At 42.4% G+C, this 144,179-nt stretch overlaps 1 protein-coding gene across 1 annotated transcript; it reads right to left on the reverse strand.

The window, feature by feature from the left end:
• Window positions 1-11,386: 11,386 nt before the first annotated feature.
• Window positions 11,387-117,409, reverse strand: CCT5 (chaperonin containing TCP1 subunit 5). The gene is made up of 11 exons (XM_073678359.1): window positions 117,197-117,409; window positions 110,815-110,875; window positions 102,865-103,029; window positions 96,701-96,899; window positions 92,921-93,113; window positions 79,573-79,722; window positions 62,185-62,304; window positions 58,077-58,262; window positions 37,718-37,855; window positions 32,731-32,911; window positions 11,387-11,628 (listed from the first exon to the last, which is right to left on the reverse strand). Exons 1-11 carry the CDS (start codon window positions 117,299-117,301, stop codon window positions 11,501-11,503), a joined length of 1,626 nt encoding a protein of 541 aa, XP_073534460.1. The 5' UTR covers window positions 117,302-117,409; the 3' UTR covers window positions 11,387-11,500.
• Window positions 117,410-144,179: the final 26,770 nt, after the last annotated feature.

The following is a 144,179-nucleotide window of genomic DNA, read 5'->3' on the forward strand; positions in this document are numbered from 1 at the left end:
CCTCCTCCTCTGCCTCTTCCACCTACACCACCGTGTCCACCTCCTCCACTTGGACCTCAGTCTCCTGGTTCAAGATTATTTTTGTTTTATCATGTTATTTGAAGTCATTTTCCTATCCACATTTGATTGCAGGGCAATGGTTCTGCTCTTACCCCCACATTTTGCTTCCTCTTGCAGCCCCCTAGCCCATTTTACAACACCAAAGTTTGGGTCCCCATTGACTTTTAGTGGGTTCAGGGTCAAATTCTGATGCTGAACCGAACTTTAGACTACAGTTCGGCCTAACTTGACAAACCCAAACATCCAAGGGTCCGCTTTTAAGGAATACCACAGTCTATAGATGACTGCCACGTGACCCCACTCTTGAATTTGACCAAAAAAATGCATACTATGGAATGGCATATAAGGAGATATCAGGTGATCAAACCAGACAACCAACCTTGTTGGGGCAGTGGTCGCCTGCGATCTCTTAAACAGAGAGACCTTTTGGATACATGAACTACAGTCCCTTACTCCAAAAGACCTCCATAGGGTCTATGACCTCAAGTCCTTTATTTCAGACCTGGGCAAAGTGCGGCCCGTGGGCTGCATGCCCTCTGGCTGAAAACAGTGGCCTCCCCCCGTACCATCTGCATTCTCAGGATGCGGACAGCGGTGAACGAATTGGTGGAGGGGCCGCCAGCCCTTTCTTCCACCAGAGAGTGAAACAGCTGACATGATGACATAATTTTATCGCGTCGGCTGTGCACTGCGGAGAGTCAGTGCACCGGAGACAGAAACAGTGTGCTGAGGTAACGGGAGCGAGGAGAGTATGTGGTGTTTTTTTTCATATGTATGGGGGGCTCACGCTGGACACTGGGAGGTTATGGGGGGGCTCACACTCTACATGGGTAGGCTATCAGGGAGCTCACGCTGGACACAAAGAGGCTATTGGGGAGCTCATACTGGACATGAGGCTATGGGGTGGCTCATGCTGGACCCATAGGCGGCAATGGGGGACTGACGCTCGTTACAGGGAGGCTGTGTGAGGCTCACGCTTTGTATGGGGAGGCTATGTGGGGGCTCATACAATATATAGATGGGGCTGTGTGCGCGCTCAAACATTATATAGGGGGATGTCAGCATACTTAATTATACTCAATAGTAAGTTATACAATATAAAATAATTATAATGAATATGTTATTAATATTGAGCAGAATTAATTTCAACGTATTAGTTCAGTCATGTGGCCCCTTCCAAAATGAATTGCCCACCCCTGCTTTGTTGGTCTTATGTGATTTTTTAAATTGTGTCATTTTGTATGATGTTGATTACATCTCATGTATAACTAAAAGTATACCTTGATTTCCGATCACATCCGGATGATTTATCTTTTAATTCCCTATGTGGAGTCATGTTGCATGATCCTGATAATCTATAATAGAAAGCTGGATGCATCCTTCTGTTCAAAGGCAGTATAGACTGTGCCTATGCAGTGTGGTTAGAGTCAGAAGGATGCATTCCAGCATTAATAGACTGGGACAAGGATGAGGCTGGAGGAATGCAGCGTCCAAGATCGTGGTATGCGTAGGCGCTGACAGCATACCGCGATCTCCGGCGAGGTTGGAGGAGCAGCATGGTGCCAGAGTCAGCACCTGCGGATAGCGCTATTTTATTGAACACAAATTAGCAGTGTCTTCAACAAAATAGTGCAGGATAGCACGGTATTCGCATGCTGCGCCATTTTATTTAAATGTTTAACGCAGACTATATGCTGCAGGGGAGGAGTGTTTTTTTATGTACGTATCAACACCAGCACAGGCAGGATGGGGAGCATAGAATAGCATGGGGAACTAGGATGGGGGGAGCATATAAATTATATTTATTCTCCCCGGCAGCATTCGATTTCAACCATAGGGTCGGGGGTGGCGCCGGTTTAGTCATTGCTCTGAGAATACACGCTATGAATACATTGCTGTAACCACGCCCCTGACCGGCAGCCGGCCTCAATGTAGAGCTAGTGTTGGTCGGGGGCGCGGTTACAGCTGCTGCTCTCTGTATTCTCAGAGCAATGACTGAACCGGCGGCAACCCCATGACTGAAACCGAATGTTGCACACAGCTAGGTTGACATTGTAGTACATTGCTTCAATAAAATGGTGCCAAATCAGAATGTGCGCATACCGCGAATTCGCAGTGTCTTGAAAAAACACAAAAACGGAAATGTACAAATAAAAATGCTCACCACCTGGGCGTAGAACGGGTTCAATAGCTAGTACCTCTATAACCTAGTTCACACTACAATGTTTTCCAAATGTATGTGTCGAGTCCCTTTGCACTCCAGCTCATTTCTCCCCTATGCTCATTACAGCATAGTTGCCACTTAGACAGATATGCGAATATCCTTTCTGGTATACTTTTTTTATATACTTTCTAGTATACTTTTTTTGCTGGTTGATAATGACAGCATACACATAGATATCCAATATATCCATATTTATTGTGATAGTCTTTAGAGCATTGTATTTGCACCATGTTTTACCTTTCTTCTCTGCTCTCTCCCAGAACATAATGTAATATTGCCTGAACAGGCTGACTCTTATCCACAAACCTCTCTCCACCTTCCTGATTAACTCTTCATACGCTGGCGTCTCTCCCCTCCATTCACAGTGCATGCGCCGGATTGTGCCCGATTCACATCCCATATACACGCCCCTACACCAGCCCTATGAATTCTTGTGTCTATTTGTCAGTGTCTTTCTGAATCAGTATTTGTGTCCTTGTGTCTGTTTGTATCTTTGTTTCCTTGTGCCTTGGAGGCAGACTGAAGGACATACAGACAGTCTCTCTGTGTACCCGTCCCTCTGTGTCACTGAATTGCTGTGTGTCTGTCTTCATCTCTGTGTCTTTGTCTGTAAGGCTATGTGCCCACAATGCAGAAATGCTCTGGATTTTTTCCTGAGCGTTTCTGTATCTCCCTGGCAGAAAAAAAACGCATGTGGATTGTACATGTGGATTGTACATGCGGTTTTCCTGCCAGGCACAAGCGGAAGTGAAGTGTTCTTCACATGCATTTCTGCATGCGGGTTGACAAGCGCTTTTCCAGGCGATTTTAGCATCACTTGGAAAGTGCTTGACAACTTGGTCACACTATATAAATCCATGCAACGTCAGCGGTCGCGTGACCAGTCACATGACTAAATGACGTCACCGCAGGTCCTTTAGACTACCACGAGCTGCCCGCAAGCAGAGACAAGGACACCGGGGGCCATCAGAAGGTAAGTATAATATTTATTTTTTTTTTTTTCACAGGTACTATGGTACCCGAGTCCGGAGGAGAGTCACCTCTTGTCCAAACACGGGTACCATCCACACACTGAAACGCATGGAATCCGCATCTACATATACAGTGATGCGGAATCCCTGCGTTCCAATGCAAGTCAATGGTGGTGAAAGAGATTAGTTACTTACCGGTAACGGGATTTCTCGGAGACCATGACAGCACCACGAGAGAGGGAATCCGCCCACCAAGGACAGGAAACCTACAGGCTTAAAAGGGTGCGACCCTCCCTCTCGCCTCAGTTTGGATTACAGAGCATTGAGAGGACCGCCCTGTTAGTAGACATAGCAACATAATCATGAAACAAACAGTATATACATTTTCTTACAACACCAATGTGTGAGAATAAAGAATGAAAACAGATAAGAAGTGCTCCCAAAAAGGGGTGAAGGGAGGGAATATAAGGGTGCTGTCATGGTCTCCGAGAAATCCCGTTACCGGTAAGTAACTAATCTCTATCGGTCGACCATGACAGCACCACGAGAGAATTGCAGAGATGAAGATTCTAGGGAGGGACCACCGCTTGGAGCACCCTTCTCCCAAATGTGAGGTCAGACGAAGCACCCAGATCTAGTCTATAGTGCTTATAGAAGGTAGATGGAGAAGACCAGGTAGCTGCCTTACATATGTCCTCCATCGAGACGCCAGACCTCTCTGCCCATGAGGTTGCCACCGCCTGGGTAGAGTGAGCTTTCAGGCCACGCGGTGCTTCCTCTCCGCTGGATACATAGGCTAGCGTAATGGCCTCCCTAATCCATCTAGCTATGGTGGATCTAGAGACCTTAAGCCCCTTCCTAACCCCCTGATAGGAGATAAACAAGGAACTCTCTCTCATAAAGGGCTGAGTGACAGCAAGGTACCTAACCACACACCTTCTCACATCTAAAGCATGGAAATCTGCTTCTCTCTGATTACTAGGGTTCGGGCAAAAAGTGGGTAATATTACTTCCTTAAGTCTATGAAACCGGGACGCTACCTTAGGCAAGTATGCTGGATCTGCTCTAAGAATTATTCTGTCGTCCAGGACCTGGGTGAAGGGAAGGCCAGAGGACAGAGCCTGAATATCACCAATCCTCCTAGCAGATGTTAGGGCTACAAGAAGCGCTGTTTTGAGGGTAATTTAGATCTCAGGGATACAGAATCTATCGGCTCAAAGGGTGACCCAGCTAAAGCTTTCAGAACCAGGTTTAGGTCCCATGGAACAACATTAGTTTTGGTAACCGGCCTGGACCTACCTACTGCTTTTATAAAGCGGGAAATCCAATAGTTTTCTGCGAGGACACAGTTATAGAGAGCACCTAGTGCCGACACTTAGACCTTCAAGGTGCTCGTAGCTAACCCCAGCTCGAAGCCCCTTTGTAGGAACTCTAAAATCTTCCCAATTGGCGCTCCCTTATCCACTGAAGATTTAGAAAAGGATAAAAACTTGCTCCAAATTTTTGCATAAATTTTGGTAGTGACAGGCTTTCTACTAAGTAATAAAGTAGATACTAGACTCTGGGAAAACCCTTTTAGTTCTAGCAGGGACCTCTCAAATTCCACGCCGTCAAGCGGAGGCCCGGAGCTCGCGGATGGAGCACTGGACCCTGGCTGAGGAGATCCGGAACTTTGGGCAGGACCCAAGGGTCCGAGATGGACATGTTCCTCAGGCATGAGAACCAGGGTCTTTTGGGCCAAAAGGGGGCGATCAAGAGGACCCTTGCTTTGACCTCTCTGATCTTTCTTAGCACCATAGGCAGAAGGTTTAACGGTGGGAAGGCATAGGCCAGACTGAAGTTCCAAGGGATTTGGAGAGCGTCTACCGTCAGGGGCCTTTCTCTCGGATCTAGGGAGCAAAAAACCTTTGTCTTCCGGTTTTGCTTTGTGGCGAAGAGATCCACCACCGGAAGACCCCATTTCCGGACTAATAGGGAAAAAATGTCCTGTTTTAGTTCCCATTCGCCTTGCTTTAAAAAATGACGGCTTAAGAAGTCAGCCTTTGAATTTTCTTTCCCTTTGATGTGGAGGGCTGTCAAAGAGAGGAGATGGCGTTCCGAAATCTGAAAGAGATGATCCGCCACTCATTAGCGATCCAGCACGAGTACCCCCCTGATTGTTAATATAAGCTACTGCTATATTATTATCGGACAGGATCCTAATGTTCTTATTGTGAAGGAATGGTAAGAAATGATTAACAGCCCTATCAACTGCCAGTAGTTCCCTAGTATTAGAGGAAAGAGCTCTCTCAGCGTCCGACCAGAACCCCTGGGCAATCATATCCCCCAAGTGAGCTCCCCATCCATGTAGACTTGCGTCAGTTGTAATTATTTCAGATATTCTGACCACCCAGGGAACTCCTTGAGATAAGTTTTCTAAATTCACCCACCACTGTAGAGTCAATAGACCGAGGAGATAAGAACATCCGTCTCTCCAAGTGCCCACGTAACGAGACCTCATTCTGTAGGACGTCCCACTGTAAAACTCTGGAGTGGTATTGTGCCCATATTACCCCCGGCAGACAAGATATTAGGGTACCAAGTAAGGACATTGCAGCCCTAAGGGACATGACCGGGTTCGCAAGAGCTCCTTCCACCAGCCTTTTGACCTTCTTTTTTTTGGCTTCTGGAAGGAAACACATCTGGAGGTCTGAGTCTAGCATGATACCTAGGAACTGCTGTACTCTCGAAGGGACTACCCTGGATTTCTCCAGATTTAGAATCCAGCCCAGGCCTTCCAGAATAGAGGAGACCAATTTAAGATGGGAGACACATTGAGAGGCTGAGTCCCCAATGATCAAAAAATCATCTAAGTAAGGGATAATTAACACATTATGTTCCCGTACATGAGCCATCACCTCCGCTATCACCTTCGTAAATACTCTAGGGGCTATAGCGAGACCGAATGGCAAGGCCGCAAATTGGAAATGTTTGATTTCATCCCCTATGACCAAGGCCACTCTAAGGTATTTTTGGAAGCTTCTGTGTATAGGTATATGGTAATATGCGTCATTTAGATCCAAAACTACCATGTGACAGCTTGAGAACAATATAGTTTTATAGTAGACTTAATGGACTCCATTTTAAAGGTGGGAATTAACAAAAATTTATTCAGGGCCTTAAGGTTAATAATACACCTAAAGGATCCGTCAGGTTTAGCGACCAAAAATAATGGTGAGTAGAACCCCAGTCCCTTTTCTGCTATCGGGACCTCCACTAAGACGGCCTTATGGACCAGATTCAGGACCTCCACTTGTAGGGCCATCTGCTCCCGTGTTGAGGACCGGTTTGGGGTCAGGACGAACCTCCCACGAGGGACTCGCTGAAAGTCGAGTCTCAGGCCGGAACCTACCAGACCAAGGATCCAATTATTAGAAGAAATATTTGTCCAGGCAGATAAGAAGACCAATAACCTCCCCCCTACCTGGGCCGCGAGTCATTGGCTCAGTTTTCGGGGGCCTTGGCTAGCAGAAGAGGATCTGAACAGGAGCCCTTTACCTTTCGGTCTACGGTCTTCCCATTTATCCTGACCCTTCTGGCGCTTATTACGTAGAAATCTTCTTTTCTGAAAAGGACGTTTGTACGTGGGGGCAGATAGGTTAGGAAAGCCCCTTTTTGTGTCACTTGCTCTATCCAGTAGCTCATCCAGAACCGACCCAAAAAGATGTCCCCCTTCACAAGGGATAGCGCTGAGTCTTGTCCTCGCGCATGAATGTCCCCCGGCCAACATTTTAGCCACAAGCCTCTCCGGGCCGAGTTAGACATGGCGGCCGACCTTGCTGCTAATCTGACAGAATCTGCCGATGCGTCCGCTAGAAAGGCTGCCGTCCCCTGAAGAAGAGACATGTCCGCTAAGATTTCCTTCCTGGGGGTATTGTTTTTACGATGGGCTTCAAGCTGGTCCAGCCAGATCATTAGGGACCTGGCGGTACAAGTAGCTGCCACCGCGGGTTTTAGGGCTCCCGCTGAAGTCTCCCAGGTCCCTCTAAGGAAAGAATGAAAGAATCAACCTTTCTATCCAGGGGGTCTTTAAGAGCTCCCATATCATCAAACGGAAGGGAGGAACTCTTAGAGGCTTTGGAAATGGCCACATCCATCTTGGGGGCTTTTTCCCAGGAGGAAGAGTCCGATTCCTCAAAGGGGTACTTCCTTTTGAGGAATGGAGGTAGAGCGCCCTTCCTTTCCGTTTTTTTCCATTCACTAAGGATTAAGCCCTGAATCTTTTTGTTTAACGCAAAACTCCTTCTCTTCCTTTGACACAGCCCCCCGAACATAACATCCTGGACTGACTTCTCCTGCCTGGTCTCTGTGATGCCCATAGTGGACCGAACCATTTTAATCAACCCGTCCACTTCACCAAGGGGGGAAGCAATTTTGTCCCACACCACTATCAGAGGAGGAAGCCGAGGAAAAGGCTGCACTATCCGAATCCGACTCATAGGGAGAGGATAGGGGGTCATCCAAGACTAAGGGGATCTCACAGTCCGAGTTCACTTTCTCCTTAACTCTCTTGGAGAGGACCTTGTGAATCTCTGTTTTAACTAAGGTTTTTAAACCAGAAGTTAGAGCAGGACCCTCTTTTGCCAGTGTCTGGTTTATGCATAACTGACATAGCTTTTTAAGGTATCCGTCAGGAAGAAGAGACTTGCATAGCGCACACTGTATATGCTTTGCCTTGGCGGTACATTTCTTCCCGTTAAAATTTAGAAGGGGAGAAGGGATACCATATTACTAAGTGAACTTACTCGAAGATCACTTACCCAGGCGGCTCAAGAAGTAAAAACAGCTGGTACCGGATTGGAGGAAGGACCCTTCTCAGCCGGGAGACCTTCCCTAGAGGCTGCAGATTCGTCCGTTCTACCGGAGGTATGGTGACCAGACCTAGACCCCGAGCACCGTTTTCCTGAGGACCGGCTACCAGAACCACGTGCGCGATGCGTTTTTTGGAGCTCCCCAGACAGCCGCTGAGATGGTGAAGATGGCGGCTGCTCCACCTGCTGCTGCAACTGGACACCTTCAGACTCCATAATGAAAGAATGAAGCTTTGGGAAGCACTGAGCCATGTTACCGGATAGGTTAAATAGGTATTGACTCCTCCCCTCTAGCAACGCATCAGCACACTTTTTCCATTTTTTTTTTTTTGGAATTTCGCGCTCTTTTGACACCGGCACATGATCGCCGAGTCGCGGTGACGGCATCGGGCCGCGACTTACCGAAACCCGGAAGTACGCACCACACAAGCTTCGCGCGAGGACGCATGCTGTCAGCGCTCCCTCAGGTAAGCCGCGCTATAGCGATGCGCCACACTGCGTTCACCCAGGGCAGGGCGAGGGGACACAATCACCTTGGCCCTCGCCCCCCCTCCCCATACTTACAGAGGGTGATGGTGGGCTGTCACCCCCACTCGGGATGCAGACGCCACCGCACTTTTGGGGCTCAGCCAGGGCCTGGCCTACACTCCCACGGGAGGCGCACGTGGCTTGAGGCAGAAAAGGGGATGCCACCCCAGACCGGGGCGCAGCCCCACTGCAAAAGGAACCCCCAGTGCTCAGGATGCTGTGCCTCTCCCATATAGGGGCGCACAAGCATAGGCCAACGCTGGAACTGCCGTCCCCAGACAGGGGCGCAGGATCGACAGCAGTCGCCATCCACGTTTTTTCGCCTGCGACCGGCTTCCTCCATCAAGGACAGGAAACCAAACTGAGGCGAGAGGGAGGGCCGCCCCCTTTTAAGCCTGTAGGTTTCCTGTCCTTGGTGGGCGGATTCCTTCTCTCGTGGTGCTGTCATGGTCGACCGATAAAACACAGTGCTTCCGCAAAATAATTGGTAGTGCTGCGGATTTTTCCGCAATGATAATCCGCAGCGGAAATTTCCGCAGCATGTGCAAAGCACATGCGGATTATCATTGGGGAACATGGAAGACCTACCAAGTGTTTTTTAAGCATTTCTGCGGCAGAATCGCCGCTGCGGAAACGCTTAAAAACGCATAGTGGGCAGACAGCCTAATAGTGTTCTTGAGTGTCTTAGCACTTGTGTGACTATCTTTGTGTGTGTCAGTGCATTTGTCTCTGCTGGTGTCTGTTTGTGTCTCATTGTCCTTATGTCTGTCTCTTTCTCAGTGTCCTTGTGTCGCTGTATATTTTTATCGGTGTTTCTGTCTGTGCATCTTTCTCTATAATTTTATGTTGTCTGTCTCGGTGTAGTTATGTATTTGTGCCTTAGTGTCTTTGGACCTGTATCTCTCAGTCTCTATCTTTCCATCTGTGTCATTGTATGTCTGTGTCTCTATCTTTGTCTCTATAGCGGTTTCCTGGTATCCCGGGGTCAATGCTGCGCTGTGTCCTTGTAACTGTTTCTACATCTTTGTGTCTCTCTTTGTCTCTTATTCTGTGTATGTATTTGTGTCTTTGAATCTGTGTCCATGTGTCTCAGTATCTGTGTCCTTGCCTGTGTGTTGGTATTTGTCTCTGTGGCTGTTATCCATGTGTTTGTGTCCTCATGTTTCTATCAGTGTCTCAGTTTCTGTGTCAGTCTTTTACAGTCTCGCTATACCCTCGGGTCACTGTGCACTTGTGTCTCTTGATCTTTGTCTCTATACGTCTGTGTACTCGTCTCCATCAGGTTGCATCCCTCTCACCTTTGTCTGTATCCTTGCTTCCCTGAATCCTTGCGTTTCTATCTCCTCGTCCTGGTGTCTGTCTGTCTTTGTGGATATGTCTTGTAGAGGTCTGAGTTTGTGTACATGTGATCTTGTCTCTGAGTTTGTGTCCTTCAGTCTTTGTCTCTCTGAATCTGTGCTCTTTCTGCCTTGGTCTTTCTTTGTCTATGTGACTGTGTACTTATGTCTGCTTTTTCTGTGTCTTTATTCTTGACAGTCTTTGTTCTTCTATGTCCTTGTGTCTCTTCATGCCTGTGATCTTTGTTCTTCTGTCTCTTTGTAAAAGTGTCCGTGTCCTTGTGTCTGAATGACAAGTTTTCTTGTGTGTCAGTCTGTGTATCCCTCTGCATCACTGTCTGTATTCTGTCTGAGTCATTGTATCTGTTTTTCGACCTATATTCTTGTCACTGTGTTCTTCTGTCTATCTCCGAGTCCTCAAGTCTGTGCCTTCTTGCCTCTATGTACTTCTGTCTGTGTCCTTCTTTGTCTCGGTACTTGTGTCTGTATCTGTGTATTGCGTATGATTTTTTATCCTTTTCATCTCTGTAGCCTTGTCAGTTTCTTTGTGTCCTAGTGTGTTTTTTGTGACTCTCTGCCTGTGTCCTTTTGTGTTTCTGTGACCACGTCCTTGTGTCTTTTAATCTCTGTGTATCAGTGTCTCTGTATGTGTCTGAATCTTTGTGCCCCTGAGTTTGTCCATTTTTCGATTTGTCTTTGTATCTGTGTCTATGTATCCTTTTGTATTGTTCTGTCTCTTTCTTTGTATCCGTTTCCTTGTTTATTTGCCTCATTCTTTGTTCCCGTTTTCTTGTTTGTGTATTCTTGTCATTTTTGCAGTTTCTTTGTGATCTTTGACTTTGTGTCCCTGTGTCTGTCCTTGTCTCAATCTGTGTGCCTCAGTTTCTGCCCCAAAGACAGAAAGTCCAAAAAAAGTTTCCCCATTTGCATTTTTTTTTTTCAATTAGAGGCCGATTTACATGCCTTGTCTTCTGTTCCACCATGAACTACCATTTTAAGTTTCAAGATCTAACACTAATGAGCGTGTTTTTATACTGGACCATTATCAGGAACGAAAATTTGTGGAAATTTTTTCTAGCCAACCGACAGTCGGCCTGTCTAAACAAGCTTCCAATCACCTGATGAAAGAACAAAAATGCTTGTTCATCAGGTGAAACTTTTAACCTTGCTTAGAAATCATCTTTCTTAGCAGCCCATCATATGTAAACAGAGTATGTGCTGCAGAGAACAATTACCAAAGTAGACATAACCATATTAAAAATCATTCTGCGCACACAAAGTGCAGTCAACCTGTTTAAACATGCTGCTAAACTACTGTATCTACTTACATGTAACAAATAAGCTGTCATTAAATTGTCTTAGGTTGGCAGTGTAAGACTAGTATCACCAAGACGGGATATTAAAACAAAAGCAGAATAGCAAGGATGGCAATTTATTTTGTAGATCAAAGCCAATATACGTTAACTTAAGGGAAAAAAATGTTAAATTAAACAATAGGAGACTTTATTGGCTAGTTTTTTTGAGTCAATCTTATTCCTCTGTTTCACCAGGTCTACGTATGTCATCAATCTTCAAAATCATCTTCACAACCTGTGTTGCTAATGAAAGCTGCTGTTTTTTACCAATTAGCGTTTCAATTACATGCTGCCGTTTCATGTCTGAAAAAACAAACAAAAACAACACATTAAAATGTAATGGTTCCAGGGTTTTAATACTCCTCAAAAACAATCCAAAGTTTTATATGGTATGCCCAAGATGGGAACACATTCTTTTTCTTTAAGAGACACATTTTAAAAGAGAGCATCACCCCGTAGTAAAAACAAATATTACACACATTGGTTTCACAGCACGAATCCTGAGTCCAGATCCGGGGGAGTCAGTGTAGCTATTCATAAGAACCTTCAGTTTTCGCTTGTGGGGGAAGATAGGGATGATCAGGGCAGTTTTGTTTTCCTGAAGGTCTATATCTCAAATCAATTATATACTTTGGCTAATCTCTACCTTCCTAACAAAGGCCAGATCAGGGCATGCAGACTACAACCCCTGGCAAAAATTATTGAATCACCAGGCTCAGAGGATGTTCATTCAGTTGTTTAATGTTGTTGAAAAAAAGCAGATCACAGACATGGCACAAAACTAAAGTCATTTCAAATGGCAACTTTATGGCTTTAAGAAACACTAAAAGAAATCAAGATTAAAAATGTGGTACTCAGTAAGGGTCATTTTATTCAGACCAAGTGGAGGGAAAAAATTATGGAATCACTCAATTCTGAGGAAAAAAATATGGAATCACCCTGTAAATTTTCATTTCCAAAACTAAATCAAATTAGATCTGCTCGTTAGTCTGCATCTAAAAAGGACCATGCTCCCATCTTTTTCTCATTCCAGCACCCCAATTTGAACCACAGACCTTGGCAGTGGCGCCTAAATCCAAACCTTCTTCAGGACCCTGACACAAACACAATTAAAACCACCATCCAATAATTTTTAGTAAGCCATGAGGGAGACCCTACCCCGTTGCCCACACAGTGGGGAAGGCCTAAAATGCGTAATTAGGGGATTTTAGTACGGGAAGGTTCCAGACTTAAAAGGGAGAATACTGCCTACATAAAAGAGCTGCTTGCGCAGATACACACCTTCAAACAGGAACATAAATGTGATCTAGCTAGTGCAACCCTTATCAAGCTAAAAAAGGCAAGAGAGGACTTGGAAAAAAATTTAAAAAATCAAGGTTTTACCAAATACAGGGAAAGATTGCAAGGCTTCTTTTAGGAGTTTGCTGATAAGTGCAGGGGCCCGTTGGCTAGAAGTATCCACCCAAGAAACCCCAATACCTTTATACCCTCTATACCGGAGGGGTAGAGGTAAATGAATCAGGTCAGATTGCTCAGTCATTCAGGGACTATTATGAAGCGCTCTATAACATCACAGGCCACTATGCAGACATGTCCCACACACGTGAACAGACGAAAATAGATCAATATATCAGAGACTGCCCTTCCCCCATTATCGGCTGACCTCAAGGAGACCCTGGATTTACCTTTCAGTGAGGAGGAGCTTACGCGAGCGATCAAAATGTCCCCAACTAATAAAAGTCCTGGCCCAGACGGTTACACAGCCAAATTTTACAAATTACTAGTCCCCCAATTAACGCCCTTTTTGACAAAAGTGTTTAACAAGGTTTCCTCAGCGCACCCATTTCCTGATCAGACTCTGGAGGCCAATATTTCACTAATTTCTAAAGCCGGGAAGGACCCTAAATTAGGCCCCAGCTACAGGCCAATCTCACTAATCAACCTTGATGTAAAATTATACTCCAAAATGATATGAACAAGATTGGCCACATATCTACCAGACCTAATTCATAATGATCAGGTAGGGTTTGTCCCACGGAGGGAGACGGGGACAAATCTATTAAAACACTTCTACTTATGTCCCACAGTAAAACGACAAAGTCATCCACATGCATAGAGTAGAGTAGTTTTTGCTGTGGTCCAACACACCTAAACTCCGAATGATGCACGTCTCTAGGACGTTAGAAAGACAGCAATCACTGGCGGAACTGAGGGAGGACTTTCCAGGAATCCAAATATCATGGTTTGCGTATTTAGAGCTACGTTCCTTCGTGTCGTCCCACCAGCTGGCTTCAATACATGAAACAGATCTGTCTCCATTGGAATCATTGATGATGCAAGAGACGAGAACTACACACTCAGTCTCACAGGTATACTCAATTTTTATGTCGGAGAGCTGAGAATAAACCATGGTTTGCCTTGGATTGGGAACGGGAGATTGGTCTAGAGTTTCCCCCCCCGAGCAATGGAAAAGAGCTTTTTTCTGTGCACACAGGCTTCCCCTGGCTTGTAGGGCTCAGGAAACGAACTTTAAACTTTTAACTAGGTGGTACAGATTTCCAGCACACCTTCATACGATATACTCACTGGTATCTGACCTCTGCTGGAGATAAGAGGCATCTTAGGGTGCCATGCTCCACATCTGATGGGATTGTCCAATTAAAAGACTTTGGAATAAGGTCTTTGAAATATAGTCAAAGGTTTCTGGTGACATTCAAAGTAACCTACAACTGAGCCTACTGTCAATGATTGAAGGCTTCTTTAGGAACATCAAGATAGGACTCCTAAAACATTGCATAACAGCCACTCATACTATCATTCCTAGGAAGTGGCGTTCTAAGACAGCCCTCAATATCGGGGATTGGATAGTTGAAATGGATTTCTTATGTAGGGTGGAGAAGCTATCCACCATTACAACACAGCGTGAGGATACATTTGACAAAACATGGCAGGAATGGATTATGCTTCACGATTCGCCGGAGTTCCTAAAACTCTCGGAAACAAATTAGCGGAGTAAGATAGAACAGAGAGGAGGTTAACACAAGCAGGAGAGACTCAACTCCTCATACTTCACCCCTCAGTTAACCCCTCTCCCTTTTTTTTTTTTTTTTTTTTTTTTTTATTCTTCTGCCCTCTTAACTAGATTCCCCCTCCCCCCCCCCATCTCCTCCTATCCCCCTTTTCCTTATTTTCTATTATCTACTCAACACTCTTCTTTTTTCTTTTCATTTTGTTTCTCGGATGTTTATGATCAGGAATACTCAAGAGAGAATTATTGTAACATCCTGGACAATCAATGGTTTTTGAGTGAATTTGACTCATATAAGGCGGTTAGTTATGTTTTACTTGATTGTCTTACTGTTCTATTTGACGGTGTTGCTATTTTTGCTTTTCCTTGTTCCTGCGTGAATACTTCTTACTTTTTGTATGTATGTTATATATGAAAACGTCTAATAAACACTGTTTAAGAAAAATGAAATGGTTCTAAATAAGTGTACAGAATTTTAGGTTTTACCCATCATTAGAACTATAAGCACTTTCAGTTGCAATGCAATTTATTGACAAACTGTAATCTTAGATTAATTTGAAGAATCCTAGATGGAAACTTTAGCAATACCTGCTTAACCACTTAAAAACAGCAGATATGCATAAAAACAGCAGCAGTTAAGGGGCCTTATTCCCTCCTCACAATTTTAAAATGGCGATCGGGAATAAGTCTATAGATCTGCCTGGTGGCCAAAATTCCCACAGGTTACAGCAGTACACGACAGCTGAAATCCTGCGGTATTGGCCACGGACGTTTTTGTGACTGATCAAGGCAGAATAACCACTTAAATACCGCTGTCAAACGTGACAGCTGAATTTAGTTGATGAACAGGGGGTTAAAAGGCAATCTTTGTAACCATCGGACCTCCGTGATGAGAACCCCTTAATGTCCATCGATATATATAAAAACAGGGGCCTTATTCCCTCGTTGCCATTTTAAAATAGCGATCAGGAATAAATAAATAACGCTGCCCCATGGCCTAAATTCCCACGGGTGACATTTGTACATGACCGCTGACAACATGCGGTATTGGCCCCAGACAGTTTTGGAGCTGATCAAGGCCAATTAACCCTTTAAATACCACTGTCAATCGTGATAGTGGTATCCAAGTGGGTAAAAGAGGGTCAAAAGACCCTATGGTCAGCTATAAGCAGGATCTAATAGGCATACTCAGTGAATCACTGACTGGTCTCATGCACTGCAGTACACGAGTACTGCAGTGTATGAGACCAGTGATCAAAGTAAAAATTATACATGACCCATAGTGAGACTGTGAAAAAAAAAAACACGAAAAGCCGTTTCGCCACTCATAGCGCAGTCATTGTGTTAAAACAAAAAACCGCACACAGCTGATATCGCCGCGTCCGGAACGACCAGATCTATAAAACGGTCACGTTATTTATTCCGTATGGTGAATGCAGTAAACATGCCAAAATTGTAGCTTTTTCATCATATTGACACTCTAAAAAGTGAAAAAAAGCAGTATGTAAAAAAAAAAAAAAAATAATAAAAAAAAAGGTATAAAGGAAAATGCCAAACCATCCCGAAAAAGCAAGCACCAATATGGCTCATTTGACCAAAAAAAAAAAAGAAAGAAAAAAAAAAAAGTTAAAGTTCTCAATATGGCAATATTAGGTAAAATAATGTTTTTAGAGTATAAAAACAGAAAAGCATAGAAAAAAACAAAACAACTATACTATAAATCTGATATTGCTGCAATTGTACTGACCTGACAAACAAATCTGTCTCCTCACTTGTCGCATGGGTAAAGGCGCAAAAAAATAAACTAAATTGCGTTTTTTTGTTCAGAGTTGGTCTGAAAAATTCTGAATGAAAAGTGATAAAAAAAATATATATATTAAGTACCCCAAAATAGTACCAAAAAAATCGGCAATTCGTCCCACAAAAAATAAACCCTTTTACAGCTCTGTTTGCCAAAAAATAAAAAACAGCTACAGCTCTAACAGAACATGGCAATGAAAAAACTACTTTTTCTAAAATAAAAAAAACTAAAAACATTTTTACTGTGTGATAGCAGCAAATCATAAAAACCCCATATAAATCGGATATTGCTGTAATTGCAATGCCATGAAGAAAATTCTCCTGATCACTTATGCCGCATGGTGAACCGCACAAAAATAAAATTAAGAATTAGCCCGGTACTGCTGTCTTTTTGTTCATTCTCCCCACTAAATATTGGAATAAGGCTAGGCTCACATTTATGCTGCGCGCTCAGCTTACGTTGAGGTTTCCGTGTAAATTGCCCAAAACCAGGATTCAGACAAAACCCCCAGATGGAACAACTCACTTGTGAGGCTGATTGAGTCAATTTGGACTCCATCTGGTCTGTGTTCCTGTGGTGTCCCATCATTTTAGGCATTTTTTTTAGCGCACAAGTGTGTGAGACCAAAGACCTGTGCACGCCTAAAAAGATGGGATACCACCGGAACGACGCCAAACTTCAATGTGTCTCCATCTGCCTCATTATGGTGGGTGGTTACAATGAATCTGATTTTTCTGGGATTTACACAGAAACCCAGATGTAAGTGCTCAACGTAAAACACAAGAAAGTGATCCCAGCCTTATTAAGGAAGCAACTGAAAATTATGCACCCCAAAAAGTTACCAATAAAAACCCTAATTTATCCCGCAAAAACACAGCCTTCACTCAGGCTCGTCATCTGTCACTGGAATATAGGGGTTCCCATGTTACTGGCAGAACAAAGACTGTGGAAAAGCGCTATGGCTCCTACCCCCTCAAAATCCAGGGAAATCTGTGCTCCAAAATCTAAATGCCCTCCTCCTTCAGAGACCCACTACGCCTAAACCACAGTAAGCAGCCATATTTTTAGCATTATTGTAACGCACTTAATTTATGGGATGCATATCTACTGAAGCACAAGCTGAGCACAATGTACGGTTGGCACTACACTGTATAATGTATGGGCACTAAACTGGTATATTTCTAATTCTCCAGAAAGAGCCAGGTGTGGATGTTACAAAATAGTCACAGCAACAGTACATGAATTGATTGAGAGGTACAATTTCTACAATGGTGTCACTTTTGGGGTTTTTGCTGTTCTGGCACATAAGGGGCTCCGCAAATTTCACCAGTAAACTATTCCAGCAGAATCTGTGCTCCAAACGTCAAATAGTGCTCCTTCCTTCTCAGCCCTAATGTGCGGCATAAAAGTTTCTAACAGCATATGGGGCATCACCACGTTCAGTAGAAATAGCACAATAAATTATGGGGTCCAGTTTCACCCTTGTGTAACTGACAAATTTGCAACTAATAAAAAAAAAAAAAACATTTTTACAATTAAATCATTATATTCACAAGTCCTAATGTTATAAAATTCTGCGAGGCACCTACAGGTTAAAAATATTCACTACACTCCTTCCTGAATGCCTTAGGCAGTTATGTTTTTAATATGGGGTCACCTAGGGGAGTTTCTGCTGTTCGGGCACCTCAGAGGCTCTGCTAATGGAGCCCACAATCTATTCAAGCGAAATCTGCATTCTAAAAGCCAAGTAACACTCCTTTCCATCCGATCCCTGCCGAGTCCTCAAACAGTAGTGTACAACCACATATGGGAGAAATTGCATAATAAATTGTGGGGTCCAATTTCCCAAATTACCCCTTCTGTAAATTATAAATTTGGTGTTAAAACAGTATTTTAGTGGAAAATTTTAATTTTTTTTCCCCCCACATCTAAATGTTCAAGTTTTCGTGAATCCATCTGTAGCTTAAAAATACTCAGTACTCCCCTAAATGAATTCCTTGAGGGGTCTAGTTTCCAAAATGGGTCACTTGTGGAGGGTTTCTGTTTTCGTATATAAGGTGCTCTCCAAATGCAACATGGCATTCACAAGCTATTCCAGACAAATAAAGAGCTTTTCTTTCCGAGCCTTGTCATGTGCCCAAAGGGTCATTCTATTTCAAATCATCCCAATCTGATTTTTTTTTTTTTTTTTTACAATAACAGGATATTTATTTTCTTTGGTGTTTTTGAAGTGCTACTTTAGTGAATTAAAAATAACCTTTGAATTTGTATCTTCATTAGAAAAATATTAAGATTTGAGAATCTTCAGTGGTTGATACCATCTTTTCAGTTAGCCATTAAAAGGTAACAAATTGCAAGCTTTCTACTCAGGTCTCCATCAGGCATAGTATAACACAATCTGAAGAATCCTATTTATACACAACAGAGCACATGCAATACACAAGACAAGTAACATGAAGCAGAACTATCAGGTTATTCTATCACCTGAGTTGTCTCAAAAGCTTGCAATTTGTTACCATCTTTTCAGTTAGCCATTAAAAGGTATAAAACACTGAGGTCTCAACTGTATATAGCATATTAAAATATTTAGATTTATGTGCAAAATTACAGCAGTTAAAATCTACTGGCTAACACAGTACAACGATATATATTTTTCCTGTATTTTCACTAGTTAATTTTTTTTATAGATTTTGTAACGTTTTGAAAAAAAAAAAGTGAATTTTGGGCTTGTATGACCTTACATTTTTATCATATCTTGGGCTAGAATTAAGATCAAGAGATGGGAGAGGCACCATTTTGCTTAAAATTGTATAGGCTTTAATTTAATAAGTCACACGACTAGATTTATTAATATTTTGTTTTGGAGTAGTCGAATTCTAAATTTTGATGGGTGATTTTGGAAAAACGTATACATTTTAAAAAAAGATGCATATGTGTTACTTGTGTTCTTAGTTACATATGTACAGGGATTCAAATTGGAATCTCCGCAGGATCATATTTCGAAGCATGATTTTCTAAAAACAGTCTCATCCTAATCATACATGTTTAATGCCAAATTAAGAGAATTAATATTTTTAACACCTTTCTCAATATACATAATTTTTTTTTATGTCACTAGACATGTCCTTTTTCAAGTTTTTAAAACGAGAAATACGTTAAATCATCAAGCTACAATGTGAAACAATTAATCGCAAGTCTTTAAACTGAGCTTTTTTCATCAATTTGTCCCTTCTACTGGGTGATATGTAATCTTGTCCACAATCTCTTACTAACAATGGCGGTTTTTGTGTCAGAGTATGTATGGCCTGTTAGGGGGTTTGGGGAGACCAGAGTTATATCTGATTTTTGTTTACGTTTAAAATGTTTGGTTTTCTTGGATAGAAACAAGATGGTGATGGACCAAAAGTGCGCAAAAAAGTCACTTTTACTTCTTCATTAGCATAATCTTTGGAGAGTCCATTAGCCACCAGTGCCGATCATATTCACTGGTCACAACCAGTTATGTCATCCATTGCCAAACTTGTGCCACCTTCAATCACTTCATGGACTTCACTGTAGTTTCTGAATCCTTGTTTTTAATTTTGTTTCACTACACAGAATGAATGTATAGTATTGCGGAGTGCCTGAGATGGGTTCTGCTCCCTGTGGCCGATGTTTTAACACTCTTTCTCTTTGAGGTCCTGGTTTGTACAGTACATGAAATGAATGTTAGGAATATTTTTCTCACTCCAGTTAAAAAGTTGCATGGGTGTTAAGATTTGGTCTGAATATGTCCTCTGGAGGCTAGCTTGAGCTGGAGGGCGTTTCACAGTGCCTCCTAAACCATCACATACACTTTTGCCATGAGATGTTGCAAAAAAAGTGTCTTTCAGCTTCCACTCCAAAAATCTCTTTCTTGTGATGGCATACATGTATAAAGTTTTTTTTTTTTTTTTTTTAATTTTAAACTGTGCAGAAGAGCCATTCGACAAGCAGTAGACCTCGCTCAAACCTGGTAGGATGTCATTTTTTAATCACTGAAATCTATTTTTTTTCTTGGATTCAATGAATAGCTATTGAATCATGAAGCACTCATATCATAGCTACACTTTTGTATTTTATGTCTGACTAAGCAGAGCCACTTTATTACTATTCAGCTAACCTATCAAAAGACCGGACAATGCGGTCATCACAGTGGACACTGCACAAGGGAGACACTGCACAAGGGAGACAGCAGAGCAGGGACCAGCCCCTGAAACGAGCGTCATTGATGACACTTTGCTTGAGGGCAGCAAACAAAGCAAGGGAAGTGTCAGGATGTCCCAGCCCCCTCTCCTTTAGGCTATGTGCCCAAGATGCAGAAATGATCCGGATTTTTCCTGAGCGTTTCTGCATCTCCCTGGCAGAAAAAAACGCATGCGGATTGTACATGCGTTTTTCCTGCCAGGGACAAGCGGATGTAAAGCGTTCTTCACACGCATTTCCGCATGCGGGTTGACAAGCGCTTTCCAAGAGATTTTAGAATCACTTGGAAAGTGCTTGTCAACTTGGTCACACTATATAAATCCATGCAAACGGCATGGATTTATATAGTGTGACCGAAAGAATGGTAAAAAAAATCTATACTTACCTTCCGATGGCCCTCACAGTCTTGCTTCACTCCGTCCTTGCTGCCGGCAGATCGCGGTACACTGAAGGACCTGCCGACGTCAGCGTCGCGTGACCGGTCATATGACTGACGTCAGCGTCGCGTGACCCGTCCCATAACTGACGTCAGCGCAGGTCCTCCAGTCCATTGCGAGCTGCCGGCGAGCACAGATAAGGAGACCGGGGGCCATCAGAAGGTAAGTATAATATTTATTTTATGTTTTTTTTTTTTTTTTTTTACAGTTTCTATGGTACCCGGGTCCAGAGGAGAGTCTCCTCTCCACCAGACCTGGTTACCATCCGCACATTGAACGCATGTATTCCACATGTGCTTATCTAGTGAAGCGGAATACACGCGTTCTAATGCAAGTCAATGGCGGCGAAAACGCAGCACTTCCGCAAAATAATTGGTAGTGCTGCGTTTTTTTCATTGGGGAACATGGCAGGCCTTCTACCATGCGTTTAAGCGTTGGTGCAGCGTTTTTTTAAAGGTTTATTAATTGCAATTTACTTTTGGGTTTCGGACTAATCTTTAAAAAGAGGTTGTCAACTACTTTTTCATTGATGAGCTATTCTTAGGATAGGTCATCAATGTCTGATCAGCCAGGCACCAGCCGGTACCCCAGTTGATCAGATATCGGTGCCGGCGGCAGCAAGTGCTTGTTTGCTGAGCTGGCAATCTAATTGTAGTGGCTGCCGCGGGGTACTACACATAAGCCTCCTATTGATTTTAATAGGAGGGGGATGTATAGTACCCTGCGGTGGCCACTACAAGTAGATGGCAAGCTCAGCAAGTAAGCACTTCCGGCCGGTGGAACCGATAACAGCTGATCAACAGGGGTAGCGGGTGTCGGATCCCGGCCAATCAGACATTGATGACCTATCCTATGGATAGGTCATCGATGTTAAAGTAGTTGACAACCTCTTTAACCCCTTCACCCCAAAGCCTGTTTTCACCTTCCTGACCAGGCCAATTTTTTGAATTCTGACCACTAATAACTTTGAAACGCTTCAACGGATCCCCCTGATTCAGAGATTATTTTTTCATGACATTGTACTTCATGATAGTGGTAACATTTATTTGATATGACTTACATTTCTATTTGTGAAAATAAATAAAATAAAAAAAAAATGGAAAATTTCAAAATTTTAATCTTCATGCCCTTAAATCAGAGAGATATGTCACACAAAATTGTTAATAAATAACATTTCCCACATGTCTACTTTACATCAGCACAATTTTGGAACCAAAATTTTTTTTGTTCGGAAGTTAAGGTTTAAAAGTTAACCAGCGATTTCTCAATTTTCCAACAAAATTTACAACCATTTTTTTTTTTTTTTTTTTTACCAACTTCATCACATTTGAAGTGACTTTGAGGGGTCTAAATGATAGAAAATACCCAAAAGTGACACCATTCTAAAAACTGCACCCCTCAAGATGCTCAAAACCACATTCAAGAACTTTAATAACCCTTCAGGTGCTTCACAGAAATTTTTGGAATGTGGAAGGAAAAAAACAAACATTTTTTTTTTTTTTTAACTTTCACAAGAGTAACAGGAGAAAATGGACCCCAAAATTTGTTGTGCAGTTACTCTTGAGCACACCAATACTCAATATGTGGGGGAAAACGACTGTTTGGGTGGACGGCAGGGTTCGGAAGGGAATGAGCGCCATTTGCCTTTGAATGCAAAATTTGCTGGCATAATTAATGGACGCCATGTCGTGTTTGGAGAACCCCTGATGTGCCTAAACAGTGGAAACCCCCCACAAGTGACACCATTTTGGAATCTAGACCCCTCAGGGAACTTATCTAGATGAGTGTTGAGCACTTTGAACCCCCAGATGCTTCACAAGTTTATAACGTTGAGCCGTAAAAATAAAATTTTCACATTTTTCCCACGAAAATGTTTTTCAGCTCCCAATTTTGTGTTTTCGTTAAGAGTCACAGGGGAAATTGCCCCATATAATTTCTTGTGCAATTTCTCCCGAGTACGCCGATACCCCATACGTGGGGAAAAAACACTGTTTGGGCGTACTGCAGGGCTTGAAAGGGAAGGAGTACCATTTGACTTTTTGAATGTAAAACTTGCTGGAATAATTAGCGAACGCCATGTCACATTTGGAGAGCCCCTGATGTGCCTAAACAGTGGAAACCCCCCACATTTTGGAAACTAGACTACTCAAGGAACTTATCTAGATGTGTGGTGAGCACTTTAAACCCCCAAGTGCTTCACAGAAGTTTACAACATTGAGCCGTGAAACTTAAAAAAAAATATATATATTCCTGCAAGAATGTTTTTTCGCACAAATTTTTGCATTTTCACAAGGGTAACGAGAAATTGCACAACAAATTTTGGGGTCCATTTTCTCCTCAGTATGCAGATACCCAGTATGAGGGCAAAAACTATTTTTGAGGCATAGTGCAAAGCTCAGAAGGGAAGAGGCACCATATTGGAGTTCAGATTTTGTTGGACTGGTTTGAGGGTGCCATGTCACATTGGTAGAGCCCCTGAGGTGCCAGATCAGCTGAACCCCTCCATAAGCGACCTCATTTTACAAACTACGCCTCTCAATGAATTCATCTAGGGGTGCAGTGATTATATTGACACCACAGGTGTGTCACAGAATTTTATACCATTGGGCAGTGAAGAAAAAGTAATTACATTTTTACCACAAAAATTTTGTTATAGCCCCAGATTTTACATTTTCACACTAGGGAATGGTTAAAAATGGCACCAAAATGGGTAAAAATTGCACCCATAAATTAGGTAGGCTCTCATTGCTACAGGAATGCCAAACATGTGGACGTTAACTGCAGTTTAGACACACACTGGAGCTCAGAATAGAGGGGGACATTTGGATTTGGGAGCGCAGAATTCGCTGCATCTCTTTAGGAGGGCGAGGAGCCATTTAGTTTTTCAGAGCCTTTGTGCTACTAGTAATGTGGAAGCCCCTATATTATTGTTAACAGATGACGGACCTGAGTGGGGGCTTTTTTTTTTGTGAATGGAGTTTATTGGGAACGTTTTACATAACATTTTGGATCACGTTTTTCCTGCGCTCTACGCTGAGCACTTATATCGGGGTTTCCATCTAAATCTCCAAGTGATTGGATCCCTTGGGGATTTCATCTAAATCACATCACTATAATGAGGAAGCAGAATTAGTCTGGACTTAGTCTGGCCTCTGTTCAGTGTCGTCCTTTTCAGAAGTGCGCAGTACTGTGGCAGACTGCACTTTTATGCACGCCTAATAAAAAGACTGACACCGTGGGATCACAGGTCCTACGGCGTCCACAGTGCCTCCATCTGCCTTATTACAGGGAATCTTCCGCCGAGGGTTCCGTCTGAATCACATATTTCAGAGATTTACACGGGAATCCCGATGTAAGCGCTCAGCACAGAGCGCCGGATAAATGTGAGCCGAGCCTTACTGCAATCTTTGGGAAGCACAATGAACCAATCAACAGCATGTGAAGAATTAGTTTTATATTTTTTTTTTACGCCTTTCCCCGTGCGGTATAAGTGATTAAACTACTTTATTCTTCGGTTCAGTGCCATTACAGAGATACCAGATTTATATCGGGTTTTTAGTATTGGCTGCTGTCGCACACTAAAAGACGCTTTTTATTGTAAAAACAAGTTTTTGCATCGCCGTATTTTGAGAGCTATAATGTTTCTATATTTTGGCAGACAGTCATGTAAGGGCTTGTTTTTTGCGGGGCGAGTTGACGTATTTACTGGTACCATTTTCGGGCACTTGACATTTTTTGATCGCTTTCTATTCCGTTGTTATGGGAGGCAGAATGAACAAAATCCATCAATTCAGGAATTTTTTGGGAGGGGATTTTTTTATGCCGTTCCACGTGTGGTAAAATTGATAAGACAGATTTATTCTTCAGGTTGGTGCGATTACAGCAATACTACATTTATATTTTTTTTATGTTTTGGTGCTTTTACACAAATTATTTTATAGAAAAAAATTATTTCAGCATCGCTTTATTCTGAGAGCTGTAACTTTTTTATTTTTCTGCTGACGGAGATGTATGGCGGTTTGTTTTTGCAGGACAAGATTACGTTTTCAGTGGTACCATATTTATTTACAAGCGTCTTTTTGATCGCCTTTTATTCCACTTTTTGTTTGGCGGTATGATAAAGCATAGTTTTTTGCCTGTTTTTTTTTTTACGGTGTTCACTGAAGGGGTTAACTAGCAGGGCACTTTTATAGGTCGGGCCGTTACGGACGCGGAGATTCCAAATGTGTTCTTTTATTGTTAATTTTATTTTTTATTATTTTTTTTTTTTTACACAGATAAATATATTTATTTATTGGATTAATATATTTTTTTATTTTGTAATTTAAAAAAAATATATTTTTAGAATTTTTATTAAAATGTTTTACTTTTTTACATTGTCTCAGGGTGGGACATTATCAAACTGACAGATCGCTGAGCTGATGCTCTGCAGAGCATCAGATCAGCGTCTGTCAGGCCACCTTCCTGCAGGACCCCGCGGCCATTTGGGACCGAGGGTCACCATGGAGACCATCAACACAATGCGTTGTGTTGATGGGATCACAGACGGAGCCCATTCTCTCTGATGTCGCTGTTACTATTGATAGTGGCATCAGAGGTGTTAAACGCCCACGATCGGTGCTAGCACCTATAGTGGGCGGTGCTGTGGGGTGTCCGCTCTTACACAGAGCTGACACTCGCATGTGATCGCAGCGGCGCTCCACGTGAGCCCGCCCGTATGTCGGGAAGGGGTTAAGAACGGTCACAAAAACATTCTACAAAGTCTTCTGCACTTGTGGAAACTATCAAAAGTGCATCTGTCAGATAGCCACTGTTTATAAGTTATTCTACCATTCTTCAAAATGATTTAATATTTTTTTCTTGAAGAGCCCTTACTGAGACAATTTTTGCAGATATTTTGGTAACAGTTTGAACTCTTTTCTGGACATTATTTGAGACATAATTCTATCTTCATAATCATCAAAGTTGTACTCACCAATCTGAATATCTTTCAGCTTACCTCCTTCAATCTTAAGCTCAGTGTTCTGGTTTGCTGTACATACTCATACTGAGTGGGCACCACTACCACCAGCCAGGACAATTATTAGGTCACAGGTCAGAAAATTTGGAAAATCCTACTTTGGCAGAAGTTGAATTTTTATTTCTTATAAAAAAAAAAAAAATTCATAGGTCTCTTAAAATTGGCAATAACCAGCCTCTATTGGAGCAGAGTTTTCTTACCACTCACTTTCATAGACAGTCTTTCTTGCCAGGTATAATTAGGCTCACTTCATCACTATTCTAAAAAACTTTTCACTGTATTCACTATAGATTTATCTAATCATTTGCCTGGTTTAAGATCAGGACGAGTCCGGAAACTTTTTTGGGGGAAAACAGACCCTACACTTTCAGACCATAGGCTGAACAGATATGAATTCGAGATTTTCAAATTGACAGTGTTCATATAGTTATTTTTTGAAGTATGATCCCCTTGAGATCCCAACTTGAATTTTGGTACAAATGTGGCTAGGAGCAATGGAGGCACATGGGAATTTTTTTCAAATTTTGGTGTAATCTTTTTCTTTTTTTTTTTTAAACATTTGAAAAATGTTCAATATGATGACCTAACGTTATCAAATTCTGTGTAGAACCTGTGGGTTCAAAATGCTCCCTATACCTCTGGATAAAATTCTTGAGGGGTGTGGTTTCCAAAATGGGGTCTCAAGGATTTTATCCAGGGATATAGTGAACATTTTTAAACCACAGGTACTACACATAATTTGATAACATTAGGCCATCTAATTGAAGATTTTCATTTTTTCTTTCACAAAAAAGTTGCTTTAGCCATTCATTTCTCACTTTTGCAAGAGGTAACAGCAAAAAGTGGATCCCACAGTTTGTTAGCTACTTTCTTATAAGCGCAGCGATACCCCACATGTAGTCAAAAAGTTCTTTTTGGTCAAACGTCCGGGCTCGTAACACAAGGAGCACCATTTGAATTTTGGAACACAAATTTGGCTGAAATAAATTATGGGCACCATGTTGTATTTGCAAGGCTCCTAAGGTGCCTAAACTGCAGAAATATCCAACAAGTGGGGTGTAGTTTGCCAAATAGGGTCACTTGTGTGGTGTTTCTGCACCTTACAGGCCCTGAAAATGTGACACGGTGCCCACAATTTCAGCCCAATTTGTGTTTAAAAATTCAAATGGTGTTCCCTCTCTTTTGAGCTTTATTTGTCCAAACAGAGGTTTCTGACTAAATGTGGGGTATCCGCAATAGTGATGAGCGAGCAGTGAACTGCTTGAGTGCTCGGTACTCGAATCGAGCAGGACGGACGCTCGGACCTGCTCGACTCGAGTACAGAGCAAAGTCAATGAAGGACTCGAGCATTTTTCCGGGAGACATGCACTCGGACGGCTAGGCGGACGATGAGAGAGCGGGAGATATCTCTATTAATAAAGAAGGAGCTTATTTAATCCTGAATCAGCTGAGCTGCACTGCACTCTAGCCAGGAATTCCCCTGCTGGGAGAGCAGGGACTTCTGTCAGCCAGACTTTGAGAGTTGAAGAGCTTCGGGGGCGTGGTCTCTCCCCGTAAGACGCTCACTTGAACCATCTGAGCTGCGGCCGCACTGAAGCCAGGTATATCCATCCATCCGATAGAGATCGATATGGAGATAGATGTATATACTTGGCTTCAGTGCGGTGCTCGGGTCAGATGATTCAAATGAGCTTCTTACCGCAGAGAGACCACACCCCCGGAGTTCAACTCACAAAGTCAGGCTGACAGAGGAGTCCCTACTCTCCCAGCAGAGGAATTGCTGGCTTCAGTGGGGCGCACAGCTTAGCTGACTCAGAGGGACCCGAGCACTACGCAATACCCGGAACTGCTCGATATCCGATCGAGCACCCCAATGCTCAATCGATTATCGAGCAGTGCAGAGCATGCTCGCCCATCACTAATCAGCAAGCTCAGAAGAAACTGGGTAACAAATCTTGGGGTCCATTTTGTCAAGCTATCATTTGTAAAAGTGAAAAAAATTGAGCTAAAGCAACATTTTAGAAGTAACATTTAAAAATTATATTTTTTCATTCTACTTTGCACTAAATTTCTGTGTAGCACCTGAAGAATTCAAAAATTTCCTGACAGCAGTTTTGAAGTATTTTAGGGCTCCTCAAGGTTTATTTAAATCTGAATAGATCACGAAAGAAACAGATGTTGTAAATTTGTTGAGAAAATGTTGCTAAACTTTTAACCAATCTAACATCCTAAAAAAAAAATGATGCAGATGTAAAGTAGACATATGGGAAATGTTATTTATTATTTTGCACAGCATGACTAACTGGTTTAAGGATATAAAAATTGAAAACTGTGGTATTTTCATAAATAAGTTCAAGTCATCTCGAACAAACTTTACCTACTATCATGAAGTACAATATGTCACGAAAAAACATTCTCAGAACCAGTGGGATCTGCTGAAGCGTTCCAGAGTTATTTCCTCATAAATGGACACTGGTCAGATTTCTAAAATTTGGCCTCGTTATTAAGGGATTAAAAAACTTGTTAGAATGATTTTGTAATCCAAGTAATAACATTGCTGTAATACTGATTAAAATGAGACCTTTGGTGAAGAAATCCGCTTTGTTGCTCTTCTGTAATCACTATTTGAATCCAATAATTAGATTTTGGAGTAAAAATGGTGTAAATTTTGGACTGTAAACTGGCTCTTCTCTTCCCTGACTATAGTCCCCGGCCCCTCAGCCGGCCTCTGGCCTCGAATGATCGGTCACTTCTGAGAGTTCAAACACAGGAAGCAAGTCACTCACATACTGGAGGCAGGCAGAGGGGATGGGGAGTCACACCCCCAGAAGAGAAGACCCCGTGTACAGTTCAGCCAACATGCACGGAAATCTAATTAGCAGAAAACTTCAAATGCTGATTACAGAATTACAACAAAGTGGACTTAATCACCAAATGTATCAATTTAATCAGAATTGCTGCACAATTACAGCCATGTCTTTATCGTACATTATAAAATTGTGTTGACAGGTTATTTATAAATGTGGACAACTTGGTAAAAAATTGTACAAATGTGAAAATATTATATGGCAAGTGCACACTGCTTGTCGTTCCTGTCAGTCGCCATAGTCGGTCAGCATCTTTTTTTTATTGCACTGCTGGAGTGGTGCTTTAACCCCTTCACCCCCATGCCAGTTTTCCCCTTCCTGATCAGGCCAAATTGTACAATTCTGACCAGTGTCACTTTCTGAGGTAATAACTCTGGAACGCTTCAACGGATCCAAGTGATTCTGAGATAGTTTGTGTGACACATTGTACTTCAGGCTTGTGTTAAATTTGGTATTTTTTTTGCGTTTGATGAAAATTTCTTAATTTTTTAAAATTTCAATTCTCATACCAATCCAGTTACAAAATAAATTATAAATAACATTTCCCATATGTTTAATTTACACCAGCATCATTTTTTAAACAAATTTCTTTTGTTAGCGAGTTAGAAGGTTTAGGCCATGTGCCCACGTTGCGGACCTGAAGCATATTTTTTACGCTTCTCCCTGGCGGGAAAATCGCATGCGGATATTACATGCGGTTTTCCCGCCAGGTAGAAGCGTTTGTGAGGCGTCTTTGCATGCATTTCCGCATGCGGGTTATCAAGCACTTCTCCAAGCATCACTTGGAAAAGTGCTTGACAACTTGTTCAGAATGGTAAAAAATAAACTTTATACTCACCTTCTGATGCATTCTCTGCCCCGTCCGGAGGCTTGAGCGGCTCATGCTGTTGTGTGCAGGACCTGCGGTGACGTCATTGAGTCATGTGGTGGGTCACATGACTCAATGACGTGGCAGGTCCTTCAGACAACAGCGCGACGGAGGGAAAACATCAGAAGATAAGTATAAACTTTATTTTTTCTTTTTTTTACAGGTTCTTTGGTACCCAGGTCTGGATGAGAGTCTCCTCTCATCCAGACTTGGGTACCATAAGCACATTGATTCCGCTGCGCTTCCGCAAAATTAATGAACATGCTGCGGATTTTTGACCGCAGCATATACGCTGCGGAAAAATCCGCAGCATGGGCATTGACATTGCGGAATGCCATTGGGGACCATGGGGTGCGGATATACATGCATTTTTCAAGCGTTTACGCTGCGGAAATTCCGCAGCATATACGCTTGAAAAACGCTACGTGGGCACACCGCCTAAAAGGTGATCAGCATTTTCTTATTTTTCACAACAAAATTTATACACTTTTAGGTACCACAACACGTTTGAAATAACTTTGGAGGGGCCTAAATGGCAGAAAATACCCAAAAGTGAATACAGTTATAAAAATGGCACCCCTCAAAACATTCAATTAGTTAATTAACCCTTTAGGTGCTTCACAGGAATTAAAGCAATGTGAAATTAAATAAAAAAAAAGTTAATTCAGCTTCATATTTTTCATTTTCACAAGGGTAAAAGGAGAAATTTTGTTGTGCAATTTCTCCTGAGTACACCGATACCCCATATGTGGCGGAAAACTACTGTTTGGGCGCACAGAAGTGAAGGAGCGCCAATTGGCTATTGGAGCTCAAAATTGGCTGGAATAGATAGCAGAAGTCATGTTGCGTTTGGAGAGCCCCTAATGTGCTTAAATAGTGGGGAAAAAAACAAAATGAGAAATTCCTGATAAACTTTTAACCCTTCTAAGTTCCGAACAAAAAAAAAAAAAAAATTTCAAAAATGATGCTGATTTACAGGAGACCAGTGGTAAATGTTATTAATGTGTGATATACAGTCATGGCCAAAAGTGTTGGCACCCTTGAAATTGTTCCTGAAAATGAAGCATTTCTCCCAGAAAATTATTGCAGTTACACATTTTGTTACAAACGCTCAAGGGAAATGTATGTAACACCACCCCACAAGAGAAAAAAAACAAAAACAAAAAAAAACAAAAACAAATTAGACATAACTTCGACATAAATTTACCACTAACAAAGTAAAATGTGTCACGAAAAAAACGCAGAATCACTGGGACACGTTGAAGAGTTCCAGAGTTTTTACCTCAAAGTGACACTGGTCACATTTCAAAAATTTGGCCTGGTCAGGAAGGTGAAAACTAGTTCAGTCACTAAGGTGTTAGAGTAAGAGAAACTAATAGCTGAAAACTAATAAATGACGAAAAGATCAAAAAAATTCCCACAAAAATGTGGCCTGAGACCAAAATTTCTGACTTTCACAAAAGGTAGTGAGAAAATATATCCCACTATTTGTTGTGTTATTTCTCCTTAGCATGCCGATACCCCAAATGGGGTCAGAATCTACTGTTTGGACACATGCAAGTGCTCAGAAGGAAGGGAGCGCTATTTAGTAAGTTCATAGTAATGTAGGTTGAATAAAGACCTAGGTCCACCCAGTTCAATCTTCCTCCAGCAATTGCACATTTTGTCTAATTAAACATAACATTGTGGGTTACAGTTAATTGAGTAAATTATCCAGCCTTTTTTTAAAGCTGTTCTAGCATCTGCCATCACTACTTTTTGTGGTAGGGCATTCCACAATCCGACTGCTCTGACTGTAAAGAACCCATTCCTGTTTAGGTGCCGGAGTTGACTTTCTAACATCCGTAATGAGTGCCCTCTGGTCCGTAGTGTATTTTTTGGAAGGAATAAGTCATGTGCTAGTCCTTTGTACTGACCACACATTTATACATGTAAAAATTCTCCTCTGAGGAGTCTTTTTTATAAACTAAACAAGCTCAACTTTCTAAACCTCTAATCATATGAGACGTCTTCCATCCCGTGTAATAATCTAACTGCCCGCCTTTGAACGGTCTAACTTCTGAATATCCTTTTTAAAATTTGGAGCCCAAAACTAGATTCAATATTCCAGATGTGGCTTCACCAGTGATTTATAAAAGGGGTAACAGTGCATTAGGATTGCAGGATTTTATTTCTCTTTGTATACATCCTAAAATCTTGTTTCTTTTCCGGCTGCTGCTTGACATTGAGTACTGCTGCTCAGCTTACTTGTAACCAGAATACCCAAATCCTTCTCCTGTTCTGTAGTCCCAAGTATCCTTCCATTTAATGTATATGCAGCAATAGGATTACTCCATCCTAGGTGCATTACTCTGCATTTATCTACATTAAACTTCATCTGCCGAGTGTTTGCCCATTCAGTCATCTTATCCAGATCGTTCTACAATATCGCAACCTCAAGATCAGATTTTAATATCCTACATAGTTTGGTATCGTCAGCAAAAACTGACACTTTACTCTCAATCCATTTCCCAAGGTCACAAATAAAGAGGTTAAAAAGAATGGGTCCTAGCATAGATCCCTGCGGTACCCCACTGCTGATTATATCCCATTTAAAGAATGTAACATGTATGACTGTTTCCCATCATTTAGCAAATTTCTTACCAATCTGCATAGATGTCCAAGTTCTTACTTCTGTAGTTTCAGTATAAGGCGGTTATGTGGTACAGCATCAAATGGAAATTACATCCACCCCAAAAGCGATCCCATCCCTCGAGGAATTAATTTAGGGGTGTGAGGAGCATCTTAACCCCATCTTGAGTCCCCATCTCTCTTGACAAACCCCTTCTCTGACAACCTTTGAAAAGGTCATGATCACTTATTTTCTGGGATCTAATGATTGATGACCTATCGACTGGATCAGACTAAAATAGATATTGCTGCAGTCAGAAGTAGCAAAGTACAAGCAGAAGAAAACAACTTAGTGGATGCAGACAAGTACAGCGCTTTTTCTCCCATTAAAGTAGATGTACTGAAATAACTTGTCAGTTGTCACTAATCACTGCGCCCCACTGTGTGTGAAGACCTTTTCATAATATTTTTTTATTTAGGAATCAGCACAATAACCATTTCTCATTTTAATAAATTCTCTAAAATTTGGACTGTAGTACTTAAAGCTCACCATTTGTGCCCTTGTGAAGACAGTCAATGCCAAGTGCAGGGTTATTCTCCTTCAGTTGTTTCGCACGTACTTCAGTCATGGTTTGAATGGGGTTCATACCACTGTTCTCTGCAAGTGACATTGGGATAGCTTCCAAAGCATCAGCAAAAGCTTGCATTGCGTACTGCTCCAATGATGGACACTACATGCAAAATGGAAGTGAAAATATGAACTCAACTTTTATTTGAATAGCTGACTCAAATACAGTACAGACTAATTAATCAGCACATAATTGGTAGAAAGTCTTAGGTTAAGTGCACACTGAACATTTTTGAAACTTTTTCTTCATGCGGAAATGCATCACAAACTATATGTAATCCGTCTGCCAGCTACTGCAATGACAATCCTGAAGTGCTGTGCACATGATGCGAAATTTTCCGCTCAGGATTGTCATTGCGTTTAAATATGCAGCATGTCCATTCTATGTAGTGTTTCGGCAGCGTTTCCCTCCCATTGACTTTAGTTGATCCGCAACAAACCCGCAGGTATACATATATATGCAAATTTGGTTGGGACACCAGGGGACGCTGGACAGGCTAGAATATGTTTTTTTTATTTATTTTTTCCCCCTCACTGACCGTGCACATGCCAGCTCGGCTGAGGAGACTACTTCTCCCATCATCCAACCACATGTCCCGCTGATAACAGTGAAAGCGGCGCGGCTGAGGGGAGCAGTAGTCTCCTCAGCCGATCCGTCGTGTGCGCGGTCAGTGAGAGAAAAAAAATAATAAAAAAAAACACCTATTCTCGCCTGTCCAGCGTCCCCTGGTGTCCTGATCCCTCGGCGGCCGGTGGTACACTAATGGGAGCACGCTTGCTCCCAGCAGTGGTCACGCGAGTTCACAGCTGAAGATCATCTGAGAACGCCGGGACCTCACTTTACATCACCGATACTGCGTGGGAACATTTGTGAGAATGTTCCCACGTACCACTGATGCGGAGGTCACCGGGGCTTTTCAGCTCATCTTCAGCTGATGAACCCAAGTGACCTCAGTCCTGCAGCAGAGCCATGTACACTGACAGGAGTGATTCCACTCCTGTCAGTGTACAGTGCTGTCTTCTACAGCAGTCACATCAGTGATTGATGTGGCTGCTGTAGAAGTGACCTGGATCGCCGAGGGACAATCTGGATTACGTCATGACGGCGGACAAGTGAGGGACATGGTTGTATATATTTACATATATACATATACTAGATGGTGGCCCGATTCTAATGCATTGGGTATTCTAGAATATGTATGCGGCCGACCGGGCGCAATCGGAACAGCGGTGTTTAAATTTGGCGCCAAAAAACGCTGATTGGTCACGGCCGGCGGCCGCCACCAATCAGCGAATCTTATTAGTGAGGACCAGGGAGCGGCGCTGCATGTGCGGGTACTTCCGCTGCGAGCCGCCGGGAGATGAGCGGCTGCTCGCAGCTGAAGTATCCCGACCAGAGGCGCAGCTCCCTGCTTCACACTTGCCGTCGGGAGATCAGCGGCCCTGGGCGCTTATCTCCCGACGGTAGCCGCATAGAGAGCAGCGGCGGCGCCGGTCGGGGTCCTTCTGCTGCTAGCAGCCGGGAGATGACCGACTGGCGCCGGTCATCTCCCGGCTGCATCGCCGCTGACCTCCGTGCGGCAGATGAGCCGCTAACGGCCATCTTTTTTTTGAAATCCCGCGTCGCTGATTGGCCGCGGCCGGACCAATCAGCTACGCGGGATTTCCTGGACAGAAGGACAGACAGACGGGATAAGACAATTATATATATTAGATATATATATATATACATACACACACATTTTTATTTTTTTTTTTTTTTTACAGAAGATCGGGGATTGGCAGTATAATAAATAAATAATTAAAACTGACTCATTTTATTTCAATAAAATACTTAATTCTGGCCATGTCTTATTGAAAAAGCGTTGTAAACTTTAATAAGGGGTTAGTAATGGGGGCGTCTTATAGACACCTCTCCATTACTAACATGGGCTTCATGTCAGCCGCCAATACAAGGCTGACATGAACCTCAACTCAATTACCCCACTCGCCACAGCTACAGGGCAGTGGGAAGAGCAGAGGCTAAGTGCCAGATTTGGCGCATCTTATGGATGCGCCATTTCTGGGTCTGCTGGGGGGTGATATTATTAGCCACGGAGGGGGCTAGTATCCATGGCCCCTTCCCTGGCTATTAATATCAGCCCGCAGCTGTGTGTTTAGCCTTTGCTGGTTATACTTTATAGGGGACCCTACGTCAATTTTTTTCTGGGGTCCACCTGTAAAATAGCCAGTAAAGACTAAGCAAACATCTGTGGGCTGTTAATAACTAACAAAAGTAGCACACTGCAACACTAAGTATGCAAACATGAAATATATGAAGTTTGAATAGCATTACTGTTCTAGAAAATAGAAATAAATGAGAAATCTTAGTGCATAAATTGGCCAAATCTTGTGTACCTGGTAGCCACGATAAGGTGTTTTTCGTTATACCAGGACCCTGCCAATGTGAACTCCTGTCTAAGAGACAAAAGTCTGCTTGTGTGCAAGTGTTTTCAGTACGTGTGAAAACTGTCACCACACCTACTGGAGACAAGGACATGTGAAGGAGACCGAACCATTGTAATGCCTTCCTGTTCTACCAGAACAAGATTCAGTCTAGTCTGTTCCTTGGCTTTTTTCACTGTTAGGGTTTGTTCACATGACCATATTTTCGGTCCAAGTACTATCCGTAAAAAAAAAACAAAAAAACAACACACTCAGAGCAATGTTATTTAATGGGACAGTGCAAATGAGCGATTATTTTTCACTGACCAAATCTGCATGTGAAAAAAAAATTGCAGCATGTGCTAGCTTCCCCCGTATATTGGATGAGACTCACCCATTCAAGTCTATGGGTATGTTAAAAAATCTGATTCCATAAGGAGCCACAATATGGCATCTCATTTTTATGGCTACATAGCAATTCTGTAACATGGGAAACTGTAAATGGTCCTGCAAATGATTAATAGCTGCTACTGTAAAAAAAAAAAAAAAACAGAAACAAAACTGATTGCGTATGGATGACAAGTGAGAAAAGAATTGTCCCACTTAATGGATTTAACTCTGAACGATTTTTTATACACTCGTGTGAACCTGCCCTTACATGGAGCTCCACGTCAAAATAGAATACTAATAATTGCTGCTTGTTTATATCAGTGTGGTAGGTTCACATGATATTTTAGTTTTGAAGTAGAGTGAACAAAAAGGGAAACTTTTTCAATAATGTCTTTTGTCACATGCGTGAACTTTTGAAAGAAAAAAAAAAAAGGATCCAAGACAAAGCAGGAGGATCTTGCATTCCCACACACAAGCAGACTTTTGTCTCTTAGAGGAGTTCACACAGGCAGGTTCCTGGTAGGACGAGAAACGCCTTACATGTGGCTACCAGGTACACATTTATGCGCTAAGATTTCTCATTTATTTTAATTTTCTAGAGCGTTGCAGTGTGCTACTTTGTTAGTGCTATATGGAGGTAGCTGCTCCTAGTAAGCACCTGTACACACATTTTTTGGTTTGGAAGTGTCAGTTTTTTTTTTCCCTGTTCGGCTGTTAATGGCCAGGGAACATTTTTGGCTAATGGCCCCCTCCCCGGCTACTAATGGCCCCCTCCCCGGCTACTAATATCAGTCCCCAGCGGTCAGCTTGCTCTCTGCTGGTCACGAAAATGATGCGGGAGCCCACGTTTATTTTGTTGGCTTTTTTTTTTTTTTTTTTCAGGCTCTGTGCCCATATTTCAGACTTAGCAGCGCTTTGGACGCATATTTTTGTTGCATCCGTTGCATTCTATTGAACGCAGATAAATCCACATGTGTTTACTGAACCATGCGGATTTAAAGTATTCTATACATTCTAGTGGTCAAATTTCTGTTGCGGAGACTAGCTACTCCGCAAGAGAATTTGACATGCTGCAGTCCTGAAAGACTTGCCGCATGTCAGTGTACGCGGGTGATCCGCAGCCTCTGATGCACACATAGTGGACATCGGATTTCTACAGATATCATCCACTATGCTGTAACATCTGGCCGCTGCAGGTTCAACGCTGTATAAACACACAGCGTCAAACCAGCAGCATTTCCTGATCATGGCCACGTACCCAAATTCACCCGCAGCATGTCAATTTCTGTAACAGATTTTGACAGATTGAAGTGTCATTATATGCGGTGGATTCACATATACCGACAACAAAAGTGCAGCATTAGAACACAGCGTTTTGGACACAGCAAAAATACACCGTGTCCAAAGCACTGTTGGTTGCTGATCAGGGGGTGGGGGTGGGACAACGACGAAGTAGCTGCTAATTAAATAGCTGTGAGCTGTTATTAAAGCCAGGGAACATGTTTGCCTAGTAGCACCTTCCTAGGCTAAAAATAGCAGCTCTCAGCTGCCCCACAAATGACATGAATGGAAATGCTAGCGAGATTGGGTGTATGGGACCTTCCTAGCCCTTTTGTGTGGTCATGACAAGGTGTCAATCAGACCCTTTCAGTACCAAACCTAATTAAACTAAAAGTAAAGAGTTAAATAAACACACAGGCACAGAACAAACACTTTATTTGAAATACAACAGACATTATTTAATCATTTAAATTAACCAATATACTCACCCTAGTTCTGATGGTAATCCAAGGGTTAAAGCAATGTCTCACGTTTCTTTTTTTTTTCAAATAACTTTAATTAGCTCCATAAAACATTCATTTATGTACAAAAACACATTAACACATAAAACAGAGTCAAAAAGCACATTTTTTCAGCGTTTTTCCTGCCAAGAGATGCAGAAACGCTGCAGAAATTTCTGCATTCAAATCCTGAACGTGCACACATAGCCTTAAAAGGCCTGATCGATATGTTTGATCATCCATTTCAAATAGAAAATACTACAGCATGCAACAACCAACCTTTTTAATTTAACTTTTATTGTATATATGTTTACCTTGTCTGCAGCTTGGCTAACTGCTAATGCACAAGATATTTCTGCAGCTCCACCACCATAAACAATGCGACTGTCACGTACCAAGTTGCGAATGACACACAATGCATCATGAAGTGAACGCTTGGCTTCTTCAATAATCTGTAAATGTTAACCATATATTTTACAATATATTCGTTTTAAATAAGCAATAAAAGTCAAATACAGTTAAATAAAAGAAACTGGAGTATAAAGACATTTATCTTATTATAATAAACCAGCATTTCTCACATCTGGTAAGGCGCGCAAAAATTGTTGGGGAGGTGCTAATGGAGAGGAAAGTTTGACAGCTATCAAACTCTTTATAGATCTATTATAGCAGTGTATCAATTAAAATGTAACCTTTATTCATTTATTTTTTAAAAATACTAAAGTGCAAGTGCTCACAAAACACAAATAGATATGTTTAAAGGGAATCTCTCATCACTTTGGAGTTATCAGACCTCTACTATAGGCATACAGGGTATAGAAAAGTAAATCTATACATAACCATATGGCCCATAGTAGAGGTCTGATTGCAGAGAAATCTGTTATTATTAACTCAATTTTTCACAGGCTTGGCGTCCGGGGGAAGCCAAGCAATCACCGCCTATGTGCTTATTATTCCCCCAAATCCCCACCTATCTGCTTAATTATCATATCCCCCCCTCCCCTCCCCTGCATGTCACAGGGCCCTGTGACGTACACTGTGCTCCCTGACTTCCTTGGCATGCGCACCGCGTTGCAGGGTTCTAATGCGCAGGCGCCGGGAATTGACAGTGCCTTCCCGGCGCCTGTGAAATAGATTCCTGTGGCGCAGTACACAGACAGAAGGGCCGGGATGAAGCAAAGCGCGCTCTATATGAGCGCCGCTTTACGCGTACCCGGGAAGTCAGGGAGAACAGTGCACGTGACAGCAGCAAAACCTAAAAAAAAACCTATATAAATCTGGTATCGCTGTAATCGCACCGACCCAAAGAATAAATTTGACTTAACACTTATACCACATGGCGAACCGCTCAAAATTAAGAACTGTTTTTGTACTCCCAAAAATCAAAATAAGGCTTTGGTCACATTTATTATACGCTCTCCCATTGAGCGCTGAAGTTGGAGTTTCCAGATAAATTCTCCAAAACCACGATTCAGACAAAAACCCTGACTGGAACGACTCACTTATGAGGCAGATGGAGTCACTTTGGACTGGGTGTCCTGTCATTTAGGCATCTTTTTAGCGCACAAGTGTGGCAGACCACAGATCTGTGTACGCATAAAAAGATGGATATCACCAGAGCAGACCCCAAATGGAGCCCAAAGTGTCTCCAGCTGCCTCATTATGGTGGGTGGTTACATTAGGGGTTTCGTCTGAATCGTATTTTTGTGAGATTTGCATGAAAACCTCGATCTAAGCGCTCAGCGTAGCACACAAGAAGGCGATCCAGCCTTATTCTGTAAGCGATCTAAAAATATTATGCATCCCAAAATGTTATTAATATAACCCTAATTTAGCCTGCAAAAAAACAGCCCCCACTCAGCAGGGCTGTGGAGTTGGTAAGCCAAACCTCTGATTTCTCAATTTCCATGACACAGACTCTACGACTCTCATATACATGGCTCATGTTTAAGTGATAAATTTATTGTAGCATAGATTCATCTCAGCTATAAAGTCTAGACCCTCAAGTCAGCAATAGGACATTTCAGAACTTTTCCAAATTCTTATGAATAAATATTCCCCCCAAACTGAATTGAACTACTGTACCCAATTTAGTATATTTTAGGACTCGGTCCATTTTACACAGACTCCAACTCCACAGCCCTGCCACTCAGGTCCTTCATTTGTCACTAGAACTATAGGGGGTCCCATGATACTGCTAGAACAAAGACTCTGGAAAAGAGACATGGCTCTTGCCCCCTTAAATAAAATCCAGTGCATTCTGCGCTCTTAAATCCAAATGCCCCCCTACTTCTGAGCCCGACTGTTCCTAAAACACAGTAAGTGGCACAAAATATGTGCTCCAAAAGTCAAATCGCACTCCTTCCTTCTCAGCCTGACGTGTGGCCTAACAGTAATTTCTGACGACATAGGGCAGCACCGCGTTCAGGAGAAATTGCATAAAAAATTATGTGATCCGTTTTCTCCTATTATCTATTGTGCAAATAACAAATTTGGGGATAAAACTACATTTTCGTGAAAAAAAAAAGGAAAATTTACAATGAGAACCTAATGTTATCAAATTCTGTGTAGTACCCATGGCTTCAAAATGCTCACTATACCCCTGGATAAAATCTTAGAGGGGTGTAGTTTCCAAAATGGGGTAACGTGTGGGGGGGGTTCCACTGTTTAGGCACATCAGGGGCACTCCAAAAGCAGCATGACGCCCACAGACCATTCCATCAAAATCTGCGCTCCAAACGTCACTCCTTCCTTTCCAAACCCTGCTTTGCGCCCAAACAACAGTTTTCCCCTACATATGGGGTATCGGCATACTCTGGAGCAAGTGCACTACAAATTCTGGAGTCCATTTTCTCCTGTTACCCTTGTGAAAATAAAAAATTCGGGGCCAAAATTACATTTTTGAGGAAAATTATTTGATTGCATGTTTTGGATGATGAATGATATTTTTGGCATGTTTTTTTAATTTACTTTACGGTGTTCAACAGGTTTAATAAATAATAAAGATGCGGCGATACCAACCAAGTATACTGTTTTCCTTTCTGTAAAAACTAAATTTTTTTTTTTTTCTGGGAAACATTTTTTCAATTTTTTTTTCATAATTTCACTTTTTTTTTATTTTTTTTTTAACATGTGATTTAATTTTTTTTTTTTTTTTTTTACTTAGTCCCAGAATGGGACATCAACTATCCCTGGCCTCATCGCTGATCCAATACTCTGCAATGCCTTTACACTGAGGGCATTAGAGCTGGCAGTCAGACACCGGCAGGCCACTGCAGCTGGGTCCCTGATCATTTTTCTGTCTGGGGTCACCATGGAGACAGTCGGCGCATTTTGTTCATCGGAGCAGAGAACTCGCTCCCTCCCTTTAAGCAGATTGACACAGCTGTTGCTATGGACAGTGAAATGAGAGGGGCTAAATGCCCATGATTAGTGCTAATCACTGCAGGGTGTCAGCGGTGTTGTAAAGCTGACACCCGCTGATTTCCCTATTTCATGTACAGCGCATGTCTTGAAGGGGTTTAACATAATTGTTATTTTAAAACACCAAGAATATCACAAAAATAATAAATGAAAACTGAACTGCAGGATTAGACTAATTTCCAATACATCACATTATTATCCAGAATATTGAACATTTTTTACCGATATTAAGCAGTGTCAATCAGTACTATGCAACCTGATTTATCTGATTTGTGAATAAAAAGGTTTTGATTAATTTACAAATCTTTAAAGGGCTTGTCCCAAAAACAAAGTACATTTTAATTAGTAGTTCTTGAAAAAACTTCCACAACTGGATGTGTTAAATAAAATGTTCCTGTGCTGAGATAATCTTATAAATGTGTCCCTGTGTAATGGCTGTGTCTGACCATACAGGGACATCGTCTGATCATACCACATCTCTGGGGCAGGGGAGGAAGAGTATACAGATTTTACAGCAGGGAAGCAGATCCTTTCTGTGATGCAAAAACATTTTACGTTTTTTTTTTTTAAAGCAATGTTTTATTTATGGTTTATGATCCAGCGGTGTCCTTTTAAACCCCTTCCTGACATGTGCCATATATGCACGGCGCTGCCGGAGCTTTGTTCCGGCAAACCTCCATACATATACTTTTTCTCAATCGCACAGGCTCATGCGGAGGGCCGTAGCAATCATACATAAGAGAGCGGACACCCCCGCAGCAAGGCCCCTGATCAGTGCTAGCACCAATCAGGGGCGTTTAACCCCTCTAATGCCGCCGTCAATAATGACAGCGACAAAGAAGAATCCCAGAGGGAGTGAGCTCCCTCTCTGCTCTCATCAGCACAACATGATGGAGATCGCAGTGTGCTGATGGTCTCCATGGTGACCCCAGGTCCCAAGATGGCTGTGGGGTAACCCAAGGACACTGAACTGTCAGCTCATGCACATCATAGCAGAAGCTAACCAGCCTCCACCCTGCCTGTGAAACTCAGCTCTGATGCCCTGCAGTGCAGAAGATCAGGGGAGGGAATGTTGATGTCCCATACTGAGGCAAAGTAAAAAAAAAAAAAATAATCCAATAAAGACATTTGCGTAAAAAAAAAAAAAGTACAAAGTACACATTACAGCTCTCAGAATTAAGCGATGTAAAATAATTATTTTTTCTATTAAAAAAAAAAAAAACATAATATAAATGCGGTGTCGCTATAATTGTACTGACCCGAAGAATAAATATGCCTTATCAATTTTATTAAACGCAAAACGGCATAAAAAACAATATCTTAATTTGTTAGTTTTTGATCAATCTACCTCCCAAAAATCGGAATAGAAAGCAATAAAAAAATGTCATTTGCTCGAAAATGGTACCAATAAAAACGTCAACTCGTCCTGCACAAACATGCTTTCAGATAACCCTGCCGGCCGAAATATGGAAATTTTGTAGCTATCAAAATATGGCGATGCAAAAACTTTACAATAAAAAGAATCTTTCAGTGGGTGACAGATTTATATCAGGTTTTTTATGTTTGGCTGCTATCGCTGTAATCGCACGCCCTTAAGAATAAAGTTGTCTAATCACTTATACCGCACTAGGAAAGGCGTAAAAAAATGAATAAAATTAATTCTTCACCTGCTGTTGATTTGTTCATTCCATCTCCCAAAGATTGCAGTAATGCTCAGGTCACATTTATCCTGCTCTCTATGCCGAGCGCTTACACCGGGTTTTGTGTGTAAATCTCTTAAAATACGTGATTTAGACTAAACCCTGGTAGAAGATTCCGTATGAGGCAGATGAAGGCACTGGACTGTCTGGCCTGTGATCCGGCAGTGTCAGTCTTTTTAGGCATGCATGAAAGCACGGTCCATCACAATTTTGTGCACTTTTAAAAAGAAGTACACCACTGAATAGAGGCCAGAGAGCCCAGAGTAACTCTGCTGCCTCATTATATTGAATGGATCCCTCATGGGTTTCATCTGAATCACGTCACTCGAAGATTTAGCGTGAAGTCCCGATATAAGTGCTCAGTGTAGAGCACAGGATAAATGTGATCCAAAATGTTATGTAAAATGTTTCCAATAAAAGCTTCAACTCAATTCACAAAAAAAGCAGGTCCCCACTTAGGTCCGTCTTTGGTCAATGGAAATATTGAAGACTGGTAGTACAAAGGCTCTGGAAAAGAGCTTTGGCTCCTCACCCCCCAAAAGAAATGGAGCAAACTCCGCTCTCAAATTCAAATGCCCCCCTCCCTTCTAAGCCCCGCAGTGTACCTAAACCACATTTATTGTTTTGCATTTCTGTAGCTATGAGATTCCGCCTAATTTACGGGTGCATGTCTCCAGAAGCACAAGCTGGGCATAACGTGCTGGTGATTACAAAAGCAGTTTGCAATTTTCACTCAACATTCACAGCTGCTTGGCTTCTGGAAAACACCCATGAGTCATAGACCCCTCAAAGTCACTTCAAATGTGATGTGGTCCATAAAAAAAAATGATTTTTTAAATTTTATTGCAAAAATGAGAAATCGCTGGTCAACTTTTAACCCTTTTATCTTTTTAATAAAAGAAAATTATGTTTCAAAAATTGTGCTGATGTAAAGTAAACGTTGGAAATGTTATTTACTATTTTGTGTGACATAACTGATTTAAGGGGATAAAAATTAAAAGTTTGAAAGTTGACAAACATTTATTTTTGAAAAAAATAAAAAATAAGTCATATTGAGGAAATTATACCACTATCATGAAGTACAATATGTCACGAGAAAACAATCCCAGAATAGGTGGGATCAGTTGAAGCGTTCCAGATTTATTACGACTCGTTAAAGGGTCGATTGTGAGTTGTAGGACTGCTGCTTCCAATAGGTGGTGCTATAGAGTTCAAGTCCTCTTTTTCTCTGAAGAGGCAATTTGCATATCTCAAAGTGACACTGGTCAGATTTGAAATAACTGGCCTGGTCAGGAAAGTGAAAACAGGCTTGGGGGCGTGAAAGGGTTAACCGTGCAAAAGAACTGTAGACCACAGTTTTGTGCACCTCAGAAAAGTAGACTGCTGAACAGAGGCCAGATGAAGTCCAGAGTAACTCTGCTGCCTCAATATACTGAATGGGCCCATCGGGTTTTCATCTGAATCACATCATTTGGAGATATAGAAAGAAACCACAATATAAATGCTGAGCATAGAATAAATGTCAACCAAAATGTTATGTAAAATATTACTAATAACAGCTTTAACTCAAACAAAAAAAAATCCCCACTCAGGTCCATCATCTGCCAATGGAAATATAGGGGGCTTCCACATTAAGGATAACACATAGGCTCTGGAAAAGCGCTATGGCTCCTTGCCCCCCTCCCCCCAAAAGAAATCCAGCAAATTCTGCACTCCCAAATCCAAATGCCCCCCCCCCCCCCATTCTGAGACCCATAGTGTGCCTAAACCACATTTAGCGTCCACAGGTATTTCTGTAGCGATGATGCGAGCCCGACTTATTTACAGGTGCGTATCTCCAGAAGCATGAGCTGGGCATACTGTACTAGGCACTACAATGGAAGATTTGTAACATCTATTGCGGCTTGTTTTCGGGGTTTACATGGGAAGTTGGGAGCAAATAGGCATGTTTGTGGGATGAAGCACAAGAGCAGTTAAAGGTGGTGCCATTTGTTCATAGGCTCAAAAACTGGTGACATGTTCCCTTGAAGCTCCATTTCCAGTATGCGTCGCTCAACAGTAGCGGTTTATGCCAGTTGCCACCTCTAACTGACCTGTTTATTTTTTCAATCCCATATAAAGATAAGAAGATAACATTTACCACATGCTATTTATTTTACTCGCTTATATAGCGCCATTAATGCCACAGAATTTTCCAGATCACTGTCTCCATTCGGGCTCACAATCAAAATTCCCTATTGGTATGTGGGTTTCCTCCAGGTACTATGGTTTCCTACCACACTCCAGACACGAAACCGGAAACCGGAGTACCAGGAGGAAACCCAACATTGGGAAAACATACAAATTCCACCTATAAAATATTTAGCCACTGTAAGGTGGCTAACGGACACTGAGATGGCTGTCCTCTGATGTAACCCAGAGTACACGTAAGCACTAAGAGGACTGATTGGAGTACCTGGAACTGGGTAACGGGTAGTTTGAGAGATGGGCGGGTCTTGCTACCCATAGACCTCACGTCTGGGTGTGGTTAAGGTATAAAATGGAGGTCGTTGATTTGCACATGGTCTGTGTGTTCGGAGGTAGAAGGCCTCCTGTGTGTTGTGGTATCCAGACCAAGCCACTGGACTGAATGCTGTCCAGCTTGTGTGCTCGCAGGACTGGATAACCAGACTTTGCCTTAAGGACTCTTTACTTTGTTTTTGCCTGAACTAAAGGCTGTTTGTATTCCTTGGTTTGTGACGTAATAAACAGACATGGACATTTAAAAAGGAACATGCCTCCTGTTAACCTCCCGACGCACCCAAGTGAGTAGAAACCCCACTCAGCTTACAAGTGGGATGCGTTTTTTATATCCGACGTGGTACATAATAGTACGTACCACATTGTCACCCCCTGTTCAGAGCGGGCTCCAGGGCTGAGCCCACACTAAACCGGGCACATGTCAGCTGATGTATACAGCGGACATGTGCCCGCAACAGCCACGGGTGGAATCGCAATCCACCTGAGGCAGTTAACTAGTTAAATGCCGCTGTCAATCTTTGACAGCGGGCATTTAACTTGCGCAGACCGGATGCGAGTCACTTACCCCACCCAACGCTGACACTGTCACATGATCGCGGGTCACCGATGGGTTGGCATGACAACCGGGGCTCTGCAGCAGACCCTTGTGGTTGTCATGGCCAGTGGTTGGCGCTAATAGCAAGTGAGCAAATCTACTACATAGAGGTGATCTGCTCATAGCCTGTATGCAGCAGAGCCAATCCGGTAATTGCTTCTTCTAGTCTCCCATGGAAACTATTGAAGCAAGGAAAAAAAAAAAAAAAGTTTTTAAAAATATAAGTATAAATCACCCCCCTTTCGCCCCATTTAAAATAAAATAAACATTTTGCATCGGTGCTTTTAGAATCAATATAACAAAAAAAATTAATCCGATCAATAAAAAAGATTAAAAAACGCTAGAAATACGTTTTTTGGTCGCCGCAACATTGCAATAACGGGTGATCAAAACATTGTATGTACCCCAAAAAATGGTATCTATAAAAATATCAGCTCGGCGCGCAAAAAATAAGCCCTTAACCGGCCCCAGAACACGAAAAAATAAAAATAAAAAATGGCGCTAACTTTGGAATTTTTTTCACTACTTAACTGTGGAATTGCACTTTTTGCGATAAAAAAAAATGTAAACAATTTAAAAAAAATTAAGTATTAATGTTTTATTATTTTTTTAAAATATCATTTGTTTTTAATGAAGTAAAATATGAAAAATAAAAAAGCTTTGGTATTTCCACTTTGAAACACTAGGGGGAGCAGCTTCTGAAATTTGCCATAAAAACCTAGTGTACAACTAGCTCACATTACCACTGCAGTAAATGTGGGCGGGATCTGCTAACATGTGTGTGATATTGCTCCTCTCCTCCCCTTCTGGGTGTTTGTCACAGGATAAGAGAGGATGAAGTTTAGGATCAGTGTGGAGCCATTTTGTTGGTGACTGCAAAGGGATACTGACAAGTACAATGTTACCGAGGACAGCCGGCAGCGCTGATTCTGTTAAATGGTGCTGCTTGCTGTATCATAAAAGCTGGGGTTAGATACGGGGAGGGCATTCTACCGTTCGGAGGCCGACGGGGAGGGCATTCTACCGTTCGGAGGCCGACGGGGAGGGCATTCTACCGTTCGGAGGCCGACGGGGAGGGCATTCTACCGTACGGAGGCCGACGGGGAGGGCATTCTACCGTACGGAGGCCGACGGGGAGGGCATTCTACCGTACGGAGGCCGACGGGGAGGGCATTCTACCGTACGGAGGCCGACGGGGAGGGCATTCTACCGTACGGAGGCCGACGGGGAGGGCATTCTACCGTACGGAGGCCGACGGGGAGGGCATTCTACCGTACGGAGGCCGACGGGGAGGGCATTCTACTATATGGAGTATATTATATTTTTAGTAACAGCGCAGTCATCTGCTGAGGTTCTCCTACATTTACTATTAGGGGGCAACATTGTAGGTGTAATCAGGGTTACCTGGTTAGAGGCCCATTCAGAAGTTTAACCATCCCAAACGAAACCCCTAGCTAAGCTTCCGGTGACACCACTCCGTCCACTTCTATGGGAGCAGTGGTGTAATTTGTGACACGCTCCATCCACCATAATACTACTCCAATAGAAGTGGGGTCACACATTACACCACTGCTCCCTTAGAAATGTGTAACCTTGCTCTGTCTTCTAAGGGAGCAGGGGTGTAATAGAATAAATGTGTAGCAGATATAAAATTTCACAATACATACTACATATATAATAAACTTAAACCGTTTAGTGCCTTTTATGTGGCACTAAAGGATGTTTACCCTAATAAAGGAAAAACAAACAGATTTGAGCCACACAAACCAGGCAAGGTAAAGCAGACAGCTGTGGGCTGATATTATCAGGCTGCAAAGGTACCTGGGTTTTTGTACTTCCCATCCTAAAAATACCAGCCCACAGCAGCCTTAGAATTGGCGCATCACATTAGAGTGCGCTTTGCCTGTCTCAAACAGATTGCCCTGGTGCAGTGGCAATCAGGGTAATGATAGCTGGGGTTGATGACAGCTGTGAACACTATTAGGTTAAGTGCCCACGTAGCGTTTTTGCGGCTGCGAAAACGCTTGTAAAACAGTCTGCCATCCAAAGCAATGTGAATTCGGATGTGCTATGCACATGATGCGCTAATTAGAACGCCGAATTCGCATTACGTTGCAAAACGCAGCATGACCATTTCTACCACGATTACGCTGCAAATTCGCGGCCATTGAGGAACATTGAAACGCAGCAAACCCGAAGGGATATGTGGATTTGCTGCGTTTCAATTAAATTCAATGGCCGCGAATTAGCAGCGTAATTGCGGTGCGTGTGGTACCCGGGATGAAGAGGAGACTACAACTCCTCATCTCGGCTACACGCTGTGAAAAAAAGAAAAAGTTAAAAATAAACAAAACCTGTATATTCACCTCTCCTGCGGCCCCCAGTCTGCTCCCGGCGGCGTCCTCTCTCTTCGTCGTCCCGCGGTGTACTGTCAGTACCTGCGGTGACGTCATTTAGTCACCTGATGGTCACGCGACCGCTAACGTCGGCTGTCAGGTGATGGTCGCGTGACCATCAGCTGACTAAATGACGTCACCGCAGGTCCTGACAGTACACTGCGGGACGCTGAAGAGAGAAGACGGGGCCGGGAGCAGACCGGGGGCCGCCGGAGAGGTGAATATACAGGTTTTTTTTTTTTTGTTTTTTTTTTATACTATAGATGCTGCATTTAAAGCATCCAAGTTGTTCACACATTATAAATCCATGCCGGTTGCATGGATTTATATTGTGTGACCAACTTGTCAAGCATTTTTCCAAGTGATGCTCAAAATCGCTTGGAAAACTGCTTGAAAAAAACACATGTAAAAACGCTGAAAAGACGCTTCTCTCTGGCAGAAAAAAACACATGTAAATATGCATGCGTTTTTTTCTGCCAGAGAGAGGCAAAAACGCTCTGCATCAAATCTGCTACGTGGGCACATAGCCTTAAGGCCCCGTCACACTTAGCGACGCTGCAACAATCCCGACAACGATACGACCTGTCAGGGATCATTGCGTCGCTATGTGGTCGCTGGTGAGCTGTCAAACAGGCAGGCTCACCAACGATCAGGGGAGCAGCGACATCGTGGAAAGAATCTTTCCACGATGTCCTGGTTACCAGCCTGCTGAAGCAGGAGCAGGCTGGTAACCATGGTAAACATCGGGTTACTAGGGGCACACGCGCACCTAGTAACCCGTTGTTTAAAATGGTTACCACTCTGCTACAGTGAGCGGGAGGTTACCGCTCACTTTAGCAGGCTGGTAACCATGATAAACAACGGGTTACTAGGTGCGCGTGTGCCCCTAGTAACCCGATGTTTATCATGGTTACCAGCCTGATCGCTGCTCCCACTGGTCACACACAGCGATGTGTGCTGACCAGCGGGAGGGCAGCGACCAAAAAATGGTCCAGGACACTTTGCAGCGATCAGCGACCTCACAGCAGGGGCCTGATCGTTGCAAAGTGTCACACATAGCGACATAACTGGTGAGGTCGCTGTTGCGTCACCAAAACCGTGACACAGGAGCGATCTCGCTAGCGATCTCACTATGTGAGACGGGGGCTTTAAAGGTAAGCCTGCTGATGCTTAATTCACTGGCTGGCTCATATGGGTGTTTGCATAAGGCATTAAGAACTAGATTAAGATCCCAAGAAGGGACAGATTTGTTTACCCAAAGCTTTAGTCTCTGAACTGCCTTAAGGCCCCGTCACACTAAGCGATGCAGCAGCGATCCAGACAACGATACGACCTGTCAGGGATCGTTGCTGCATCGCTAATACATCGCTGGTGAGCTGTCAAACAGGCAGGCTCACCAGCGATCAGGGGAGCAGCGATATCGTGGAAAGATTCCACGATGTCCTGCTCCAGTTACCAGCCTGCTGCTGAAGCAGGAGCAGGCTCGTAACCATGGTAAACAGCGGGTTACTAAGTGCGCGCGTACCCCTAGTAACCCGATGTTTACCATGGATCCCACTCTGCTACGGTGCGCGGGAGGTTACCGTTCACCTTAGCAGAGTCGTATCCATGATAAACATCGGGTTACTAGGGGCATACGCGCACTTAGCAACCCGATGTTTATCATGGATACGACTCTGCTAAGGTGAACAGTAGCCTCCGCGCACCGTAGCAGAGTGGTATCCATGGTAAACAGAGGGTTACTAAGTGCGCGCGTGCCCCTAGTAACCCGATGTTTACCATGGATACCAGCCTGATCGTTGGTCCGCTGGTCACACACAGCGATGTGTGCTGGCCAGCGGGAGGCCAACGACCAAAAAATGGTCCAGGACACCTTGCAGAGATCAGCGACCTCACAGCAGGGGCCTGATCGCTGCAAAGTGTCACACATAGCGACAACGCTGGTGAGGTCGCTGTTGCGTCACCAAAACCGTGACACAGCAGCGATCTCGCTAGCGATATCGCTATGTGAGACGGGGGCTTTAGAAAACCTAGCTATCCAGGGATGAGAGGTTAAGTGGGTGTCAAAAAATGCACTTAAGGCTATGTTCACACATGTTGTGTTTTTTTCTGCTAACTTTTCTCTAGCAGGAAAACAGCTGCGTTAAAAACGCAGGTTTGATGCATTTTTTGACCACCCATTACTTCATAGGGTTAAAAAAAAGCTGCAAACACGTAGCAAAAACACAGGTGCGTTTTCTGCTGCAAAAAACGCTGAAAGAAGTGACATGCTCTATTTTCCAAAAACACAACAAAGCCTCAAAATACGCAGCAAAAAAAACAACAAAAAACAAAACATGTGTTAACAGAATTCTGGTTGCTCATAGACTTTGCTGGTACTGCAAAACGCAGCTGAAAATTTCTAAAAAATCTGCAGCAAAATACGCTGCAAAACCCAACGTGTGTGAACATAGCCTTAGGCTAAAATCTGGAATCTCAGCATACTCCGTCTTAATCCTTTGTTGAAACCCGCCTGCAAAAAAATCTAAGATTTTAGGAAGATTAGGATTCGAGGCATCTACTGATGAATCACCACATTCTAAAACAGAACGTCTTCCTATATGTAGCTGATGTAACCGGTTTCCGACAAGCCTGTAAAGTCATTATTACCTGACCTGATAGCCCCCGGCACCTCAAGATCTGCCTCTCATGATCCATGCCGAAAGATGCAATCTGTCCACATTCTGGTACAAGGAGAGTCCCTGGTGAAGGAGATCCTTAATTTAAGCAATATGGGTTCTTCCAGGGCCATCTTAGCCAATAGAGGAAACCAACTCCTCTTTGGCCAGATAGGAACTATCAGAATTATTTTCACCTGATCCTCCTTAGAACCCTTGGAATCAAGAGTAGTGTATGGGAGGCATATGAAAGGTCCTTGGACCATACTTGGGATAGTGCATCGATTTCCACCGGGTTGTCCCGAGGATTTAGGGAATAGAATTTTTTTGGCCTTTGTGGTCTCCCTGGTCGCAAAAAGGTCTATCTGTGGGACCCCAACTGCGACACAATCTGCGGAATACTTCCCCATTTGGTCACCGTGGGCAAAATCTCCCATCTGCTTAGGAAATCTGCTAACTGATTTTGAGCCCCTTCTAGATGGACTGCCGAGATTGAGAAGGCAGTCTTCTCTGTCCAGATGAATATTTTTGTAGCAAGTCCCTGGAGCATTGCATGTCTTGGCCCTCCTTGGTGGCGCAGAAAAGATACCGCTGTTGTATTGTCCGACAAAATCTTTATAGGTTTGTTCTGCACAAGAACACGATTGAGCCAAAGGACTTCCTATATGGCGCAAAATTCTCAATTGTTGACGAACTTCGTAGACCAAATCCCCTGAAAAAAATGTCCTTCTATGTGGCTACTCCAACCTGACGGACTTGCGTCGTTGGTGATGACTACAACTGGGGAGGAGATCCAAGCTTCTGCCTTCTGTCCCAGGCTGACACGACAGCTTTCTGAAGTTCTCTTGAATGAAACGGACTCCATTTTACACAAGGATTGCAGGCAGTCATTAAATCGAGAAATCTCATTACACTCTTGATTAAGAAATGATCCCATGAGAACTGACATACCCAGTCTCTCATCGCCCTCTGTTTTACAACAGGCAGAAACGAGGTTCTTATAAGGTAACTCCCAAAAAGACTTTTCTGGTCCTTGGTGTTAAATCAAACTTTCCCCAATTTATTAACCAACCTAATTTCTGTAGAGCAAGAATTGTAAATTTTATGTGATCTACTAGCTCATGACGAGACCATGCCACTAGTGGAAAATCGCTGAGGTAAGGGTCCACAATAACCCCCATTCCTTTTCCTTAAGTAGGCTACAATTTCTGCTACCAGCTTGGTGAAAACCTGCAAAGCTGAAACTAGACCAAAGGGGAGACAACAAAACTGGAAATTATTAATTTGATCCCTGGCGAATCTGAGATATATTTGTTAATGCTGATGAATGGAAACATGGTAGTATGCCTTTCTCAGATCTAATGTGCACATAATCGCGTCCCTGTCTAATCAGGGGAATGGTAGACCTGATTGACTCCATCTTGAAACATTTGTATCACACCCAATGATTTCATGGTCTTAAGTTTATAATTGTACGCGTCTCCCCGGAAGGCTGATAGAAAAGAGCCTTGAGTAGTGCCCCTGAAAGGTTTCTCTTCGGGGAACTGGAACTATGGCCCCTATTTTAAGTAGGTCCTGAACCTCCAAACACATGGGAAAGTAATCTGCCGTGGGATGAGAATCTGTTAGAGTACACTCCTGAAAAGTGTCTCCTATCTTGTACCCTGATTATCTAGTTCTTAGAACCCACTGATCCTGTGAGATCTCTTGCCAGCCTCCGATGAACGACTTCAGCAGCCTCCACCCACGTGCCTGGCATCATTGCCTTCCCGAGCCTGAGCCAAAAGGTGGACCTCTAGCCGTACCTCCTTTGGGTTAGCTCCATCTACCAGATTTTCCTTCTGCAGGAGGGACGGGCTCTATGAAAGGGCTGATAGTTATTAGACCTATCCTCTGGGAACCCTTTCTTTTTATCTTATGCGTTTTCTAGAACATTGTCTAAAACTAGAACATCGTCTAAAACTGGTCCTAACACTCTAGCTCCTGAGAATGGAATATAACAAAGCTTATATTTTGACTGACTGTCCCCCGACAATGTTTTTAACTAGATAACTCGCCTGGTTGCGTTTGATAGCACACCATTTCTGGAAGCAAATCTGACAGACTAAGTCGATGCATCCACCATGAATCCCGATGCAAATCTAAGTAAGGGAAGGAACCCTAGATTAGTATCTCTAGGAGTCTTAGATCTCAATTGTTCCTCAAGATAGTCGACCCACATGAACACAGACCTGGCGACCGAAGGTGTAGCTATATTAGTTTTAATAACGGACACCAAAGTCTCCCAGGTCCTCTTCAAAAGGCCATCCGCCTTCCTATCCATAGGAGTTTTCTTAGCTACTTTTGCCACAGGGATGTCGATCTTAGGAATTTCATCCCAGGGTTTAATGTTCGCTGGCTCGAACAGAAGACTTAGTCTTAAGTCCCGTGGAATTTCCAGCCTTTTCTCCGCATCCTCCCATTCCTCAAGGATAATGGCTTGGATGTGGCTGTTGACAGGGAAAACTGCTCCTCTGAGACCTCAGGCCCCCGAAAATCTCATCCTGTATGGAATGAGATTTCTGAGCCTCCTCCACCTGGTGTTCCTGACAGTTCTTAAAAGCTCATCCGTATCCTCTGATGAAAAATAGTATCTCTTCCCTTCCTCTGGCGGATTTGGAGAAGTCTCCTTTTCCTGATCATCTTCAGATCCAAAAGGACTGTAGCTCTTCCTGCAAACTAAGTTCCATTTCCCACCTTGGCCTTTTTGCTCAGAGCCCGGGCTGAGATGTCTGGGTTGAGACAAGACCGAAGATGGAGGCTCATACCTCCCCGCCCTAATCATGGACCTCATGTCTCTGAGAAAGGATGGCAGCTCTTCCCTGATAAATATGGAAGTACAGCGCTCACATAATTGCTTCCCTCATGCTTCAGGTAGCATGCTGTTACAAATGGCACATCTTATCAGTTTTCCTGTATTTTTCTTATTATCCTTTTTGACTGTCGTTGATGGGTTAGTGGGACCCCTGTCCTATAAAACAGAGGGACATCTTTTTATTTAGGGGGGAAAGCCTTAAAACCATAAGTACTGTAAAAACCTCACGAGGGAGTTACTAACTATCCCCACTCACAGGGACCACAGACAGCTCTGATGGGGACTTTCTTTTGTCAAAATCCTCCATCTTAGACAGTCTCCAGCTCAGCAGAGTAATCAGATACAGGTAATTCCTTTTATACTACCTGCCTGACGTTTTCTCTGCTTCATGAGTTCCACTCTGGAACGCACGCCGACTGAAATTTTTCAAAATGCGCGCATTCCTGGAAGTAGTCACCGGAAGTGCGGCACACACATGGATCAGGGTCGTCGGCATGCAGGTGGGCTCCGCTGGAGCATAGAGCGCGCCCCCCTCTCCCTACTGCTAAAAGGCATGATTCTTTGCTTTTCTCTCTGTTCCCATCCTCACAGGGACAGGAAAAACACTGAGGGGTGGAGGGAGGGAAGGGCTTTTAACCTCTCAAGTGTTTCCTGTCCCTAAAAGGATAAGAAGGACATCCTACATGGTGCTGTCAGGGGGACATCCTGGAAATACTTGTTTTTTGATCTACAATGACACTTTTGGATTGTATCAATTTATACAGTCTGTCTTTAATAAGGATCTTTATATTTTTAATCACAAATGAACAACTAGCTTCAGTGTTTTTGCAATACCATTTATTCCCTTTAGTTTTTATTGATATTTATTGCTCTCTACATAAGTAACGATGTTGAAATGTAAACATGACTTACATAATTTAAGCACGATTTACTCAATGTATTGAAAATATGTAGATATATACCATAACTTGAAGAAATCATATTACATACTTACATGGGATATGTCAGTCTTTGTTTTAAATGTTTTTCCAATTCTCCCTGATTTAGGAGTATGTTATTGTTTTGCTTGAAATGTGTCAGTCTGCAATGATTTTTATCCTCTTGCCGTGCAAAAAAGAGGATTCCTTTATTTTATTCCTTGGATGTGCTGTGCTCTCTCCCCATTTGCCCAATAGTTTAATTTACCTACAGTGCCTCTGGATAATAAGCTTGTGTGGAAGTAAACAAAAAGAACCAACTTATTGGACTGGACTGGCAGTTTTGTTGACATAGCTGCTTCTCACAAAATTAGAATATCAAAAAGTTAATTTCAGTTTTTCAATGCAAAAAGTGAAACTCATTATATAGTAATTACAAACAGTGATCTATTTCAAGTGTTTATTTTTGTTAATGTTGATTATTATTGCTTAAAGCCAATGAAAACACTAAAGTCATTATCTCAGTAAAATAGTATAACAGCTTGAAAAATATTTTTAAAATCTGAAATGTTGGCCTACTGAAATATATATTTTCAGTAAACGCACTCAATACTTGGTCGGGGCTCCTTTTGCATCAATGCGGCGTGGCATGGAGGTGGTCAGCCTGTGGCACTGCTGAGGTGTTATGGAAGCCCAGGTTGCCTTGATACAAAAGCCTACAGCTCGTCTGCATTGTTGGGTCTGGTGTCTCATCTTCCTCTTGACAATACCCGATAGATTCTCTATGGGGTTAAGGTCAGGTGAATTTGCTGGCCAATCAAGTACAGTGATACTGTTGTTTTTAAACCAGCTATTGGTACTTTTGGCAGTGTGGACAGGTGCCAAGTCCTGCTGGAGAATTAAATTTCCATCTCCAAAAAGCTTGTCGGCAGAGAGAAGCATGAAGTGCTCTAAAATTTCCTGGTAGACGGCTGCGCTGACTTTGGTGTTGATAAAACACAGTGGACCTACACCAGCAGATGACATGGCTCCCCAAACCATCACTGATTGTGGAAACTTCACACTAGACCTCAAGCAGCTTGGATTGTGTGCCTCTCCACTCTTCCTCCAGACTCTGGGACCTTGATTTCCAAATGAAATGCAAAATTTAATTCATCTAAAAACACCTTGGACGACTGAGCAACAGTCCAGGTCTTTTTCTCCTTGGCCCAGGTAAGATGCTTCTGGTGTTGTCTATTGGTCATGAGTGGCTTGACACAAGGAATGTGACACTTGTAGCCAATGTCCTGGATACATCTGTGTGTGTGGTGGCTCTTGAAGCAATGACTCCAGCAGCAGTCCACTCCTTGTGAATCTCCCCCAAATTTTTGAATGGCCTTTTCTTAATCCTTTCAAGGCTGTGGTTATCCCTTTGCGTGTGCATCTTTTTCTACTACACTTTTTCCTTCCACTTAACTTTCCATTAATATGCTTGGATACAGTACTCTGAACAGCCAGCTTCTTTAGCAATGACCTATTGTGGCTTGCCCTCCTTGTGGAGTGTGTCAATGACTGCCTTCTGAACATCTGTCAAGTCAGCAGTCTTCCTCATGATTGTGGAGCCTACTGAAACAGACTAAGGGACCTTTTTTAAACGTGTAGTAAACCTTTGCAGGTGTTATTCTAATTTACTGAGATAAGGACGTTTGCGTTTTCATTGGCTGTAAGCCATAATAGTCAACATTAACAGAAATAAACACTTGAAATAGATCACTGCTTCTAATGACTATATAATAATGAGTTTTACTTTTTGCATTGAAAAACTTTAATAAATTAACTTTTTTGGTAATATTCTAATTTTGTGAAACATTTCTGGAAACTTTGTTAATCTGGCAATTTATGCAACTAGGCATGTTGGAATAAGACAATGTCAAAAATAATGTTTGCACACACTGGCCTTTCTGTGTTTTAACATTGGTACTTAGGTAAACATATTTGACAATCGTATTCTATATAAATATGTTGAAATCTACGATTATCCAGTTTCAGCTCTAGAAAAGCTGCAAGTGGTGCCTAATAAAATAATTATACAATTTTCAAATTAATTGAGGAATGATTTGTTATTTATTGGTCAATAGATTAGTAAGATTTTTGAGACCAGGGTCACCTATGGGAGTAAATATGCACTTTATTTGTAGGCTTGTGAACATATTTATTTAACTAATTCAATATTACGCCATGTTCCACCGTTTTTATCTTTTATGGGGTATTTTTTTCACATTTTTTTAAAGAATTTTTTTTCATGACCACATAGGACCATCAAAATAAATTTAGAAATTGTACTCCTTTTTTGTAACAATTTTTATATAAATCTGATAAAAAAAATTTCATCAAAGAAAGGGCTAGAATTAACTATTTGTATTGGCAGTGGCAATACAAGTGGCAGTGGTAGATTTAATATTTACTGCTTTTTATTTTTCCATTTCAAACATTTTGCCACCCATAAGGTCACAAAAGACCTTTGGTGGGGTTAGTGTAGGTGTGAATTCCTACATTTAAAATTATTTTATTTAATCCGATTCCCCTGCTATATTAACCCAGTAACCGTGTAAATTCATCCTCATGCCTGCATAGCAGTATTTACTGCTTCTCTGAGGACCCAGCAGCTTCAGCTCCTACACCCACAGAGAACATGATCACTTTGTCCTGAGAAGGAAGCACTATCAGTTGTGTAGACTGCAAACCGGAAGGCAGAACCGATAAACTTTCTATGCCTTCTCTATGAGGACTTCTAACAAAATTGTGAAAGGACAAATCAACACAAAGATATAATCTATTACTTATAGAGATTAAAACATGTTTACATATTGCTAAGTGTGTCTGTAGGACAAGTGGAAAGCATTCGGATGGAAAGAAAAACAAACATTTGCAGAGAAAAAGGTGAAAATATACTTTGATGGAGGGACATTTTTTGAAATAAAAATAGCCTTTATTGCAAAATATCGGGCATGTGGCAGCACAGAAGGTGCTAACATAAGATATAAAAATATATGGCATAAAAGAAATGTGATGATAAAAGACAGCAGAAATCCACCATTAATAGCATACATGATATAGTATCACAGGCAAAGTACAACATGCTAGCAGCAAATAATTATGAAGTCATGCTTGATATTTTACAATAAAGGCCATATCTATTTCAAAAAAATGTTCCTCCATACAAGTAATTTATGACCTTTTCTCTGTATTTTTTTGTTGTTTTCTTTCTCTCTTCTCTATGAGGCGTTTGGCTGTGTATGAACGCTGACTACTTACTGTCAAAGCTGCTGCTATACTACGTAGTACATTTTTGAACATACAGTAAAATGCTTACTGCCTGGACATTTAAGGTAAATTGGCGAATTGTTAATATTTGAAATAAAAAACAAAAAGTATGATTTTATATAACCAGTCTACCTAGTTGCATTTCGTTTTCTAGATTTTACCCTTTTTACGATATAGCTTACTCTGGAAAGTCAAAACAAAAAGGTATAAGTTCTTATAGAAAAGAAAAAAAAAGGCTAGACTGTAGCCACTAGTTTAATGACTAAAGGCAATATGTTTTGCGGAAGTGGTGAATTTATGTTACTTACCATCTTATTCCCCCCTCTGATGAAAATGGTTACAGCCCTTGAGTTTTTGCATTGCTCTATCACTAGCATTCGGTCCTTTGTTGTCCCAAAAGAAATTTCCCGGACTATGCCAGCAAAGCCAAGTTTCTCAGGAGTAAGCTCACAGAATCGTGGTACAATACGTCCTCCAGTAGCAATAGCAATTAACTGCAAAAATAATAGCATTTTGGAGAAATGAATATAGAATTAAGTTGAGATGAGGAATTCCTATCAGCTTCATGATGTGTATTTAATGGGATTCTCTGAGAAGGAGATAAAACTCTGTCCCTGTTGCAATTGAAACTGCAGCCTGTCCTAGTAATGTGTTAGGACGGGCTGCAGACTGAAGACACCAGCTCCCAAGACCTGCTTCTTAACAACTGATAGGAGCTGCATCTCAGATACCCAAGTCACTGGCCAGAAGCAGGACTGTCATATGAAGAAAAAGCTCTTCCTTGCGGAGCACAGTGGAGATTATCTACAACTTCATCCTCCTCAATGTTGATTTATTTTCCAGTTGGGCCCAAGCAGTTCTCCATGCACTACTATAACGCTGTCCGACTGGAAGGAAGAGAAGGTGGAGGAGAATGCAGCCAGAGATCTCCACTGAGCACAACATGGGATAAAACATACCCCTTCACATATGTTAGTCCCGCTCCCAGCCACCGACAGAGTATGTGCTATCCAGCTCCTTGAAATTGACACACAGGTCTTGGGAGATGTGTGTCTTCAGTCTGCAGCCTGTACTAACATGACTGGTACAGGCAGCAGGTTCAATTCTAACAGGGATGCCATTTTATCTCATTCTTGGAGAATCCCTTTAAGTACGCTGTAGTTATATCTCTAAGGCTGCATTAACATGACTGTTTCACAAGCCATGAGGCTTAAGTGAACCACCAGCACAACAAACACTGCAAAACTTATTAAAAGGGACTCTACACAGAATGACTGTTCAAACCAAGTACAGGCACTCGGTACTTCATGGCAGGGCCGGTCATTTCTATACACTTTCCCAGCTGTTTGCTTTCCATCTATCGCAACCCTTCTCTGGCTCCATGAACCAAGAGATGTCAATCAAATAAAAGGGGTTGGAGGCTGATGGAAAACAAGCAGGTGGGATGGTGTACATAAAGTATTGACCCCATTATTTAGCACTGAGCAATGGGACTTACAAGTGCTTCTCACTAAATTAGAATGTCAAAAATTTAATTTCAGTTTTTCAATACATAAAGTGAAACTCAGTCATTCCAAACAGAGTGATCTATTTCAAGAGTTTATTTATCTTAATGTTGATTATGGCTTACAGCGAATGAAAACACAAAAGTCATTATCTCAGTAAAGTAGTATAACGGATTGAAAATGGTTTTAAAATCTGAAATGTTGGCCTACTGAAATGTATGTTCAGTAAATGCACTCAATACTTGGTCAGGGCTTCTTTTGCATCAATTACTGCATCAATGCGGCGTGGCATGGAGGTTATCAGCCTGGGTCACTGCTGAGGTGTTATGGAAGCCCAGGTTGCTTTGATAGCAGCTTTCAGCTCGTCTGCATTGTTGGGCCTTGTGTCTGTCATCTTCCTCTTGACAATACCCCATAGATTCTCTATGGGGTTAAGGTCAGGCGAGTTTGCTGGCCAATCAAGCACAGTGATACTGTTGTTTTTAAACCAGCTATTGGTACTTTTGGCAGTGTGGACAGGTGCCAAGTCCTGCTGGAGAATGAAACTTCCATCTCCAAAAAGCTTGTCGGCAGAGGGAAGCATGAAGTGCTCTAAAATTTCCTGGTAGACGGCTGCGCTGACTTTGGTCTTGATAAAACACAGTGGACCTACACCAGCAGATGACATGGCTCCCCAAACCATCACTGATTGTGGAAACTCCACACTAGACCTCAAACAGCTTGAATTGTGGCCTATCCACTTTTCCTCCGGACTCTGGGACCTTGATTTCCAAATGAAATGCAAAATTTACTTTCATCTGTAAACACCACCTTGGACCACTGAGCAACAGTCCAGGTCTTTTTCTCCTTGGCCCAGGTAAGACGCTTCTGGCGTTGTCTATTGGTCATGAGTGGCTTGACACAAGGAATGTGACACTTGTAGCCCATGTCCTGGATACGTCTGTGTGTGGTGGCTCTTAAAGCAATAACTCCAGCAGCAGTCCACTCCTTGTGAATCTCCCCCAAGTTTTTGAATGCCCTTTTCTTAATCCTTTCAAGGCTGCGGTTAACCCGGTTGCTTAGGCACCTTTTTCTACCACACTTTTTCCTTCCATTCAACCTTCCATTAATATGCTTTGATACAGCACAGCTGTGAACAGCCAGCTTCTTTAGCAATGACCTTTTGTGGCTTACTCTCCTTGTGGAGTGTGCCAATGACTGCCTTCTGGACATCTGTCAAGTCAGCAGTCTTCCCTGAGATTGTGGAGCCTACTGAAACAGACTAAAGAACCTTTTTAAATGCATAGGAAGCCTTTGCGGGCATTTGTTAATTATTCTAATTTACTGAGATAATGACTTTTCTGTTTTCCTTGGCTGTAAGCCATAATCAACATTAACAGAAAGAAACACTTGAAATAGATCACTGTTTGCAATGACTATATAATATACGAATTTCACTTTTTGTATTGAAGAACTGAAATAAATTAACTTTTTGATGATATCCTAATTTCGTGAGAAGCACTTGTCGCTTGAACAATCATTCTGTGCTGACAGAGTCCCTTTAAGGCTAAGTGAACACAATGGGGGAAATCAAACAAGACTGATATTATGTAGGCTACATGTAAACATACAGACTAAAGGAGCAAAGTATGCCAAATTTATTAGAAGGTGCACCTTTTGGCTGTGTGTGCCCCAGAAAATTAAATGTACACACTCATGAGCTAGTGCCAACTTTAGCTACAATGAACGTCAGTTATGCAACATATAATCTAGTTATTCTGCTGCCCAGTGATAAGCCACAGCCCTGTTCTCACTGTACATGATGGGAACAACGTACAGAAAACAGTAGGCTTCCATTCAATGGTCTAAAGGTTAGCAGAGACGATTTTTGGCCTCCATTTGGCTCGCATGTGTAAGAATACTGTTTATTTAAAGTGGTTGTTCATCATTTAAGTAGCGGTTGTCACAAGTATTCAATCACCCCCATGTGAAATATAAAAATGTTATGCTCACACCGGCGCCACTCCAGCGAGGTCAGCAGCAGGTCTGAGGACGCTCGTGTGTCACGTTAAAAATGCAGCTCATCAGCGGCTGCTGACAGGCTACAGGACTCACATGGTTTAACAATGTTACATGAGGAGTACCAGCAGCTCCGGCACGGAAGGGGAGTAAACTTTTTATTTTTCTATTTTAGAAGCGTGGCTACAGCATTTAAAAAAGGCTTTGCTTAAGTGAACAACTTCTTTAACACAACAGAAAGTGCAGAAGAATGAGCTTCTCTACATAAAATAAAGAAATATGTATAGCTCATGTCATAAGTTTTTTTTTTTTACCATGTGGCTCCATGCAGAGTAGATTTCACAACAACCATAAGGATTTTGGACTTCATAAGCATACATGCCTGGCAGATACCACCAATACTATGTTCTATTATACCTTTTCTCTGATTGTTCCTCACCTGGCTTTGGCTCCCACGCCTGAGAAAAAATACTGACCGAATACTGACCAAATACTGATAGTGGGGCCGTGGCCTTAGACAAAAGGTGGCTTGATTAACCTCCAATTTATGTTGCAAGGAATAGACAAGTATTTATTCCAATGGAACAGGCCATATTACTCCTTACTTCGTCAGAAAACTACTATTTTATAGAAGGAGAATGTAGAGTTTAACTGGCGTAAAAATGACATTTTATTGAAATATCAGTCACTTTGCAATGTAGTAACTTTGTTTTTTTTTAGAAAATTAAAAGCTGCAAAAAAAAACAAACAAAAAAACAAATTCCACTTGGGGCCTATTTTTGCGATAGGTGTCATTAATAGCCCAGTGTTTTCATGCATTTTCAACTGGCTATGCAAGGAAGCAGACAACCAGTATAAATGTTGTAAAAACTCATTTGTGAGAATACTCTTTAAAATTAAGCAGACTCCTCACCTCTATTTCAGGCCCTCCGACCCAACGAACAGCGGGTAGCTCATTTTGAAGCAAGAGATGATTTGCTTCATCATCAAAGCCCCATTGACATATGGCAATATTAGCACCAGTATCTTTAATCTGTAATTACAAAACAAATCTGTGGTTAGTTCTCCATCAGTTTTAACCATCTAGAACAAAAACCTGAAATATTGCTTTTTATTCAAAGGTGGTATTTATTGGCAATAAAATAAAAGAATCCTAAAAACTAAACCTGTTGCATGACACAAATTTAAGACGGTCCTAAAAATAAATGGTACATGGCACATCCACTTTCACATAAATAATGAAATCCTTTGAAAATGCTCACAATATTAAAACTAAGTTTTAATGAGGCAGTCTAGCAGAGGAGCAGCTTGGGCTTCAAGTCGCACAATGACTTTCATAGTAATGCACCCATTACAATATGCAGTAACTTCACTATATAAGTTTTATTTCTGCTTACTTCTATAGCGCAATCAAATACCCAAGTGTTTTAAAGCCATTTGAGAGTGCGTTTCCTAAGAGCAGTGCCATTGCTTGCTTACCAAGACCCTCGCAGACTCAAAGGGAAACCCTGGATCTTGTGCGAACACGATTTTTGCAGTGGAATGACATTATTATTGTGTACACAGCCAGCATTTGATTATTTTGTATAACCAATTTAACTACCAAGCCACACCTGATCCTGATTATTGGATGCAGCTGAATAGCTAGGCATGTACATGACCAATTCCAGGGTCACAATGCATTGTCAGTCCATGCGTGTCCTACAAACAACCAAACTATTCTAGTGTGCTGTTAGGAGTCTATTAACACTAACAAGAAAGTTAAAGTAAATGTTATTCAAATGCAACAAGTCACCTCAAAAAAATGCCATTTACCTACAAAAATAGTGTTAATCTGCAGATAATAGCATTTAAACCATGTGTAGATAGCTTGTTAAAGAAGCGGTTACAGGGAGAAAATAAACTTCTATCCTCCATGTAGCGAGTCTACTCCATTCATACTGGTGGTGCAGTTACAGTCACGACTCACTATACAATCAGTATAATGGTATATAATAACTCCCAATACATTGACAGCCAACTCAGCAGCATGTGTATGCAAAGCAGGTGTGCAGAACAGGCCGTTAATCTGCCAGGGACTGATCACAGCTACATGAGGAATAAAACTTCATTTTCTCCCTGTAGCTGCTGTTCTAGTAAGTCAGCTACACAGGGTTTAACCCATTAACTACCCATACACCTTTTCACGATAGGCATTATGTGGGCCTTAATCCTAACCACCGCTTTTTTAGGACTCCGAGGATTAAGTCTACAGTGCCCCTAATGGGTGAAAATGCCATGGGTGTTTAGTGTATATGACAGTTGATAGCCACTGACTCAAAGCCGCTCCGGAGATTGTGCAGATACGAAATGAAGCTGGGGACATACACCCAGATTTAGTGTTCTTGACCAGAGAGAGCTGGTTGTCAGTGTAAGTGCAAGATTTACTCGGCGATTGCTGTGACTTCAGGGTAGTCCAGGCAAACAGACTGCATTGGGTGTGACTATTATGAAGACGACTGAATGGAATGATTGAAAGAGCCACCCATACTGGGACGTTTTCCTTGAGATCACCATGCTAGCAATGCAAATTGCATCACTAAAAAGACATTGATGGCAGTTTAGTATCGACTAATACTAATAATCGTCCTGCTGGAGAATGAAACCTCCATTTCCAAAAAGCTTGTCAGCAGAGGGAAGCATGAAGTACTCTAAAATTTCCTGGTAGACGGATGCTGACTTTGGTCTTGATAAAACACAGTGGATCTACACCAGCAGATGACATGGCTCCCCAAACCATCACTGATTGTGGAAACTTCACACTAGACCTCAAGCAGCTTGGATTGTGGCCTCTCACTCTTCCTCCAGACTCTGGGACCTTGATTTCCAAATGAAGCTTTGAACTCTCGGACCTTGTGGAGTGTGTCAATCACTGCCTTCTGGACATCTGTCAAGTCAGCAGTCTTCCCCATGATGGTGAGCCTACTGAAACAGACTAAGGTACCCTTTTAAACGCTTAGGAAGCCTTTGCAGAGGTTTTTTGTTAATTATTTTAATTTACTGAGATAATGCCTTTGGGGTTTTCAGTGGCTGTAAGCCATAATCATCAACATTAACAAAATAAAAACACGTGAAATAGATCACTCTGTTTTTAATGACTCTATATAATATATGAGTTTCACTTTTTGGATTTAAGAACTGAAATAAATTAACCTTTTCATGATAATGTAATTTAGTGAGATGCACCTGTATATTTCAATTCTCCAGAAGAAAAAAAACCATGGCGTGGATGTTGCAGAGTGAAACCACCTGTCGGGTCAAAATAGTAATTTCAACCCTTTTGGGGTGTTACAATATATAGTTTATACTTTGCATAGACTATTTCAACAATTTATATATCTTTGATAATTTTGTGTGTTTGTATAAGTTTTTGAAGTGTTACTCACAAAAGGAGGAACAGAGTGTTGTCTCTGATAAAGAGATCTCTTGTGTTAAACTGTCTTTGTTAAAGAAGGTATAGAAAGATGGGTATAACCAGTTTGAAGGAATTCAGCAGAATCCACAATTTTCAACTTTGTTTTTCCCAACTTTCACATCTTTTTCCTTAGATAATGTACTAAGCCATCCCCTTTCTTCTGTGGGTGTAATAAAACACTTGTTGCTTGGGATCAGAGGGCAGATAAGGAAATAACACTCAGACAGTTTGTGTCAGTGTAGAATTCTTGCCTCTGATGCATGGTATTTATTTAATCTGGCCCAATAATGGCAGATTTGGAGACTGTATTTCAACCCAAATTAGCTCTTTTTGGAAGGGGTTACCATAACATTACATGGTGCCTCATACCCAGAATGGTTAACACCTTCATGACCGGAGCATTTTTTCATTTTTCAGTTTACTTTTTTGCTCCCCTTCTTCCCAGCGCCATAGCCTCTATAATTTTCTGTCAATATGGCCATGTGAGGGCTTATTTTTTGCAGGCCGATTTGTACTTTTAAACGCCATTACTGGTTTTACCATATCGTGTACTGGAAACTGGGGGAAAAAATTCCAAGTGCGGTGAAATATAAAATAAAATAAAAAAAAACGCAATTCCACAGTTTTTTGTTTTCTTTTTCTTTCCACGTTCACTGAATGCCAAAACTGACCTGCCTTTATTATTCTCCAGGTCATTACGAGTTCGTAGATACCAAACATGTATAGGTTCTTTTTAATTTAAGTGGTGAAAAAAAATGTCAAAGTTTGCTAAAAATAAATAAATGGCGCCATTTTCCTAGAACCACAGCGTCAACATTTTTCAGGATCTGGGGCCGGGTGAGGGCTTATTTTTTTGTGCACCGGGCTGACGTTTTTATTGATACAATTTTGGGGTAGTTCCGATGTTATGATCACCCGTTATTGCAATGTTGCAGCAACCAAAAAAAAAGTAATTCTGGCATTTGGAATTTTTCTCTCGTTACACCGATCGGATTATTTTTTTTATATTGATAGAATGGGCGACTCTGAATGCGGCGATTCCAAATGTGTGTATGTGGGGGTTTATTTTTTATTATTTTATTTTGAATGGGGCAAAATGGTGATTTAAAAACTTTTATATATATATTTTTTATTTTTTACACTTTTTGCATGCTTCAATAGTCTCCATAGGAGACTAGAAGCAGGAACTGTCCGATAGCCTCTGCTACATAGAGGTGATGAGCAAATCACCTCTATGTAGAAGAAATGCTCCTGTGCTATGAGCGCCGACCACTAGGTGGCGCTCATAGCAATCTTTTCATGACAACCACTGGGGTCTGCTGCAGACCCAGGGTTGTCATGCCCGCCCATCAGTGACCTGCGATCACGTGACTGGGTCACTGATGGGCGCGGCTAAGTCCACGCTTCCGGCGCGGCATTTAACTAGTTAACAGCTGCAGGTGGATCAAGATTCCACCCGCGGCTGTTGCAGGCACATGTCAGCGGTAATAATCAGCTGACATGTGCTCAGTTCAGTATGGGCTCAGCGCTGGAGTCCCCGCTGAACCGGTCTTTCTGACGTGGTGCGTACTATTACTGACCAAGTCGGAAAGGGGTTAACTGGACCTCTGTGACCAGACTACACAGACCTTTACATAAACCACTGAACAAAATACTGCGGTATGTAGCCCTTTGCGTTAAAAACATTTCAGGGTTTTCTAGTGGTCCTACAAAACCATTCTTATCAAACCTCTGTCGTTGTTTGGATTTTGTGTGTATGACTGAAATCAGAGTTGTAAGATGATTTGTGGTTTATTATGTGTTACAATGTCTCTTTAGATTTATAACTGACAATTGTAGAATGAAATTGGATAAAGAGACAAGCATAATATTTCAGGAGTCGAAGGATTGTTATATGTTGTCTTTGTTGTGACTTCTCTCAGGAATGATCTTGTTGTAAACTATGAGGATCTTTGGATGTTGGACCGAATGATTTTTGTGTGACTAATAAGGGCAGTGACTGTGCAGTGTAGATTGAGTGACTGATGCATTGTGAACTAGTTATGATGAATCATCGTCCTTGGAGTCTGTGTTGTGTGAACTCAAGAGCATTAATATCGTAATAGGAGTAGTAGTTCTTTTCCAGCCAGTATATGCAGACCAAGAAAAATAAAATAGCAAAAGAGGGAAGATCTAACAGATTTAATTGTCAAGCTGTGCTCCCTGCAGAATATTTAAGGGAACTACTTGTTTGAGTAGTTAAAACATTACATAGGTACTAGGCAACTCCTCCTCTTGTGCTAGATGTAAGCTGTTTAAATAAGAGGAAGTGGATAAAGGTTTTATAGAAAAATTATTTATTCTCCCATGACATGTTAAGTTGACTAGTGGATGTAATTGCATTAACTATTGGTAGTATCATTTTTGGATTATTTGTTTGGTTGTGTATAATAGGGCTGGTTACCTTATGTTCATATTTCATAGAAATTATTCTCTTGCGAGAACTATGGTTCTGGGAGTTGAAACCCTTCTCTTGCTAGCAACTTGGTGCTGGGAGAAGAGTAGAGCCTTCTGTGGTTAAGACTATGGGCCCATTCAGTTCTTTGGTTAACTGCGGACATTGAAGTTGTAGCAATGAGGACTGGCAAATGCAAGGAAGTAAGCAATCTCAGAGGTGCCACCCTTGTATCTGCATGTGATATAGTAGAAGGAGTAAGGAGGAATATGAGAAGTGCATTTGCAATTGAGAAGGACAGCTGAAAAATAGATAACAGACTTGAGCTGGCTAGGATGTGGTTAGAATTAGTCAAAGCACGTCTCACTGAGTGAACATGAATTAGAGGGGGAAAAAAAGACACCAGACTGTATGTAATCTATGATAATTTTTATACTAAGAGATCCCTGTAGTCTCTGCACTCTGACACATCTGCCTTGTACAGGAACAATGGGATGGAACGGCAGACATTATGGCCAACAGAATCCCCCTGGGGTTAAGTATTGTGTCCCGTGGGTCCCCATGCCCATGGATGACACCCCCATAAAGACCATGAGTCATGTACACCTACATCATAGGATAGAAAATCACCTGCTGGTAAATGATCTTATCAATTGACCCCTTCATGACCGGAGCATTTTCCGCTTTTGCTCCCCTTCTTCCCAGAGCCATAACTTTATTTTTCAGTCAATATGGTCATGTGGGGGCTTATTTTTTGCGGAACGAGTTGTACTTTTGGACAACATCACTGGTTTTACCATATCGTGTACTGGAAAATGGGAAAAAAAATCCAAGTGCGGTGAAATTTCAAAAAAAGTGCAATGCCAGTTTTTTTTTCTTTTTACCACGTCCACTGAATGCTGAAACTGACCTGCCATTATTATTCTCCAGGTCATTATGAGTTTGTAGACACCAAACATGTATAGGTTCTTTTATTTAAGCGGTGAAAAAAAATTCCAAAGTTAGCTTTAATTAAAAAAAAAAAAAAAAAAAAGTGTGACATTTTCCGAGACCCATAGCGTCTCCAATTTTCGGAATCTGTGGCCGGGTGAGGGCTTTTTTTGTGCGCAGAGCTGAAGTTTTTACTGATACCACTTTGGGGTATATCTGTTTTGATCGCCCGTTATTGCAATGTTTGGGCTACCAAAAAAAAAGGAATTCTGGAGTTCACAATATTTTTCTCGTTACGCCATTTCCCGTTCGGAGTAATTATTTTTTTATATTGATATATTGGGCGATTCTGAACGCGGTAATACCAAATATGTGTATGTTTTGTTTTTTTTTTGAATGGGGCGAAAGGGGGGTGATTTAAACTTTTATGTTTAATTTTTTAATTATTCCCCCCCCACACTTTTTGCTTGCTTCAATAGTCTCCATATGAGAGTAGAAGTAGCACATAACTGATCGCCTGTATGCAGCACAGCCTATGAGCAGATCGCTCACTTGCTTGCTCATAGCAATCTAGCAATCAACTATGCAAGTTGATTAAATGCTCAAACAATGAGTCATGAGCTCCTTCCACCTACATCCCTGACCTGTGAATGAAGGCTGCAAGGACAATTGTGATCTATACAAAAGGGGTCTTTGCCTCTATTCGGTGTCATTATACAGCATGTCAGCTTAGGGGACTTCGGCCTCAGCTGGAGGAATACAGATCGGCTCCATTGACCATTACTGAACCCTCAGACGTCTTGAAGAATCCAGGTTGGTACAAACAGGTCACTTGGCCCCAGACCTCACTGCTCTCGGCTAGTTTCCTAAGCGTGTCGTTACATTCGCTCTTCGGGGGGCCCGCCAAAAGCAGGGTGCCACTGGTGGGGGGAGGGTAGTCGGCCCTGGAAGCCCCGAAATCGCAACTACGCTATTCCCGGCGGGTCAGCGGAAGGGTGGGGATTCTATAATTTGCACTATCTTGGGTACTTGCTGGGACTGTTCTATGTTTATTGTCCGCTTTGTGCTTCAAGTATTGCCACACTGTTTTACCCACACCCTGTCTTGTCCGAATAGTGTTAAGGCCCTGTCACACTTAGCGACGCTGCAACGATCCCGACAACGATACGACCTGTCAGGGATCGTTGCTGCGTCGCTATGTGATCGCTGGTGAGCTGTCGAACAGGCAGGCTCACCAACGATCAGGGGAGCAGCGACATAGTGGAAAGAATCTTTCCACGATGTCCTGCTCCTGGTTACGAGCCTGCTGAAGCAGGAGCAGGCTGGTAACTATGGTAAACATCGGGTTACTAGGGGCACACGCGCTCCAAGTAACCCGTTGTTTATCATGGTTACCACTCTGCTGCAGTGAGCGGGAGGTTACCGCTCACCGTAGCAGGCTCGTAACCATGATAAACAGCGGGTTACTAGGTGTGCGTGTGCCCCTAGTAATCCGATGTTTACCATAGTTACCAGCCTGATCGCTGCTCCCGCTGGTCACACAGCGATGGGTGCTGACCAGCGGGAGAGCAACGACCAAAAAATGGTCCAGGACACTTTGCAGCGATCAGCGACCTCACAGCAGGGGCCTGATCGTTGCAAAGTGTCACACATAGCGACATCGCTGGTGAGGCCGCTGTTGCCTCACCAAAACCGTGACACAGCAGCGATCTCGCTAGCGATCTCGCTATGTGAGAAGGGGGCTTTACGCACACTGAAGACCCCAGGTTCTTCACAATAACAATGGTAGGTCTCATGTGGCTGAAATGTGTCAGCAGTTCCTGCATGATGAAGGCATTGATGCTTTAGACAGGCATGCCCGTTCCCCAGATCTGAACCCAATCGAGCATATCCGGGACATCATTTTTCGTTCCATATACCAATGCCACATTGCACCACAGAGTGTCCAGGAGTTAAACGATGCTTTAATTCAGTTCTGTGAGGAGATCCCTCAGGAGAACAACAGCTGCCTTACAGGAGCATGCTCAGGCGTTGTAGGGAGGTCATACCGGCACGTGGAGACCCCACACACACACACACACACACACACACACTTTCATTGTCTTGAGGCATTTCCACTGAAGTTACATCAGCGTGTAATTTGATTTACTGACTCCCCGCTGTCTTCCACCTCAGCACAAGATGGCACCCGTGACAGTGCAGAAAAGAAGCAGGATAATGCATCCACATGCAAAACTGCAAAGACCTCTCCCTCTACCCTCGAGTTTGAGCTGGGGCCCTTCTCTCCTGGTTTGGGAGTTCACCATAGATCAAGGGCATTGGCTCAAGCCTTCCTTCACACTTTCTTAAAGGAAACAACACTGCTAATTCCTTTTCAACAATATCAGCTAAGGATCCCCTGGGCTCCTGGAGGGCCCGATTCTTGTAACAACCCCGGCTTTAGGGAATTGGGAGAACTTTCAGGATCATGCACGGACAGCGGTCCTCGCGGGTCCAGGCGCTTCTCCCACATGGTCAACGGGCTCCTCGTGAGGCCCTCCGTCTCCACAACATACTTCAAAAGCCCCGCCGTGTCCCTCAGGTCAACCCAGAGACAAAGTGGGCTCAACTGTATCTGCTCAGGGGTCCGCAAACATGTCATCAGCCCTGATTCCATACACAGAAAAGAATGATGTGACTTTTTCCAAAGCACCAGCTCTTGCGTGGCCACATTTTTCAGTATCAACAGACCCCAGGGGCTTTTGCGACTGTAGTTCTGTTCTCCTCGTCTCTGGAAGATAATAGACCAGCTTCTCTAGCAGACTGCCGCACTCTCCTACAGTCAAATCCTACAAGAAATTATATACTGGCTCTGGCTAATCAAGTAGTCTCTGAATGTAAACAGGAATTTGCTCACTTTCGTACTGAACTTTATTCAGTCTCTACCAGAGTTGACAATTTATCTCAGTCACAGGCAGCTGATGCCAGCTCCATCGAAGACACGGTTCAACTGCATACGGCCCAACTTTTCTCACTCCAGCAAAACACGGATGACCTGGAGAACAGGAATAGGCGCAACAACTTTCGCATTCAGGGGCTCCAGAATCAATCTCTTCAACTGACATCCCTTCAGTCCTCACGAACAATTTTCAATAACCTTCTTGGACGTCCCCCAGGGAAAATAACAGAGCTGGACAGGGCTCAGAGCACTATGCCAAGTCGATCCAGACTTATCCCACCCCAGAGACATAATTTGCCATATTCATTTTTAGTCTCAAACCAAATTTTACAAGCGCCCAGGAAAAAAAACAATCCATCACATACAATACGCCTAACCGTGTCATGCAAGATCTCTCCTGACACACCCTTGCACAAAGGGAAAAACCTGTTCTGGACCTGCTTAAATCTAAAACGTATCCCTTTTCAGTGGGAGTTTCCCTTCTCATTGATTGAATGTACAGAAGGGGTCCCGCTCTCTCTCTGCTCTTTTGAGGACCTTCTAGCGTATCTGCAAGGTATGGTTCTCCCCGAGACTCCCCTACCTCCCTGGCCAGTTCTTTAAAAGCTGTGGACCCCAGAAGGAGATGGGGTTCTGTGGCTGCGCCATTGATGGTCCTGACTAAGAAAAGCCTACCCCTGAGAGACATTGGTCGTAGTAACCAAAGATGGGAACAACCCCAGCACCGCAGCCCGCGAACCAATAACTGGCTTACTTTCATTTGTCATAATAGGTTGCCTTATTACTATCCACCTACAGTTTAAGTGTCATTAGTATGTGTCCTTACTATAGAAGTTGTCCACATGCTTTGCTCAGAACAATCAGATATTGCTTTTCTCTTATATGTTTTCAAGCATTGTCTCATTTGTTATGCTGTTAGGTGTACTGGTGATCATACATGTTTTCCAGCATATTTAGAGGAGGTTCTTCTGTCATGGACTCGACTCTTATTCCTTCAATAGGGTGGGAGCCAAATCGTTGTCTTGTACAACCTCTATGCTCTTGTGCCACAAAGTTTCCTTCTTAGTTTATGCTGCAGTATCCATCTTACTGCTTCGTACTGTTGAAATTTGGTTATCTTGTTTGTCACCCCTCACCTTCTGTTTCCAATATGAATATAGAAACCTTCTTGTCTGGACATGCAGCAGTTGGCCATATATGTAAAACTCACAGTCAGAATTACTACTGCGGACTTAAAAATCGTATCCTTCACCATTTCCATAGCTGCAAAGCAAACCTCATTAGCTCAAAAACACATTTTAAGGTAAATCACTCTCCTACTATTAGAAATAAATACTAAACATCCTGGCACTTTACCAACAATCCCATCTCGCGCTGGAAAGGTGTTGTGATAGCGATTCTTAGTTACTTGAACCAACGAGTAATTGATTGTACTACCAATCTAAATGCTAGATTTATAATTCTTACCCCATCTATAGAGGGTCAAATTCTCACTATAATTAACATATACTCCCCAAATCAAGATCAGACCCCCTTCCTTTCTAATTAAATTGATTTTGGCACCCTGATTTTGTGTGATTATCTTACCACTTTGGACCTGTCTCTGGATAACTCCAGAGGTAAATCCCATCTTTCCTACACGAACATCAGACATATAAAAAACAACAAAAAAAAAAACAACATTCTCATTCCTACAACTCTACGACACATGGAGACTACAACACATGGATACTACAACATCCTTCTAACAAGGATTACAGCTTCTACCCTATTTCCACCAGCATAGGAAATATTTTATGGTCGGACCATGCCCCTATATTTTGCTCTATTGAAGTCCCTTTGCTTACTAAAGTAATACGGTCATGGCGTCTCAATGGGTCACTATTACTTGACTCTGTAGTGAAGACATCCACTCAACGATAGAGAAATTTTACATAAGACAGCACCAGATTAAAAAGGGAAAGAGCCCAAACCCTTAAAGATGCTCTCCAAGTGGTCACCAGACTTGAACAGGCTCATAAAAATGCTCTCTCTACTGCAACTCTTAGAGAGCTACTGAAAGCTAAACTTGAGGTCAACAGTATTTTAGAGACCTCTTATAATCACTTCCTGCAAATAGAACGTAGTAAATTCTATGAATATGGCAACAAGCCCAGGAGAATGCTAGCTCGAGCTCTGAGAGACAATATTGCACAAAATCACATACCCTTCATTAAAAACATGCGTGGCCTTCAAGTTCATACCGCCAATGAAATTGCAGGTTTTTCAAACTTACTATTCCAAATTATATAATCTCCCTGGAGGAGGCCCTGACTCTTCCTCTTTGGCTCTGTCCTCGTCCCCTTTCAAAAAATTACCGTTAGATGTGGTGAGGGATCTTGAGACTGCATTTACCTCATGAGCTCTCACTGATCATAAAAGATCTCTCAGGAAATATAAGTCCAGGCCTTGACGGTCTAACTTCTAAATTTTATAAAATCTTTTCAAGCCCACCTGGTCCCGCTAATGCTACAATCTTTTAACCATATCTCGCAGTCTTCATTTTTTCCCCTGCAAGGTACCTTTGCACATGTAAATGTCATTTCAAAATCTGGAAAAGATCCTAACCTATGTGCTAGTTATCGCCCAATTTCGTTGCTTAACAGTCGATATAAAAATGTATGTGAAACTAATTGTGAATAGACTAAATCCACTTCATCCAAAACTCATCCATCCAGACCAGGTCAGCTTTGTCCCAGGCAGGGAGGCAAGAGGTAACCTATTGAAAACTCTATAGACATCAACTTCGCCACATCCCATAAAGACCCTCTAATGATCTGGTCGTTAGATGCAGAGAAGATTTTCTATAGAGTTTTATGGTAGCCCATTAATCAAACTTTGGATCTCGTTGGTCTAGGCACTTACCTTAAATCCAAAAAAGGTGCCCTTTATCAGACCCCGTCCGCACAACTCAAAATTAAGGCTCACTGACAAATTTTCAATCAAAAATGCGATACGCAAAGGTTGCCCATTATCACCTATTTTCTGTGCTTGTGATACAGAATCTTCTGGGGGCTATCCGAGAAAATTCCGATATCCAAGGGTTATGATTAAAAATTGAAAAAACAAGTTCTCTGCTTTTGCAGACGACCTTCTAATATATCTCTCTAACCCATATATATATCCCTCCCCTCATTAATGTTAGAATGGAATACATTTGGAAAATGGTCAAATTTTAAAATTAATAGAGACAAATTCGAAGCACTAAACATCATTACCACCACAGACCCTCACAAGTTTGAAAGACCATTTCCCTTTCAAATGGACCGCTGAAAACTATTAAACTACCTTGGTATTCGTATCCCCTCTGAGCTCCTTAGTAAGTCTGGAAGATCGCAGCAAATGGCCTTATACAGACTGGATAGGGACCTGGCTTTAGGGAACAACAGCGAATTTTCTTGGTTTGGAAGGATCAGTATCATCAAAATGACAATCCTTACCAGATTAATATACCTGCTTCAGACTATCCCCATACACATGCCTTCTTTCTTTTGGCATAAACTTCAGCACAGCCTTAATTTCTGATCCTCAGGCTGTTCTAGAATCAAATTTAGTATTTAATATAGATCCAAAGACGCGGGGGGGACAGGAATGCTATAATTGCTATTCGGCAGTTCAGTAGTAGAATTGGTAGTATAAGTTTGAATTGCTTGTCTTTAGTTAGTCATATTGCTATGCTGCCACCTGCTGGCCAATATGTGTTAATTATTGTATCCGTAATTTAAATTATTTATAATGGCTGTGTTCTCACTGCAGTTCATGGGTCACTTCCTCTCAGCAGCCATCTTTTTTCCTTCCTCGTGCTGTGAGAAAGACACATTTACTGGCTTGTGAAAGCATCAGTTTCTGACCACCAAAACACACATCAACCTGTGATCAGCAGCTTCAGAGAAAGTTACTACATTATACCCACAAGTATAGCGCCGTATCCGGCTTCTAATAAACCAAGATTTGGATTGAAACAACGCTGTGGTTTACATTCAAGTGTACGGATGCTGAGCATAGATGTAATGGTCCTGTCCGCTTCACTTCAAAGATACGAAGGTAGGAACTCACAGCCCCTTATCACCCAGGATTACCTTCATTCGCCTTATGTGGAGACAGAACACTCTTAAAGCCATATTCTCAATTAACACTAAGGTCCCATTAATTGCTACTCAAGGCCCCCTAACCCCTATTACTAACAATCAGATTTCCTCTGGGTTCTTAACATGCATTTCTAAATAGCTCATTTAAAGACCCTCTCCGTTTATACCAAAATAGCCCAATAGGGATCTCTCCTTCCTCTTTCAGCCATCTTGCAGGCAGGACCGCCATGGTGTGCGAGCACTTCCGAGTATACTCAACTTAAAACATTTTTCAGCTTCCTCATGGGGAAACTGGATGTTGCCCGTCCCCTATCCCCATTTGAAAAACTATGCCTTTGCTCCTCAAAAACGGACCATGCTGTCTTGGTCCTATACAGACTCCTATCAGCGCCAGACTTAGATCATCTCCCCCACGTTTGCAGAGCCTGGGAGACTGAGTTATAACTGAAAATTTCAAAGTAGAATTGGATGAGATGTTTTCATCATTCCCACAAATCTCTCATCGCCCCTAAAGCCCAGGAGACAAACTATAAGACTGTCTGTAGATGGTACAGAGTCCGTATGGTTCTGCATGGGTGGTTACCAGGTGTTTCCAATCAGTGTTGGCGATGTGGATTGCATGAGGGCACAACGACCCACATTGGGTGGTCTTGCCCTGTACTCGTACCATTTTGGGAGGGAGTTCTCAGGGTAATCGAGGTGGTTACGGGAGTTAAAGTTCCTAAAAAGGCAGAGGCAGTTCTACTGTTCATGTTTCATATACCAGGAACTGGATTTAAAAGATTGCCCCTGAGACATCTGCTTTAAGCAGAAAAAACATTAAAGCAGCAAAAACATTAAGCACACAACATTGGAAATCTTCTAAAGATTCAATCTATGGAAGAATGGTTCTTGGAAATTGCTGCTACCCAGAGTATGGAATCGCTGGTTACGCACTCCCCTGAAGAAAGGACTACGCTCGCTAACAAATGGTTTCATTTAGATGCCTTCCTGGCTTCGCCACTCTAAGTCAATTCTTGAATAACCCAATTTTAATTTGTGCTGCCAGTGTTGTGCCATCTTAGAAAGCCTCTCCAGGGCTAGTGTTCGTTATCCGATTATCTAATCTTCTGCTTTTACCACCCCCCACCCCCACCCTCCTGTCTGTCTTACGTCTGGTTTATCTTTTCATTTATATGTACTTGCGGTAATTGCACTGGTTCTTGACTTGTTAAAAATCTCAATAAAAATTTGAGTTGGGAAAAAATAGTTATTTTATCGCCATATTTTGAGAGCAATAATTTTTCCTTATTTCTGCCATCATGTGAGGACTTGTTTTTTGCATGACTGGTTGTTGCTCTCACTGGTAACATTTTCGGGCACATGACATGTTTTGATCGCTTTCTATTCCGTTTTTTGGGAAGCAAAAATGAACAAAATCCAGCAATTCAGGAATTCATTTTATTTATTTATTAAGTTTCACGTGTGGTTAAATTGAAAAGGTAGCTTTATTCTTTGGGTCAGTACAATTACAGCGATACCACATTTTTAGAAGTTTTTTTTTCAAGTTTTGGTGCTTTTAACACAAAGTATTTTATAGAAAAAAAAAAAATTTGCATCTCTTTATTCAGAGAGCTGTAACTATTTTTCTGCTGATAATCTTGTTCCGCAATAAAAACAAGCTAAGTTTTCAGCTATATTATTTTTACTTACATTCGTCTTTATCGCGTTTTATTCCACTTTTTGTAATGATCTAACATGATCTAACTGACTTCCTAGAGCCTGGTGACCAGGATGTCGTCATAACGACATCAGGTCACCATGGCAACAATCGGGCTCCGCGATCCGCGGGGTCTCCAATCGAAGAGCAGAGGAGCTTTTGTTGCAAAATTGCAGCATTTAGGGCTTTAAAGTGCCAGCACCGCTCCTGGCACTGAGTGCCGGGTGTCAGCTGTCAAAATCAGCTGACACCCGATAACGATCACACGCACAGCCTGTGTGTGCGTAAAATCGCCTGAAAGTACTCAGTACGTCCAAGGTCGGTAAGGGATTGAGTGAAGTTATTAAAAAACAATAAAAAATATGTATATATAAAAAAAAAAAAGTACAGTAGTTTATTACCCATGTAATAGTTTCACACTGTACATTAATGTATAGTTAATAAAGTTAAATTTTTCTCATTTAATAACATTAACCAAAAAAAATTGGTGTGGTTTTGGGAGGCTGGAAGGGATTAATAGCATTTCAATTTATTCTAATGGGGAGATTTAATTTGATATATGAGCAAGTTGAGTTAAGAGCTCGGTCACAGAATGAATTGAACTCATAAGTCAAGGTATTACTCAGGCCTGTGGAGGCGGAGTCCATTTTGGTGGAGTCGGAATAAAATGGATCAACTCAGACTCCTAAAATATATCATAAACTGGGTACTGTAGTTTAAGTTTGTGGGGAATATTTTTTCATAAGAATTTTGGAAAGTTATGAAATGTCCTATAAATGTCTGTCCTATTCCTGATCTAAGGGTCTAGATGAATCTGTGCTACAGTAAATTTATCACTTAAACATGAGCCATGTATGAGGGAGTTGGAGTCGGTGTTATGGAAACTGAGGAGTCGGAGGTTTGGCTTACAGACTCCACAGCCCTGGTATTACTGCACGTGTTTTATATGGATGTGTGAAGAAGGCCCAAGTGAAATCCTGATTGACCAATTGCCTCCAAGAGTCACAATTTGCAGATTGAGTCTCCAGTGTGTAATTTTTCTCAGTATAAGTACAGTTGTTCTGTGAAGCCCTCAGAGGTTTTGTTAATAACAAAGAGCGTCATGAAAATCAAGTAACACTAAACAGGATATGGATAAAGTTGTGGAGAAAAGTAAAGCAGGGTTAGGGTATAAAAACATAGCCCAACCTACCAAGACATGGCTGCCCACCTAATGTGACATACCAAGGAAGGAGATCACCCATTAGAAAAACAGCCAAAAGGCCCATGGTCACTCTGGAGGAGGTGCAAAAATCCACAGCTCAGGTGGGAGAATATGTCCACAGGACAATTGTTAGTTGTATACAGCACAAATCTGGCCTTTATCAAAAAATGGCAAGAAGAAATATTGTTTTGAAAGCAAGCTATAAGAAGTCCTGTCTGCAAAAAGCCACGAATGGGACACAGCATGTGGAAAAAGGTGCTCTGGTTAGATGAAACCAAAAGTAGAATTTTTTGGGACCAAATGTAAAATGCTATGTGTGGTGGAAAACCAACACTGTACCTCACACAGAAAACACCATCCCCACTATCAAACACATCATTAGGCTGTGGGGATGCCTTTCTTCAGCAGGGACAGAAAAGTGGTCATAGTTGATGGGAAGCTGGATGGAGTGAAATACAGGGCAATCCTGGAGGAAAACCTGTTAATGCAAGGAGAAGACTTGAGACTGAGGAGTAGGTTCACCTTCCAGCAGGACGACGAGCCTAAACATACTGTCAGAGCCACAATGGAATGTGTTAGATCAAAGCAAATTTATATGTTTGAATGGCCCAGTCAAAGTACAGACCTAAAACCCATTGAGAATCTCTGGCAAGAATTGAAAATTGCTTTTCACAGATTGGATGGAGGCAATCTCAGTGAGCGAGAGGCAAGTTTGCGAAGAATGGGGAAAATTTTCAGGGCTGGTAGAGAGACATACCCTAAAATACTTGAAATAGTAATTGCAGTAAAAGGTGGTCCTAAGTAGTATTGACAGATTTTTATCTTTAAATTTATAAAATAGTATAATTTACTTTACACTTACATACTTGCTACTTTTGTGTTGGTATAAGAATAGTATATCACATAATATGATAAAATACATTTATAGAAGAACTACCAAAGTTTTTATCCTCTTAAAATAGCACTGTGTACTTATCTTTTCTATGTAGTGAATTCTTCTGTTTTCCATTCGGTCTAAACATAAAGTGATTAAAAATAGACAAGCGAATCCTTCTAAGCTCTATGTAGAAATAGGTAATCAATTTTTCCTATAGGAGTCATGAGTCACTGCAAAAGTCTCTGGCAGGGGAAGGAGCAGAGAAGCTGGGTCAGGAGCTGAAGAGGGGAATGATTTATGTGGGGAAAGACCTCCTGTTTCTACATAGAGCAGAGAAAAGAAGAATTAACTGGGTAGAATGGCAAAATGAGCAATTATAAGTGCACAGTCCTATATAATATGATGATTGCAAAATATTAAGACGATAAAAACTTTGATGGGAGTGCTTTAAGTTTGTGGGTGTAATGTGAAAAAAAAACTGGAAAAGTTCAGGGGGTATGAATACTTTTTCATGGCACTGTATATATTCACTTAACCATCAAGCTCTCTCCAGTATTACAGATCAGCCCCAATCAAGTGAGAACACAAGAAACTGGAAAAAATGCACAAAAACACATCTGAAAAGAGATTATACAAACCTGTTTAACCATTTCAAGGAATTTCTCTTTTTCATATTTCTGAAGAGACTTATAGTCTTCAATTGATGTTACATCAAGCTTATGCTTAGTCTTTGGTTTTGGTGGTTCAAATGGACAAGTCAGAATGGCAATTTTAGCATCATTAACTTCCTGAAATTAAAAAACACAGCAGTGTCATATTATACATCTTACAGAAAAGTTAGAGCCATTTAGTGTCATTTTTTTCTTTTAGACCATGGAAGGCCAATTTAAGGTATGTGCACACGATCAGGAGCAGCTGCGGGTTTGAAGCAGCGTTTTATGCAGCATCAAACCCGCAGCAGCCAAATGCTACAGCATAGTGGATGGGATTTGTAGCAATCCCATGTCCACTATGAGTCTCCGTGCACCTGCGAATCACCCGCGGAAACTGACTTTCCAGGCCGCATGTCAATTTCTCTGGCGGGTCCGCATGCAGGCTTTCCCCATAGACAACCTCTATGAGGAAAGTCCGCAGAGGGAAAAAAAAATGGCGCCGCTCATTTGCATAAATGAGCAGAAGGCGCCGGCGGTTATTACTCCGCCGTGTCAGGGAAGAAGGCGGCTCCAGACAGTGTGCACATACTCTTAGGGTAAAGAATAGCTGGCCTCTTGACAAAATTAGGCATTGCATCTGGTGTAAACAATGAACGTGACTTTTAAGACCAAGCAGGGTGTCTGCGTCCTGGGATCTAATCTACATGACATGAAGAGAGTAATCAGCAAGTGCACAAATATTCTGTCTAATGAAGAGGCATCCATGATTTTTAACCCCTTAATGACTGCCGATACACTCATTAACGGCAGCCGTGAATAGAAACCCCTCCCCTCCACACACATACGGCCAGAAAATCTTCAGGGTTTCAGCTGCCAGAACCCAAGATACAACCTTAACTATGATCGCATTAAATTTCCCTCCTAAAAGATTCGTTCTAAATTCCTATTCCCCGGAGCAAAAATGTTGCAGCCGATGAGTCCCTCATCAGTTTTAAGTGCCGTCTTTCATTCCAACAATTAATCCCCTCCAAACAAGCCAAATACAGTGTAACAGTGTACAAAATGTGAAAGAGCATATCAGGGTACACATCCACTTTTCTAATTCATTTAGTTAGGGACTACCAAATTAACCCGAGACTGTTGGCAAACCCAGGTAAAATAGTCTGGGACACCATTTTTAAATCTAGTGTACCACGTGTACACCGATAATTACTACAACAGTAATACATACTAACCTCAAGTCCTCCGACCAGACCCTCCCCCCCGAGCTACTTTGTCCCCCAGATGAGCCCCCCATTCACTGGGACTTGCATCCGTAGTGAGGGTCTGAGTAATCCTGTTCACCCATGGAACACTTCTGGATAACTTGTCTATCTTCAACCACCAACCTAGAGAGAGAACAGCCTTGCAAGATAGAGTCAACTGCCCTTTTAGGGAAACCTCTGCATCCAAAACTTCCCACTGTAATCCCCTGTTGTGGATTTGGGCCCATTGAACTGTCGGTATGCAGGAGGTCATGGAGCCTAGAAGAGACATCACCTTCCTCAGAGTCATTGAGAGGAGATCTATTGCTCAGGACATCTGGCTCATGATTTTTAGCTTTTTCTCCTCTGGAAGGAGACATTCCTGTTTCCCAGAGTCCAGCAAGACCTAAAAACTCCTGCACTCTTTTTGGCTCGGTTCTTGATTTTTTTAGGTTTAAAAGCCAACCTAGCCCTACTAAGGACCTCATAACCTCCTCCAGCCGCTTCCTGCACTGCTGTATGGAGTTGCCCACAATCAAAAAATCGTCCAGGTATGGGACAATCAAAATGTCCCGTTCCCTCAGGTGTGCCATCACTTCTGATATCAACTTGGTCAACACTCTGGGGGAGATTGCGAGCCCGAATGGTAGAGCTGTGCACTGGAAGTGTCTTATTCTCCCTTGCACCGAGACCGCTACCCTGAGGAATTTGCGAAAGTCTGTGTGAATGGGGACGTGATAGTAGGCGTCGTTCAAGTCCAGGACAGCCATAAAACAATCTGGAAAAAAGATATTTTTATAGCAATCTTTGTCTCCATTTTGAACGGTTGAGATTCCAGTGACTTGTCCAGTTTCTTTAAATTGACAATAGTCCTGAAAGTTCCATCTGGTTTCTTCACCAGGAACAACGGAGAGTAGAAACCTTTTCCTCTTTCTAGGAGGGGAACCTCCTGCAGGACAGCCTTGAGTACGAGACCCAACACCTCCTGTTCTAGAGCTAACTGCTCCTCTACTGAGGTCCGTAAAGGGTAATTAACACATTCCGTCTGGGGACTGTCAAGAAACGTAATTTTAGACCTGATCTGATCAGGTCCAAAATCCAGGTACTGCTGGAGCTTTTCTCCCAGGCCGAAAGAAAGAGGGACAACCTTCCTCCCACCTGGGGCAAAATCTCATTGGGAGGACTTCCTATTATCACTGGAGGGACCCCCAAACATAAATCCTCTGCTCTTTTTCCTTCTATCTTCCCACTTATCCAGCTCTTTAGGGGGCTTTCGACGGATAAATTTTCAACTCCGAAAAGATCTTTTATATGATGGCACAGAGAGGATGGGAAACCGCTTATTATCCCCTGCTTTATCCAGAATATCATCTAGTGTGCGGCCAAATAGAAACTCACCCTCACAGGGAATAGAACATAATTTGGTTTTTATTTGAAGGTCTCCCAACCAGCACTTAAGCCACAGTGCCTGCGGGGCAGCGTTGGAGAAAGCTGCGGACCTGGCTGCTAATCTGACAGTCAGCAGACGCATCAGCCAGAAAGGGAATGGACTCCAAAACCTTATCCCTAGACACTTTTCCACGAAGTTGGGATTCTAACTGACTAAGCCACACCATAAAGGGAGCTAAATATGCAGGTAACAGCAACAGCTGCTACCCCCACCACCACCACCCCTCCTAGGCTTCCCAGATCCCTTCAAGAAGGAGTCTCCTTCTTATCCAGGGAATCCTTCAGAGCTCCCATGTCTTCAATGGGAAGGGCAAATTTCTTAGAGGCCTTAGCAATGGCCACGTCTAATTTCGGGTCTCTCCCCCAAAAGGAACAGGCAAGGTAATCAAACGGGTACTTCGTCTTAGGGGTAGAAAGATTTCTTCTTTCTGGCCTATCCCATTCCTTTTTAATTAGGGACTGAACTTTGTCATTAAGTGGAAAAACTCTACGTTTTTTCTGATCCAACCCGCTAAACATAAGGTCTCCTACGTTTTTTTCTGGACGTGCTTCTATTAGCCCCATAGTGGATCTAACTGCTTTTATCAGACTATCAGTCTCATCTAAAGGGAAGCAACTCCATCTTTCTCTTCCTGAGAAGAGGAGGAACATGAGGAAGAGCAGAAAGATACTGACCCTTAATAATTATCTGAAATAGTGGATATGGAAACAGGGGAAGTGGCTCGAGGTTTATGTTTCCTTTTCCTACCCCTTTGTAAAGATTTGGAGGTATTCTGCACCTCAGATTTAACTATAGACCTGATCTCAGACGTGAATCTTGGAGTTTCCTCCGAGATAGTCTGCTCTATGCAAGAACTGCAGAGACGTTTAGTATATGAAGCAGGCAGTTCAAGGCAGAGGGCACAAATCTTGTGCTTAGTCTTGTTTACGCTCTTTCTTCCCTGAAATCAGAAAAAGGGGGTGCCCTAATTAAAAAGGGTGAACATTCACGAAGATCACACCTATCAGACGCGACCAAGGGGTACCGGGGTAGGTGGAGGAACCGGGTCCGCCAAAGGATCTCCTTTGGAGGCCAAAGCCGCGCTCGAGCCCCTGCTGCACTGAGTGGACCTGTCGGATCTTCCGCTCCCACTGACACAGCCGTGACGACGGGAAGGATCTTTGTCTGGCTGCTGAAGAGGAGCTTCCACGGACTCCTGCTCCATGTCACCCTCCATCTGGAGAGCTGCTCAGTTGATGTTCAGGATTTCACTGGTGCCACAGCTCCGCTTATAAAGGCGGGAGCTTCCTTCTTAACATCCTCCTTCCGGCCATGCCCCCTTGGCCGTGTCATCAGGAATGGCCTCCGGCGCTTCCCCGCGCGTGCGCCGAAGGGACACCTGGAAGTCCGGCACCACAGCGTGATGCCGCGACCTCGATCCACCGGTCACCCTGCAGGTCCTCGGGTGGCGCTTCAGGATACTGCGTCAGCCGAGGCAGGGAACCCCCGCTGCTTGGATCGGACCGGCCAGGCCTGGATCTTCATCAGGTGATCATCTTTTCTTCTTGCAGGTATCGCACACTGCAGGTCCCCCGTCAAGGACAGGAAACCAACTGATGCGGGGAGAAGTGATAAAGAATATTTGAGTATATGTTAATTTGATCGTGACCAAGCACCGGCATTTATTAATATATGTTTTATTTGTTAGTTAATGTCTATTTCTATTTTAATAAAAAGATTATACTAAAATAAAAAAGACCCAAAACTCTCGAAATAAATATCTGAATTAGTATATATTTAAAAGAAATAAATTTACCAACATTAACAGATTCACAAAAACAACTTCTAAATAATCCAATCACAATGGCTGAACTAGAAACGGCCATCAAAACAAGCCCTAAAGGGAAGAGCCCAGGCCCAAATGGATACTCAATAGAGTACTATAAAAGTGTCAGAATAACTTTCCCCACACATAATAAAGTATTTCAATAATATAAATAAAACAAAAGCACTCTGTGCCCATATCACACTTATCCTGAAACAGGGAAAAGACCCGACTATGTGGTAGCTATCGGCCTATTTCATTAATAAACAATGATATAAAACTTTATGCAAAAATATTGGCCAATAGAATCCAGTCCATTCTACCTGAATTGACTAATTCCGAACAAGTGGGTTTCGTGAGGAGCAGGGAGGCTAAATACATCATTAGAACCTTAAACATCATTCAAAAAAACTAAAGAATACACAAACTGCCTTTTTGTCAACCGATGATGAAAAGGCATTTGCTTGTATAGATTGGAAATTTATAGAAAAACAGTTGACGAAATTCGGCTTCCCAACTCTTCACTGAAAAAATACTGGCCCCTTTACTCCAAACCCTCGGCTACGCTGAAGATTAATAATGAATTTTCTTCCAGCTTTATGATAATTAATGGGACGAGACAGGGTTGCCCTCTCTCCTCTCGTTTGTTCTCGTACTGGAAACAATCTTACAAAAAAATATGAGAAAATTCCATAATTCAAGGTATGCAATGTGAAAAAACGAACACAAAATAGCGGCATTCGCAGATGACTTTCTCTTCTACCTTAGAGATCCATAGAAATCTATTGAAACAGTACTTAAAGAAACGCGTATATTTGTCTTGCGTTAAACTTTAAAATAAACTTCTCCAAATCCGAACTATTAAATATTAACATAAACCCAAAAAATTGGCTTCATTTATCCAAAATATCTCCATTCAGAAATAACTTCTCGCATATTTCACACCTAGGAAACAAGATCAGCAACTCCATTTCCTCTTTGAGCTAAATTTCGTACCATTACTCCAGAAATTAGAGCGAGATATTTCCTCATGGAAAGAAGCCACCATCTCCTGGTTCGGAAGAATTAATTTAGTAAAAATGATTACCTTACCCCAAATTCTATACTTCCTTTAAGTCTTACCTATAGACATCCCACAATCCTTTTTTCAAAAGACCAAAACATTAAATCACAAAATTAATGTTTTGTGATTAATGGCAAAATAAAGGCCATAGAATTAAATATTCTACACTAATAAAAAGAAAAAAAAACAAAACAAAGCGGAGGTCTGGGACTCTCAGACTTTGAAAAATATAGACTTGCTACACATCTGGCAAGAACTAGAGAATGGCGTATATCTCCATCTAGAAAACTGTGGGTAGATCTAGAAATCAGCTCTCTTAATGGAAACATCAGTCAATATCTTTGGATAACACCATACAATAAATTCAAATATTGCAAAATAGTAAATCCACTTACTAAACTAACTATAAGTCTCTGGAACAAGACCAATAAAAAAAAACACAACTTCATTCCCAATATATGTACTCACACACCATTATTGTATTTGATTCCAAATAAATATAAATCTGTAAAAAAGAAAATTAAAACTTCAAAAAAAAATTTCAACACGCAAATCGGCCAGTTAATAAAAAAAAAAAAAAAAAACACATGTAATTTCCACCATTAAGATAAAAGCTTTAACAATATCAAACTTACAGACTCAGAACTGGTAATTATCAAAGAAACAATTAGAATCCATATACCAGATATCTCGAGCAGGCTAGTAGATAACCCAACACAAAATCTTCTTATAAAAACAAGATGAAAGTAAAAAAAAAAATGGTCTCCAAAATATATAAAACTGTGTGACTTAGGGGAAATTCCCCAATTTATCAACAAATAGGAGAAAGAACCAAATATAACCCTTAGCCCAGAGGAAGTTACAAAAATACTAAAGGACATACATACCATTTCTCCTTTAATTAAACACCAAGAGCTTAACTACAAGATCATATCTACAAGATCATATCAAGATGGTATAAAAACACCAGATATTCTTAATAAAATAGACAACTCTCACTCATCCAACTGTTGGAGATATAACTCAGAACTTGGAATACCTTCTCATATTTGGTACAATTGTACTAAGATCACACCCTTCTGGGGAAAAATTCATTGAGTAAAAGTGCTCAATACATCGTTCCCCCAAACTCCCTCACTAATTCTACTCAACCTTCATTCTCAGCACCAACCTATCAAAGCCAAAAGTCTTATCTCAAGACACTATTTGGACCCTAACCCCCTCTTCCATCTCAGAATGGGTTAACGAAACAAACACCATATACTCATTTGAAAAAGCTCGCCTGACTTATCTTAAAATAAAAAATAAGCTCCTGGAACTATGGCATAATGGCACAGGTACCAATATAGGATCATACTATCAAACATAGAATTAAGCAACAAGTTATGTTTATATATACACACACACACCTATTTCAGACTATCCCTTGTAAACTACCTCGTTTTCTCTTTCAGACACTCAGATCTATTTCCTCCAAATGTATATGGGGTATATCTAAACCCAGGCTCTCATACTCTTTTGACCCAAACCAAGGGAAAGGGAGTCCCAGATAACGCAGCATACCACAAAGCATCAATACTTCGTTGCATCCACAACATCATCATAAATCCAAAGAACAGGGCTTGGTCCTCATTAGAAACAAAACTGAACTCTTGCGCACTGGCCAGGCTGTTATGGGGTGATCAAACCTTTAGGGCTAGGTTATCTTATATCCCCATTGTATACTCATTACTAACTATGTGGGACAGGCTAGCTTTTAAATACAAATTTCATCAAATGCGGGACCAATGTCCCCTCTAATACATTCTCCTCATATACATAATAATTTAGACATTTGAATCTGACAGATGAGCTGAATCCTCAAATGCAACATGCAGTTTCTGGGGATGGGTTGAGGTCTAAGGAAAGTTTACCCTCACCAGGGTCCAATGCGGGTATGGTTTGGATGGAGTATTGGCACATCTACGGTCTCTTTAGTTCGAATCCTAGTCATGAGAGCTGGCTGAGACCCCTGACAGAATTCAAATAATTATGCACTTTATCAGTGGTTCCTGAACACTATCTCTCTGTTGTACGGACTTTTGAAAAGGTGAGGGGGAGGGGGGGGGGGGGATTCGTCCTCTCCACATCCATTTCAACTTGCCTGGGAAATCCTACTCCCTCAGAATGTTATAAAATTTTTGATTTCACCCATAAACTATCATTGTTTTGTCACGTTCAGGAGGCAAATTATAAAATTATCTCCAGATAGTATAGGCCGCCGGACAAGATGCATCACATGTTCCTCTCTCTTTCAAATAAATGTTGGATATTTGAGCCCATTGACAATATAACCAATATTTGGTGGAAATTAGCTCAAATTTTTAAGATCTGGGCTTCAATAATTGATCTTTTCAATAAACTATTTAGCACTAACATGTAAAAATACTACTAAAGTTGCCCTGCTCTCTTTAATACCCATGTCTATATTTCGTATTAAAAAGGATACATTTTAGACTATTCTCAACAACCAGACAAATTATACCCAGACATTGGAAATTGCTTTCTGCTCCTTCTAAAGTACAATGGGTAGAAGCTTTGGATAAGATGATTTGCATGGAGGAGCTCGCAATCTTGGACAATTGGCTTAATAGAAGTTCCAACGAATATATCAGAGCATGGCTTACTTGGACCTCATTTAGAGACTCTGACGAGTTTAAAACCAGGATATCCGCCCCATTCTTATTGGGAAAGAACGGGTAAATTGGTTGGAATCGTGGTTTGCCTGGTTGCCAGTGTTTTAATGTGACATTATTCCCTCTCTCCTTGTTTCATCCACTTGTTTTCCAATCTCTCTGATGCCCTCCGATCCTTCCTTCCTCATGTTTGGTGTGTCTGGGTCTCTTATGATTTAATTTTGCTCATAGTTTATAAATATTAGGTTATTGTTTTAATACAGTCAGTTAACGAGGATTTTTATTGTTTGTTAATTGGCAGGTTGGGGATTCGATACTTAACTGATGCGATATATAATATGCCAATATTATTGATGCATTGTTCCCCTGTCTATGCCTGTATCATTTGACTGATATTTTATGTTTAATAAAATGTATTGAACCATAAAAACTATTTTATGGAAAAAAAAATATTTTTTTCATCGCTTTATTCTGAGAGCTATAACTTTTTTATTTTTCGGCTCATGGAGCTGTATGGCTGTTTGTTTTTTGCAGGACAAGATGAGGTTTTCAGCGGTATCATTTTTATTTACATTCGTCTGATCGCATTTTATTCCATTTTTTGTTTAGAGGTATAATAAAGTATCGTTTTTTGCTTTGTTTTTTTTTTACCATGTTCACTAAAAGGGGTTAACTAGTGGGACAGTTTTATAGGTCAGGTCGTTCCGGGTGTGGCAATAAAGTGTACTTTTATGTATTTTTTTTTCTTCATAATATTTATGGGTATAATATAAATTTTTTTGATAATTTTCTCATTTTTCTACTTAACTTCCTGATGTCTGGTGACCTGGATGTCGGACATCCGGGTCACCATGGCAACGATCAGGACCCTGCGCACACAGCACGTGGTCCCGATCCAGATTCAAGGTAAGAGGGGCTCTACTTGCTCCCGGAATGCAGCCATTGACTTCAATCGCATCATTTCGGGGGTTAATGTGCCAGGAGCAGTGCAGGACCGCTCCTGGCACGTAACACCGGGTGTCAGCTGTGAGAATCAGCTTATACTCAGCGGCAATTGCCCCGCACACCTTCTGTGTGGGCGTGACAACATTGTGCGTAATGGTACGTACCTGGTCCATGAGGCCCATGGCACAGGGACGTACTATTACTGACAATGTCAGTAGGGGGTTAAATGTTACCTGCTTAACCTTGCAGGAAGTATGGCTCAAAATAACTGAAATAGACAATTCCCAGGTGGTGGCTGGTGGAATTTCTCATGGGGACTTTGCATGGAATGTTACTTGGTCCGTAAACTTATATCCTGCTATAACTAAAAATCAATAATGCATATAAATAACACAGGGTACCTAGGAATTTATTCTTTTATTTTTAAATCAAGAGTAAAAGCTATGGTGTTCCCAGTCGATCAATAACAGTTTTTACTAAGTACCCCATGTTATTTATATGCACTATTGATTTTTATTTGCTTATATCAGGGAACATGTTAAAGGGGTGTTCCTATGAACGAAAGTTCATTTTAATCTATATTTCTTGTAATATTAAGTTACATAATTGGATGTGTTTAAATAAAATGTTCCTTGGTGAGATAATCTTATGAATTGTGTAATAGTTATGTCTGACCGTGCAGGAATATGGTCTGATCATACCACATCTCCTGGGCAGGGGAGACGCAAAAGAGTACACAGACATTACAACATGGGATCACAGCTGAATCTTTTTGTGAGGTAAAACATCTCACTGCCTGTTTTTATACAATGTTTTACTTCAAAAGAAAGAATCAGATGTGATCCCCTGCTGTCCTGTCTGTATACTCTTCCTCCCCTGCCCAGGAGCTGTGGTATGATCAGACCATGTTCCTGCACGGTCAGACACCCCCATTACACAGTACACAGCAGGGGCACATTTATAAGATTATCTCAGCACAGGAACATTTTATTTAAATACATCCAATTGTGGAACTTATTCCAAGATCTATTGATTTTGTTCGTAGCAAAAACCCTTAACACGCTCCTATACATTGCATGCATACCAACCTGTACTGCAGTTTATTACTTTCAGTCTTGCTTTAGGTTTTTGCACTCTGTGCATGGGAGAGCTTGGCCTCCCTTTCTTTGAGCTGAGCATTACATTTATATAGCTTTCCATTGCTGGGTGTTCATAGTTGGGCCCTGGTCCTGCTCGGCCCTGACTCACATTGAGGTCACTTTTGACACATGGTAAAATGTTAACACTAGAGGCTAGGAGTGTACTGACTGGTTACACACTTTGGTGCTTGTGGGATGACTTTTACCCCCTTTTTTTTCTCTTTTGAATTTTAACCTAGTGCTCTTGCATTTGGAACATACCTGGCTAACAAAGTAATCAAGATATAGATGATATTCCCTAAACCTGCACTAATGTTAGTGTACTATTTGGGGGAATTCAAGACCTAAACTCAGGTTATCTACTCTTCAAAGGCCTGAAGATATGGGAGGAGCAGCTCTGCCTGACTTCTATCTAAATTATTTAGCAGGTCAACTAAAAGCGATCCGTAGATGGATGCCTGACTTCCAGTTACCGAATTCTGAGAACCACTTGGCACATGATTTAGGAACAGGTTATTTACTGGGTTTTTTAGAATTGAACAAATCCACTACCATTAAGTTGTTACCCTTACATAAATTGGCGAGAAGAGTATGGAAACCGGCAAAGAAAACAATTGACTCCATGTTGTAGCTGAAATGACTATATGGGGTAATCCGTATTTTGCGACATTAGTGGAACATCCATCTGCCCCCTTTTGGATAGCTAGTAGGGTCTTTTTTTAAGAGACATTTATGAAAGGTCTATACTGATGTCATTTGAACAGGTGCAAAATAAACTCAAAATTTTAAGATCTCAATTCTTCAGGTACCTCCAACTTAGAACTGGGCTCAGATCTCGCTTACAAAATTTTGAAATAAACCAAACTATTTCCTCATTTCCTTTAATAGTAATACTTAAATCTCAAGGTCCACAAGGTCTTATATCCAGCTTGTAAACATACTTGCTATCAAACAGGCTTAGATCGCAACCCTTTACCAGAAAAAAAACAAGTGGAGACTTCTAATGCCAAATATGGAGGGAGAAGGCATGGGAGGAAGTTTTGGAGTCCCCGTCCTTGGTCTCCCCCTCCGCCAATAAGTTGATTCAGCTATATAATTATTCATCAGTCATACCTCACACCCCGCAGACTATATCAAATGGGGCGTTCCTCTAATTCAGAATTTTTACAATGTCATACCATAGATGCTGACTTTGTTCATTTAATTTGGGACTGCTCCATTATTAGGTCCTTCTGGCAGGAAGGAACCTCTTTATAATCTTCCTTAGGATCCATCCCAATTCCATGTGATCCTTTTGATTTGCTCTTTTTTTTGGGGGGGGGGGGGGGGCGGTAATGGAGGATGATGCCTGGGATCATTATATTAAGATTTTTTTGAGAGAAACCTTATTTCTGGCCAGGAAATTGTTGGCATTGAGATGGATGGGCAATACACAGCCAAAATTGCGATCTTGGATTGCATTGGTTAACTCAACCATCCCATTCGAAAAGATAGTATACCAAACTAGAGGTTGTCCGTTAAAATTCTCAAAAATATGGGACTATTGGAATTCGTGTCTTACGGTCTCTACTTAGGCAAAGGGTTTGAGCTGGGAGAGTAAATATGAAAGGGATGAAAGAACAAATAGAAAACCATAAAGTAATAAGTGACAAATGTTGCTTATAGGGACAGGCATGAAGGCCCATATATATTATGATGAGAGTCAATCTGAGCATGGAAAGGATAAAGACAGCACAAGTTTGATAAGTTGTGGTTGAGGGTTCAAAGTTTGGATTGTATCCTAACTAGGTAAATATCCCTTTTCTCTCCTTTTTATATAAATTCAGAAGATGCAACATCCACAGGGCAAAGAAATTATTCATATGCATGCGAAAACCCATCCGACTAGTTTATTTTAATGTGTTCTCATCAATGTTAGAGATTTAGATCTGTGTTGATGTGATGTCTCTGGATGTTTTCTATTACCAAATGCAATGTGTATTTAGTCATAAAATTGTTTAATAAAACAAATTACGTTTCTAAAAAAAAATAGTCACCGATCGCCATCTTCTCTGCAATCAGACGCTGCTTCCGTCCTTTTGAGATACATGAGGGCGATTCAAACGCTGCAGATAAGTGTACGCTGTGTGCAAGCAGGAAGTCTATTATACAATTCAAATCTATGGCACCTCGTTTTGACGCTCCACAGGCTTGCAATGGGTCACAGAGCAGTGTGATGTGTAGAGAGTGAATCGCTATTACATAACTGAGAAGAGGACCGAAGCAGCTCAAGCTACTGGAAAAGATGGCGATGGGTGAGTAGATTATTTAAACAGATACTACAACGACATTTACACAAGTTTAGGGAGTAAAAACAAGATTAATAAGAGCTTCTTTAACCAATGTGCCACTAAACAAGGAGTCTATCTTGAAATTAAACTATTCCACAATACATAAATATAGAATATAAAAGGCTTGGTTATAGAAAACAAAGGCAGTATGGAAGGACTGCGCGATACAACCAGAGTGTGATAGGGAATGGTTAACACATGCACAAAAATTGAGAATTTAAATACGCTATAGAAATAAATGAAAATTTAGATTTTTAATAATATATGTTACACAGGCACATAAAAGCAATTAAAAATGATATAAGAAAACTGTATAGCAGTACTACTACCCCAGTTATGATGCTAGCATACTAAAAAGGGATTCAAAAACATGTCATGCTAGGCCGCTGAAACAGAAAATGAGGCCCTACAATTTAGAAGAGTGGTTGACTGACGGCTTTCGCAAATCCCCCATACACACCTTTAAAATTCCAGGTGTCATGAAAAAAGGAGTGTGTAAAGGGAAGGAAATTGTCATGACCTCCCAAAAACCTTTATAAAAGTTGACCTAAATAGGCGTGTTTAGCGATTTTAATGTGTGTGGCATGCTTAAGATAGTGACAAGATGGTCATGAGCCCTGAATCACAAGCAGCATAAATCTCATGTCGGGTTCTCTTTGATATGCAAAATGTCTAAAACTTACCTTTGGCATTTGTGGGTGACTGAAATCTTTGTCTACGATAACACCTTTTATCAGTTGTGTGTCTTCAAGCTTTCCTCCAACTTTACCCTCAACTTTAATTAACTCGAAATCCACATCTTTGCGTTCCATATCAGCAACAGTGAGAATAGCAGTAACTGCAATTTCTGCCATTTGTTTATGGCAACGGTTAATTCTACATTTAAAAATAAAAAAGAGAAAAAACACAGGTTGAGCCAACTATGCTTTCAAGTAATTTTTCATAATAAAACGTGCCTTGGGTTTGTAAATGAAACAAAACACTATCGCTGGCCATTATGTGTATTATCCTGCTTTCGCACCAGTTTCCCCATTTGTATGCTCTAGCTATGAATGGCAATCCACAGAGCAGGGGGAGGAAACGAGCTGCAGTGATTTCTCTCAGACAGCACAGCATGGAGAAGGGGACGCCTGCTCTTCATTCAATTTCTAGCTTATAGAGATCAGCTGCAGCAACATGAGGACATACAGCAGAGCTCAGCTGTGCTGATCCAAATAAACCCCTGATGTGAGAAAAATCAAGATTTTTGGTATTCATCTCTGATAAATATATATTACAAAGTTACTTATTTTCACATGTACTATTGATTTATGAAATAAAACGAGGGTTAGTCAAAAGATCCTGCAAGGCTATAGTCTACAATGTTGCTTAACTACTTAAGGACCGAGCCACTTTTTGTAGGTTAAAGGCCTTAATTTTTAAATCTGACCACTGTCACTTTATGGAGGCGGAGTCCATTTTGGTGGAGTGGGAATCGGAGTCTGTGTAAAATGGACCGACTCTTCAACTCCTAAAATATATAATAAATTGGATACAGTAGTTCAATGCAGTTTGTGGAGAATACATTTTTCATAAGAATTCGAGAAAGTTCTGAAATGTCCTAGAAATGTCTGTACTATTCCTGATCTAAGGGTCTAGACTTTTAGCTGAGATGATGAATCTGTGGTAGAGTAAATTTATCACTTAAACATGAGCCATGTATGAGGGAGTCGAAGTCACGGAAATTGAGGAGTCTGAGGTTTGGCTTACAGACTCCACAGCCCTGGTAATAACTCTAGAATGCTTCAACGGATCCCACTGATTCTGAGACTGCTTTTTCGAGACATATTGTATGTAGTTCATGATGGTGATTTTTATATTATAATGCAACTGTTGGAAAAAACGTGGATAACATGTAACCTCAGAGTAAAAAAACTTTTAAATCAGAAAAATCTCTTTAAAAGGCGTACAAACATACATACGAATGTGAAACCACACCAAGGTTACTGGACTATTGGTCAAATTCTATAGAGCCTTAATAGGCAAAAAGAAGGGGGATCTCACACAGCTAGTATACCATAATCAAGTAATCGCCTCCTTTATATAGATAGAAAAGATTATATAGAATCATATAGCGAGTCTTTCAGTACCTCACAAGGATAAGTGCAACTTAGTGATCATAGATCACAGACTGAACATGAGTCAACAGTGTGATGCGGCAGCAAAAAAAAGGCAAATACAATTCTGGGATGTATTAACAGAAGCATACAGTCTAGATCACGTGAAGTCATTATCAGACTTTACTCCTCTTTGGTCAGACCTCATCTGGAATACTGCGTCCAGTTTTGGGCACCACATTTTAAAAAAGACATTGACAAACTGGAGCAAGTTCAGAGAAGAGCGACAAGAATGGTGACCGGTCTGCAAACCATGTCCTATGAGGAACGGTCACAGGATTTGGGAATGTTTAGCTTGCAAAAAAAGAAGACTGAGAGGAGACTTAATAGCTGTCTACAAATATCTCAAGGGCTGTCACATTGTAGAAGGATCATCTTTATTCTCATTCGCACAAGGAAAGACTAGAAGCAATGGGATGAAACTGAATGGGAGGAGACACAGATTAGATATTAGAAAAAACTAAGCTCAGGAGACAATGATATTACAGCATCTTCTGCACGATCATGATGAGATCGGTCAGTCAGCTGTTGGCACTTAACTGTCACTGCGCGTTTACACACAGCGACAGTTTAAAGCGTACCGATCACTAAATTATTTAAATTAAATACAGATGTAATAACATTTATCATTTGACTGAAACATTATAAACAAGGCATATACCAAGTGGGAGAAAAACTCCCTTTCTTGGCATGAGCCTCCACTCAACTGAGCCGACTTCAGCTGTTGCAGCCAGGCTGGGGATTTCCCCTTCTCTGCTGTGTTGACGTCACTCTCCCATGATGCAGTGCATCAAGGAAAGTGAAACCAGTCTGCTCATCTAAGCGCAGGCACTGTGACTGAGCTGGATGTGATCACTCCAGTGCAGCTCTAGGTATGTGCTGTGCTCCATAACTCACCAGGCAGTGAGCTGGAGACTGCTCGTGTTTCCTCCTTCACTTCCAAGTTCCTTTGCTCACACTGTCCAGCAATGAAGCCAGCTGGAGTGGTGATTGTTTGTGCCCCTCCCTCATTGTCACCACAAGCACCTTGAAAGGAGGTGCACATGTGTGATACACCTTGTAAGGTCTTCACATCCTGTTCTGTCCAGATGTGTCCGGATCCCACAATTCCAAGCAGTGGAAGTTCGTCGACCGCCATATTGGGACACCCAAGTGATAGGTGTCTCAATATGGAAACCGCTGGTGGTACCAGCCTCTTGCGCAGTACCACCAGCGGAACACCGTCACGCACAAGCCGCCACCAGGATCAGCCGAATGATTCTCTGACCATCGCCATCTTTGTACAGAAGGAGCGCATGCTCAGTTTTAATATGACCGCCGCTATCTGCCTGCACAAAGATGGCGGCGGTGATTTAATGCGCCTGCACGCACAGGGGTGGAGAGAGCGCAGACAAGGGGGAGAGCACATGGGGTACACAGGTCAAAGAAGAGATCACATGAGAGGAGAAGACCGTAGATTGGGGGGGGGGGGGGATGTGGGGGCACAGGGGGGGGAAACCGCTCAAACGGAACAGCACAAGAAGGAGAGAGACAGCAGACGAAGGGGATAGCACATGGGGTAGACAGGTCAAACAAGAGCACAGATGGGAGAAGTCAGCACACGGGGGAAAGAGTGGATAGGTGGGTAAGCACATAGGGGGGAGAGATTCTCAACGCTGCAAAGCCTGCCCCCATCGTGACATAACCGCCCTCCCGATGCATCCCCCTCTAGAGATGCATCCCGTATTTTTCGGGCTATAAGACGCACTTTTTCCCTCCAAAATTTTGGAGGAAAGTGGGGGGTGCGTCTTATAGTCCGAATACTATCTCCCTGTATATACTGTAGCTCTGCGTGGTAGGAGGTTTGGGGGAGTAGCAGCAGGGGAGCAGCAGGGCACAGAAGGCTGCTGACTGCTGCAGCCTGCGCTGTGCCAGATACTAAAGAAAATGAATATTCCCTGCTCCCCATGCCCATGGGAGTGGAGAAGAGGGAATATGCATTCTCTTTAGTAGCGGGTACAGAGGATCACTCAGCCTCAGCAGTATAAGCCGAGGGGGGCTTTTTCAGCCTAAAAAGTGAGCTGAAAAAGTCAGCTTATACTCGAGTATATGCGGCATTTATTCTTCCATTAATGAAAATAACTTAAGAAAACACTGATCATAAAAACTAACATGCTGACCAAACAGTGATCAAAGGTCATGTTATGTATTAATCTTTCGCAGCAGAATAGATGAGAAGAAAAGGCTGAGTTTTGCAAAGAAAAAAATAAGCTGTCTGTGAGGTCTCCCTCAAGTAGTTAAAGCTAGTCTACAACTACATACACTTACACTTTTGAACCCAGAGTGGTCATAGCAGTTTGGACAAGTGGTTCCACATTTTTAGGATCAACTGGAAAACTGTCACTGATTTTATCCAGGTTTTCAATAGCAATTCTGGCAGCTTGTTCATAACCATCTGCGATTCTGATAGGATGGATTCCACGATCTAATAATTGTTCAGCTTGTTCTAACAATGCTCCAGCAAGAACTGAAGATAAATGTAAAAACACGATTAATATTGCAGAAAGCCCCAGGCAATATACACACACACACAATGTATACCATATGGATGACAGTATTAAAACAACTCAAATCATTAAATTCAATAAATAATATTCAGTCCCCTTGCCACTGCAACACATGTAAAATCAAGTACTTAAAAAGGGTTTTCCCACAAGCTAAGTTAAAGCGCACCTGTCAGCAGGATTGTGCTCAATAAACTACATACACTGTCAGGTGGGCGACATTGCACTGATTAAAATGATACCCTGGTTGCTGAAATCCTTTTTGTGGTTCTAGTGTAATCTTTACATTCAGTTTGGAGATAATGATATTCTCGTGCTCCTCGGCGGCCTGTGGGGTGGGCTCTATTTGGTGCTCTGCTTACATATTCATCTGTGAAGGTCTGGGGTGCTGGGTTTCTTTGTATACACACCCACTAATTAACCGATCATTTACTAAGCACTGGTGAGGATGTAAACTATGATTGGGTGCATTATACAATCAAGCGACAAAACTTTTGTCTTGCCAAAATCTGACCATTCTGTGTTCATTAAATGATCAATATTTCAGCATTGATGCCAATTTATTTTCTTAACCGAAACCAAATTTGGGAGGGTTTCAGCTTTCAAAAGAGTAATTTATAAAACCAATGGATGAATTTAACGTCAGGTTATAAGCTTTTATTCACATAACATGGATAAGCGACATAACTTCTGTCAGGGAGTGTAGCTTACGGAGCACAATCCAGCCAACAAGTGCGCTTTAGTTTAAAGTTGATTTTAATTAATACATCTTGGAATAAGTCAACAGTAAGTTGTGCAAAAAGTACTGAAACATTGAACAAGTGTAATCAAAAGTTTAGAGAAGTACACATTTTTCACCTGAAAAGTTTACAGAGCATATAAGGTTCGTCCTGAAATTTCACCCGAAAACCAAACATTAACTTTGTGAGTAGTATATATTTACTTAAATTGGTGAAGTGTTCAATACTTACTTCATCCGCTGTATGAGGGAATTTTTCTACAGTGCCTTGAATAAGTATTCACAACTTGTGAACTTTTTCATGTTACACCCACAAACTGAAATGTATTTTATTGGGATTTTATGTAATAAACCAACACAAAATTGAAAGTGTAACAAGGAAATGACACACTGTTTTCTATTTAAAAAATATAAATCTTAAAATTGTGACCTGCATTTGTATTCAGCCCCCAAGTCAATACTACTGTAGGATCACCTTTCACAGCAATTACTGCTTCTTCAAGACTTTTGAGGTATACCTGTACTAGCTTTCCAGATCTAGAGGATGACATATTTGCCCATTCTTTGCAAACTAGCTGTAGCTACGTGGGATTGGATGGAGAACCCTGAACAGCAATTTTGAAGTCTTGTCACAGGTTCTCAAATGGGATTCAGGTCTGTACTTTGGGTCATTCAAACATGAATATGCTTTGATATAAACCATTCCTTTGTAGCTTTGGCAGTATGTTTAGGGTCGTTTTTTCTGCTAAAAGGTGAACCCCAGTCTCAAGTCTTTTGCAGCCAGTATTTAGCGCCAGCCATCCTCCCATCAACTCTTCAGAAGGGAGAGGGAAGCTGGTCTAAAATGTTCCCACAGCATAGTGCTGTTACCACCATGTTGGACGGTGGAGATGGTGTTTTCAGGGCGATGTGTACTGTTGGTTTTCTGCCATACATAGCATTTTGCATTAAACCTAAAAAGTTGCTCTCATCTGACCAGAATACCTTTTTCCACATGCTAATTGTGTCCCCTATGTGACTTTTTGCAAACTGCAAATGGGACTTCTTACAGCTTGCTTTTAAAAAAAAAAATTGCTTTCTTCTTGCCACTCTTCCATAAAGGTCAGATTTTATATGACTAATAGTTGTCCTGCGGACAGATTCTCCTGCGGACAGATTCTCCTGCCTGAGCTGGGGATCTCTGCACCTCCTCCAGAGTGACCGTGGGTCTCTTGGCTGCTTCTCTAATTAGTGCCCTCCTTGCTTTAGATGTCACTTTAGGTGGGACTTGCCATGATTTGGTAAGTTTTCAGTTGTGCCATACACCTTCCATTTTTAGATGATTGATTGACCAGTGCTCAGTGAGATGTTCCCAACTTGGGTTTTTTTTTTCTTCCTTTATTTATCGCATATACTTAGGCTGAAAAAGCCCCCCCATCAGCTTATACTCGAGTATATACATATATTCCAGCTGTGGAAGGTGGTGGGGGAGTTGTCGCAGAGGAGCGGTGCACAGCTGCAGCTGTCGGCTCCTGCAGTGGTTTAGCTTTCTTCTGTGCCCGCTATTAAAGATTATGAATATTCACTCCTTCCCACTCCTATGGGTGTGGAGAAGACTGAATAATCATTCTCTTCAGTATCAGGCACACAGGATAGCTGAGCCGCAGCAGGAACCTGCCAGCTGCGGTTACAGCGCGAGCTAATAAAAGAAAATAAATATTCGCTCCTCCCCATGTCCCTAGTTCCGGCGTGGAGAGGCGTGAATATCCCCGCAGCTCACCTCGGCATCTGAGGGCGCATGGCAGTGACATCATGCGCTGCTTAGATCAGCTGCTGGCAGAACAGGACGCAATGCTGGAACAGAGGGAAGGTGTGCCATGTATGCCAGGATTGGGGATAGAGATGGCAAAATTTACCAGTAGCTACTGTATTTCCCACCCTAAGCTTATACTCTAGTCAATACGTTTTCCCAGCTTTTTGTGGTAAAATTAGCTGCCTCAGCTTATACTCGAGTATATATGGTATTTATTTTTCTAACTTAAACACTGCTTTACTTTTCTCCACAACTTTATAACTAACATGTCTGGTGCATTGCTTAGTTTTCATGTTGCAGTTTGATGCATTATGTTTTCAAACAAACATGAGGTTTTCACAGGACAGCTATAGTTATACTGAGAATAAATTACACATACAGGTGCATCTCACTAAATTAAAATATATCAAAAAGTTAATTTCAGTTCTTCAATACAAAAAGTCAAATTCATATATCATATAGAGTCATTACAAACCGAGTGATCTATTTCAAGTGTTTATTTCTGTTAATGTTGATGATTATGGCTTACAGCCAATGAAAACAAAAGTCATTATCTCAGAAAATTAGAATACTTTATAACACCAGCTTGAAAAATGGTTTTAAAATCTGAAATGTATGTTCAGTAAATGCACTCAATACTTGGTCAGGGCTCCTTTTGCATCAATTACTGCATCAATACTGCGTGGCATGGAGGCGATCAGCCTGTGGCCCTGCTGAGGTGTTATGGAAGCCCAGGTTGCTTTGATAGCAGCTTTCAGCTCGTCTGCATTGTTGGGTCTGGTGTCTCTCATCTTCCTCTTGACAATACTCCATAGATTCTCTATGGGGTTAAGGTCAGGCGAGTTTGCTGGCCAATCAAGCACAGTGATACTGTTGTTTTTAAACCAGGTATTGATACTTTTGGCAGTGTGGACAGGTGCCAAGTCCTGCTGGAGAATGAAATTTCCATCTCCAAAAAGCTTGTCAGCAGCAGGAAGCATGAAGTGCTCTAAAATTTCCTGGTAGACGGATGCTGACTTTGGTCTTGATAAAACACAGTGGATCTACACCAGCAGATGACATGGCTCCCCAAACCATCACTGATTGTGGAAACCTCACACTAGACCTCAAGCAGCTTGGATTGTGGCCTCTTCACTCTTTCTCCAGACTCTGGGACCTTGTGGAGTCTGTCAATGACTGCCTTCTGGATATCTGTCAACTCAGCAGTCTTCCCCATGATTGTGGAGCCTACTGAAATAGACTAAGGGACGTTTTTAAATGCTTAGGAATCCTTTGCAGGTGTTTTTGGTACTTATTCTAATTTACTGAGATAATGACTTTTGTGTTTTCATTGGCTGTAAGCCATAATCATCAACATTAACAGAAATAAACATTTGAAATAGATCACTCTGTTAGTAATGACTATATAATATATGAGTTTCACTTTTTGGATTGAAGAACAGAAATAAATTAACTTTCTGATATTCTAATTTAGTGAGCTGCACCTGTAGGTGAACTCAATTTATTAATTATGTGACTTATGGAGGCAATTGGGTTACTCAATTTTAATTTAGGGGCATCATGCTACAGAGGGCGGAATAAAAATGCACATCAAGTTTTCAGATTAATATTTTTAAAATAATAAAACCATTAATCATTTACTTTGCATTTCACAAACACTTGCTACTTTGTGTTGGTATATCAAAAAAAAAAAAAAAAAATTGCGTTAGTCTAGCCCCTTAAGGACTGAGCTGCTTTGTAGGTTAATGACCGGGCCGCATTTTAAATCTTACCAGTGTCACTTTATAATAACTCTGGAACGCTTCAATGGATCCCATGGATTTTGAGACTGATTTTTCATGACATTTTACTTCATGATAGTGGTTAAAAAAATAAAAATAATAATTAAAAAAAAACAACAACAACAAAAAAAAAACACGATATGACTTGCGTTTTTTTAAAAAAAAATAAAAAAATAAAAAAAAACCCGGATATTTAGCAAAACTTTTGAAATTTTTAATTCTTATGCCCATAAACCACAGAGTTAAAGTCACACAAAATAGTTAATAAATCACATTTCCCACATGTCTACTTTACATCAGAACAATTTTGGAAACAATTTTTTTGTTAAGTTAGAGTTAAAACTTGATCAGCAATTTCTCATTTTTACAACAAAATGTAAAAAAATTTCTTATACGGACCACATTACATTTGAAGTGACTTTGGTTGGTCTATACGACTGAAAATACTCAAAAGTGACACCATTCTAAAGACTGCACCCTCAAAACCACATTCAATAAATGCAATTAAACCTTCAGGTGCTTCACAGAAATTAGTGGTATGTGGAAGGAAAAAAAATTAACATTAACCTTTTTTTTTTTTTTTTTTTCCCCCACAAGGGTAAAAGGAGAAAATGGACCTCAAAATTTGTTGCGCAGTTTCTCCGGAGCACGCTGATAACTCATATGCAGTACTTTCGAGGCACAGTGCAAAGGTCACAAAGGAAAAAAGCACCGTATTAGATTTCAGATTTTTCTGGAATGGTTTGAGAGTGCCATGTAACATTGGTAGAGCCCCTGAGGTGCCAAAAAAAAAAAAAAAACCCGAACCCCCCCTTAAGCGACCCCATTTTACATACTACACCTCAATGAGTTCATCTTGGGGTGCAGTGAGCATGTTGACACTACATGTGTCTCACAGAAATTTATACCATTGGGTGAATAAACACATTTTCTCCGCTAAAATGTTGTTTTAGGACCAAATATTTAATTTTTATAAGGGCTCATGGGAACAAATGGACCTCAAAGTTTGTTGTGCAATTTCGATAAAGTATCCTAATACTATACATGTAATCGGAAACTACTTTTGAGGCACAGAGCAAGCTCAGAGAGGAAGATCTGTGCAAGTATAACATTCGCACCTTTATGTATATTTTCTTACTTTTATTGACTGATTTTTCAAACTGCAAAAAACAAGCCCTTACATGACTGTCAGCCGAAATACAGAAAAACTGAATTGGTTCATTGATTGTGAGTGAGCCTGGATGCCCAGTTTCCTGCGTGCAAGAACGTGCGTGACTTTACAGCAAGTGATCGCAGAGGATTCGTTTTCTGAGGTAAAACATTGTTACTAGAAAATTTCTGTTTTTAAACAAAGTTCATTATGTAACAACAAAACCCATCTCAATCATTGAGATTTGTAAAAGCATTTTAAAGTTATTTCCACATACACAAGTCAGATTTTAAAAATTGGGTCTGGTTGGGACGGTCAAAACAGTGCAGAGGCAAGAGGTTATAAAAATAAAATAAAAAGGAACTAATCAATGTTTTTATGCCATTCCCCAACCATATTTTAGTTGGCATGTAATGTCATGTGTAATCACAGCTTAACAATACCTTAAATTAGGGAACAAGCTTACCAACAACACCTGTTGTCCCATCACCAATTTCCTCATCTTGAGATTTCGACAATTCAACCATCAATTTAGCAATCTGATGATCAACATCCATCATACCAAGGATAGTTGCCCCATCATTAGTTATAGTGACATGACCATCCTGATCCACCATCATCTTATCCAGTCCTAGAAAATAAGTAGAATAGATTACACAAATTATTTTATAAACTGCTTTCTGCAGTATGACAATCAAATAATTTCATTGTTAAATGGCTAGGTAGTTCATTTTTAAAAAGTCCAATTGTAAGCTGCACAGGCACGTGTGCCTGCATGGTGTTCTGCAACATCACAACTGCTACGAAGGACCATTTTTTAGATCTTTTGACTTGATAAAAGAAGAATTTTTAAAGGGAGTAGTGAAAACTCAAAACCTGAGTAGATCTGGACAACACTAAAAAGGTAACCATTTCAGTTGAATGGATAGTCACTTTAATATTGCATCCATGAGAAAAAATAAATACAGTGCAAGGCTATGTGCACACTGTTTTAGCATCATTTTTTCAGCGCAGAACTGCACCAAAAACGCTAGGTAATCTGTGTGCAAGCTAATGCAATGACAATCCTGATGTGCTGTGCACATGATCAGGAATTTTTGCGACAGGATTGCGTTTAAATCCGCAGCATTTCCATTCTTTTTAGAGTTTCTGAAGCATCCCGTCCCCCCCCATTGAGTTCAATTGAGCCGCAACAATATATTCATACTCGCAGGTATGAATATATTTGCGGATTTGCTGTGGATGTTTGCTGCGTATTTCTCTGACTCAATTCAAGTCAAAGAAGGCGCAAAAACACAGAAAAAAACAGTGATGTACACTTACAGGAGTGATTACGCTCCTGTCAGTGCATAGTGCTGTCTTCTACAGCAGTCTCAGTGATTGATGTGGCTGCTGCAGAAGTGATCCGGATCGCCGTGGGACACCGGGATTATGTCATGACAGAGGACAGGTGAGGGATATGTTTTTTTTGGTTTTTTTCCCAGGAGTATAGAGTGTTTTTTTTATTTTTAAATTACTAAAACAGTGTGTAATTTTCCTTCAATAAAAGACTTTGTTCAATAAAGACACAGCCAGAATAAACTGTCAAAAACCTTACTACAGGGTTAGTAATGGGGGCCTCTTATAAACGTCTCTCCATTACTAACCTGGGCTTAAGCCGCCATTACAAGGCTGACATGAACCCCAACCCTATTACCTTATTTGCCACCGCTACACAGCAGTGGGAAGAGCAGAGGCTAAGTGCCAGATTTGGCGCATCCTATGGCTGTGCCATTTCTAGGACTGCTGAGAGCTGATATTAGCTGTGGAGTGGGCTAGTATCCATGTCCCCTTTACTGCAAATTTAAAACCAGCGGGGTAAGTTTAACCCCTTTATCCCCGAGGGTGGTTTGCACGTTAATGACCAGGCCAATTTTTACAATTCTGACCACTGTCACTTTATGAGGTAATTACTCTGGAACGCTTCAACGGATCCCCCTGATTCTGAGACTGTTTTTTTGTGACACATTGTACTTCATGATTGTGGTAAAATTTCTTCGATATCACTTGCGTTTATTTGTGACAAAAAAAAAAAAAAAAATCAGAAATTTGGCGAAAATTTTGCCATTTTCAAAATTTACATTTTTTATGCCTTGAAATCAGAGAGATATGTCACACAAAATAGTTAATAAATAACATTTCCCACGTGTCTACTTTACATCAGCACAATTTTGGAACCAAATTTTTTTTTTTTTAGTAGGGAGCTTTAAGGGTTAAAAGTTGACTAACGATTTCTCATTTTTCCAACATTTTTTTTTTTTTAGGGACCACATCACATTTGAAGTCACTTTGAGGGGTAGGGTTTGGAGGGGAAGGAGCGCCATTTGACTTTTTGAATGTAAAATTTGCTTGAATAATTAGCGGACGCCATGTTGCGTTTGGGAAGTCCCTGATGTGCCTAAACAGTGGAAACCCCCCCCCCCCAGTGACTCCATTTTAGAACTAGACCCCTCAAGGATTTTATCAAGGGGTATAGAGAACATTTTGAACCCAGAGGTACGACGCAGAATTTGATAACATTAGGTCATCATATTGAATAAGTTGTCATTAGTCTTGAGTGCATGTGGTCGCTACTTGAGTTTGCATCAGGTACTCGGGTATGCACCCAGTATCGCGGGTACTCAAGTGACATGCCCGAGTCCCTGCCCCGCATGTTTCACGGTTATTAGACACCCAGAAAAAAACATGCCGGGATCGCTCATGCATGGCAGGCAATCCCCGCAAGGTTTTTTTGGCTGTATAAGGCTATGTGCCCACGTTGCAGTTATGAAGCAGAAAATTTCTGCTGCATAAATGCAAGTCCTCTCCCGGAAAAACGCATGCGGAATTCCGCACGCGTTTATCGCGCGTTTTTCACGCGTTTTCCACATGCGGAATTGCCTTGCGTTTTTTATGTATTGGACAAAGGCAATTCTGCATGCGGAAACGCAAAATTAAATGACATGCTGCGGATTTTTGAACGCGGCATAAACGCTGCGGAAAAATCCGCAGCATGTGCATAGAAGTTGCGGAAACCCATTGGGGATCATGGGGTGCGGGTTACCAAGCATTTTACAAGCATTTCCGCTGCGGAAATTCCGCATCAAAAACGCTTGTAAAACGCTACGTGGGCACACAGCCTTACAGCTGCAAAACATTTGGGGCGGAGACTCGAGCACCCGCAATACCTGGTGCATACCTGAGCACCTGATGTAAACTCAAGTAGCGAGCACTTGCGCTCAACATTAGTCGCCATATTGTCGTAATTTTTTTTTTTCTTTACTTCTGAAAAAATCCCAATCCAAACCCACAGCACAACCCTAACCCTATAGTTTATTTTTTACGCCATTCCTCGTGTGGTATAAGTGATTAGACGTTTTTATTCTTCGAGTCGGTGCAATTACAGCGATGCCAGATTCATACCGGGTTTTTATGATTGACAGCTGTCACACACTAAAAGACGCATTTTTTTTTTTGCAAAGACTAGTTTTTACATCGCCATATTTTGAGAGCCATAATTTTTCCATATTTTGGCCGAAAGTCACGCGACGACTTATTTGCAGGATGAGTTGACGATTTTATTGGTACCATTTTCGGGCACCTGACATTTTTTGATCGCTTTCTATTCTGATTTTTAGAAGGCAGAACAAACAAAAACCAACAATTCAGGAATTTGTTTTTTGGGGGTTTTTTTTATGCCGTTCTGCATGTGGTAAATTTGATGAGGCAGCTTTATTCTTCGGGTCAGTACGTTTACAGCAGTACTACATTTATATTTTTTGATATTTTGGCGCTTTTACACAAAAACTATTTTATAGAAAAAATAATTGTTTTTGCATCGCTTTATTCTGAGAGCTATAACTTTGTATGGCGGCTTGTTTTTGCGGGACAAGATGAGGTTTTCAGCGGTACCATTTTTATTTACATTCGTCTTTTTGATCGCGTTTTATTCCATTTTTTGCTTGGCGGTATGATGATAAAACATCGTTTAATGTTTCTTTTTTCTTTTTACCGTGTTCACTAAAGGGGTTAACTAGTGGAACAGTTTTATAGGTCAGGTCGTTCCGGACGCGGCGACACCAAATGTGTGCTTTTATTGGTTTATTTTTTTTTTTTCAAGATTTATTTATGGGTACTATATTTTTTTTATTATTATTTTCATTTTTTATAAAAATATTTTTACAATTTTTTTACATTTTTTTCTTCACTTTCTGACATTATTACTTTTTCACATTGTCCCACTATGGGACTTTCACTTTTTGCAGCCTGATCGGCTGTATATGCCATGCAGCCCGTCAGCGCTGCACAGGGAGGTTACTTTGGTCATGCACTGCGCATGACCAAAGCAACTTCCTGCCTCCTGGTGTCCCGGATGTTGTCATGATGACGTTGGGTCACCATGGCAACAGCCGGGACCGGACCCAGACGCCGCGAGATGCTGGCAGAGAAGGTAAGTATTGCGCTTATCTCCTCTTGCCACTGGAATGCTGCGATCGATTTTGATCGCCGCATTTCTGGGGTTAATGTACCGGGAGCGGTGCGGGACAGCTCCCTGCACATTGTTACAGCTGACACCCGGCGGCGATCTTGCCCGCACCGCTTGTGTGCGGGCGAAATCGCCAGGGCGTATTAATACGTATCAGGCCCAGGGCACAGATACGTATTAATGCGCCCTGGGCCAGAAAGGGGTTAATTGGTATGGCATGGTTTTACTTTAGCACATCAGTAATATAACCACTAATTTAATTAAACTATGCTTGGAGTGAGGAGAAAAAGATTAATGCTTTAACCCCTTGATGACTTGACGTATATTTACGCTCCCCCTGTGACTGTTAACCAGTTAAATCAATGACAGTGGGATTTAACACGTGGCAGCCTGACACAAATCCCTCCCATCAGCGCCCCATCACGTGATCAGGGAGGACTTGGGTGGGTGTAAGAGGTTGGTCATGACAGCCGAGGGTCTGCAGAAGACCCCCTTACCTGTCATTGTTAATCTCCTGTGAATAGGAGATAGTGATTTTTGCTAAAGCACTTCTATGCATAGTACAGACTATCCCACCATCGCTGCTTGAAGTCTCCTGAGGGAACTATTAACCTTTTAATGACCGGGGCATTTTTTATTTTTTGTCTTTGGGTTTTTTGCTCCCCTTCTTCCCAGACAGCTTATTTTTTGGTCAATATGGCCGCGTGAGGGCTTATTTTTTGCGCACTTTTGAAAGACATCACTGGTTTTACCATATAGTTTACTGCGGGGAAAATAAAAAAAAAAGTCCAAATTGATTTTTGACTTCTAAATTGATGGGTGGGGAGGGGGGAGTTATGGTTCTTGAGGCATGCATTTTCTAAAAATAGGGTCACTTTGGGAAGTGGGGGGAGGGTTTCTGCTTTTTTTTTTTAGGCACCTCAGGGGTTATAAATGCGACATGGTGTTCATAATCTGTTCCAGCAAAAACTGTGCTCCAAAAATCAAAGAGTGCTCCTTCCTCTCCGAGACCTTAAGTGTACCCGAACAATAGTTTCCAACCACATGTAGGATGTTGGCATACTTTGGAGAAAACAGACCCAGCATTTTATTGTGCAGTTTCTCTCATTGCCCTTGTGAAATTTGGCCCTAGAACATTTTCATAGAAAAAAATAAAACATTTTTAATTTTCATGACCTCACTATTATAAGAGTCCGTAAGCACCTGTAGGTTGAACATTGATATCACACCAGTCTCTAAATTCCTAAAGGATTGTCGTTTCCAAAATTGGGTCATCTGTAAGGGGTTTCTGCTGTTTTGGCATCCCTAGGCTCTTCAAACGCAACTTGGCGTCAGCAATCTAATCCATCCAAAAGTTACGCTGCAAAATACCAATAAGGCTTCTCCCCTTCCGGGCCCTGCCGTGTGCTTAAACAGTATTTTCCGACCATATGTGGGGTATTTCTGTACTTCAGAAAAACTCCAAAACAAATTGTGATGTCCATATCTCTTTTTAGCCTTGTGAAATTTTAAAATATGGGGCTACAGCGACATTTTAGATAAAAAAAACAAACAAACAAAAAAAAACTTCTTTCTTCCAGTCTGCACCAATTCATGTGAAGCAACTACAATTTCTGAATGTGGTTTTGGATACGGTGAGGGGTGCAGATTATCTCATATGTTATAACAGTATACAGATGACTAGCTGATAAACTTAGGCAAAGAACACCCTTCAGCGCCTGTCTGGTGAATGGAGCTAAAAGGGAATATTAAAGTATATGTAGTCTTCCCTATTTTTTGACATGGGGACAGAGCATAAATAGATAATACAATTCTGGGCAAAACCGTAACTGTAGAGAATTAAAATGACATTTGGTTTTTCGCACAATTACCAACTGATGCAAATGGGATAGTGAAATGATAAGTCAACCATGGTGAAATGAATAACCAGCTAAAATGATAAGTAGCACAGTAGATTTAAGTCAAGAAACAACAGATGAGCGCTTAGCATTGCAAAAGTCAACAAGTAGTTCTAACCTAAAACAGGGCATACAATAGTGACCTCAGATGACCATTTCCTCGATTGAGTCTAATGTGTGGGCTGGATTTTGGATTCTATTAAAGGGGTTTGCGTGGTCTAAAACGACAAGTCTGCAGTCACTGTATGTAACTGCAGAAGAGTGAATCCTCACAATTAAAGCACTGTGCGATATGAGGATTCTCTGGCATCAGCACTGGGAAAAGCTGTTACATATCTAAAAGTATGGGATATGCACACTCTGGCCAGAATCCGACTAGAAGGTTTCTGGCGCACTCAATGCCAGCGTACTGCGCGAGGCCGGAAACAGTCTAGTCGAACTGTGGCCGGGAGTGTGCATATCCCATACTTGCAGTCACATGACAGCTGCTTCCAGCACAAACACCAGAGAATCCCTACAACGCAAAGTGCTTGGAATGTGAGAATTCACAGGTCTGCAGTCACAGAATTACAGTGGACTTATCATTTTAGACCACAACACCCCTTTAACCACTTACTGACATTCGCAATTTTCTTTATTGCGTGGGGAGCACTGTATATATGCTCCTTAATAGCAGCACACAGTGTAGCCGCACTGTGGCTGCTGCCGGCTATCTCCTGTGCCTGCTGTTAAAGGGCATGAACATTCAACCTCTCTCCACGCCCATGGGCGTGGGGAGGGGGTGAATATTCATGCCCTTTAATGAGCGGGCACAGGAGACAGCCGGCAGCAGCGCGGCTCCGCTGTGTGCCGGCTATGAAGGAGAGTGAAGTCACTGCTCCCCGTGCACACAGTCCTGGCGTGGGGAGCAGTGACTTCCGGCAGCTGATCTCTCCTTGTGAGCTGCGCATGGCAGTGACGTCATGCGCGGCTCACATGGAGAGATCAGTGCAGGCAGACCGGACGCAGCACTGGAGGATAGAAGAAAGGGGAGTAGGAGTGTTTATTTTTTTTTTATGTGCTGCCTGATGGGGGATTAGGGGTGCCATGCATACCAGGACAGGGGATGAGGGGTGCCATGCATACCAGGACAGGGGATGAGGGGTGCCATGCATACCAGGACAGGGGATGAGGGGTGCCATGCATACCAGGACAGGGGATGAGGGGTGCCATGCATACCAGGACAGGGGATGAGGGGTGCCATGCATACCAGGATGGGGATTGGGACCACATATAAAAGGAAGGGGGGCGGCATATATACCAGGATGGGGGATATTGTCAGAATTGGGGGACATTACCCCTATACCAGTGTCAGCAGAAGACCCCTCCCCCTTAAAAGTGCATCATGACCACATTTTTTGCTTAAATTTTTATTTTTTTTATTTTCTTCCTCTAAAACCTAGGTGCGTCTTAGGGTCCGGTGCGTCTTGATAGTCCGAAAAATACGGTATATTTATTTTTATTTTATTTTTTTTATAGACTGGACTTTTAAGGCTGTTAACATACCAAATGTTTTTGTTTTTTAAAGGGAGGAAAGGAGGGATATTCAAAAAAAACAAACAAAAAAAAACACTTTATTCTTTATAAACTTGTTATCACTTATGTACTGCAATACCGCAGCTCTACAGTGTATGGTAAACATCAAGATCTCTAATCAAGTGCAGCTACACAATAGACTTCATAGAAGCACCATTATAGCAAACATAGGGGTCTTGTGCAGGTTCCCTCGCTGTCATAGCAGCCCATCAGAAGCCCATGATCACATCGCAAGTCTGCTATGTGCCATGCACCCTACAGTGACAAAGTTTCAACACAGTAGATCAACTTATTCAGATATCTGCCTTCATCAGCAACTGTCACCCTTGTATGGGCTCAAATTAGTGCAGAAAAAAAAAAGTTAAAACTAATTTCTGTTTTTTATTTTAAACAAATATGGCTAGCTTTATGGAAAGACAGAACAAAACCAATTTCTTACCATTAGGTCCCAATGAAGTTCTAAGGGTATTTGCAACAGCTTTAGCGGCCATAATGTGAGACTGAAACAAAAGAGATAATTGTTTAACAGATGAACAAGACCTGCCATTTTTTTATAATAAAATGATGGTGTATTTTATATTCCCTTTTAAAAAGGTAGATTACTTGAGGGTCGGCTGTGGTGGAGCGGGACACAGGCAGCTGGCAAGAGCAGTCTGGCCTCCTGAAGCAGCGACCCTGTCTCCTATGACCCCGATCCACTGCAGCCTGGTAAAGCTCACATTGAATTATAAATCACACCCCCATTTTCCTACCAAATTTGGAGGAAAAGGGAAGTCTTATAATGCAAAAAACACAGTAATAAATACATACATGATTTTTAAATAATTAAATTGCATTTTTTTGTGCATGAAATAAGTATTTGATCACCTAACAATCAGCAAGAAATCTCTCACAGACCTATTATTTTTCTTTAAGAAACCCTCCTACTCTCCACTAATAACCTGTATTAAATGCATCTGGTTGAACACGTTACCTACATAAAAGACACCAGTCCACACACGCCAACCTCTCCACCATAGCCAAAAAATAAAGAACTGTCTAAGGACACCAGGGACAAACATGTAGAAATGCATAAGGCTGGGATGGTCTACAGGACAATAGGCAACAACTGCTGGCACAATTATTAGAAAATGGAATAAACACAAGGTGACTGTCAATCTTCCTCGGTCTGGGGCTCCATGCAAGATCTCACCGCATGAGCCAAGGATGACACTAAGAAGTCAGAAATAAGTCAAGAACAATATATTGACCGACATAGCTTTAAATGTAGGTCTTTGAGTAAATGCCAGCTCTGCTGTAGGGTTTCCCATACAGCGCAAAACTACTTGTAAGGCTGTGTGCCCACGATGCGTTTTTTAAGCGTTTCCGCAGCGGCAGAAACGCTTAAAAAACGCATGGTAGAAGCCCTGCCATGTCCCCCAATGATAATCCGCATGTGCTCTGCACATGCTGGGAAAATTTCCGTTGTGGATTATCATTGCGGGAAAAAAACGCAGCACTACCAATTATTTTGCGGAAGTGCTGCGTTTTCGCCGCCATTGACTTGCATTAGAACGCACCAATTCCGCAAGACTGCATCTGTACTTGCGTAATTGGCGCGTTCTAATGTGCGGATGGTACCCGGGTGTGGAGGACAGGAGACTCTCCTCCACACCCAGGTACCATTAAAAGCTGTAAAAAAAGAATAAAACAAAAAATAAAGATTATATTCACCTTCCGACGACCACCGGACTCCTTCCCTGTGCTTGCCAGCAGATTGCGCAGGACTGAAGGACCTGCGCTGACGTCACAGTCATGTGACGGCAGGTCTTTCAGTACAGCGTACCGCGATCTGCCGGCAGCCAGCACAGGAGCGCAGCAGGTCTCCGGGGGCCATCAGAAGGCAAGTATAGGTTTATTTTTTTATTTTTAACCATTCTCTCGGGTCACACTATATAAATCCATGCAGCTTGTATGGATTTAAATAGTGTGACCTAGTTGTCAAGCACTTTCCAAGTGATGCTAAAATCGCCTGGAAAGCGCTTGACAACCCGCATGCGGAAATGCATGTGAAGAACGCTTCACTTCCGCATGTCCCTGGCAGGTAAAACGCATGTACAATCCGCATGCGTTTTTTCTGCCAGGGAGATGCAGAAACGCTCAGGAAAAAATCCAGAGCATTTCTGCATCGTGGGCACATAGCCTAATTGTAGGTTCAGGATTGAATTTTTGTAGGCTGGACTCCTTATAGAAACCTTCCCTCCAGGTGGGCCCCCCATCCTAACTGCTTTGCATCAATAGTGATTGTCACGCATGGAGAGGAAACCCACTCTACTTGAAGGTTTCTGGGAATGGTCCACCAGACCAGAGATCTCCTCACTGCTAGAGACAGGAACAAATCCTTGTCTAAGGTTAAATGTCATCTGTCCAATGTAGATCGGTCCAATCAAGGGAACTTCAGAGGGCTGTTCTGACTTCATCGAACACTGGGAATTCAAGATGTCATATCCAGAATTCCCATTGCTAACCTGCTTGAACAACAATGTTTTAGTTACAGACAAACATTTCTCAATGACCTCTGCTTCTCTATTGGAAGGAATCACACTCTTAGATGGGAATCCAGGAGGACACTAAAGGAATATTTTTCAGGTCCCTGGGTCCAGGTCTGACTTCCTCCAATTTATGACCCAACCCAACCTCTGTAGTGTTAACACTAGGACTACTGGACTCGTGACCACGCCTAGAACTACTGAAAGGAGTCATTTTGACTCCTTGCTTGTTTTCGTTTATTTTTAGAGTTTCATTTGTGGTTATTCATTAATAATTATATTTTTTGTAATGTATTATTATTGTGAGATCCAACAGTAATGCTTTTGATTGTTTTTTTTCTGCTTTTCTTATTTTTCTACAGAAAATAACAATAATTATAATAGACGTTTTTCAAACATTTTTTTTATTCAAGTGCACACATATAAACAACAACTGAAGAACAAAAAGCAGAGAAAATGTAGGTGGAGGAGCATAAAAATGAAAATATGGCGCAGAATTCACCTTCTAAACATTTGGTGTTTCGCATTTTAGGCATTGCCTTTGATTTATGGCAGTACATTGCCCACACAAAGACTTACCACAAGTCTTACAATTTCCGACAGATCTATTTTTCTTGCACTTTTCTTTGATCTGGCAAAATTTTGTTTGAACCATCACTTCTGAGCATGTAGAAACTTGGGACGTGGAACCCTTTTCCCTATCTGTGACATAAGGACCACTCAACTCTCTCACAAGCGTTTGCAAAAATGCCTTGCGTGACATTTTTTGGTGGGTAATCTCCTTGAATATTATCCAGGCATTTTCAAATGCATGAACAGGCCATCTCCTTGTGCATGTTCGTGTGGTATATTTTCGTGCCATCTGATCCACTACATCTACTCCATATTTTGTTTCATTGTAAAACTTTACCGTTTCTGGAGTTTTTTTAGCGGAATCAGACGCAACAACAACATCTGGATGGACGGAACTCAAAATGACAACATTTTTGTTGGGCTTTCCTTGATATACTGTAAGTGTAAAATTGTCTTCATTTCTAAACACTTTAGTGTTGTACAATTCCTCTTTCATGGATTTTATTTCTTTAGGCACTTCTCGCCTTATCTTGTTCAGTGTTCCCACGATGGTTGTTCCTTTGCTTTTTAGCTGTTTAGCTAATTTTACTGAAGTAAAATAATTAACGGTTGTAACATTGCGACCTTTTTTCAAAAACGGGTCCAATAACTTCATTACCACATGGTCAGCTAAACGGTCCTCAGCACGGCGTGTGTCATCTTTGCCTAGATAAGGGAAGCCATTTGCCAGATATTTGCTCCTCTTATCAACAGCTAGCCAATATTTGTGGCCATATTTATCTGGTTTGGAAGGAATGTACTGCGTGAATGGACACCTAGTTTTGCTTGGGAAAAGTTGCTCATCCACCGTTATGTATGGGCCAGGTTTGTAACACGCAATACAATTTTCAATAAACCTGTCCCACACAGTAGAAAATAGAGCAAACTTGTCCGTTTGCAGTCTCTCCGATCGAGTAGATTTCTCATCAGATCTGAGAAACCTCATAATTTCAACAATTTCATTGTCGCTTTGCAAAACAGTATTCCCCAGTCATTACACCAAATACTGCTAATCGAGTGACGGTTCGTGCCAGATATTCCACGAGCATAGAATATCGCAATGAATGCATCTAGCTCCTCATCAGATAGAGTTTGTTCAGCATTACACAGTAATACAAGCAGGTAAAACACAAGGAAAATGTGAAAAGTTGACAGGTAAATTGAACTACATCTATATGAACATCAGGGTAAATAAGACAGAGTGAAAAAATTATGCACAAAACTTTATAGCAACATTTAGTGACAAAAGGACCTCAAAATATAGTAGGGAGTCAAAATGACTCCCTTCAGTAGTTCTTGGTAAATTTTGAAAAAAACGCGCAAATTTTTCACCAAAATTATTTATTCTCACAAAATCTTTTTTCACATCATATTTGAGGAAAAGTCACCGAGTTTCAAGCCGGAATTCTGAAAAATGTAGTCACAGAAGAGAAATAAAAAACGAAAGGAGTCAAAATGACTCCATCAGTAGTTCTAGTGTTAAGACTGATACTTCTAGATGGCTCAGTAACTCCCTGTTGAGATGGCTACTATTAGGAAGTTGTCTAAGTAGGGGACTATGATGATCCCCTTCTTTCTTGGAAAGGCTATGATCTCTGCAATACCCAAATACCCGAGGGGCTGAGGCTAGACCACAGGGAAGACTTTGAAATTGGAAGTGGCAAATCCATTCTGGGATCTTTTCAGCAAATCTTAGAAATCTTTGCGGGCAAGGATGAATGGGCACATGGTAATAAGAGTTTGAAATTTTAAGTAAAAAATTACAGCGTTCTTGTCCATCAATGGAATAGTCTACTTTATTGACTTCATCTGGAATCTTTTGTATTTTACCCATCGTTTTAAAGGTTTTAAATTAATTATAGTACGGGACTCGCCTGAGAACTTTCTGATGGAGAAAAAAGGTTTGAATGGTGATCCCAGAATCTTTCTATCAGAGGGACTGAAGTTATTGCTCCTGATCTTTTTAGATCCTCTATGTCTGACCAGATGGGAGTAAACTGCCCCACAGCGTTGTTAGTGATGAAATGTGCATCACTAACAAAATGTTTTCATTAAAATCAGTGGTAGTATAATGATGTTATAACGTTTTATATGCTTTGTCCTACCAGCTTGTATTCAGTCATAGGGTTGTGATTCTCAGACTCAGCCATGGGCGGACGCTGCATTCAGTCAGTGCTGGCGCCGCTCATGACATTAGAATACAGCTCCAGGCAAGCGCTATGTTTGTGGGGCGCATGTGCATTTGCACACGTGGGGCTGTTGGTTGCGCACTGAGACTATGTGATTACCAGCTTCAGTGCGCACACGCTGTGACCTGTGGCTCCAGGCGCATGCGCAGTCAATGTATCTTGCGGTCACCACATGTGCAGTGACACTATTTCAACTCATCAAAATTGACTGTCTGCCCACTTTGATGCCCATAACCAGTTAGGGCCAGGCTGGAGTGAATTGAGGTAGATGCAAGCAACCCTGATGTGTTTGCAGTGTGAGATCAATGGCCCAAAGTCAATTAAACCTTTCAACAATGCCCTTCAGTGCCCACTTTGATGCTCATTTTTGTGCCAGTTATATGACTTTTGTAGCCGCTTTTAAACGTATTCATATGAGGACTACTTGCTGCATTGCATAACTGTAATTTTTTATTGTTTTATTGTTGTAATTAAAGAAGTTGTACAGTACTTTATATTACCCCCCCCAATGTATCCTCCCGGAGCCCCTAAGGATTTTTACAAATACCTTATGTTGCTGTTTCTACCTGTGAGCGGCGCTATGGGTGGCTGCTCACAGGCATCACGTGAACTCGCGGTGACGTCACGACAAGTGAGGCGTGACTCGGAGCTGGGGTCCCCGCGGTGGCTGCTAGGTTGTCGGCGGGGTTACTCCCCGCATCATACCCAGCATCCACCGCTAGCTTTCTCAATGAATGAGGAGAGGCAGAACGCGCGGTGGATGCCTGGTGTAACGCGGGGGGGGGGGTAACCCAGACGACAGCCTGTCATCCACAGTGCAACCAGGAAGAAAAATACCCCCGGCTGCTGCCAGCACTTGTCGTGACATCAGCGGATGTCAGAGCCGGCTGCAGCTGGGGGTCACATGATGTCTGTGAGCGGCTAGTGATAGCGCCATTCACAAGCATTATCTGCAATGGAAGGTATTTACAAAAAGTCTTACGGGCCCGGGGGGATACATTGTGAGGGGGGGGGGGTAAATCTAAAGTAGTGGACAACCAATTTAAACCTGTAAAATAAACAGAAAAAAAGACAAAAAAACAACTTCAGAAATGTTGCTTTGTCACTGTCTTAAACCAGGCAGACGAAGTATAAGCATGGCTGCCATACTTCTGTTACGGACAAGAACACGCAGAATGTCAGCCCAGTGGAGAAACTGACAATCAATAGGACTTCCGCATTAATGCCAGTTGTGGAGACAAAAGAGAAGAACATGCCAGCACCGCCAGCAAGCAGGGCAGCCCCCGCCAGGAGCGACCACTAAGGGGCGAGATGGCGCCACACGGGAAAGGCACCTCGGCAGCAGCGGCCTCCTGCTAGTCACCAGCCTCATGGCACACAATAGCATCCACATAAGAACCGCCACAGGTCACACACGGCGGGCGCCCTGCTCCCACGTGGCTGAGGCCCGAGAACCACATGCGTCCTGCCGCTACATCCACAAGCTCCTCACCTTCAGCGCATCTAAACCGGACACACGGGATTTGCGATCCTGATCTTTGATAATGATGAACGGCCGCCCATATTCATCAAAGGCGAGAGTACCTAGAGCAGACATGGTAGCGATACCGGGACACAGCCGCAGCCCACCAACTGCCCAGCAAATCTGTAACCGGCAGTACGCTACGCATGCGCAGTACACAAAGAGTACCCTTTACGGCAGATTCTGGAAACGTCTACTGCAGAACATACCACTATTCATTACGTAGGGGGGAAACCAGCATAGGTATTACCACCAAAGATTAATTACAAGTCTATGTACTAATGCATCATATTCACTATCCCGCTTACTATTATAATTGCGATTTTGGCTCAATACTTTCTGGGAAAGCTACTGATTAATAAGATATTAAAATATGTTTTCTGAGCTCCAGCCTTGTATGTGGGATGAGCCTAGAATGTAATGTCTCCTTCCAGGTCCTGACAGCAGCCCATTAGTGATGGATTTAGGCTATGTGCCCACGTTGCATTTATGAAGCAGAAAATTTCTGCTGCATAAATGCAAGTCCTCTCCCGGAAAAACGCATGCGGAATTCCGCACGCGTTTATCACGCATTTTTCGCGCGTTTATCACGCGTTTTCCACATGCGGAATTGCCTTGCGTTTTTTATGCATTGGACAAAGGCAATTCCGCTTGCGGAAACGCAAAATTAAATGACATGCTGCGGATTTTTGAACGCGGCATAAACGCTGCGGAAAAATCCGCAGCATGTGCATAGAACTTGCGGAATGCCATTGGGGACCATGGGGTGCGGATATACATGCGTTTTTCAAGCGTTTACGCAAGCGTTTACGCAGCCTTAGGCTGTGTGCCCACGTAGCATTTTTCAAGCGTATATGCTGCGGAATTTCCGCAGCGTAAACGCTTGAAAAACGCATGTATATCCGCACCCCATGGTCCCCAATGGCATTCCGCAAGTTCTATGCACATGCTGCGGATTTTTCCGCAGCGTTTATGCCGCGTTCAAAAATCCGCAGCATGTCATTTAATTTTGCGTTTCCGCAAGCGGAATTGCCTTTGTCCAATGCATAAAAAACGCAAGGCAATTCCGCATGTGGAAAACACGTGATAAACGCGCGAAAAATGCGTGATAAACGCGTGCGGAATTCCGCATGCGTTTTTCCGGGAGAGGACTTGCATTTATGCAGCAGAAATTTTCTGCTTCATAAATGCAACGTGGGCACATAGCCTAAAATGCGATTTTTTGGTGAGCCGGCTCTTTTGGCTCCGAAAATGGCTCTTCATTTCCTATTACCTTTGGCTTTAAATTTGAAGCCAAATTCTGGTATGTTTTAACCCATGATTGTATACCTTTTAGTAAAAATCTACACATGTGCCAATTTATGACATAAAACAGAATAGTTTCCAGAATAACCAGATTTTATATTATTTGCTGTAAAAACTTTAACAAACACAAAATGAACATGCAAAATACCAACAAGATACTAATTATCAGTGCCACATTTTAAAGCTACCTTCACACTTGGCAAGTTCGCTGTGGGCTGTCTGCTGCAAACAGTCTGCAGCAAAACTGCAGTGTCAAATGTGGCATCTGCATCCAGGCGGATTTAGATAAGGAATTTGCTGCGGAATTCACCCGTCCATTGACTGCAATGAATTTCGCATATCGGATATTCTGTACATACTGACATGCTGCTGCTGAAGCCAATTTCACACCTCATGTCAGATTCTGAATTTTTCCACGAAGTGAGAATGTGTTTTGGATAAAAACCATTGCCACTGTTGGCTTCTGTAAATGCCATGGAATTTCCACGCTGATGATCTGCATGGAAACTCCGCTGCAAATCCACAAAGTGTGAAGGCAGCCTAAAATTGTCTTTAGGGCCCATTGGATAGATAAACTAAGTGCCATAGCTTGGGTGGACTGATTCAGTTTATTTCTTCTGTTATTATCTGTTTTGGAAAAGACTGTTTTTTTGGTGTTCCATCAAGGACCAATGTCTTTTGCCATCACTAATATAATGTCATTAAAGGGGTTGGATCACATGGGCATTAGTGCCATTAATTGAAGAGAACTTTTTAAAATAGGTATATTCTCCATATACTTATTTTAAAAATTCTGCTTCAATCCTGCTGGTATTCCATAAAAACCTATGTAACTGTTTACATGGGTTTCCATGGAAGTTGTCCTGTGCCGGAGCCCTATTCAGCAAAAGACACACAGGATGCGACCATGTTGTCGGCCAGCGCTCGCTGACTGACCGCATGGACCATGCAGCACCCGAGCCTGCGATCCAGTGATGCTCAATCCAGCGATGGTATGTTTGCAGAGGAGATCCTTATCCGCCCTGCCCATATGCATCGCTGGATCATTTGTTCTCTTCCATTCAAGTGAATGAGAGAGAACAAGGGACGCACATTTACATCCGCTGTTTCTCCCTCGCTCAGCGAGGATTTACAAGCTGGCGGTAAATAACTATAATCAGGCTAAATCCAGATGTCAGTGTTCCTTTAATAAAGTGCCTGACTGCTGCTTGCTTGTCACAGATTGGAGGGGGGCGGGGCTGTGAGTCAGTGCTATGTGCAGCAGCAGGAGGAGCAGGCATTCTCAGTCTCCTGGATAAGATCAGAGTGACTACTGCTGGGAGGGAGGGGCCGGGAGGGGCGGGGCCAGAGGGGAGGGAGGGGCGGGGCCAGAGGGGAGGGGCGGGGCCAGAGGGGGAGGGCGGGGCCAGAGGGGAGGGAGGGGCGGGGCCAGAGGGGACTGACTGTGGAACGTGAACTGTCATAGAGCCGTTTAAATTTCAATTGGCTCCCTGCCAGGAGCCGACTGATATGATTCACTATAAAGAGCCGGCTCGTTCAGGAGCTACCCATCACTACAGCCCATACATTCTACACTCACAAGTGACGACAGAACAATCTATAGACTCCTACCAGCTATATATTATTAAAGGCGGCAGAATGTATGGGCTCCTGTCAGGTATATATTATTGGAGGCAGCAGAATGTATGGGCTCCTGTCAGGTATATATTATTGGAGGCAGGAGAATGTATGGGCTCCTGTCAGGTATATATTATTGGAGGCAGGAGAATGTATGGGCTCCTGTCAGGTATATATTATTGGAGGCAGGAGAATGTATGGGCTCCTGTCAGGTATTGTCACGGGTGTGTTGCCACGAAGATCGTCACGAGTACACAGCCTGACTTCTCGCAGCTGACTTGTTGGTGCTTTGTGTTTCTCGGCAGTGAGGGAGTTAATTCTCTCTCTCTCTCTGGGCTAGATGAGGTCCAGCCTCGCCCAGCTGCAATCAATACTTCTGTAGTGAGACTCCTTCATATACCTGCTGGTCTGTCTGGGAGGTGTCGGTGAAAGCATTTCATTCAGACTGACAGAGTGGATCGTGGTGTTTGGAGTTGCTGAGATAAGTGTACTTGGAAGTGTTTTTTCCCTTTCCTCGCTTTATCATTTATCTCCTTTCCCGTTGGTTTTCCCTCTGTTGTAGTTGAGAAGTTGTTTGTATGCAAGGTGGTTTTGGTTTTTCCCTTGTACTGTCTCGTTCGTCTAAATACTGTGTTTGGGCATATTATTTCTTGTTCCCTTTGGTTGTGATCGGGGTCCTTCTCAGGACTAGATTACTGAGGTGCAGGGATCTTCAGGAGGTAGGGGTTACGCTGGCGGCCTGGACCTCTGTACCTTTAACAGTACCTCCAGGTTGAGGGATTAGTCAGGGCCCCAGCTTAGGGTCAGCTTAGGCCCCCTACCTCCAGTATACAGAGACAGCGTGACATTTTCACCGACCCACTTAGTTTTTCTCCAGCTACTATGGATCCAGTAGCCGGTCTAGCTCGGCAATTGCAGAGTTTGTCCATGGAGCTGGCGGACGTTAGGTCCAAGGTTTGGCATCCTCAGGAGCAAGCCGGACCAGAACCTAAAGTAGCTCTCCCTGATAGGTTCACTGGGGGGCGGGACAAGTTTTTTGTTTTCTGGGAGGCATGTAAATTGTACTTTCGGCTGCGGCCTCGGTCATCGGGGAGTGAAGAACAAAGGGTGGGAATTGTCATCTCGCTCCTACAAGGGGACCCACAATCTTGGGCGTTCTCTCTTCCCCCGGGTTCCCCGGCTCTCCAGTCAGTGGATAGGTTTTTCGCTGCCCTGGGACTCGTATATGATGACCCAGATCGGATCTCCCTTGCTGAGTCTAAGTTACGTAGGATCCAGCAGGGAGATCGTCCGGCGGAGGAATTCTGTTCGGAGTTCCGTAGGTGGGCCACGGACACCCAGTGGAATGACCCGGCTCTTAGGAGCCAGTTTTGTCATGGTTTATCCGACAAATTACAGGATGTGTTGGCACAGTATGACTCTCCCGTGTCTCTGGAAGCCGCTATGGCCCTCGCTATTCGCGTGGACAGACGGCTTCGGGAGAGGTGCGGGATAACTCTACCCCCTGTGATGACTCCACCTCCTACAAGGTCCCCTCATATGGTGGTTCCCCTGGTCAGTCCAGAGGAGCCTATGCAATTAGGAGGGACATCATTTCGGGGGAGGGGACCGGTGGTGCGCCATAAGGCAGGAAGGTGTTTCTTCTGCGGGAGAAAGGGACATTTTATTGGGGGGTGTCCATCCCGTCCCTTGCAGAGTGAAGAGTCGTCGGAAAACTGTTGATCCCAGGTTGTGTGGTGGACGGCAATCTGGGAGTAGGTATTTCGTCCCTAGGTTCGTCTCAGTTTCTCGTACCGGCGGAGGTGGTGGTGGGTACGAGAACTGAGAGGATATCTGTTCTTCTGGATAGTGGGGCCGGGGCTAATCTGGTTGATGCTCGGTTTGCCTGGGTTCAAGGTATGCGGTTGAGTGAGTTGGCTAAACCCATCCCCATATTCTCGATCGATGCCAGGCCTCTCGGGCAGGGAAGTTTTTTGCAAGTTGTGCATGACGTAAAACTTCAAGTGGGGGCAATACATAAAGAACTGTTGTCTTGCTACGTGTTGGAGGGTCTTCCCACTCCTATTGTGTTGGGCCTTCCTTGGTTAGCTAAGCATAACCCGGTTATTAATTGGCAAACCAGGGAGATAAGCCAATGGAGTAAATTCTGTAATAAAAACTGCATGAACACGGTCATTGGTGCGGTTACTCCTTGGGTCTTACCTCCATTTCTGGCGGACTTTGAGGATGTATTCTCGGAGAAAGGGTGTCAGGAACTACCTCCTCATCGCGTGTATGACTGTTCTGTAAAACTGCTCCCAGAGGCCAAGTTACCTAAAGCTAGGTTGTATAACCTTTCTGGTCCTGAGAGGCAGGCCATGAAGGATTATATTTCAGAAAGTCTGGCTAAGGGGCATATTAGACCTTCATCTTCACCGGTGGCTGCGGGGTTCTTCTTTGTTAAGAAGAAAGATGGAGGCCTACGCCCTTGCCTGGATTTCCGTGAACTTAATCGGATTACGGTCCGAGATCCGTATCCGCTCCCACTTATTCCCGATCTCTTTAATCAGATCGTGGGCGCCAAATGGTTTTCTAAGTTGGATCTCAGGGGGGCGTACAATCTGATTAGGATGAAGGAGGGGGATGAGTGGAAGACGGCGTTTAACACTCCGGAGGGGCATTATGAGAACCTTGTCATGCCATTCGGTCTGACTAATGCCCCGGCGGTGTTCCAACACTTTGTTAATGACATTTTTCGCCGCTTGGTGGGACAGTTTGTTGTCATATATCTGGATGATATCTTAATTTACTCACCGGATCTGGTGTCTCATCAGGAGCACGTTAGGCAGGTGTTACAGATCTTGCGGGATAATAAACTGTATGCCAAGTGGGAAAAGTGTGTGTTCGCCGTACAGGAACTCCAGTTTTTAGGCTTCCTGGTTTCAGCGTCCGGTTTTCGTATGGACCCTGGGAAAGTGCGGGCAGTTCTTGAGTGGGATCGGCCAGAGAATCTTAAGGCACTACAACGTTTCCTGGGGTTTGCTAATTATTACCGAAAGTTCATTCGTAATTTCTCGTCCATGGTTAAGCCTCTCACTGACATGACTAAAAAGGGGACGGATTTTTCTAGGTGGTCTGACAAGGCTTGTCAAGCATTCTCCTCTTTGAAAAAATGCTTTGCCTCGGCGCCCATACTCATTCAACCTGATGCGTCTCAGCCATTCATTGTAGAGGTAGACGCTTCCGAGGTAGGGGTGGGAGCAGTATTGTCACAAGGTTCGTCCCCTGGTAAGTGGCATCCGTGCGCCTTTTTCTCTAAAAAATTGTCGTCCGCTGAGAGGAATTACGATGTCGGCAATAGGGAACTCTTGGCCATTAAGTTAGCTTTTGAGGAGTGGCGCCATTTTCTGGAGGGGGCAGTTCATCCGGTCACCGTCATCACCGATCACAAGAACCTGCTATATCTGGAGTCCGCGAAACGTCTGAATCCCAGACAAGCTAGGTGGTCATTGTTTTTTACCAGGTTTAATTTTGTCGTTACATATCGTCCTGGGTCAAAAAATGTAAAGGCGGATGCCTTATCTCGTAGTTTCCCGGGGGCCGGGAATACGGACGACCCGATTCCTATCCTTCAGGAGGGGGTGGTGGTTTCGGCAGTATGCTCTGAGCTGGAGGAGGAGGTATTGGAGGCTCAGGGGGACGCCCCTGTTGGACCTCCAGGGAGATTGTTTGTTCCAGATCAGTTGCGACAAAAGGTGATCGAGGCACACCATAACTCAGTTTTTGCAGGACACCCGGGGAGTAAAGCAACTGTGGATCTCCTCTCGCGTCGGTTTTGGTGGCCTAACTTACATAAGGAGGTGGTAACTTTTGTCGCGTCCTGTGGGGTTTGTGCGCGCTCTAAGACCTCACATACCCGTCCGTCTGGGGCCCTCTTACCTTTGAAGATCCCGGAGCGTCCTTGGACTCATCTGTCTATGGACTTTATTACGGACCTCCCTCCGTCTTCGGGTAAAACGGTCATACTCGTTGTAGTGGACAGGTTCAGCAAGATGGCACATTTTATCGCTCTTCCGGCTCTCCCTAATGCTAAAACTCTTGCGCAGGTGTTCATTGGGGAGATTGTGAGGCTTCACGGGGTACCCTCCGAGGTGGTGTCTGATCGGGGGTCTCAGTTTGTGTCTAAGTTCTGGAAGGCGTTTTGTGCACGGCGGGGGATGCAGTTGTCATTCTCATCGGCTTTTCATCCTCAGACCAATGGTCAGACGGAACGTATGAACCAGAGCTTGGAGACATATCTCCGGTGTTTTGTGTCAGAGAACCAGGAGGACTGGGCTTCTTTCTTACCTCTGGCAGAGTTTGCTCTTAATAATAGGCGGAGCGAGTCCACTGGTAAGTCCCCGTTTTTTGGGGCATATGGTTTTCACCCCCAGTTTTGTACTTTCAGTGGGGGGGGCTCTTCGGGGGTTCCTGAGGAGGAACGATTTTCCTCATCACTCGCTTCAGTATGGAGAGGGGTGCTGAAGAATCTGAATACTATGGGGAACCGATACAAACGTATGGCTGATAGGAGGAGAGTGTCTGGTCCGGACCTAAGTGTGAACGATCGGGTATGGTTGTCTACCAGGAATATAAAACTTAAGGTTCCCTCCTGGAAACTGGGTCCCAGGTTCATCGGGCCGTACAGAATCAGTTCTATTATTAATCCGGTGGCATTCCGTCTTGACCTCCCCCCTACGTTTAAAATTCACAACGTGTTTCACAGATCATTGCTTAAGAGGTATGTGGCGCCGGTGGTACCGTCACTTTTACCTCCCCCTCCAGTGGTTGTCAATGGTAACTTGGAGTTCCAGGTATCGAGGGTCATTGATTCACGCTTTAATCGCCGGTCCCTTCAGTACTTGGTTCATTGGAAGGGGTATGATCCTGAGGAGAGGATGTGGGTTCCTGCGTCGGATATTAACGCAGACCGATTAGTTCGGGCCTTCCACACGACTCACCCGGATAAACCTGGCCCTGAGGGTCCGGAGGCCCCTCGTAGAAGGGGGGGTACTGTCACGGGTGTGTTGCCACGAAGATCGTCACGAGTACACAGCCTGACTTCTCGCAGCTGACTTGTTGGTGCTTTGTGTTTCTCGGCAGTGAGGGAGTTAATTCTCTCTCTCTCTCTGGGCTAGATGAGGTCCAGCCTCGCCCAGCTGCAATCAATACTTCTGTAGTGAGACTCCTTCATATACCTGCTGGTCTGTCTGGGAGGTGTCGGTGAAAGCATTTCATTCAGACTGACAGAGCGGATCGTGGTGTTTGGAGTTGCTGAGATAAGTGTACTTGGAAGTGTTTTTTCCCTTTCCTCGCTTTATCATTTATCTCCTTTCCCGTTGGTTTTCCCTCTGTTGTAGTTGAGAAGTTGTTTGTATGCAAGGTGGTTTTGGTTTTTCCCTTGTACTGTCTCGTTCGTCTAAATACTGTGTTTGGGCATATTATTTCTTGTTCCCTTTGGTTGTGATCGGGGTCCTTCTCAGGACTAGATTACTGAGGTGCAGGGATCTTCAGGAGGTAGGGGTTACGCTGGCGGCCTGGACCTCTGTACCTTTAACAGTACCTCCAGGTTGAGGGATTAGTCAGGGCCCCAGCTTAGGGTCAGCTTAGGCCCCCTACCTCCAGTATACAGAGACAGCGTGACAGGTATATATTATTGGAGGCAGCAGAATATATGGGCTCCTACCAGATTTATATTATTGGAGGCAGGAGAATGTATGGGCTCCTGTCAGGTATATATTATTGGAGGCAGCAGAATCTATGGGCTCCTGTCAGATATATATTATTGGAGGCAGCAGAATGTATGGGCTCCTGTCAGGTATATAATATTGGAGGCAGCAGAATGTATGGGCTCCTGTCAGGTATATATTATTGGAGGCAGGAGAATGTATGGGCTCCTGTCAGGTATATATTATTGGAGGCTGCAGAATGTATGGGCTCCTGTCAGGTATATATTATTGGAGGCAGCAGAATGTATGGGCTCCTGTCAGGTATATATTATTGGAGGCTGCAGAATGTATGGGCTCCTGTCAGGTATATATTATTGGAGGCAGGAGAATGTATGGGCTCCTGTCAGTTATATATTATTGGAGGCAGCAGAATGTATGGGCTCCTGTCAGGTATATATTATTGGAGGCAGCAGAATGTATGGGCTCCTGTCAGGTATATATTATTGGAGGCTGCAGAATGTATGGGCTCCTGTCAGGTATATATTATTGGAGGCAGGAGAATGTATGGGCTCCTGTCAGTTATATATTATTGGAGGCAGGAGAATCTATGGGCTCCTGTCAGGTATATAATATTGGAGGCAGCAGAATGTATGGGCTCCTGTCAGGTATATATTATTAAAGGCGGCAGAATGTATGGGCTCCTGTCAGGTATATAATATTGGAGGCAGCAGAATGTATGGGCTCCTGTCAGGTATATATTATTGGTAAGGAGAATGTATGGGCTCCTGTCAGGTATATATTATTGGAGGCAGCAGAATGTATGGGCTCCTGTCAGGTATATATTATTGGAGGCAGCAGAATGTATGAGCTCCTGTCAGGTATATATTATTGGAGGCAGGAGAATGTATGGGCTCCTGTCAGGTATATATTATTGGAGGCAGCAGAATGTATGGGCTCCTGTCAGGTATATATTATTGGTAAGGAGAATGTATGGGCTCCTGTCAGGTATATATTATTGGAGGCAGCAGAATGTATGGGCTCCTGTCAGGTATATATTATTGGAGACAGCAGAATGTATGGGCTCTTGTCGGGTATATATTATTGGAGGCAGGAGAATGTATGGGCTCCTGTCAGGTATATATTATTGGAGGCAGGAGAATGTATGGGCTCCTGTCAGGTATATATTATTGGAGGCAGGAGAATGTATGGGCTCCTGTCAGGTATATATTATTGGAGGCAGCAGAATGTATGGGCTCCTGTCAGGTATATATTATAGGAGGCAGGAGAATGTATGGGCTCCTGTCAGGTATATATTATTGGAGGCAGCAGAATGTATGGGCTCCTGTCAGGTATATATTATTGGTAAGGAGAATGTATGGGCTCCTGTCAGGTATATATTATTGGAGGCAGCAGAATGAATGGGCTCCTGTCAGGTATATATTATTGGAGGCAGCAGAATGTATGGGCACCTGTCAGCTATATATTATTGGTAAGGAGAATGTATGGGCTCCTGTCAGGTTTATATTATTGGAGGCAGCAGAATGTATGGGCTCCTGTCAGGTATATATTATTGGAGGCAGCAGAATGTATGAGCTCCTGTCAGGTATATATTATTGGAGGCAGGAGAATTTATGGGCTCCTGTCAGGTATATATTATTGGAGGCAGCAGAATGTATGGGCTCCTGTCAGGTATATATTATTGGAGGCAGCAGAATGTATGGGCTCCTGTCAGGTATATATTATTGGAGGCAGGAGAATGTATGGGCTCCTGTCAGGTATATATTATTGGAGGCTGCAGAATGTATGGGCTCCTGTCAGGTATATATTATTGGAGGCAGGAGAATGTATGGGCTCCTGTCAGTTATATATTATTGGAGGCAGCAGAATGTATGGGCTCCTGTCAGGTATATATTATTGGAGGCAGCAGAATGTATGGGCTCCTGTCAGGTATATATTATTGGAGGCAGCAGAATGTATGGGCTCCTGTCAGGTATATATTATTGGAGGCAGGAGAATCTATGGGCTCCTGTCAGGTATATAATATTGGAGGCAGCAGAATGTATGGGCTCCTGTCAGGTATATATTATTAAAGGCGGCAGAATGTATGGGCTCCTGTCAGGTATATAATATTGGAGGCAGCAGAATGTATGGGCTCCTGTCAGGTATATATTATTGGTAAGGAGAATGTATGGGCTCCTGTCAGGTATATATTATTGGAGGCAGCAGAATGTATGGGCTCCTGTCAGGTATATATTATTGGAGGCAGCAGAATGTATGGGCTCCTGTCAGGTATATATTATTGGAGGCAGGAGAATGTATGGGCTCCTGTCAGGTATATATTATTGGAGGCAGCAGAATGTGTGGGCTCCTGTCAGGTATATATTATTGGAGGCAGCAGAATGTATGGGCTCCTGTCAGGTATATATTATTAAAGGCGGCAGAATGTATGGGCTCCTGTCAGGTATATCTTATTGGAGGCAGCAGAATGTATGGCCTCCTGTCAGGTATATATTATTAAAGGCGGCAGAATGTATGGGCTCCTGTCAGGTATATAATATTGGAGGCAGCAGAATGTATGGGCTCCTGTCAGGTATATATTATTGGTAAGGAGAATGTATGGGCTCCTGTCAGGTATATATTATTGGAGGCAGCAGAATGTATGGGCTCCTGTCAGGTATATATTATTGGAGGCAGCAGAATGTATGGGCTCCTGTCAGGTATATATTATTGGAGGCAGGAGAATGTATGGGCTCCTGTCAGGTATATATTATTGGAGGCAGCAGAATGTGTGGGCTCCTGTCAGGTATATATTATTGGAGGCAGCAGAATGTATGGGCTCCTGTCAGGTATATATTATTGGAGGCAGGAGAATGTATGGGCTCCTGTCAGGTATATATTATTGGAGGCAGCAGAATGTGTGGGCTCCTGTCAGGTATATATTATTGGAGGCAGCAGAATGTATGGGCTCCTGTCAGGTATATATTATTAAAGGCGGCAGAATGTATGGGCTCCTGTCAGGTATATATTATTGGAGGCAGCAGAATGTATGGCCTCCTGTCAGGTATATATTATTAGAGGCAGCAGAATCTATGGGCTCCTGTCAGGTATATATTATTGGAGGCAGCAGAATGTATGGGCTCATGTCAGGTATATATTATTGGAGGCAGCAGAATGTATGGGCTCCTGTCAGGTATATATTATTGGAGGCAGGAGAATGTATGGGCTCCTGTCAGGTATATATTATTGGAGGCAGCAGAATGTATGGGCTCCTGTCAGGTATATATTATTGGAGGCAGCAGAATGTATGGGCTCCTGTCAGGTATATATTATTGGAGGCAGCAGAATGTATGTATGAGCTCCTGTCAGGTATATATTATTGGAGGCAGGAGAATGTATGAGATCCTGTCAGGTATATATTATTGGAGGCAGCAGAATGTATGGGCTCCTGTCAGGTATATATTATTGGAGGCAGGAGAATGTATGGGCTCCTGTCAGGTATATATTATTGGAGGCAGGAGAATGTATGGGCTCCTGTCAGGTATATATTATTGGAGGCAGGAGAATGTATGGGCTCCTGTCAGGTATATATTATTGGAGGCAGGAGAATGTATGGGCTCCTGTCAGGTATATATTATTGGAGGCAGCAGAATGTATGGGCTCCTGTCAGGTATATATTATAGGAGGCAGGAGAATGTATGGGCTCCTGTCAGGTATATATTATTGGAGGCAGCAGAATGTATGGGCTCCTGTCAGGTATATATTATTGGTAAGGAGAATGTATGGGCTCCTGTCAGGTATATATTATTGGAGGCAGCAGAATGAATGGGCTCCTGTCAGGTATATATTATTGGAGGCAGCAGAATGTATGGGCTCCTGTCAGCTATATATTATTGGTAAGGAGAATGTATGGGCTCCTGTCAGGTATATATTATTGGAGGCAGCAGAATGTATGGGCTCCTGTCAGGTATATATTATTGGAGGCAGCAGAATGTATGAGCTCCTGTCAGGTATATATTATTGGAGGCAGGAGAATGTATGGGCTCCTGTCAGGTATATATTATTGGAGGCAGGAGAATGTATGGGCTCCTGTCAGGTATATATTATTGGAGGCAGCAGAATGTATGGGCTCCTGTCAGGTATATATTATAGGAGGCAGGAGAATGTATGGGCTCCTGTCAGGTATATATTATTGGAGGCAGCAGAATGTATGGGCTCCTGTCAGGTATATATTATTGGTAAGGAGAATGTATGGGCTCCTGTCAGGTATATATTATTGGAGGCAGCAGAATGAATGGGCTCCTGTCAGGTATATATTATTGGAGGCAGCAGAATGTATGGGCTCCTGTCAGCTATATATTATTGGTAAGGAGAATGTATGGGTTCCTGTCAGGTATATATTATTGGAGGCAGCAGAATGTATGGGCTCCTGTCAGGTATATATTATTGGAGGCAGCAGAATGTATGAGCTCCTGTCAGGTATATATTATTGGAGGCAGGAGAATGTATGGGCTCCTGTCAGGTATATATTATTGGAGGCAGGAGAATGTATGGGCTCCTGTCAGGTATATATTATTGGAGGCAGCAGAATGTATGGGCTCCTGTCAGGTATATATTATTAGAGGCAGCAGAATCTATGGGCTCCTGTCAGGTATATATTATTGGAGGCAGCAGAATGTATGGGCTCCTGTCAGGTATATATTATTGGAGGCAGCAGAATGTATGGGCTCCTGTCAGGTATATATTATTGGAGGCAGGAGAATGTATGGGCTCCTGTCAGGTATATATTATTGGAGGCAGCAGAATGTATGGGCTCCTGTCAGGTATATATTATTGGAGGCAGCAGAATGTATGGGCTCCTGTCAGGTATATATTATTAAAGGCGGCAGAATGTATGGGCTCCTGTCAGGTATATGTTATTGGAGGCAGCAGAATGTATGGCCTCCTGTCAGATATATATTATTAGAGGCAGCAGAATCTATGGCCTCCTGTCAGGTATATATTATTGGAGGCAGCAGAATGTATGGGCTCATGTCAGGTATATATTATTGGAGGCAGCAGAATGTATGGGCTCCTGTCAGGTATATAATATTGGAGGCAGCAGAATGTATGGGCTCCTGTCAGGTATATATTATTAAAGGCGGCAGAATGTATGGGCTCCTGTCAGGTATATAATATTGGAGGCAGCAGAATGTATGGGCTCCTGTCAGGTATATATTATTGGTAAGGAGAATGTATGGGCTCCTGTCAGGTATATATTATTGGAGGCAGCAGAATGTATGGGCTCCTGTCAGGTATATATTATTGGAGGCAGCAGAATGTATGAGCTCCTGTCAGGTATATATTATTGGAGGCAGGAGAATGTATGGGCTCCTGTCAGGTATATATTATTGGAGGCAGCAGAATGTATGGGCTCCTGTCAGGTATATATTATTGGTAAGGAGAATGTATGGGCTCCTGTAAGGTATATATTATTGGAGGCAGCAGAATGTATGGGCTCCTGTCAGGTATATATTATTGGAGACAGCAGAATGTATGGGCTCTTGTCGGGTATATATTATTGGAGGCAGGAGAATGTATGGGCTCCTGTCAGGTATATATTATTGGAGGCAGGAGAATGTATGGGCTCCTGTCAGGTATATATTATTGGAGGCAGGAGAATGTATGGGCTCCTGTCAGGTATATATTATTGGAGGCAGGAGAATGTATGGGCTCCTGTCAGGTATATATTATTGGAGGCAGCAGAATGTATGGGCTCCTGTCAGGTATATATTATAGGAGACAGGAGAATGTATGGGCTCCTGTCAGGTATATATTATTGGAGGCAGCAGAATGTATGGGCTCCTGTCAGGTATATATTATTGGTAAGGAGAATGTATGGGCTCCTGTCAGGTATATATTATTGGAGGCAGCAGAATGAATGGGCTCCTGTCAGGTATATATTATTGGAGGCAGCAGAATGTATGGGCACCTGTCAGCTATATATTATTGGTAAGGAGAATGTATGGGCTCTTGTCAGGTATATATTATTGGAGGCAGCAGAATGTATGGGCTCCTGTCAGGTATATATCATTGGAGGCAGCAGAATGTATGAGCTCCTGTCAGGTATATATTATTGGAGGCAGGAGAATGTATGGGCTCCTGTCAGGTATATATTATTGGAGGCAGGAGAATGTATGGGCTCCTGTCAGGTATATATTATAGGAGGCAGCAGAATGTATGGGCTCCTGTCAGGTATATATTATAGGAGGCAGGAGAATGTATGGGCTCCTGTCAGGTATATATTATTGGAGGCAGCAGAATGTATGGGCTCCTGTCAGGTATATATTATTGGTAAGGAGAATGTATGGGCTCCTGTCAGGTATATATTATTGGAGGCAGCAGAATGTATGGGCTCCTGTCAGGTATATATTATTGGAGGCAGCAGAATGTATGAGCTCCTGTCAGGTATATATTATTGGAGGCAGGAGAATGTATGGGCTCCTGTCAGGTATATATTATTGGAGGCAGGAGAATGTATGGGCTCCTGTCAGGTATATATTATAGGAGGCAGCAGAATGTATGGGCTCCTGTCAGGTATATATTATAGGAGGCAGGAGAATGTATGGGCTCCTGTCAGGTATATATTATTGGAGGCAGCAGAATGTATGGGCTCCTGTCAGGTATATATTATTGGTAAGGAGAATGTATGGGCTCCTGTCAGGTATACATTATTGGAGGCAGCAGAATGAATGGGCTCCTGTCAGGTATATATTATTGGAGGCAGCAGAATGTATGGGCTCCTGTCAGCTATATATTATTGGTAAGGAGAATGTATGGGCTCCTGTCAGGTATATATTATTGGAGGCAGCAGAATGTATGGGCTCCTGTCAGGTATATATTATTGGAGGCAGCAGAATGTATGAGCTCCTGTCAGGTATATATTATTGGAGGCAGGAGAATGTATGGGCTCCTGTCAGGTATATATTATTGGAGGCAGGAGAATGTATGGGCTCCTGTCAGGTATATATTATTGGAGGCAGGAGAATGTATGGGCTCCTGTCAGGTATATATTATTGGAGGCAGCAGAATGTATGGGCTCCTGTCAGGTATATATTATTGGAGGCAGCAGAATGTATGGGCTCCTGTCAGGTATATATTATTGGAGGCAGGAGAATGTATGGGCTCCTGTCAGGTATATATTATTGGAGGCAGCAGAATGTGTGGGCTCCTGTCAGGTATATATTATTGGAGGCAGCAGAGTGTATGGGCTCCTGTCAGGTATATATTATTGGAGGCAGCAGAATGTATGTATGAGCTCCTGTCAGGTATATATTATTGGAGGCAGCAGAATGTATGAGATCCTGTCAGGTATATATTATTGGAGGCAGCAGAATGTATGGGCTCCTGTCAGGTATATATTATTGGAGGCAGGAGAATGTATGGGCTCCTGTCAGGTATATATTATTGGAGGCAGCAGAATGTATGGGCTCCTGTCAGGTATATATTATTGGAGGCAGGAGAATGTATGGGCTCCTGTCAGGTATATATTATTGGAGGCAGCAGAATGTATGGGCTCCTGTCAGGTATATATTATTGGAGGCAGCAGAATGTATGGGCTCCTGTCAGGTATATATTATTGGAGGCAGGAGAATGTATGGGCTCCTGTCAGGTATATATTATTGGAGGCAGCAGAATGTATGGGCTCCTGTCAGGTATATATTATTGGAGGCAGCAGAATGTATGGGCTCCTGTCAGGTATATATTATTAAAGGCGGCAAAATGTATGGGCTCCTGTCAGGTATATATTATTGGAGGCAGCAGAATGTATGGCCTCCTGTCAGGTATATATTATTAGAGGCAGCAGAATCTATGGGCTCCTGTCAGGTATATATTATTGGAGGCAGCAGAATGTATGGGCTCATGTCAGGTATATATTATTGGAGGCAGCAGAATGTATGGGCTCCTGTCAGGTATATATTATTGGAGGCAGGAGAATGTATGGGCTCCTGTCAGGTATATATTATTGGAGGCAGCAGAATGTATGGGCTCCTGTCAGGTATATATTATTGGAGGCAGCAGAATGTATGGGCTCCTGTCAGGTATATATTATTGGAGGCAGGAGAATGTATGGGCTCCTGTCAGGTATATATTATTGGAGGCAGCAGAATGTATGTATGAGCTCCTGTCAGTTATATATTATTGGAGGCAGGAGAATGTATGAGATCCTGTCAGGTATATATTATTGGAGGCAGCAGAATGTATGGGCTCCTGTCAGGTATATATTATTGGAGGCAGGAGAATGTATGGGCTCCTGTCAGGTATATATTATTGGAGGCAGGAGAATGTATGGGCTCCTGTCAGGTATATATTATTGGAGGCAGGAGAATGTATGGGCTCCTGTCAGGTATATATTATTGGAAGCAGCAGAATCTATGGGCTCCTGTCAGGTATATATTATTGGAGGAAGCAGAATGTATGGGCTCCTGTCAGGTATATATTATTGGAGGCAGGAGAATGTATGGGCTCCTGTCAGGTATATATTATTGGAGGCAGGAGAATGTATGGGCTCCTGTCAGGTATATATTATTGGAGGTAGCTGAATGTATGGACTCCTGTCAGGTATATATTATTGGAGGCAGCAGAATGTATGGGCTCCTGTCAGGTATATATTATTGGAGGCAGGAGAATGTATGGGCTCCTGTCAGGTATATATTTTTGGAGGCAGGAGAATGTATGGGCTCCTGTCAGGTATATGTTATTGGAGGCAGGAGAATGTATGGGCCCCTGTCAGGTATATATTATTGGAAGCAGCAGAATCTATGGGCTCCTGTCAGGTATATATTATTGGAGGCAGCAGAATGTATGGGCTCCTGTCAGGTATATATTATTGGAGGCAGGAGAATGTATGGGCTCCTGTCAGGTATATATTATTGGAGGTAGCTGAATGTATGGACTCCTGTCAGGTATATATTATTGGAGGCAGCAGAATCTATGGGCTCCTGTCAGGTATATATTATTGGAGGCAGGAGAATGTATGGGCTCCTGTCAGGTATATAATATTGGAGGCAGCAGAATGTATGGGCTCCTGTCAGGTATATATTATTGGAGGCAGCAGAATGTATGGGCTCCTGTCAGGTATATATTATTGGAGGCAGCAGAATGAATGGGCTCCTGTCAGGTATATATTATTGGAGGCAGCAGAATGTATTGGCTCCTGTCAGGTATATATTATTGGAGGCAGCAGAATCTATGGGCTCCTGTCAGGTATATATTATTGGAGGCAGCAGAATCTATGGGCTCCTGTCAGGTATATATTATTGGAGGCAGCAGAATGCATGGGCTCCTGTCAGGTATATATTATTGGAGGCAGGAGATTGTATGGGCTCCTGTCAGGTATATATTATTGGAGGCAGGAGAATGTATGGGCTCCTGTCAGGTATATATTATTGGAGGCAGGAGAATGTATTGGCTCCTGTTAGGTATATATTATTGGAGGCAGGAGAATGTATTGGCTCCTGTCAGGTATATATTATTGGAGGCAGGAGAATGTATTGGCTCCTGTCAGGTATATATTATTGGAGGCAGGAGAATGTATGGGCTCCTGTCAGGTATATATTATTAAAGGCGGCAGAATGTATGAGCTCCTGTCAGGTATATATTATTGGAGGCAGCAGAATGTATGGGCTCCTGTCAGGTATATATTATTAAAGGCGGCAGAATGTATGGGCTCCTGTCAGGTATATATTATTAAAGGCGGCAGAATGTATGGGCTCCTGTCAGGTATATATTATTGAAGGCAGCAGAATGTATGGGCTCCTGTCAGGTATATATTATTGGAGGCAGCAGAATGTATGGGCTCCTGTCAGGTATATAATATTGGAGGCAGAAGAATGTATGGGCTCCTGTCAGGTATATATTATTGGAGGCAGGAGAATGTATGGGCTCCTGTCAGGTATATATTATTGGAGGCTGCAGAATGTATGGGCTCCTGTCAGGTATATATTATTGGAGGCAGGAGAATGTATGGGCTCCTGTCAGGTATATATTATTGGAGTCTGCAGAATGTATGGGCTCCTGTCAGGTATATATTATTGGAGGCAGGAGAATGTATGGGCTCCTGTCAGGTATATATTATTGGAGGCAGGAGAATGTATGGGCTCCTGTCAGGTATATATTATTGGAGGCAGCAGAATGTATGGGCTCCTGTCAGGTATATATTTTTGGAGGCAGCAGAATGTATGGGCTCCTGTCAGGTATATATTATTGGAGGCAGGAGAATCTATGGGCTCCTGTCAGGTATATAATATTGGAGGCAGCAGAATGTATGGGCTCCTGTCAGGTATATATTATTAAAGGCGGCAGAATGTATGGGCTCCTGTCAGGTATATAATATTGGAGGCAGCAGAATGTATGGGCTCCTGTCAGGTATATATTATTGGTAAGGAGAATGTATGGGCTCCTGTCAGGTATATATTATTGGAGGCAGCAGAATGTATGGGCTCCTGTCAGGTATATATTATTGGAGGCAGCAGAATGTATGAGCTCCTGTCAGGTATATATTATTGGAGGCAGGAGAATGTATGGGCTCCTGTCAGGTATATATTATTGGAGGCAGCAGAATGTATGGGCTCCTGTCAGGTATATATTATTGGTAAGGAGAATGTATGGGCTCCTGTCAGGTATATATTATTGGAGGCAGCAGAATGTATGGGCTCCTGTCAGGTATATATTATTGGAGACAGCAGAATGTATGGGCTCTTGTCGGGTATATATTATTGGAGGCAGGAGAATGTATGGGCTCCTGTCAGGTATATATTATTGGAGGCAGGAGAATGTATGGGCTCCTGTCAGGTATATATTATTGGAGGCAGGAGAATGTATGGGCTCCTGTCAGGTATATATTATTGGAGGCAGGAGAATGTATGGGCTCCTGTCAGGTATATATTATTGGAGGCAGCAGAATGTATGGGCTCCTGTCAGGTATATATTATAGGAGGCAGGAGAATGTATGGGCTCCTGTCAGGTATATATTATTGGAGGCAGCAGAATGTATGGGCTCCTGTCAGGTATATATTATTGGTAAGGAGAATGTATGGGCTCCTGTCAGGTATATATTATTGGAGGCAGCAGAATGAATGGGCTCCTGTCAGGTATATATTATTGGAGGCAGCAGAATGTATGGGCACCTGTCAGCTATATATTATTGGTAAGGAGAATGTATGGGCTCCTGTCAGGTATATATTATTGGAGGCAGCAGAATGTATGGGCTCCTGTCAGGTATATATTATTGGAGGCAGCAGAATGTATGAGCTCCTGTCAGGTATATATTATTGGAGGCAGGAGAATGTATGGGCTCCTGTCAGGTATATATTATTGGAGGCTGCAGAATGTATGGGCTCCTGTCAGGTATATATTATTGGAGGCAGCAGAATGTATGGGCTCCTGTCAGGTATATATTATTGGAGGCAGGAGAATGTATGGGCTCCTGTCAGGTATATATTATTGGAGGCTGCAGAATGTATGGGCTCCTGTCAGGTATATATTATTGGAGGCAGGAGAATGTATGGGCTCCTGTCAGGTATATATTATTGGAGGCAGCAGAATGTATGGGCTCCTGTCAGGTATATATTATTGGAGGCAGCAGAATGTATGGGCTCCTGTCAGGTATATATTATTGGAGGCAGCAGAATGTATGGGCTCCTGTCAGGTATATATTATTGGAGGCAGGAGAATCTATGGGCTCCTGTCAGGTATATAATATTGGAGGCAGCAGAATGTATGGGCTCCTGTCAGGTATATATTATTAAAGGCGGCAGAATGTATGGGCTCCTGTCAGGTATATAATATTGGAGGCAGCAGAATGTATGGGCACCTGTCAGCTATATATTATTGGTAAGGAGAATGTATGGGCTCCTGTCAGGTATATATTATTGGAGGCAGCAGAATGTATGGGCACCTGTCAGGTATATATTATTGGTAAGGAGAATGTATGGGCTCCTGTCAGGTATATATTATTGGAGGCAGCAGAATGAATGGGCTCCTGTCAGGTATATATTATTGGAGGCAGCAGAATGTATGGGCACCTGTCAGCTATATATTATTGGTAAGGAGAATGTATGGGCTCCTGTCAGGTATATATTATTGGAGGCAGCAGAATGTATGGGCTCCTGTCAGGTATATATTATTGGAGGCAGCAGAATGTATGGGCTCCTGTCAGGTATATATTATTGGAGGCAGCAGAATGAATGGGCTCCTGTCAGGTATATATTATTGGAGGCAGCAGAATCTATGGGCTCCTGTCAGGTATATATTATTGGAGGCAGCAGAATGTATGAGCTCCTGTCAGGTATATATTATTGGAGGCAGGAGAATGTATGGGCTCCTGTCAGGTATATATTATTGGAGGCAGGAGAATGTATGGGCTCCTGTCAGGTATATATTATTGGAAGCAGGAGAATGTATGGGCTCCTGTCAGGTATATATTATCGGAGGCAGCAGAATCTATGGGCTCCTGTCAGGTATATATTATTGGAGGCAGGAGAATGTATTGGCTCCTGTCAGGTATATATTATTGGAGGCAGGAGAATGTATGGGCTCCTGTGAGGTATATATTATTGGAGGCAGCAGAATGTATGGGCTCCTGTCAGGTATATATTATTGGAGGCAGGAGAATGTATGGGCTCCTGTCAGGTATATATTATTGGAGGCAGGAGAATGTATTGGCTCCTGTCAGGTATATATTATTGGAGGCAGGAGAATGTATGGGCTCCTGTCAGGTATATATTATTGGAGGCAGGAGAATGTATGGGCTCCTGTCAGGTATATATTATTGGAAGCAGGAGAATGTATGGGCTCCTGTCAGGTATATATTATTGGAGGCAGGAGAATGTATGGGCTCCTGTCAGGTATATATTATTAAAGGTGGCAGAATGTATGTGCTCCTGTCAGGTATATTTTATTGGAGGCAGCAGAATGTATGGGCTCCTGTCAGGTATATATTATTGGAGGCAGCAGAATGTATGGGCTCCTGTCAGGTATATATTATTAAAGGCGGCAGAATGTATGAGCTCCTGTCAGGTATATATTATTGGAGGCAGCAGAATGTATGGGCTCCTGTCAGGTATATATTATTAAAGGCGGCAGAATGTATGGGCTCCTGTCAGGTATATATTATTAAAGGCGGCAGAATGTATGGGCTCCTGTCAGGTATATATTATTGGAGGCAGCAGAATGTATGGGCTCCTGTCAGGTATATATTATTGGAGGCAGGAGAATGTATGGGCTCCTGTCAGGTATATATTATTGGAGGCAGCAGAATATATGGGCTCCTGTCAGGTATATAATATTGGAGGCAGCAGAATGTATGGGCTCCTGTCAGGTATATATTATTGGAGGCAGGAGAATGTATGGGCTCCTGTCAGGTATATATTATTGGAGGCTGCAGAATGTATGGGCTCCTGTCAGGTATATATTATTGGAGGCAGCAGAATGTATGGGCTCCTGTCAGGTATATATTATTGGAGGCAGGAGAATGTATGGGCTCCTGTCAGGTATATATTATTGGAGGCTGCAGAATGTATGGGCTCCTGTCAGGTATATATTATTGGAGGCAGGAGAATGTATGGGCTCCTGTCAGTTATATATTATTGGAGGCAGCAGAATGTATGGGCTCCTGTCAGGTATATATTATTGGAGGCAGCAGAATGTATGGGCTCCTGTCAGGTATATATTATTGGAGGCAGCAGAATGTATGGGCTCCTGTCAGGTATATATTATTGGAGGCAGGAGAATCTATGGGCTCCTGTCAGGTATATAATATTGGAGGCAGCAGAATGTATGGGCTCCTGTCAGGTATATATTATTAAAGGCGGCAGAATGTATGGGCTCCTGTCAGGTATATAATATTGGAGGCAGCAGAATGTATGGGCTCCTGTCAGGTATATATTATTGGTAAGGAGAATGTATGGGCTCCTGTCAGGTATATATTATTGGAGGCAGCAGAATGTATGGGCTCCTGTCAGGTATATATTATTGGAGGCAGCAGAATGTATGAGCTCCTGTCAGGTATATATTATTGGAGGCAGGAGAATGTATGGGCTCCTGTCAGGTATATATTATTGGAGGCAGCAGAATGTATGGGCTCCTGTCAGGTATATATTATTGGTAAGGAGAATGTATGGGCTCCTGTCAGGTATATATTATTGGAGGCAGCAGAATGTATGGGCTCCTGTCAGGTATATATTATTGGAGACAGCAGAATGTATGGGCTCTTGTCGGGTATATATTATTGGAGGCAGGAGAATGTATGGGCTCCTGTCAGGTATATATTATTGGAGGCAGGAGAATGTATGGGCTCCTGTCAGGTATATATTATTGGAGGCAGGAGAATGTATGGGCTCCTGTCAGGTATATATTATTGGAGGCAGGAGAATGTATGGGCTCCTGTCAGGTATATATTATTGGAGGCAGCAGAATGTATGGGCTCCTGTCAGGTATATATTATAGGAGGCAGGAGAATGTATGGGCTCCTGTCAGGTATATATTATTGGAGGCAGCAGAATGTATGGGCTCCTGTCAGGTATATATTATTGGTAAGGAGAATGTATGGGCTCCTGTCAGGTATATATTATTGGAGGCAGCAGAATGAATGGGCTCCTGTCAGGTATATATTATTGGAGGCAGCAGAATGTATGGGCACCTGTCAGCTATATATTATTGGTAAGGAGAATGTATGGGCTCCTGTCAGGTATATATTATTGGAGGCAGCAGAATGTATGGGCTCCTGTCAGGTATATATTATTGGAGGCAGCAGAATGTATGAGCTCCTGTCAGGTATATATTATTGGAGGCAGGAGAATGTATGGGCTCCTGTCAGGTATATATTATTGGAGGCTGCAGAATGTATGGGCTCCTGTCAGGTATATATTATTGGAGGCAGCAGAATTTATGGGCTCCTGTCAGGTATATATTATTGGAGGCAGGAGAATGTATGGGCTCCTGTCAGGTATATATTATTGGAGGCTGCAGAATGTATGGGCTCCTGTCAGGTATATATTATTGGAGGCAGGAGAATGTATGGGCTCCTGTCAGTTATATATTATTGGAGGCAGCAGAATGTATGGGCTCCTGTCAGGTATATATTATTGGAGGCAGCAGAATGTATGGGCTCCTGTCAGGTATATATTATTGGAGGCAGCAGAATGTATGGGCTCCTGTCAGGTATATATTATTGGAGGCAGGAGAATCTATGGGCTCCTGTCAGGTATATAATATTGGAGGCAGCAGAATGTATGGGCTCCTGTCAGGTATATATTATTAAAGGCGGCAGAATGTATGGGCTCCTGTCAGGTATATAATATTGGAGGCAGCAGAATGTATGGGCTCCTGTCAGGTATATATTATTGGTAAGGAGAATGTATGGGCTCCTGTCAGGTATATATTATTGGAGGCAGCAGAATGTATGAGCTCCTGTCAGGTATATATTATTGGAGGCAGGAGAATGTATGGGCTCCTTTCAGGTATATATTATTGGAGGCAGCAGAATGTATGGGCTCCTGTCAGGTATATATTATTGGTAAGGAGAATGTATGGGCTCCTGTCAGGTATATATTATTGGAGGCAGCAGAATGTATGGGCTCCTGTCAGGTATATATTATTGGAGACAGCAGAATGTATGGGCTCTTGTCGGGTATATATTATTGGAGGCAGGAGAATGTATGGGCTCCTGTCAGGTATATATTATTGGAGGCAGGAGAATGTATGGGCTCCTGTCAGGTATATATTATTGGAGGCAGGAGAATGTATGGGCTCCTGTCAGGTATATATTATTGGAGGCAGGAGAATGTATGGGCTCCTGTCAGGTATATATTATTGGAGGCAGCAGAATGTATGGGCTCCTGTCAGGTATATATTATTGGTAAGGAGAATGTATGGGCTCCTGTCAGGTATATATTATTGGAGGCAGCAGAATGAATGGGCTCCTGTCAGGTATATATTATTGGAGGCAGCAGAATGTATGGGCTCCTGTCAGCTATATATTATTGGTAAGGAGAATGTATGGGCTCCTGTCAGGTATATATTATTGGAGGCAGCAGAATCTATGGGCTCCTGTCAGGTATATATTATTGGAGGCAGCAGAATGTATGAGCTCCTGTCAGGTATATATTATTGGAGGCAGGAGAATGTATGGGCTCCTGTCAGGTATATATTATTGGAGGCAGGAGAATGTATGGGCTCCTGTCAGGTATATATTATTGGAGGCAGGAGAATGTATGGGCTCCTGTCAGGTATATATTATTGGAGGCAGCAGAATGTATAAGCTCCTGTCAGGTATATATTATTGGAGGCAGCAGAATGTATGGGCTACTGTCAGGTATATATTATTAGAGGCAGCAGAATCTATGGGCTCCTGTCAGGTATATATTATTGGAGGCAGCAGAATGTATGGGCTCCTGTCAGGTATATATTATTGGAGGCAGCAGAATGTATGGGCTCCTGTCAGGTATATATTATTGGAGGCAGGAGAATGTATGGGCTCCTGTCAGGTATATATTATTGGAGGCAGCAGAATGTATGGGCTCCTGTCAGGTATATATTATTGGAGGCAGCAGAATGTATGGGCTCCTGTCAGGTATATATTATTAAAGGCGGCAGAATGTATGGGCTCCTGTCAGGTATATATTATTGGAGGCAGCAGAATGTATGGCCTCCTGTCAGGTATATATTATTGGAGGCAGCAGAATGTATGGCCTCCTGTCAGGTATATATTATTAGAGGCAGCAGAATCTATGGGCTCCTGTCAGGTATATATTATTGGAGGCAGCAGAATGTATGGGCTCATGTCAGGTATATATTATTGGAGGCAGCAGAATGTATGGGCTCCTGTCAGGTATATATTATTGGAGGCAGGAGAATGTATGGGCTCCTGTCAGGTATATATTATTGGAGGCAGCAGAATGTATGGGCTCCTGTCAGGTATATATTATTGGAGGCAGCAGAATGTATGTATGAGCTCCTGTCAGGTATATATTATTGGAGGCAGCAGAATGTATGGGCTCCTGTCAGGTATATATTATTGGAGGCAGCAGAATGTATGGGCTCCTGTCAGGTATATATTATTGGAGGCAGCAGAATGTATGTATGAGCTCCTGTCAGGTATATATTATTGGAGGCAGGAGAATGTATGAGATCCTGTCAGGTATATATTATTGGAGGCAGCAGAATGTATGGGCTCCTGTCAGGTATATATTATTGGAGGCAGGAGAATGTATGGGCTCCTGTCAGGCATATATTATTGGAGGCAGCAGAATGTATGGGCTCCTGTCAGGTATATATTATTGGAGGCAGGAGAATGTATGGGCTCCTGTCAGGCATATATTATTGGAGGCAGCAGAATGTATGGACTCCTGTCAGGTATATATTATTGGAGGCAGCAGAATGTATGGGCTCCTGTCAGCTATATATTATTGGTAAGGAGAATGTATGGGCTCCTGTCAGGTATATATTATTGGAGGCAGCAGAATGTATGGGCTCCTGTCAGGTATATATTATTGGAGGCAGCAGAATGTATGGGCTCCTGTCAGGTATATATTATTGGAGGCAGGAGAATGTATGGGCTCCTGTCAGGTATATATTATTGGAGGCAGGAGAATGTATGGGCACCTGTCAGCTATATATTATTGGTAAGGAGAATCTATGGGCTCCTGTCAGGTATATATTATTGGAGGCAGGAGAATGTATGGGCTCCTGTCAGGTATATATTATTGGAGGCAGCAGAATATACCTGACAGGAGCTTATACATTCTGCTGCCTCCAATAATATATACCTGACAGGAGCTTATACATATTATTGGAGGCAGGAGAATGTATGGGCTCCTGTCAGGTATGTATTATTGGAGGCAGGAGAATGTATGGGCTCCTGTCAGGTATATATTATTAAAGGCGGCAGAATGTATGGGCTCCTGTCAGGTATATATTATTGGAGGCAGCAGAATGTATGGGCTCCTGTCAGGTATATATTATTGGAGGCAGCAGAATGTATGGGCTCCTGTCAGGTATATATTATTGGAGGCAGGAGATTGTATGGGCTCCTGTCAGGTGTATATATTATTGGAAGCAGGAGAATGTATGGGCTCCTGTCAGGTATATATTATTGGAGGCAGCAGAATCTATGGGCTCCTGTCAGGTATATATTATTGGAGGCAGGAGAATGTATTGGCTCCTGTCAGGTATATATTATTGGAGGCAGGAGAATGTATGGGCTCCTGTGAGGTATATATTATTGGAGGCAGCAGAATGTATGGGCTCCTGTCAGGTATATATTATTGAAGGCAACAGAATGTATGGGCTCCTGTCAGGTATATATT

Source organism: Phyllobates terribilis, unplaced genomic scaffold (genome assembly GCF_046119375.1).
Source record: "Phyllobates terribilis strain yellow unplaced genomic scaffold, ASM4611937v1 Scaffold_4__5_contigs__length_816908805, whole genome shotgun sequence".
In the NCBI taxonomy this organism is placed as follows: Eukaryota; Metazoa; Chordata; class Amphibia; order Anura; family Dendrobatidae; genus Phyllobates; species Phyllobates terribilis.

Coding starts and splice junctions, on each gene's coding strand:
- CCT5 (XM_073678359.1), bottom strand. CDS start 117,301: ATGTCTGCTCTAGGTACTCTCGCCTTTGATGAATATGGGCGGCCGTTC. Junction 110,876..117,196: donor CCGGTTTAGATGCGCTGAAG/GTGAGGAGCTTG, acceptor CTTTTGTTTCAG/TCTCACATTATGGCCGCTAA. Junction 11,629..32,730: donor TCTTCACAAGGGCACAAATG/GTGAGCTTTAAG, acceptor TTGTTTTTTCAG/ACATGAAACGGCAGCATGTA.